General features: G+C 37.7%; 3 protein-coding genes and 1 long non-coding RNA gene across 8 annotated transcripts; 2 read left to right on the forward strand and 2 right to left on the reverse strand.

Annotated features, from left to right (window-relative positions):
• Positions 1-12,027: 12,027 nt before the first annotated feature.
• LOC116520805 (charged multivesicular body protein 3) lies at positions 12,028-49,272 on the reverse strand. Of its 5 annotated transcripts, XM_032235173.1 has the most exons (8): positions 48,690-48,940; positions 47,860-48,132; positions 38,328-38,467; positions 22,035-22,095; positions 20,983-21,162; positions 18,776-18,897; positions 18,342-18,456; positions 12,028-12,411 (listed from the first exon to the last, which is right to left on the reverse strand). In XM_032235173.1, exons 2-8 carry the CDS (start codon positions 48,083-48,085, stop codon positions 12,272-12,274), a joined length of 984 nt encoding a protein of 327 aa, XP_032091064.1. In that variant the 5' UTR covers positions 48,086-48,132; positions 48,690-48,940; the 3' UTR covers positions 12,028-12,271. The 5 variants fall into 5 exon arrangements, with proteins under 5 accessions (XP_032091064.1, XP_032091062.1, XP_032091061.1 ...); XM_032235171.1 differs by lacking the exons at positions 38,328-38,467; positions 47,860-48,132; positions 48,690-48,940 and adding exons at positions 22,828-22,944; positions 23,132-23,221; XM_032235170.1 differs by lacking the exons at positions 38,328-38,467; positions 47,860-48,132; positions 48,690-48,940 and adding exons at positions 22,828-22,949; positions 23,132-23,213.
• Positions 49,273-51,679: 2,407 nt separating this feature from the next.
• RMND5A (required for meiotic nuclear division 5 homolog A) lies at positions 51,680-70,336 on the forward strand. The gene is made up of 9 exons (XM_032235698.1): positions 51,680-52,244; positions 54,097-54,239; positions 56,737-56,871; positions 56,989-57,089; positions 60,593-60,759; positions 61,800-61,965; positions 64,612-64,714; positions 66,657-66,811; positions 68,543-70,336. The coding sequence occupies exons 1-9, from the start codon at positions 52,103-52,105 to the stop codon at positions 68,604-68,606; spliced, it is 1,176 nt and encodes a 391-aa protein (XP_032091589.1). The 5' UTR covers positions 51,680-52,102; the 3' UTR covers positions 68,607-70,336.
• A 4,100-nt stretch (positions 70,337-74,436) lies between these two features.
• LOC116522928 lies at positions 74,437-83,777 on the forward strand. The gene is made up of 3 exons (XR_004257013.1): positions 74,437-76,393; positions 81,924-81,985; positions 82,521-83,777. It is a non-coding gene; the product is annotated as an uncharacterized LOC116522928 (long non-coding RNA).
• Positions 83,778-90,293: 6,516 nt separating this feature from the next.
• Positions 90,294-106,963, reverse strand: CD8A (CD8a molecule). The gene is made up of 6 exons (XM_032234655.1): positions 106,820-106,963; positions 97,408-97,752; positions 97,049-97,153; positions 95,023-95,139; positions 93,361-93,397; positions 90,294-91,752 (listed from the first exon to the last, which is right to left on the reverse strand). The coding sequence occupies exons 1-6, from the start codon at positions 106,863-106,865 to the stop codon at positions 91,698-91,700; spliced, it is 705 nt and encodes a 234-aa protein (XP_032090546.1). The 5' UTR covers positions 106,866-106,963; the 3' UTR covers positions 90,294-91,697.
• Positions 106,964-128,668: the final 21,705 nt, after the last annotated feature.

Consider the following 128,668-nt stretch of genomic DNA (forward strand, 5'->3'; position numbering starts at 1 on the left):
AATTTAGCTCAGATTTTAGTATTTGGGCGAGAGGTCTTCTTATCTCTTTTAGTGCCAATCACGCCGTTCCAATCACCCAATAGTATACAAGACTTATAGTCCCACTGTACTAATTTAGCATGAAGATTTCTATAGAATCCGTCTTGTTGTTGATTAGGAGTATAAATTCCCAAAAGTAATGTCTTTTTCCCTTCTAAGATTAAGTCTAGCGCGATATATCTTCCAAAGGGATCTGCTTCAATTAGTTCAGCCTTAATGTCTTTTCTTAAGTATACAACTATACCATTTTTCTTTTCTGTAGCAGAGGTCACAAAATGTTGACCAAGTTTGGGATTAAACAAATATTTTTGATCAGTTGATTTGATATGAGTTTCTTGCAGACAAATTATATCATTCTTGAACTGTTTAAGATAGTGAAATATTTTCTTTCTCTTCTGTGGAGAGTTCAGTCCATTGACATTCCATGTCAAAATCTTAGTTGTCATTTTTGATTGCCTGAAGCTTTTTTAGAGCCTCCTGCATGGCCTGTTTAACCTTTGGCCTAGCTCCTCCCATGGCTTCTGAGCTTGGTGGCTGGTGATTGTTGAGGTTGTTGCATTGTAGCTTGTTTTTCCATTCGTCTGGTAGTCATACAGCTAGGTCTTTGTTCCATGACATCTTGCCCTTCTGGAAGGGGGAAATGGTGCATCTTGTCTGGTAGTTGTGTGGTTTGCTGTCTATCTTGTCCTTCTCGTGGTCTTTCTCCAGATCCAGATGATGCAGGGTGTCCCACCTTCAGAATATTGTGATAGAAATCTCGAGCTTTCCATACAGAGTTGAAACGATATCTTTGCTTGTCAAATGTAATTATAATACCAAATGGCACATCCCATCTATACTGTATCTGACTGTTTCGAGTTCTTCCACTAGAAAGGCATAGTCTCTCCTGGCTCTTAGCATTTGAGGTGGTATTTCTTTCAAGACAATCAAATCCTGGCCACCAATTTGAAGCCTGGTGTTATAGGACTCTTGTAGTATCATGTTTCTGAACTCTCTTGTGGCGAAGTATATGACTACATCTCGGGGGAATTGCTTCTGCTTTGCCGCCGTTATTGTGCCATTAACACGATAAATTTTATCAATCTGCCCGGTCTTCCCGCCAGACGGTCAAAAGCCTCTGAAAAAATCTGTTTCAAGTTCTCCTGTTTATCCTCACGCAACCCCCTGACTCTTAATGCGAGCTCCATCTGCCTGTACTGTATCATAATAATTTGTTTTTCAGCGTTTTCAACTTTTTGTTGCACCACCTCAGTTTTGGATGTCAAATTGGTATTAGCTTCATTAAGAACCTCTAGGTTATCTTCAATTCCAGAAACATGTTCTGTCAATACAGTTACAAGTCCCAGCATATCATCATTTATTTTGGCAATCCTAGTATCAAGTTTATCATATAAATCCATCTTAAACTCTTTTAAATCATCCCTTATCTCCTCTTTGAATTGTCTGAAGGTTTCCAAAAATAGTTCTTTCATTAGCACATCTCCAGTAGGGGGCAACTTTGTGCCAGGTATCGGGGATGTGCTTCTAGGAGGAGGAGGAGGAGGTTTCCCCCCCGGATTTAATTTTGATGCCATTATAAATCTTATCTTCAAGCAATTAATTAAACTCTACTACTGGTTCGCTATGCAGCTTACGAAAAAAAGAGAGTATTAAATCACTCCTTTATTAGCTCTTTAGAATTTTTCAAAGGGTTTCAAAAAAAGAAAAAAAGTGGGGGGGAAAGACATTGTAACGAAGCAGCTCGGCATATTCAGCACCATTTTTGACTTCTCTATATCAGAAATATATATTAACAAAGTTGATAAGAAGAAAGTCTTGTAAACTCTTCAGAGAAGTGAAACTAATTAGTAAGAAACTGCAGGCCGGCTGTTCCTCCCTTTGATCTTTTTTATCACTGTTCTTTGCAGAAGAATTAGGAATGTGGCATTGTTACGGAGAATGCACAATCGCCATTTTAGGAGCTATTTTTTTAAGAAAAAAAAAACCAAGTACACGAAGGAAGCTCTTGTAAAAAATGAAGCTAGGATTTTTTTAAAAAAAGCAGATAAAGTTCTCAGATACGGACTCTGCTTGTATTAAATTCAGATAAATAGTTCAAATATTGTCCTAAGTGGAGGTATCTTACTTTGAGCTGTAAAAAAAAAACAGCTAGGGATTTCTGGCACGGAGATAATGATTCAGCCTCGGTTGGCCCCCCTTCTCTTTGCAGCCAAAAAGGCTGCAAACTTCAAAGGAAAAAGCTCTTACCAGCTGGATCTGTCTCCCCCTCTTCTTTGCCTGAAGAGTGAGGTATCTGCCAGATGTTTAGGCAGATAACGCGACCAGAAACCCGGGGGCAGCTCTGTTAAGCTGCCACCATCAGCAAGGTCCCGCCCAGGAAGTCGTAACATAACTATCTGGTAGTGAATATATGGAGTATTTTGCTGGGTGGGAAGCGAGCTGGAAGGGCCTTGGCTGACCTTATTTTCCTGGGTCTAATTCCAATTTATTCCTTTACTTTTACTATTTTTTTTATTTAGCATTTACTCTTTTATTATATCAGATATGTAATTATAATATTTTCACCTGCTTGTGCTTGCATTGTTTGTGTCCAGTGATTTAATTAATTGCTTATGAGTTGCCTTTATTCTTTAAAAAACTCTCAATAGTTCTGGGCAGAGTTTGCAAATTTCATAGGAAATATGAAAGGTGGGTTCTGATCTGCCAATACAAAGTTCCTCCTATCTGCTTGGACCACTCCTCCTAAAATTCATAAATTACTATAGGCCCCAAATTCAGAACTACCTCTAATTATGCTATTTTTGTTAGCCAACTAATTCCGCAACTGCCCAATCAAGATGAAGTAGGATGATTTAGGAAAAAGCTAGATGGAAATAATAATGTCCAAATATTTGTTTTTCTCCTAGCTGTTGATAAGAAAACAACTATATTTGATACAAAAAATGTATTTTATTTTGCAATTGTAAATCATAAACATTTAATCACATGTACTGCCTCACTAGAAAAATGGTTGAGTGAAGATCCTCTAAATAGAAAGTAACCTAAACTCTTACATTAAAGAATATGCAAATAGAATTGCTCAGGGTTTCCATGGTAAAATCATGCTTTCACAAGAAATCAGTTTTTACTACAGGTAGTTTTTGACATAATGAAATACAACAGAATCTGGAATTTCTGTCATCAGTCATGACTGTCATAAGTCGAGGCATCCAACTTGACCAGCTAAATTTCATTAAAAAAATTTGTGATGGACATAAAATGAACAAGGTGGTCATAAATGATCCATGAAGCATGAGCATGGTAGGGTCAGGAAAACCTGCTATTAAGTGTGCCTGGGTCTGTGAGGTATGCGCTTGATGAGCCTGGGTTTTGTTGCTACTAAGCAGGTGAGTGTGCAAGTGAATTACTGAAGCAAATTGCAATACAATAGCAGAGTTGGAAGGGACCTTGGAGGTCTTCTAGTCCAACCCCCTGCATAGGCAGGAAACCCTATACCGTTTCAGACAAATGGCTATCCAACATCTTCTTAAAGACTTCCAGTGTTGGGGCATTCACAACTTCTGGAGGCAAGCTGTTCCACTGATTAATTGTTCTAACTGTCAGAAAATTTTTCCTCAGTCCTAAGTTGCTTCTCTCAATTAGTTTCCACTCATTGCTTCTTGTTCTACTCTCTCAGGTGCCTTGGAAAATTGTGACTTTCGGTGCCAGTTTCTCCATTGACTTGCTTGTGGAAAGCCAACAGGAAAGGTCACAAAAGGTCATGTGATCCTGGGAGACTGCAACCTTAATAAATCTGAGCCAGTTTCCATGCACCCTGTTAGATTGGGTAATGGAAAGGCACACGCAGGCTAACGGTAACAACAGCTCTTTATTAACTCAGTAGCAACTATGTACAATCCTGCGAAGGTTGAGTCTGACAGCAGCCCTTTTATAGGGAACTGTCAGACCCTTCGACCAATGAGATTAAACCTTTGTTCTCAGCAGAACAGAGGACCTTGGTGAAAACCATTATAGCTGAAGCTAGTATCTAACACCCTCCCCCTCTTAGATGGAGTAATCCTACTGGTTACATAGTCACACAGGTAGGCGGGCTTTTTGGTAGCTCTGCCTGACCTACGCAGTTCAGTCGGAGGGTGTTCTTTGGACAGGTCAGATGGACCTTTTTGCTCCACAGCTCTGCTTGGTGGAAGTGCCTGGAACCTTTCACAGGCCACGGCTGGAGCTTCTAGAGCTGGTTCGCTTGGAACTCGCTGCAGGTCTGCAACACAACCAGATAAGTTCCCCGGTACCCTCGGGCTTGAGCTGCCTGTGGAAGGAGTGAGTTCTTGCTCCATTTGGATAGGGCTTTGGCTAACTCGTGCAATTACCTCTGGTTGCCTAAGAGTGGAGTTGGAGAAGCGGCCATGGAGTTGGTCAACGTGCCTTCTCCAATTCTGACCATCCTCAAGCTCTGTGATGCCTATCACTGTGGCAGGAATCCACAGAGTTCCCCTTGCGTAGTTGTGGACGTAAACTGAATCCCCTAAGCTAAAGTTCCAAATTTTGCTTGTGGAGTCAGGGGGCGATGCGGCAGAATAGTTTGGGTGTAGCCGGTCTAAGTAGGACCTTAGCTGGTGACCCATGAGAAGCTCGGAGGGGCTTCTCCCTGAGGTGGCACTGGGTGTGATGTGCTGAATTAGCAAATAGTGGTCAACCCATGTTTGCCAATCTCCCAGGCCCATCCTAGAAAGGGCCTCTTTTGCAGATCTCACCATTCTCTCTGCCTGACAATTGGAGGCCGGATGGAATGGCGTGACCAAGGCATGTCTGATTCCCTGTGCTGCTAAGAAGGTCTCGAATTGCATGGCTGTGAATTGGGGCCCATTGTCAGAGACCAAGACATTGAGCAGGCCATGTGTGGAGAAAAGTCCCTGTAGTACCTTGATGACCGCTTCTGCCGTGGTGGAGGTCATCAGGACTACCTCTAGCCATTTCGAGTAGGCGTCCACAACTACGAGGAATGTCTGGCCATGAACTGGCCAGCAAAATAAATATGCACCCTAGACCACGGTGCTGGAGGTCGCTCCCACTCCTTAGAAGGCGCCTTTGGGGGAGCTGGTCTGGACTCCTGGCATGGTGTGCAGGTAGCCACCCATTCTTCAATCTCCCTGTCCATGTTAGGCCACCACATGTAACTCCTGCCCAAAGACTTCATCCTGACAATTCCAGGACACCATAAGTGTAAAGCCTCTAATACTGCAATGCGCAGTTTGGGTGGAACAACGACCCAGTCCCCCCACAGTAAACAGCCATTAACAACAAACAATTCATCATGCTTACAATGGCACATTTTGAATTCAGATGCAACAGGCCCCTTGGGCCACCCCCTCCACACCCAGTTAAAAATTTGTTTGATGGTTGACCAATCTCTAAGCAGTCAATGAGAAGAACTGGCATCTTGGGGGTAGGGTCAGCAAGGAGTTCTGGTAGCGGGCAGCAGCTCAGAGTGTCGGCGTGCCCCAAAGTGGAGCCTGGTCGGTGGACGAGGTGGTAGGAGTAGGCAGCTAAGAAAATGCTCCATCTGGTCATCTGTGGTGATAATGATACAGGAGTAGGTCGGTCCCCAGACAGCAAGCCCAGTAGTGGTTTATGGTCCATAATGAGTTTGAAATCACGGCCGTATAGGTACTCATGGAACCTTTTTACTACGGCCACTGCAGCCAAAGCCTCACAGTCCAGCTGGCTGTAGTTCCGCTCAGCAGCAAACAAGGTCCTAGAGTAAAAGGCTATGGGAGCCTCGGTACCATTGGGCATGCGGTGGCTGAGGATGGCTCTGACGCCAAACAGGGAAGGATCACAGGGCAGCAACAGTAGCAGGGTCTGGCTGTACTGCACCAGGAACATGTCTGCTGAGAGAAGTGTTTTTACCGCGGCAGATGCAGCAGCCTCGGCTCTGCCCAAGAACCACTTTGCGTTCTTCGCCAGGAGATGATGTAAGGACTCAGCAACGGTGGCTTTCTGTTTAAGAAAGATGCTGTAGAAATTAAGGAGCCCAAGGAACACCTGTAGCTTGGTTTGACTGGGAGGTGTAAAGGCATCCTGAATTGCTTTAGTTTTTTTCATGGTCAGGTGAGTCCCAGAGCCATCGATTAGGTACCCTAAGAATTCAACCCTTGGTCTGTTAATTTGGCATTTTTCTTTTTTGAGACTGAGGCCTTTGTCTCTAATTCTAGCCAAAACAGTTTGTAAACGTTTGAAAAGTTGCGCCCCATTTGCAGCCGATACCAAGATGTCATCAAAATAAGGGACGACTTCTGGAACCCCCTGCAAAAGCCATTCCATGATGCTTTGGAACAGTCCAGGGATGATACTAACTCCAAATTGCAGGCGGTGACATTTGAATACACCCCTGTGCGTCACAATGGCTTGGGCCTTCGCCATAGCACCATCTACAAGCAATTGTTGGTATGCCTGAGCCATGTCCAATTTAGCGAATAGTTTGCTGGGATCTAAAGAATGTACTAGATGCTGGGGGGAAGAGCCAATGTCGCAACGATATGGACGTGTGGTCTCGATGCTCCAAGACTGCAGCCTGCTGAGTGGTCCAATCGGAATCAAACTGTCCCGAAGAGACAGTGAACAGGAAGAATACATCTTGCTGACCTCAGGGACATTGTAAAGTCCCTGATCGATGCAAGAGAAATTCTTCAAGCCGGCAACAAAAAATCTAGCCAAGGCTGATGAAGTCGGGCGAAAGGTACTCTCCTGGGTTTTAGCCTTATTGGGGCTATGTTGAGAGATTGGAGTCCCCACATACTTACTCAGACCGGTGCCGAAAGACATCCTCGAACTCCTTAAAAAAATCGCTTCAGCGCTCTCATCTTTCAAGGCGTTGATACCAGTCACTTCTAGGCCCAGGGCTTCAAACCAGTCAAGCCCCAGGAGGCTCTTCAGGTCACCACTGACCACCATCACTGGGAGCTGGCTGCTGTATTTTTTGAATTGAACCCGGAAGGTGCCCTGGCCCAAAATGGGGACTCGGTTCCCCTGGTAATCGCGGAAGCGGATGTCAGGGTAGATGTTGCTTCTTCAGGCTAGGGATAGCCAGCTTGAGTGTAGACTGTGGTATGATGATCAGTGATGACCCCATGTCGATCTCCATCTTGCATGGAGAGCCCTCAGTGAGGACTGTGACCTTCAGCTTTTTTGGCCACCTAGTGTGAACTTGGCCAATTGAGGTATGGTAGGTGACTCTGGTGTCGTCCTCTGAGCGCTGTGGTGGCTCCTGCCATGTCCCTTGGTTGGGCCTCTGCTGGTGGTTAGCTCGGCTTCTTGGCTGCCAGGTCGTCGTGGGGTGCTTGCTTCTGCAAACTTTGGCAATGTGCTCTTTTCCTCACAGCTTGGCAGATAGTGTTGCGGAAACAGCAAACCGATCGGGCATGGTCTCCTCCAGAACTAGCGCAAGGTGGTAAATGCTGCTCAAATTTGCGCACCAGCTTGGTGCGGCTATTGCGCATGTGGCAGCTGTCATCTTCTTCGCCTTCTTCGCCTCTGCAGTCTCATGATGAACATGTGTGTTCTTTCGCGCATCTTGTAAAGTGCTTTGGCGTTGCAGGGTTTCTGTTGACTTGACAGCTGATTCTGATGCCTTGGCTTCGTCCAAGGCAATTTGAAGAGTGAGGTTAGATTTGGCGAGTAACCTCCTCTGTAAATTAATGTCCTGCATACCACATATGATGTGGTCAAGAATAAGCTCGTCAAAGTCTCAGAACTCACAGTACGCTGCGGCCTTTCGTAGTGCCGCAACGTACTCGTTGATTGATTTGCCTTCCCTCTGGTTCCGAATATTAAATTTGTGCCAGTGGACGTGCTTAGACGGCTTGGGAGCATACTGAGTCCTCAGCATATGCTGTTCCACAGACCAAGCAACCAATTGTAGCGGTGTTGGTTCTGACTGGCTTTTGGCAGTCTCAAACACTTCCCGTCCACAGTAACCAAGGAACATGTCCTTCTTGTGGCCTTCAGAAAGGCCTATGAGGTCATTGGCTTCGAGGAAGCAGTCAAACATCAGCATATACGAGTCCTAATGCTCGGTGACTAGGTTATATGGAGTAGGTGGGGCATGCATGGACATTTTGTGTCCTGAGGTTGTTTTGAGTTTGCCGCTCAAAAATGGCTGCTCGAAGCCATGCTGAGCTCCAGGCTGGATTACTTGCTAGATTGCTACACTCTTTTTGGTCCGCCTAGTTGCCTTCCAATCCTACCTTCGTCGCCAGTATTAGATCGGATAATAGAAAGGCACACACAGGCTAACAGTAACAACAGCTCTTTATTAACTCAGTAGCAATTATGTTGAGTTTTATAGGGAGCTGTCAGATCTTTCGACCAATGCGATTAAACCTCTGTTCCTATCGGAACAAAGGACCTTGGTGGAAACCATTATAGCTGAAGCTACTATCTAACACACCCAGTTTGCAATTATGTGATCACAAGGGTGCTCTAATGGCCAGGAGTTCAAGGACCATGTATAAATATCCTTTTTTTTTAGTGCTGTCAGAATTTTGAATGGTTGCTGAATGACAAAAGGTCTTATAAAATGTAACTCATTCTCCTCAGAATGAATTTATTAAAAACATAGGGATCAGATAATTCTCATTTATTAACTGATATATTGAATATAGTTCAAAACAGAATTGACTCTGCTCTATTGTTATTTTTAGATACTGAAAAATACTTTTGATATGATTCAAATTAGTTTCTTAAGCAAGTGATGAGTAGATATGGATTCCTATTTTATTTTATTAAATAGGTGGAAATGTAATGGAAAGAAACAAGACAACAAATTCCAGCCAGCTTGCCTTAAGAGAGTTAAACATCCAAACAGCAAGATAGTAAGTGGTCAAAGACAACCGAGGATCCTAATTTTAAAAAAGGATCATCAACCAGTTCAGGTGCAGAATTAGGTTACAACATACAACCATATGTTGTAAATGAATCAGTGTACCACACAAACCAACTAAAGCCTCCCTCTACAAAGCATTTTCAGTAAATCAAAATTCTATCTCTCTGCATTACCAGAAAGATAGAATCAAGATCACATGAAGCATTAATATCACTTTATAATGCTGAAAAAGCACCTTTGGGGCAACCGTGACTTGGATGATTGAGAATCTCCATAGACATTTTAAAAGCTAAAAGAAAATTTGAGCAAGCGGGGTGAGGGCTCTATATTCTTTTAGCATATCACTTTAGAATGTTATATATGTAGAAAACTCACTCCCTTTTCTGTCAGAAAGTTGCAGCCTGTACCCTATGGGTATCAAATGTACTTTTCACACACACTGTACTTCCCAATGTAGTTCTTTCAGCCCTGGTGTATTTGTGGACTGCAATCTGGGATAGTTCATTCAAGATAATACTTATTTAGCATGGCTTAACATAGCCCCGTTTTTTCAGTCTGAAGCTACAATCACATTACCAGTTTTTTTTAAGTACCATTTTTCCTTTTTGTGGTAATATGTTTAACACATGAAACACATAAAATTATATGTAATAATTTTAACAATTAATTGCAATAATATACATTTTTCCAATTGCTGCTTATGGGTGATAAACTTCGACTCTGAAAAAGGGAGATATGAGAAATGTGGATGCCTTTAAATTATGATGCTGGATTATGCATCCCACGGACTGCAAAAATCACAATGAAGTCCTAGACCGAATCTCACAAAAATATCAGTAGGAGCCAAGATAGCCAAATGCTATTATTTAGTTTGGCCATGTCATGCAAACTGTCAATCATCCTGGGAGTGATCAGAGGAAAAAGGAGAAGGGGCTGCCTAGTACTTGCTGGCTGGACACTGGCATGATCTGGATAGATCTGAAGGAGGTGGTGTGAGACAGAGAAGCATGGAAAGTGCTGATCCATTGAAAGTTGAACATAACTGAATGGCTGATGGCAAAGAATCCATGTTATGCTTAATCCACTTACTTTCCACTTTACACTTTGAGAAGTTTTACATCAAAATATATATTATTCTTTGTACTGTTTCCATCTTTCCTTAAAATATTAACAGAATCCACAATTGTCTGAGAATCGATGTCTCCTCTGGATAATTGTCAGTCAAGCTGATACTAAATTAATCAAGTAAAAATAGCAAACAGGAGAAAATCTTTTACTGAAACTTCCTCAAAGCCCCAAATAGGTTACCCTAATCAACATAGCAAAAGATAAGGTCTATAAATACAAGTAAGAATTAATTCAAAACTCCCAGCAGAATTGCATGCTTACAAGAATAAACATCTGTTGTGGCCCAGCAGGAGCCGTTGGAGCTGCCACCAGACTCCGACAGCGAGGGGCCCTATAAGTCGGCTCTGGAGGATGTGGAGGACCCTGGACAGGGTTCCGACTCCGAGCAAGGCGCAGAGAGGCTGGTTGGCCACCAGGAGGTGCCTGAGCCTTGGACCAGTGGGGAGGAGACAAGGGAGTGTGTTCCTGATGTCAGAAGTGAGTTGTTCCTGGATGCCTGGCACCGAAGAGCTAATTGGCATCAGGAACAGTTGTGCAAGTACAGGAGGTAATTGCACTCAGCTGGTGGTAATTAGGCTCCTCTCCAGACTGCTTGTGCACACGCCCTTTTGCAGAAGTCAGCGCAGGAACGAATGTTGGAGAAGTCTTGTGAGCCTGGTAGGCTGGATTGTTGCCACGGCTTATCTGTGTTGGATTGCTGCCACGGCTTATCTGTGCCGGTTTGCTACCAAGGACCTGTCTGTCTGTTAATAAATTTTGTAAAATATCTTTGACTCGGAGTGTGTTGGTGTGGGACGAGGGGGGTCAGAACAAACATCATAGAACACACACACACACACAAACACACACTCACCCTAGAATCAGCACGTAGACATTTCCACGCCCAGGACAAGTTCCCCTATAAAAACTGTCGCTGTATCCCATTTTTCTGCAGCTGCCTCTAAAGGCAAACTCTTTGTTTTTAGGAATAAATTGTTTTCTTTCCTCACAGCTTCAGGATCTCTTTTTTATTTATTCTTGCACAACCCTGGCTTGAGTTGGAACCCCAAATTGTTCTTCTGACAACACCCTTCCTGGAATCATTCAATATTAGACTGCCAGAAATGTGCCTCTTGTCCACCAGCAACATTATTACCCCACTGACTACTCTCCTACATATCAAAGGCCATTTTAAAAGTGATCTGTAGTTTTTGGATATAAAACAGGTCCCTACTGAGTAAATTTATATAATATGCGCAGAATATGGCAAAGGCAACGTGTTAACTCAGTTAACAAATCTTTTCCCATTGACCTGCTTCAAGTTTTGGTTACTGGTGGAAATTGGGAACATGATGTTGCCACCTTTGCAAAATGGCTTCCTATTAGTTAAATGGTGCCTCTACTTGTTTTTGTATAATAAATATTGGAAAGTTGATGAATAATCTGAAACTTTATGAAGAGATTGATGTGCTGGATAGTTTGGGGACTTCTGTCATGCAAGACACTCCCAGGAATCACCCATTTTTGTTTAATAGTAAATATCGTCAATAACCAGAAAAGCCACCATTTTAATTTCTAGGAAACTTAAGGATCCACAGGTGTGTTTGGAAATACAGATAAAGTCTGAATCTTGCACTGTGCTAGCCTACATTTAAAAACTAGAACTAATACATTGATTCCATTCTAATGGCCCGATATAAAAATAGAAAATGTTAATTGGATCAAGAATTTTGCCAGATGCAGAAAAAAGTATCAATGGGCATATTGGTGCTTCTAAGTACCATGCTGTAAGCCTAGGCAGTTTCTTCTTTTTAGTCAGGTAATTTCCTCCTTGAAATGCAACCTTTGCACTGTTTATTTGTAATGAACTATTACCATTTTATTACTCTCAGCTGAGATTGTAATAAAGCAATAAAAGCTGTTTATTGAAATCCAGTTAGTGCTGGAAATCTGTATAATGCTACCATGATATGTGCAATCCAAAAATGCATTTGAGGAAATCATAGGTAAATCATACATATTTTATTTTGTTTGACAATATACTAGATTCTCTTTATTATGCCAGAGATGTTTTGACCTGACATACATTGATGTGGCAAAAAGGGTTAAAAAAAATATTTCTGAACATAAGCGCACAAAAAATAGAATATATACAGGAAAAACTTCTGTAGGAAGATTTACATTATAAAGGCATGACAGAATTGCCCATGGCGAGATGAATCCAGCTGTGCAACTGTTTTTCTTTTAACTACGAAGTGTAGCTAATCTTGACTGCATAGCTTCAATATCTTCCTCTTCATCATCTACAACAGCTGCTGTGGCCCCTTCAGGCTCTTGTTCTGGAAGGGCATCTGTAACCTTACTTGGTGCTTTGCCCAAGGCTCCTGCAAAAATAAATCAAAGCAAGCAACTGAGCAACAAAAAGAAACATTGAAATATACAAGAATCGTCTTAAAACCAGTTTGATTTAAAGGTTAAGCCACCAGGCTACAAATCAGGAGACAAGTGACTTCTAGTCCTGGCTTTAGACATGGAAAACTGACTGGATGTATTTGGGGCAGTCATTCACTTTCAGTTCAACCCACCTCACATGATTGTTGTGGGGAAAGGAGGAAGAAGTATGAGAGGTATGTCCACTATAAAAATAATAAAGGGGGGATCTGAAAAAACCCTTTCTAGTATAGTTCTTGTTTAATATTGTTCAAAGGGTAACATCAACCTCATTCTGTTTATGGACCAGTTTCAATGAAGTGTTGCTCTCCACTGCAGAAGATACATTTGGGAGTTATAAGCAATCTGAAGAAAATAGGGGCCTTAGATGTTCAGGCAAAACAACCTAAAGAACTTTATGATATATAATAGCTAATATTAAACATGTAAACTTGTAAAAATCTTACTGAACTTAATGCTAACTTCACAACCAATAAACTGACAGAACTATCTGTTTTATTGGAAGCTGTCATCCCTCACCCCAATTAATATAATTTGTTCTGAGTACAACTCAATTTACAAATTTTTATCTTTAGAACTAAGGCCTGACATTATCAGCAACTTAAAGCTTTGGAAGTTGAAAATAAATTTCAAATTAATTCATTATATGTGGATAGCATGCAGTGGAAGAAGCTTGCTGCCCAATGTGCTTCATTTGAAAGGAACCAATGATGATGATGAATTCATTCTAAAAACACTGCCTATGAGTCTTCAAAATCATAATTTTAAATGTATCTTGGGATGAATCCAGCTATCCAAGTAACCAAATGGTGTAAAGATAGCATGAGTATTTGAGCAAAGAAGCTTGAAGAAAATTAGTAGGAAAAACATGTCCATGGTTCCCTAAATAGGCCTTTTATATCCCAACAAACTGGAAAGGACTTACTATGTGCAAACCAAATATTATCAAGACAAGAACATTATGAAGCATGAAAAAAACATCTGAAAACCAGGACAAATAGAAGATAATATATGTATGTAGCTGAGGGTAAATTGTGGAGTCATTGGTCCTCTCTGAGCTTAGTTGTTTTCTTGGCTGATTGTTGTTCTGATAGTTGATTTCAATAATCCCAATGAGCAGGTATTAACATCAGGAATAATAATAGACTAGCAGTCATATAATAAAAAACAGCCAAAGTACTACTAAGAAGAAAACAGTACTCCCACCAATGCAAACAAAACAAGCCATTGCATATAAACAGACTACTACTGAAGATGTTACGTTGTTGAGTAAAGAAACATCCACAAGAAAACAACCAAACTGTCAGCCTCTGCTTTGCTGCTGCTTCGGCTGCCATTGAAACGGGGAGGGGGGCATGGTATTTGGGAGGGGAATACTAATTGTGCTGGAGGAGGATCCTGGAGTTTGCTGCCTTTCTTGCTGCGCATGTGGAGGAGGTTTCCCGCCAAGGCCAACGGCACCGACATTCCATCTGGGTGATGCCTTTCGAAGTTATCTCACACCTGACACTTGGGAGAATTATGATTGGACTGTAACTGGGATGCCAAGGGGAGGGGAATGGATTATTCTATATATCATTTGCTTTCGCGCCTAAATAATCAGTCTTTCACTTTGCTACGCTTCTAATCATTTATAATTAGTAAAAGTACACTTGATTTCTATCAATGGAGTCTCGTGGTTTTCTTTCCTAATTCTTCAATGGAGGAGTGCTGACAGTAAGCGAAAGACTCATTCACACCCCACCAGGAGTTTTCAACCTACCGTGGGGGGTGTACTCACAAGAAGGACGGAGAAAATGTCATTGCAAGGAAGCGATGATGAGATTGAAAGAGAAACTGCAGAACCAACTTTACCTGAAAGGCTAGCTGGCCTAAGGATAGAGAAGCCTGTGGTTCAGCCCCGATGGACTTTGGGAGTGGGGTAAAAAGAGGATTATGAGAATTTGGATGCAGGAGTCACCAGACGGAAACAAAGGAAAACCCCAGCAGACTGGAAAGAAACTATGACCAAGCGGAGGTCCCGGGAGAGAGAAATGGAAAGAGAGCAAACGGAAGAATTTGCACAAAGGTACTCCTTGCATAAATTTAGGGAGGGTGAAGAGGCCGAGGGAGGATGGGAGCAAGCAAACCCAGAAACAGTCTCCCCCCCCCCCCCAGCCAGGGCTGTTGCCAGAGTAGGGGGGTCCCCCAGAAGACGCATAAGTGCAAAAGTCCCTCCCTTACCAGTAAAATATAACGGTGATACAAAGAGGTTGGGTCCTTTCGTCATGCAGATTTGCAACTATATGGAAAAATATGGCCAAGGTTTAAAGTCAGATGAGATGAAAGTGCAAATAGTTTCACTTTCTTTGGAAGAAAAAGCGGCCGTTTGGATGGTGAGCTTACACCAATGTAATTCCCCTGTCCTGAGGAATTTTAATGACTTTATGACTGCACTTAAAAGGAGGTTTGATGACCCGCTGATTGAGAGACGAGGGAAGGTGAATTTTATGGCCCTAAAACAGGGAAATAATCCAATGGCTGAAGAGGTTCAAGATCAGTTTGCATTGGGATTAAATGAGGACATTTACCAACAATGCGTTAACAGACACCTTCCTAAGCGAATTGTTGCTGGCTATGAAAATACAGCAGATGTTGAACTAGACTTGATTAGAATTCAATGTGTGAAAGGGGAAAAAGCAGAGAGATCACCCCCCAGCTCAAAGGGCCCCATTCTGCATCAGGGGTGAAGGGAAGGGCAGCTCCGCCGGCAAAGACAAGCCTTTCATGTGCCTCCGTTGTGGAAAAGGAGGCCATCGCGCCATGGAGTGCCGCGTTAAACTTCCTCCGCCCGCCCAAACCCCTGCCAAGAGGAAAGGGAAGGCAAGCAAGGCCCTGGGGAAGGAGAAGGGAGCTGCGCTCGCTGCTGAGAACACCCCCCAGCGTTTCCAGCTGGAGATGGAGGAGGGAGCGGACGCGACCACCAGCTCCTCTGATGACTCCGATGACGACGGCTCGCCTCAATGCATGAGTTCACATAAAGGCCCCATGTTGATCCCAATTGAGTTAAGGGTGCCATCTGGTGGGGAGACGGAGCGGCTTTCCGCTCTATTCGATTCGGGCTGTTCTAGATGTATGATTAATCCTGCAATGGTTGAGAAACTGGGCTTAAAATTGAGGGCTTTGAACACCCCTATTGTTTTTTGCCAAATCGATGGATCCATTGCAGGGGGAGGCCCGGCCTATTTCTACACTGAACCTCTAGAGATGAAAATGGGCACCCATGTAGAATTGATCTCTTTTATTGTGGCACCTGGGATGGACAGACCCCTTATTTTGGGACTCCCCTAGCTTCGTAAATGGAACCCTCGCATTAACTGGAGGGAGGGGTGGCTGCGCATCCGGACCAGCACAGCCCCAGATGGGGATGCCAACGCCCCTGAGCCTGGTGGCTCCAGCCCCGCATTGGCCGCCAGGGGCCAGGAGAAAATTGAGGGGGAGGAAAAGATTCCGAAAGAATATTGGGACTTAAAAGCGGTTTTTAGTGAAAAATCTTCGGATAAGCTTCTACCCCACAGGAGCACTGACTGCTCCATCGAGATTTTGCCTGGAGTGCCGCTTCCAAAACCCCAAATTTACTCTATGTCGCCCAGAGAGATGGAGGAAATGAAGAAGTTTATTGACAAAAACTTACAAAGGGGTTTCATTGAACCAGCCAGACCCAAGGTGGCGGCCCCTGTACTATTCAGGGAGAAGAAAGATGGCTCTCTGCGCTTATGTGTGAACTTTAAGAACCTTAATTCAATCTCTTCTCATAATCTCTACCCTTTGCCTCTGATGAAGGACATGCTGGCCCAACTGGGAAAAGGCCGCATTTTTACTAAACTGGACTTAAGGGAGGCATACTATAGAGTCCGAATTAAGGAAGGAGATGACTGGAAGACTGCTTTCAACTGCCCCCTGGGGTGCTTCCAGTTCCGTGTAATGCCTTTTGGCCTGCAGGGGGTCCCTGTAGTTTTCATGCAGCTAATTAATGAGATTTTGCATGACCACCTTTACAAAGGCGTTATCGTATATTTAGATGATATCCTTATTTACACGCAAACATATGAAGACCACGTCAAGTTGGTCCGCACTGTCCTGAAGAAACTCCAAGCCGCGGAACTTTATGCCAAGTTATCCAAATGTGAATTTCACCAGGAGAAGATAGACTACCTTGGGTATCGCATCTCACCCGCAGGGGTGGAAATGGATCCCGCTAAGGTCAAGGCAGTCACTGAGTGGGAGGCACCCCGCACACAGAGGCAATTGCAGAAATTTTTGGGTTTTGCTAATTTCTACCATCAGTTCATCCCTTCTTTTGCCAAAATTGCACTTCCCATCACTAATTTGTTGAAGTCCAAAGGTGGGCCGAAACCTCTGCTTTGCTGCTGTTCGGCTGCCATTGAAACGGGGAGGGGGGCATGGTATTTGGGAGGGGAATACTAATTGTGCTGGAGGAGGATCCTGGAGTTTGCTGCCTATCTTGCTGCGCATGCGGAGGAGGTTTCCCGCCAAGGCCAACGACAGCGATATTCCATCTGGGTGATGCCTTTCGAAGTTATCTCACACCTGACACTTGAGAGAATTATGATTGGACTGTAACTGGGATGCCAAGGGGAGGGGAATGGGTTATTCTATATATCATTTGCTTTCGCGCCTAAATAATCAGTCTTTCGCTTTGCTATGCTTCTAATCATTTATAATTAGTAAAAGTACACTTGATTTCTATCAATGGAGTCTCGTAGTTTTCTTTCCTAATTATTCAATGGAGGAGTGCTGACACAAACACACAGAGCAACAAGGATTCCACAGCCAGGACAGATCTAGACCATGACTGAAAGCTAATAAGAAATGAAGAATTTTCACAAGGAAAATGCTTCATTAGCAAGAAAAATCTAGAAAAATATCTTGCTTAAAAAAAATATTTAGCAACATTAATATTCGTGCATTCAAGATGAAGTGAAAATGATTTTCTACGTATTTTGCTTGTATAGATTATATTAACTTTTATGATTGTTATGTTATAAAATACATCTCATAACACATTGTTTAAAGAAACTTCTAGATCAGTGTTTCTCAACCATGATTATCTTAAGCTATGCAAACTTCAGTTCCCAAAAGTTTCTAACCAACACAGGAATTGAAGTCTTTAAAAGAGGACTTGAGAAAAGCTAGGGAATGTCTGATTCTTACTGAAATGACTCGATTAATTTAAGTAGCTGTTTCTGCCTATTATTATTTGTTACATGGCTTTAATAAAAATGTCTTGTTTGGAATATATTTGCTACTCCTTGTTTTCTTACAACTAAAAGCCTATCAATGAAGGGTGTGAAATTTCTGTAGGGGATAAATTCATATTAGAACATAATATTAGGTCGAAATGGAATTGGATATGTATTTTAAAGGAATGCAAACTGTTTCTAATTTTAAAATCGCAATGTTATGAAATTTTGACAATCTTACCACATCTATTAGAGAAAACACAGCATAATAACTGATAATTGGAGACAGTGAACAATATTGCCCAACTTTTCCCTTACCAAACAGTTTCTGACATCCAATCACCATGATTGTAAGAAATATAATAAATTAATCTAATAAAATATGCTTGTATAATGTAAATGCTGAGATAATGATTAAAATCAATACAAGCAAGAATGCTTTAAATCATATATGTATACTAGTATTTAATTTAAACTTAGAATTTAGTTTAGCTAACAAAACCAAAAATGAATTTGTAAATTAATCAAAGTATTGGCATTGCAAAAAAAAAAGAGCTATATATCCATTAATAAAGTGTGATTCATAGTAAAGCTGTATGCACATTTATGCCCCCACTCACCAGCAGTAATTTCAAACAAAATTTTGTCAATCTCTAGCTCTGCTTCTTCTTCCATTTCTTCTTGATCTTCCATACTTTCAAACGTGTCCTCTAACATTTCTTCTATGATACCTGCCTAAAGGATATGCAGAAATTAGATCATAATGTTATCTATATGTACATGATAATAAGAAACCAATCCTCCCAATCACACCTTTAAAAGATCTAACTATACCAAACTAAGTTCACCAATTCAATGGACTGGAATGTATGGCAAGCATTTGCTCTGAGCTGATCTTAAATCTACAAAGGAAAAGGGTAGGTGAGACCATGAAACCAGGAGACACAAATAGATAATCCATATTCTAAATCTATTTGCATCTCTCATATAGTTTGTTACATTTTAAATTTGTAAATGATACACTCATTATACTTTAATAAACTTTTAATCTCACCTTCATCATTTCTTTGGACAGCTCTCTCATTGTAGACTGAATTTCAGGGATTTTTACTAGGTTTTGCATAGCTTTCATGACTTCTGTGCTCTTTTGCAGGGAACCAGCTACTCTCAGGACAGCTGCCAAGAGAAAGCATGGAATGTTTTAAATCAAACTGAGATCAATGGAAGAGCATCTTTGGCATCAAAATTGTCATGGCCACCCAGATAAAGCTTCCTATTTAATTCGGAGGGGAGTGAGGATTCTCAAGATTACAAAATAGTAATATTTTCCCCCATATCTTAATTGTATAAAGATCCATAAGAATGAATATGTCTCTAAAAGTCCAGCATTTTTCCAGTTGTTCTATAATACTTTAAATTGTACAATCAAGGAAAAATAATATTCAATAAATACAATAATGCAAAACAACTATAAAGTGCTAAACGTGGTTTATTTTGTCCTTTCAGTAATGTTTTCAACAACTAATAAATGAGCAATGTTAACATTATTTATTGTATCAGTAGATCAGCAAATTCTACTTCTTAAGCAAGAAGTAGAAGTTGTAATTTCTAGAAATGTTTACATGTTATTTTGCAACCTAGAATTACCTTTTTTGACAGAAAATACTACATTTCTGACCCCAATGGAATCTATTTTTTGACACCAACTTGCCTGAGGATGTTAATTGGGCTGCTTCTGAACCTTTCCACCCACCTATGGAGTGTATTAAATTCTCTGGCACACATTTCAACTAAGCACATTGCAAGACAAGAATGCAGGTGGAAGAAAATCATGAATCCTTGATGTTCTCTGAGCTTGGTCATTTTTATGCAGATGTTTCATTAACCAAACTAACTGACAAGAAATCCCACTTCTTGCTAGCATTGATGATGTTACCTAGTTTGGGTAACAAATGTCTGTATAAAAACAATCAAGCTCAAAGAGCATCAAGGATCAATTTAATTCTGAGCTACAAATATTATCCTTTTTCAGAGGAAAATCATCTCAAATCTAATAGAATACCAGAACAAATTCATTATTGAGCCTACTTTGTGGAAATAAGAAAATATTTCTTTTTTTCCTCTTTATTGCCACATTCTCTCAGTTTCACTCAAAAGAATTTCTCCAAGTGATTTGGAGTCTTTTAGGTTGTGATCAAACTAGAAATGATGCCAAACCCTTGATAGCTCATAATAACCAAATTCATGTTTGGTACCATCATTACTGTCTTTTCAGTGCTAAAGACATTTTCATTCTCCCACGTGTTCCAATAGTATATTCATCCTGTTGTTACTTTTAACTTAAAGGCTTGGTTTAAATTTTGTATATTTACTGATATTATTATTGCTGATTTTATTTTGCATTTTCCAATTGTGGTATAAAATGTATGTATTAATTTTTTAACTTATTTTCTTGAATTGTAAAGCTGATTTTTAACTTTTTTTAAATGGGAATTTTTTAATGGGAAGTGATAGAAGTATATTAAATTAAAAAACATGCCACATTATGAACTAGAAATACTGTCTTTCTTATTGATGCTAGTCTAATTTACTTCACTTTCCAAATTGTATAATCTATGCTGACAAAATGGACATCTCAATTTAGTATAAAATAAACCCCTTCTGAATTCTAGTATGACAAACTAACATTAAAACTTTTGGAAAAACATCTTTTAAAAAGAGAACATGGATAACTTGCAAATGGAAAAATACTCAATTTCAATTTGGATAATTTTTAAAATGCTATTCAACTTCCTTCCTGGCCAACCAAAAGAAAAATCAGCGCTCTGAATTTATTAGTCCCTAGTATTTAACAAATTTTATGCTTTCACATAATTACTTCTTTGCTTAATTAAGGTCAAAGTCTTCTTTCAGAAGTATTATCCTGATTATATAGACAAAGAGCTAATATGCCATCACACCACTGTATTCTAGCATAGATAACTTGAAACTAATTAGTACCTCTAAATGTGTATGTCCCTTTTCAAAAATCCAGTTAATAATGTGAAACCAGGATAGCTCAAATGGGATCATTATATGCTGCCCATCTCTCCAATAAGACAAGTCTGATGCAGGACAGCACATGTGCACACAGTTTAGAAGGACTATTTTTTATTCCAAACACTATTATTGGTTTTGTGAGTTGGTGTATTAACCTTATTACATTTTAATTAATGTATTTTATTAATACTTCTATTAATATAAATATAAATATAACCGTACCTAGTTGGTTCTTCATCCCCATCAGGACTGAATTCATGTGGGCCCTGGAAGCATACAGTTTACTCACAGCCTTGCGTGAACGGATCATTTCCTTGGCCAGGATAATACACACATCTTTTTGCCCCTTTTTTGCAGCATCTTTAATTGATCTTTTTACCTTTTCTTCTTCTCTCTGAATATCTGAATTAAAGAAAAATAAAAGTAGGGTTTAAAAGGGTTTATTTTAGGATTTTAAAGAGGAATATTTCCTGACATCATATTAACATGGGAAAAACAAGTGATATTTTTTTGTCACCAAGCTGTACGCCAGCAACAAGATTTACCATTAATACTGAATATCCTTTCTTAAATTTTTTTACCTCATCAAAAATGCTCTTTAATCTTTCTAAGAATATGAGGTGGGATTTAGTAGCTATGTTTTCTGGCTTCTTAAGAGACATATTTCATCTTTTTCCAGGAATTCAAGTTAACTTACATGAGGATTTCTCTTTATTTCATTCTCTTAATAATGAATCAGTTAAGTACTTAGGCTTAAATAGAATGACTTTATATTGCTAAAGTAGGCTTGAAATTGGAGCTCTCAAGTCCGAGGCCAATCTTAGCTACCATTTCTCATGGACTCTTGGATCTTAATATCCAACGGTGAAGTCTAATCTGAATTTTTCAAAAAACATTTTCCAAGAATATATTGACACATATATTTTAGCTTATTTTGGAAGAACTTAACAGCCACCAATATCTAATATAAGTCTTGAAAAATTTAACAACGGTCATGGTCAGGGCTATTTTAACTGGATCACCTGAGTGCATGTTGTGCTTGGTTCCAGTTGCCCTTTAATCAGGGAAGTATATACAAAAAGGCAGCTATGTGAAATAATCTAACCACTCTAGTATAAAACATATGGAAGCTGTACTCATAACAGATAACCTAGTTAATTACTCATGGCAGAAATGTGAGCAACAATTTTATACCACTAACCAAATTAGAAAAAAGTTCTTAACGTTACCACTTAACGTTACCACTTTCAGAGAAAAAGTGTGGAAATACAGACCTCTAATTTGTCTATCAATCACCCTCATTTCTTTCCGTATTTTCAGTGACCACTCATTGACCTGAAGATATAAATATTAGAAATAAGTTTAAGAGATTGAGCTCAAAATTATGAACGTTTGTTATTCAGGGGACTTTTTCCACTCAGGTAACCTTCTCCAAACCTAGTCCTTCCCCATGTTTTTATTACAATCATTTGAGGAATGAGGGGAATTATAAGCTAAATGCCTGGAGAGATATTTTTATAGAAAGCAGCAATAAAGTTCTGTGAGGCTACTGTGATGAAATCCAACAAGTATCAGAGTCTGACAACAAGACTCTGAGGACCAATCTTTGACTCTGAGGTCACAAACACACTTGTTTGTGACCTAAACACTGAAAGGCTGTTCTTTGAGGCATAATCACATAAATAACAATGCCACTTTATAATGGAGCTCTCTCTCAGTGTAGCTTACACATTTACATTTGTTTATCAAATCAGAAGGATTATTCTTTAGGCATATGCTTCAAATATATACATGAGGTAGAAAAATCACTTGGGATTTACAAATTTTGACATTTGACAGAATTTGTTGGATTCCATGAATCTCAATACTCCAAAAAATAACCATAATAAAGAATTCAGTGTTGCACGAGCCTAGCCAATTGCTTGGTTTGCACATAGTCACTTGTCTGTTCTCTTACCAAACAAAGGATATGGGAGGTATCGGATGTTACTGACCCGAGGAAGCATTACGGAAACGAGAGATTTTTTTCCCCAGTAAACAATGCAAGCAATCCTGGTTCCAAATTACCTTTCAACAAACGCACAAGAACTACGCTTGCTGTGTGGGAGGATGTACCTGGGCAGTCGCCCCTTCCTGTCCAACTTCACTAAGGCTCACACGGGGAAATGTGGGGAAATGACTCCGCTGTTCTTAATAGAGAAGTGAATTAAAAACAGGCGACGGGTTGGCCCGCCAGCGGCAATCCCAACTAGACACATTCCTTCGCCAGGTCCGGCTGCCTGCCTTTCAGACCTTCCCGCTGTTCATCCTCCACTTTCGGCCCATCCAGTCCCACCTTTGGTCCCCTGAACTTCTCTCCCACGACCATTACCAGATCTTTGGGCGGCTTTTCTGGCGTCTTCCCAAACAAGCCCATCTCCAACAGTTCTAACTCGGTTTTTTTCCGGCTTCCGGTCCCGACAGCTCTTTCTACGGGACAAACAGGAAGTGGAGTAAACTATAGAGAGAGGAAAGGGTAGAGCGATGGTCCTTGTTAGCGAGGCTTCGCGCTTCCAATACATTCAGAAGACACACGCACCCCACCCAGGGAGGGAGGCGTTTTTTAATGTTGGCAACAGCAGGGACACCCCCCCCCCACTCCCCACCGGGAGAAAAGGGAAAGTAAGACAAATGTTTTACAGAGGAAAAAACTTGTTTGTGTTAGTCTTCCAAACTGCAGACGGTTGAGGATGTTGTAGTCAACGAGGTGAGTTAATACAGCAATTTAGTGTTGGGAAGGGCTCGCCTGGCAGGGTTTTCAGTTCCTATGAAATGCTAATCACAACAGTCGGTAGATGACAGAAAAAAAGTTTCCACAGCTCTGAGGTACTAGATGATGATGATGATGACGACGAAGGCCAGCTAAAGGGCTACCTCACTATTTGGAAATTTTAAATTTATCAGACTTGAACATTCTAATTCTACAAAAAATCACCCTACTTGGAACAGCTTACTTTTACAGTTCCTAGGTCCTTGGTTACGACTCGAGCTGTTGAGCTACCAACCAGCTCCAAAAGCTGTGAATCTCACCAAAGATTAACATAATAATAATAACAACAACAACTCCGCCATTGCCGGTCCCAAGCCCGGATGAGAAAGGAGGAGGGTTGGGGTCAGGTTGGCAACCTGGCCCCATAAAAAATACCCGCCAACCCATACAACATGGTGAAAGAAACGAATAAAAATTCTATACCGCATTGGTCGTCATGCGGGTTAACAAAGGCCGCGGCGGATGTTGAGGTCCCTGGGCATCCGTCGACAAGTGGGCTACAAGTGGACCAGCCAACAAACGACAAAAAATCGTGCCATAAAGGCCTGTTATTACAACTCAGAGCCAGAAAAAAAAGGCTATTTAAAGTGAATGTATGAATTATGGAAACAACAATATACAGATTCAAATGTTAGTGAACAACGACTAGCAGATCATAGGCGATTTATTATACAGAATAAAGTGTTTAGTGAAGTTGAACAATAATAATAATAATAACAACAACAACAACAACTCCGCCGTTGCCGGTCCCAAGCCCGGATGAGAAAGGAGGAGGGTTGGGGTCAGGTTGGCATCTGGTCCCATAAAAAAACCCCGCCAACCCATACAATATGGTGAAAAAAAACAAATAAGAATTCCATACCGCATTGGTCGTCGCGCGGGTTAACAAGGGCCGCGGCGGATGTTGGGGTCCCTGGACATCCGTCGACAAGTGGGCTACAAGTGGACCAGCCAACAAAACGACAAAAATATAGTGCAGATGAAAACCGTGCCATAATGGCCTGTTACTACAACTCAGAGCCCGAAAAAGGAGGCTATTTAAAGCGAATATATGAATTATGGAAACAACAATATCCAGATTCAAATGTTAGTGCACAACGACTAGCAGATCAAAGGCGATTTATTATATGGTATGAAGTGTTTAGTGAAGTTGAACTAGAGGAAATTCAGGCAAATTGCAAAACTAAAAAAACAATATCACAAGCAGAAATAACTGATATTCAAGACACAACTAAAGACATTATAGTAGAACTCCCAGAAGAAGCTCTCGGGGAGGAAATAACACCACCACCACAAGAACCAGTTATCACTGAACCAACTGATGAACTAACTCAAAAACAAAAAGAATTGAAGGATAAGATCATGGAGCATTTTCTGCTTAATGAGGAAAGGCAACGTTTACCATCACTAACAACTGTGCCTAAGAAAATTTTGACCCCTATCATGAAAATGGTTAATGCAGTGTTTTCAACAATTGAATTGGGATCCATCTTGGAAACGAACCAGTTAATGTACAGCACAGCTGTAATAGTCACTAATGAATTAGGCATTAAAATCAAGGTACCTAGTCACACAACAGAAAAAGCATCAAAGCCAAAGTGGAAAATCCGATTAGAACAAAAAGTCAAAAAATTAAGGGCAGATGCTAGTAACTTAAAGAACATGCATGAGCAACGGCTTAAAAACAACAAAACCATAGATCGGCTAATCAGAAGATATAGATTGGATACAAGAAACATCAATGAAGCTGTAGAGATTGTAAAACAGCGGATAACAGCAACAGCTAGAAAAATTGAAAGATATGAGGCACGAATCATCCAATATAAACAAAATCAGCAATTTCGATTAAACCAACGGCGTTTTTATCAAAGTCTTAATGTGAATGGTGACACCAAAAGTGAAAAACCAGAAAAGCAGGCCACAGTTGAATTCTGGAAAGAATTGTGGGAAAATGCAAAGGACTACAATAAGGAAGCAAAGTGGATACATGACTTTGAGAAAAGCATTGGCAACAAACAAATGCAAGTATTAGAAATAACAACTGAGATGGTCAAAAATCGAGTAAAAAAGGTAAAGAATTGGACATCACCTGGAAAGGACCAATTACATGGTTTCTGGCTCAAATATCTGACCAGTTTACACGCAATATTGGCCAGGCAACTGAATGAAATTTTACAAAAGGGCCAAATTGATGAATGGTTGACAACTGGAAAAACATACTTGATTCAGAAAGATGCAACTAAAGGAACAACACCTGAAAACTACAGACCAATAACATGCTTGCCAACAACCTTCAAATTACTCACAGGCATTATTGCAGATAACATGATGGATTATTTGGAAACAAACAACATCTTGCCAGTAGAGCAAAAAGGCAACAAAAGAAGGAGCAGGGGCACAAAAGATCAGCTCCTAATTGATAAAATGATATTAGAAAATTGTAAGAACAGAAAAAACGAACTTGAATATGGTCTGGATTGATTACAAAAAGGCATTTGACTTACTGCCACATAGTTGGATCATAAAATGCTTAGAAACAACTGGCATTAGCAAAAATATTACATCCTTTACTGAAAAGGCGATGAAACAATGGAGAACTGAGTTAGCAGTAGGGAATGAGATCTACGGAATGGTTAATATCAAGCGAGGAATTTTCCAGGGTGATTCACTTTCACCTCTTCTCTTCATCATCGCAATGATCCCAGTATCAGTAATCTTAAAAAAAATGAAATTAGGCTACCAAACAGCCAAAGAAGCCGAAAAAATTTCGCATTTACTATATATGGATGATTTGAAACTCTATGGAAAGTCAGAAATAGAAATCCAATCATTGACAAACACAGTCCGAGTATTCAGCACCGATATTTCAATGCAGTTTGGCATGGAAAAATGCGCCACTGTATCCATAAAAAGAGGCAAAATCACTGCACGTGAGGGAATTGAAATGCCCAATGGCCAACTAATTAAATGCAACGAAAATGAAGCCTACAAATACTTAGGCATTCTACAGTTGTATAACATCAAGCATGGAGAAGTAAAAGCGATTGTCAGGCGAGAGTACATCAACAGAGTTAGGAAAATTTTGAAATCTAAATTGAATGGTGGAAATACAATCAAGGGCATAAATACCTGGGCAATACCAGTTATAAGATACACAGCTGGTATAGTTAACTGGACACAAGCTGATTTGGACATTTTGGACCGAAAAACCAGGAAACTAATGACAATGCACTACAGTTTACATCCACGTGGTGATACTGATAGACTGTACCTGCCCCGAAAATCAGGTGGCGGAGGATTATTACAAGTGAAGCAAACAGTTGAAGAAGAAAAACGTGCACTGGCTGATTATTTAAAAGAAACTCAAGAACATCTATTAATCGAAGTAAAGAACAAAAATCTACTGAAGGCCCAACAGACAAAACAAGAATACAGAAAAGATGTGATAAAATCAAGAATGGAGAGTTGGCAGAACAAAGCACTGCATGGTCAATTTCTGGAAAAAATAAAAGATAAAGTGGACAGTGAACAAACTTGGTTATGGTTAAAAACAGGTACATTAAAGAAAGAAACAGAGTCACTAATCCTGGCTGCGCAAGAACAAGCTATCCGCACAAATGCCATTAAGGCCAAAATCGAAAAATCCTCTGATGATGCGAAATGCAGACTTTGCAAAGAAGCTGACGAAACTGTTGATCACATACTCAGCTGCTGTAAAAAAATCACGCAGACTGATTATAAATTGCGGCACAATTCAGTAGCACAAATGATCCATTGGAATTTGTGCAAAAATTATAATATTAAAACAGCAACAAACTGGTGGGAACATCAGCCTGAAAAAGTCACAGAAAATCAGATGGTCAAGATCTTGTGGGATTTCTGTATACAAACCGACAAAATACTGGCGCATAATACACCAGACATCACACTGGTTGAGAAAAATAAGGTCACAATCATAGACATCGCAATACCAGGTGATAGCAGGGTCGCCGAGAAGGAACATGAAAAAATCGCAAAATACCAGGACTTAAAAATCGAAATTCAACGATTATGGCACAAACCAGCAGTGGTAATTCCAGTGGTAATTGGCACACTGGGTGCTATTCCAAAAGCACTGGAATTACATTTAAAACAGTTAAAAATTGACAAAATCACCATCAGTCAAATGCAAAAAGCCGCACTGCTTGGATCTGCACGCATATTACGAAAATACGTTACGACGTCCTAGGCCCCTGGGTGGGGCCCGACTAGTAACCAATGCCAAATCCGGCGAAACAACTGGCCGCTCTGATACAATTGTATAATAATAATAATAATTGATTGATTGATTGATACCTAGGACTCTGGCAGCAACTTGTATCAACCATTAGCAGCAGTCAGTGATATTTGTGACACATCTTTCAATGATCATTTGACTAAGCTTCATGTTTAAATAACAACAATAATAATAATAATTCTTTATTGTCAGTGCACAACATATATACAATGAGATTGATTGAGTGCTCTCAGTGCATCCACCCAACATAATACAACTCAGTGAAGAAAAAAATAAAAAAAATCCCTAACCCAATAAATCATATTAAACACCCAGTCCCATTACACCAATGTGAACATGTTACATGTTGTGCCAACCCTGTAAGTCCATCGTACTACTTAGTTATGATGTTATTTCGCATTCAGGAGTTTGACAGCCCACGGATAAAAACTATTCTTCAGCCTGTTTGTGCGGCTGGCTATGCTTTTATATCTCCTTCCCAATGATAGGAGGGTAAAGAAGTGCTGACCACGATGTGAGTCATCCCTGAGGATTTTCCTCACTCTTTCAATATCCAGGATCACCCTCTGGGAGAAGTTAAAATGCACCACTATTGATAAACGCCTCCTCTTCCTCATACAAAAATTGTATGCCAATTCCACCCTGAAAGTGAGGTGCAATCCCCAAGGGAGTTTAACCGGCTCAGTAAGAGTACAAAAAGGGGTACAGCAGGGTTGCATCCTGTCCCCCTCCCTCTTCAACTTCTATATTAATCCCCTGATTGACCTTTTACAGAACCCAGATTTCCATCCTCCTAACCTAGCACAACGCAAAGTGCCAATTCTCTTATATGCTGATGACACCGCTATCAAACCCCCATAGGACTGAAGAGAGCAATTAGGGCAACACTCGGCTATTGCAGGCAAAACAAGCTGGTCCTTAACTTCGATAAATCAAAAATTTTAGTTTTTGCTAAAAGACCACGCCAATATTCCTGGCAAATAGAAGGATATAGTTTGGAACAGGTTAAAACATTTAGATACCTTGGTGTGGTTTTCCACTCGCTAGGGACATGGAAGGCACACCTGGATCACACATTGCAAGTAGCCATTAGGTCCTCAAATGCAATCAAACATTTCTTTTATACAGGTGGAGGTCAGTTAGTACCTGCTGTCTTAAAACTTTTTGAGGTCAAAACATTGGCGCAAATTCTCTACGGGGCACAAACAGGAATCCTTGCAAAGAGAGACTTGTTAGAAACCATTCAAACAAAATTCCTGCGAGCCATCTTAGCTGCTCCCAATGGAACTCCAAATGCCCAGTTAAGAATTGAGACAGGCATGCCTCAAATTCAAGTAAGAGCCTGGAAGATGATGGTCATTTATTGGCTTAAAATGCATTTCTTTCCAGAGGGACTGTCCCCACTAGTGTTGACTGACAATTTCCCTTCCCCCTGGAAACAAGCAATTGATCACAAGCTAGGCTCTTATGGGCTTTCATCATTATTATTAATGTCCCTAGGCTTTGAGCAAGCAAAGAAAGTAGTAATCAATAGAATGAAGGACATGGAGTTCCAAGAAGAATTAAATAGGTTGCCTCTCCACAGTAGGGACAGAATAAAACAGGGTGTGTGGGAATCGGCAAGATATCTGAATGACCTGATCTCTCCAAAACAAAGAATAGCTTTCTTCAGAGCCAGATTTAACATTCTTCCCTCAGCACTCCTCCAGGGCAGGTATAAAAGAACACCTATAGCCGAACGCATTTGTATATGTGGTAAAGGAGAAGTGGAAGATAATTCACATGTACTATTACACTGCGAGCTATACAGAGCTTGTAGGTCTGCATATATTCTCCCCTTATTAGAGAGATTGCCAGGGAGGGCAGACAATGTTTATCTAGGCTTTCTCCTCCAGGACACTAACCCGGCTACCACGTATGCAGTGGCAAAGTTCTGTGCTGCTGCAATGTCCATAAGAAAAAAATTGGCTACAGTATAGTACCATCTTGTACCAATTATCTGGATATACCTTTAACAATCTTTGGACCATAATGTTATTATCCACTTTTAATGTAAATACTTTTAATTATATTTTAATGTTAGTATTTTTAATATAGTGTAAAGACAAATGTATATTGCTGGTCTTTGACCGTAATAAAGATCTTACTTACTTACTCTTTCTGTATCCCATCTCTTATCTCTAAATAAATTTATAAAGCATCATTTCAGTCCTAGTTTAACCATCATACAAACCAATTTTTTATTCATTCCTTTTACTTCTAAAAATCATATATGTTTAGTATTTTGAAATAATGTCATTTCTATTTTTGTCCCTTCTCATAAAATTCTCATAAGATTTTTCAATGCTTTAATAATTCTCTTCTGTAAATCCAGCATATAAAAATTATCTGGTTTTCTTTTGGTTTAATGTCTGTATATCACTTTTAATTATTAAAATATTAGGCAGTTTCTTTATGATGTCCAGTGTACCATTTTTATTCATTTTTGTACCCTGTCATTGTTAAATCTACTTTCCAGTCAGTTTCTTTCTTATTCTTCTTCCATAACATCATTTAGGCAGTTTATCTATAAAGGCAATATCATTGTTGACATTATTGATGTGATTTGATTGTTTTTTCTAAAGTATCCTTCAATATTATCAATGTTAGTATATTTTGTGCCATTTATGTAGCTGTTGCGTGTTTTGCTTTAATCAAAACCTTTAGTTTACTTTAGTGTCTAATTTTTAAAATCTTATTTATTAATTCAAAACCACAGCATTTTCCATCAGAAAGGATTCTTTATAATTGTAAAAACTTACTTCTTAGTCTTACACTTTCTAAAATTGAAATTTTAGAACCTTTTGCTTTTTCCCCCAAGTTCTTAAGCTTGTAGTTATTTTTTTTTCATTAAGAATTGAAAGCAAACTCACCTGGTATTTTCAGACTTCTTGTTCCAAAGGTTCCTTAATAGCTAAACAATAATAATAAATAATTTTTGAATCTGGTCAGAAAAAGTATGTAAACATAGATCAGAATTTGAGGAAGATGAATATTCCCTCATCTCCCAGTGCTGAAAACCTTTCAGAGACTTCTTTTTGTAAGGAGCAGCTAGCTGAAGCATTTGTAGATCACTAGTGCTTATCTGGGAAGCCAATCGATTCACTGGTTCTTCATTCTTCATTGTAGTCGTCAGGTCTACCTTTTGCAGACCCCTCTTCAGTTCCATTTCTTCTTCGGGAAATATTTTCTATTATTTACCACCCAGAAACCATATGGAACAGGGCAGAACTGTCTGGATCATCAAATCCCCATCAAATCAAATCAACCACACTCAGCTATATAGTATCAAAAGACATTGACACAAACATCCCAAAATGTCTGGTACAATAGTTACATACAGTGGTGAACTTATCTTCAAATGATACAGTAAATCATATAGATCTTGGTTAAAATTCATAATACCATGAAAGTGCAGCTTTTCAGTTTAGCTTGTTCTTCAACTGTAGCCAGTATCTCAGTTCTCTTTGATTTCCAAAATTTTATATTCAAAATAACAAAACACTTTCTTCTAACTGTTGCACCTTGCAGACTGAAGTTTAGGAATAATAGACTGAATTTGTGCTAATTGGAAGATTTAGCAAGAATCTAACAGCTTTAAATCACTGCAAACTGACAATAGCAACAATATTCATGTCATTTTTTCCTGGTTGTTTCTGATACTTTGCTTCTTTTGTTATCCTTTAACTCTGTGTAACTTCAGGATAGTTCATTTTTCTACTGGAGGAAAATCTTGCATTACTCTGCCTGTTTCTCAACTCATTTGATTGTCTATTTTATTTCACAAGACTTTCAGAAGAAAAGGTTACTTGTTAGTTTTGCGGATCCTGCTCATAGCAACAACAATCACATATATTAAGAACATGGATTTTGAGGTAAAACACTAGCATTTTGTTTTCTCTTTTTCATTCTGGAGAAGAAAGAGATACTTTTATTTTACTATATCCGGAATAGTTCAGACTCGAGCATGATCACCACGAAATGATGTTTTTTCACTCTCCTCCAGCAATTCAGGGTCAATGGGGTTGAAGAATGGAAAGTGTGGTAGGATGAAAATTATTTTCATCAAAAACAAAATTAACAATGCATCATTAGGCAAGTGAATAGAGCAATCAAGAGATTTTTCAGAAATCTGCATTGGACTATCCTCCAATCCTTGAGTAAACAGAAAAGTATGCTGGCATAAACTATGCAATCCCTTTGTCAATCCTTACTCTGCCATAATAAAAAGCCACTGTTCTCATGGATTTGAGGGTTTTGTTTTGTTGTCAATGAGGAAAACTACTCTAATTCTCAATGTGGGATAAGTTGGATAACAGTTAGAAAGTTTAAGGAATGCTGAGCTTAAGTACCTGTAAGTGACTGAAATTATAGATAACTAACTATGCAGGGAGATATGAAGTGAAGCAGGAGACCTGTCCTGATGTTTGTATTAGTAGCCCCTGCTCTGCATCTGTGATTTGTTGGGCAATTCTGAACACCCATTTAACACTTTTTCCAAATGAAAACTAAATGTTTTCAGAATAGTTTGAAAGATCATTAACATTTGTATAGGGAAGAACCAAATTTGGTAGTTTTTAGAGATCTGGGGCTGCCTGGGTCCAACAGTTTTGAAGGCCACAAATATCTGCACAGCTTTACTTTGTATACCTGCACCCTAGCCTACCAAACCAGCAGAGATGGGTTTCTACCTGTTCCGCCGAGTTTGGCCGAATAGATAATAACTTGGCTGTCTGTGCTTCCAAACTGGTTCTATCTGTGGCGCCTATGGAGGCGCCATCTTGTGTTTTGCTTCTGCGCATGTGTAGAAGCAATTTTTTACCTACTGTGCATGCGCATGTAGTGCATGAGTGATGTGCATCCCTGAGCGTCCCAGCAGTAAAAGAATCCGGAACCCACTCCTGCAAGCCAACCTCTGGGATGCTGATCAAAGATTATAATAAAATATCAATTTATTCAGTAAACCATGATTAAGAGTTATACCTTCAAATGGCCTGTGAACTCAGTACTTCTTTCCATGATAAAAGCCTCTTGTGACTAATCTCTATACTTTAAATGTACACCACTTTTAAAGACATGTTTTGCCGATTTTCAGTTATAATGGAGAAGAATACAACCTGTCAGCTATTAACAATAAAATACAAACATACAGATGTCAGCATAGCCATAAAGCTTTTATCTGGCAAATAACATGTTAAATTTGATGCTGGGTGACAATGCTGGGGAAGAAAATGCTAGAAATGAGACATTAAAAATAGGTGAATTCTGAATAACAATTTCTATCAATTATGGCAAGAAATTTGCTCATCCGACTTTCTATTTTTCAGGAGTCAACTTCAGATAAAATATTTAAATAAAAATGGTGGAATAAGCTTTATTGGTATACATGAGATGAACACGACAGTTTAAAGAATAATGAGAGAGAGATTGGAAATGTCTGGGAGACTGGGAAGGTTTGTCTGGGAAGTGAGTTTGATTTTTGATTTTTTGCAGAAAGGCTAGAATATAAAGATAGCAATTTAACACAAAAATGTTAAAATGATTAATATTGAAAATTATTGCTCTTTGAAATAATTTATTTTTGTGAATTTGTTTTTAAATGCATACTTACAAATAATACATTATTGAACAGAGGTATGCTGAAAAAAAAATCTAAAGAAACATATAGATAATTATTTTTTGTTGAAGTTTCTATGTTCACCCAAATCTTATGTTAAACATTGCAGAAGTATACTTTTGTTGACACACATCTGGTTTTTCTGCTTGCAAACAAAAATTAATATTAATTTAAACGTTCAAATGTTGCAAAGGAAAGCTATAATTGTACTAACACATATTCATTATTTCAACATACAAGGCAACCAAATGATTCTGTCATAAACATTAGCATCATGTTTATTTTACTTCACTGCACTAATATTTAAACTAAACGTCAAACCACACCGTCTGTTTGTGACTAACATTTAAATGGCAAGCAGTAATACATAAGAAGGTACAAAGGAACATTATTAGTATACAGTTAAGACAGGCTATGATTTGATAATAGCTGATGATGTACATATGGCTTCTTTTTCTTGTAAGATGCCCATCTACAGACAGGGCAGCAATGTCGCCCCCCTACTAGCCACATCACAATGCAATTCTGGTGAAAGACATGGCCACATGGTAAACCCATTAATAGACACCCATTTATGAAATTCTCTAGACATACAACACATTCGGTACAGTGCAACATGCCAGCCGGCCAAACTGACCAGTCAGGCTCCAAATCATCTCTAGTATTATATGATTCATATGACTTGGCTTTGGCACATGAACAGGTCTCAGCATTGCAAAAAACTTCTCCTTCGCAAGGATTTAGAAGGGTTCTTCTCTCATCCTCAAATAACTCTTTATCATTATTTGGAATATCTTTGCATTCACTATCTGAGTCATTTTCACTTTGGGAGAGTTCCATCATTTCCTCTTCTGAGTGTCCATCAAAACATTTAAATCGCCACATAGGTAAATTTTTGATATAATCAGTTGATATCAGAGGATGAAGCCACAAATCAGGGAAAGCTAAGCGATCAAGAAAGAGATCTGGGTCTTCATCCCAATCAGATTCAAAGGGGAAATGCTGAAAAGATGTGATTGGATGGAATAGATAACTGGTGTACCAGTCCCAAAGGCTTGACAGCCATTCTAAGTTATTGGCATTTATTTCATCACTGTTATTATGTCGTCTTTTTTTCTCAAAATAATCAATTAATAAACCATGTCCCAGATATGTGCTGAGGAACAAGGCAGGGTGTGATGAGTAGAACATCCAGTCAGCTCTTACCCATGAAGCGAGGGTCGTTGTATTAGAATAACGAAACAGTTTTAAACTATATTCGTAGAAGCTATCTAAATAAGGTAATTGCAAAAAACCCAGAACCGGTAGCCAAGAAATGATTAAAAGAGAATTATAAGTCCCTAGAGTGCTTATAAGAATAACAAAGCGCTTTATAGTAGCACCTTGGGTGATAAATAAGTCCATCCATGCCATCAAATTAACTAAGACTAAACTTAAAACAAATAAATCATTAACTTCAGGTTGTAAAGATCGCAAGAAGGAGTCCATAGCATAAAGGGATATAAATTCACCAGTATTATTTCCATATCTGTAAATACCTTCAGGAGTTCTAAGAATATAAGATGGTGTCTTATAGATGCCCATTTCTGCAATGTGACTCTTGTTGTCCCAGTTTTCTACATTCACAAAAATAAACTCAACTCTGCCAGTAAATTTCACACTTAGTGCAGAAAAGAAAGCTGGAGGCTGGTCTAATTTAGCAAACAAATATATTTTCACTCTATACTGGTAACGTTTATTCCATTCTTCTTTCAAGTGTTCTGATTTGAATATTGTTTTGATTCGAGAAGCAGCATGGGCTGTTATCCATTTGAAAATATGTTCCGTTTCAATTTTACGTCCACTATATTCTTTAAGCATTACTTTCCCTTTGGATGTACTTGTTTGTGGAACTGACATAATTAGCGTAGACTTTACCCAACCTCTTCTTCTGCAGTATCTACAAAGAAAACATTCAGTTAAACTAAATAGTAGTTTAAAAACACTTCTTATAGATTAATGGTATATTCATCTGTATTAATCTGGAGATTTAACATTTCTAATATATGCATGTCCCCATTAATAGTCCTTTCAACGAACTGGAGAAAACCCCACAAAAAATTGAGCTCAGAATTCCTGAATTTACTTAATTTGAGTAGTGAGTAGTTTTGCTATGAAGTGGGAAGGAGTAGAATTGTTGTACACGACAACTTGGCAAATGCCTATTTTCAAAAACAAACTTACCTTATTAGAGCTGTTTAAAAAGTGGAATATATCATAAGAATAGAGACATGGCAACAAGGATTCAAAACAAGGCATTAAGGAAGTATCAGGGAGCTGACAAAGACAATAGGAGGAGGAGAAGAGAAGAAGAAATGAAAGGTGCACAGAAAAAAATAGGGAAACTGGAAGAAATGAAGTGAAGTGCAGCAAAGTGAGTACAGTAATGGAGGAAGGGAAGGCAGCAGCAGGCATCAAAACCAAGATGTCTGAATTAAAAAGAATACTTTGATAGGTAGATTCCTGAAAAGAAACTGAAGATGAATGTAATCAGCCAACCCCAAACATACTCAGCTACAGAAGGGTATGAATAGAGACACTCAAGAAATGAGGTGAGCCATAACTGGGATGAGAGCAACATTTTGGAAGAGCACAGGAAATACATTGCGGGGCCTGAATTGGGTCCAAAACTGTTGTACATTCAAAGTTTTTCAAGGGAAAATGAATTGGAAAAAGGGGATTAACTGATCAAAGAAGGTTGAATGAGAGAACAATGGTCCATGAGCCATGAAGTAATCTTATTTTCTTCTAAGAGTTAGCAATAGCAATAGCAGTTAGACTTATATACCGCTTCATAGGGCTTTCAGCCCTCTCTAAGCGGTTTACAGAGTCAGCATATTGCCCCCACAGTCAGGGTCCTCATTTCACCCACTTTGGAAGGATGGAAGGCTGAGTCAACCCTGAGCCGGCGAGATTTGAACCGCTGAACTGCAGATAACAGTCAGCTGAAGTGGCCTGCAGTACTGCACCCTAACCACTGCGCCACCTCGGCTCTATATGTTGGGTTGATTAATGCTGAACTAAATTAGTGGTATGCTGACAGATGAACATTGCTCTTTTTACAATTCAGAATTGCAATTGATATCCCCATAACTGAAAAATAACTCTTTCCCTCTCTGAGACCATTCCAAAATCTGGTAACTCTGCATGTTTCCATCCAAAGCATAAAGAAATAGCAAGGATCTCTTCATCTGTTCTTGCTATTTTGGATTTCTTCCACAATCTCTTAGCAGATCATATCTTTAATCCTCGCACATCTTCATGTCTGGAATAATGATGTAATACACAGATAAAGGACAATATGCCAAATAATCCTTATTGTAATTTGCTTTGGAAAAAATTAGAGTCCTTGTTGAAAGCCACGTTACTTAGTCAATATTTTGAATAGTTTCAAAGATAAATGGTAGTTTGCTTGATTCGTAATAAAAATTAATAATGCAACCTAGAGAAATTTAATTTCCAAAATTTGATACCGGTAAAGTAGATGCCTATTATTTCTCACCAAACAATCTCTTCCCCATTAATTTTACTTCTAGTTGGCTACAATATTTCAGAGAACATACCTGGGGTCACTGGAACAATTAAAAGTGCCTGTACGTATACCAAACCTTGAAACTTTCTTCACCATTTTCTCCCAGTGAACTTTTCCCATTAAAGGGCTCCTGTCATTTGCTATGACCTGTATTAAAAATAAATAAATAAACTTAAATATGTAACTGATCAAAGATTCTAAATGTTTTGTAATAGTCTATCTTAAAAATGTCTCTGTCTGCTAATGTGGTTGCATATAGACGAGCCTCTCGCTGCTGGCCGCCATTCTGGCCCACCGCCACTTGGCTTTCCTGTGGCCCATCCGGATCGCCTGCCTTCCCCCCTGCCCGTGCCTTTGTCTGCTGTTTGCACAGATACTCAACTCACCTGTGCTGCATGGGCTGTGGGCATCCAGCATGCAGTTGCCACCTCCTATGCTTGCCATGCCCACCCCCTTCACTAGGGCTTGCTTTTGGGGGGGATTTATAGGTGAACACATAAAAACCAGGCTGGGGCTTATTTTCAGGGTGGGTGATATTTTTGGGGAAACATGGTAAATTTAAAACTATCAATTTCAATTCAAATATTTGAAAAAGCTCTTCTTTATTTAAGCAGAATAATCTGGGTGTCAACATAGGGAAGGATGAATGGAAGAGCAGTAACTATCATTGGAATCTTTTATGAATACCACCCTGGAAGTTTTTATGAATACCATACTGCTGTTTGCAGTAGAGTATGTTTTTTTCTAAGTTTAAAACACTTTGATTTTTTTCTAAACAGAACCTGGGCTGTTGCAGTATCTTTTATCTCTCCATACTTAGAATTTTCTATTAATCCCTCCTTTAAAATCAAGCTTAAGTCATAGTGATTAGATGAACCTGTCAATGTTGCTTCATTAGCAATAATTTATAATTGATTTTTCATTCTTATAGAATTCTTTTTTCAACTTCCTAGTCTAGCCAAGAGCATTGGGATTTTCTGGCATGCCACTGTTTTTTTTTTTTTTTAAATATCACTAAAGATTTATTAAATAGTATTATGGAATCTTCAATTGTGTTCATATTCCTCACAAGTTGAATGTTTTTAATACTGTCAATGTTTGTGCAAACTAACATCCTTACAAAAAGTACTCGAGTTAAATGGAATAATGGGAAACATCTCAATACCTTGAATCAATATCAGTTTATAAAACATTGAGATATAATCCTCCATTTTCAGAGCACTATAAACTTACTCAAAATGAACACATGTAATACCTGTACTAGCCAGATGCCATCTTTTGTGTCTTCTACCAATTCATAAAAGTGCATTTCACCACTGAAGTTTGTACTGGAAACAGATTCAGAAGCTTCCTCTTCCTTGAGAGCAGAATAGAGTTCACCTTCCATAAGGTCTCCTGAAAAATGAAACAAAAGATACCAGTAAAGTAACTCTAAAGGTCATATTAGTCAAAAGGGTAATGTCACAAAAAGTAAATCAAGATTATAAATTATATTTTAAAAGAGCTGGGGAAAAGCTAACAAATATATTTCTTCACATCTTATTTGGTAATTATAGTGGATCTAATGACCTGCAGATACCTGATGATTCTTAATTATTTTATTACTTTATAAAATTAATGTTTTCCAACATAAGGCAGGGCAATGAGATTCAGGTTGGGAGATGGACTTAAACATTCCTCTCCCTCTAATTGGGGTAGGTTGAATTTATTGATATAGTAAATTTATATAATTGTCCATAGGGGTATGTACTAGCTCACTGTACTTCAAAACCTCTTTGGTTAGTTAATCTGGTTTAGACATGAAATTGGAGTCATTTTACTTAAAAATTTCATCCCGGGCAAAGGAATAGTTCTGTTTCATTCATTCAGATTGCAGATGAAGCGAACATACCTATATTTAAGAACACGGGTCTTAATGTGTCTATTCCAGATAGAACCTTCCCCCCTGAAGCAATTACACCTAGATACCTTGAACCTTAGGTGGAAAGGATGTACATTCCAGGAAGAGATTGAGCAAGTTATGGGTTTGTGAGAAATACCTGAAGGAGAAAATAAATAATGAAACAGCTTGGCCTAACAAAATTGCTTAGAGATGCTTAAATGTTTAGCCAAATGCTTGAAGCTATAAAAATTGAAGTAGTTTGCTAAGGGCTAAAACTGCAAACCTCTGGCACTAAGTATTACTGGAAAGGAGTACTGGCTCCCTCTGTAGGGAAAGGGGAGGAGTACTGGCTCCCTCAATAGTACTGGCTAGGTATCAAGCTGGCTGACAAAATAAACCAAAGACTCAAAATATAAGTTTGCTATGAGTATAGGTTTGGGTGAGTCTGTTGTTAAGGAATACTATCTTTTCCCTGTAAAACAAGATCACTATATAAACTTTGCTTCATCCTTCTCTTAATGGACAGAACTTTGTATTATTTCCCATATGCAGCTGAAAAAACTTGGCTCAAGACGATTGTGTGTCTCCACTGGTCAATTGGGTAGGGGGATATTACCCATGATATCTTGCTACAATATGGAAATTCTAGTGAATGAAATTAGTAGCTTTCATGATATAATATATGCCATCTCTTTTTATGTTACCCAGATAATAATTACTTCAAACATCAACAATAATTTATATTATTCTATAAAGTAGAATGTTTGTTTAAAACTTTATGGCAAGTAAGGCTAAAATCAATATTCCAGAAAAAATTAATCAATTTTTAGCCATTCACAGAATCAGAGGCCAATTCTCAGGAATATCATCTTAAATAATCCATGGTTTAATTCTTCCTATCCAGTGTCCTTTTCTTTGAACTTTTCCTTGCTGAGCAACACTAGAGATAAAATAGGACATGGTCTGGAGGCAGAGATTTCTATGGTGACCCCCACTGTTAAAGAGTCTTTCCACAAAGTCTGTGGCACCATTCCATATAATTGATGCCTATATTTTTACAATATTACATTTTAAAACATTTTATTGTATTACGATTCTTCATTCTATTCTGTTGTAAATTGTACCAAGTTATTTAAATTTGGCAATGTGTAAGCTAAATAAATAAATAAACCTGAATTTATTTTCCATGAAATAATCCAAAATCTTATGTGGTAGCATGGTATAGTAGCAAAATATGAGAATTCCACATTCAAATGTCAATCTAGACATGAATTTTGTGAGTAGCTTAAGATACCTTCTCTTGGGCTTAATCCCATCCATTGCTAGTACAGTATAAAATTAACTTAAATGAAAATATTTTACTGTTATCTATTAATTTGATTTCAACTTACAGAGATTCAAAATATTTATATATAACAAAAATGCTAAAGCAAGTATTCCAAGGAAAGAAAACACTTAAAATACAAACACTTTAGATTTTTAAAGCCTTCCTAAAGGACAAATAACATAGATGAAGCACATTAGGCAACAGAACATGTGAATATAAATATTAAATTTAAAGTAAAAAAAAGTAAGAAAAAGCCTCACAGCAGTTCTTTGCTCATTAAGAAGATTGTCATGCCTTGTCATTCCACTATTTGTTAAATCAACAAATATAGAGTGAACATGTCAGTTACATGATCACTTGAGCCTATACATTTTTCCAGATAGAGGGCTCTTAATTTCATCTATCACAATTCATTATGCAGCTATTCCATCTTTCTCTGGACAAGAAGTTTATAAATAGAGGACAGTATCTGGAGAAATGGTTCCCAGTTTGCAGTCTATGGATTACTGGTGATCCATGAGAGTACTGCAGATGGTTCATGGCTTGGCAGCACAAGTAATGTAATATTATCATCTCTACTGGGAAGCCTACAACAGATAAATATATTGTGATGAGTACAATGCATCTATGAGTGAGCAGATTACAAATGCAATTTCTACTAATTTGAATAAATTTTAAATGTACATTGAACTCCCTATTAGACAGGCTATATTAAAGGTTTTTGCTTTCTTGATGGCCTGCAAAAGCCTTAGATCATGATACAGTGGTGATGGTGGTGGTGGTGGGAACAGGTTGTGAATTATATATCTGGACCCTTTTTAATTATTTAGAGAAATTTAAAATTAAATAAGGCATGGTAATTTTATAGTAAAGCTCTCATCTAGAAGTAATCTATCTCCTCTTAGAGTGTGCAAAGTAATAAAATTGTTAAACAAGCCCAACATTTTTAACATTCTGCATCATTGACACATCCCCTAAAATCTGCTTCAGCATTTCTGTTTCATCATATGAAAAATCCTATATTAGCTTGAACTTTATATTGATGGAAGGGACAAAATAAAACAATCTACATGAAATTTCTTGGGAATAATGCAATTGCTGTAGAGCAGAGGTGTCAAATTCCTTTGAGGGCAGGATCAGCACTGTAGTTCTCCTCTGCAGGCCAGGGGAGGCGGGATGGATGCCTCCTGCAGCACCCTGCTCGTTTTCGCCCTCCATGGCCCCCTGCAGCACACTGCTGGTTGAAAATAGGCCACACAAGCTGTTTTCAGCCTGTTTCCCAGTCTGCTTTTGGCCCGTTTTTGGCTGGCAGAGTGCTGCAGAAGGCCATGGAAGGTGAAAACGAGGCATGCGGGGGAGGGGGGGCAGGCAACCCATTTCAGCCACCAGAGACACTGGCAGGCAAGCCCTTTGATATTTCCAAGCCAAACTCGCAGGCTGGATTTAAGCATCCCATTGGCCGGAGTTTGACCCCCCTGCTGTAGAGCAAAAACAGTAAACTGAGCTTTAACACTATGTATTATTTCATGAACATGAGTGTCTACAAACATACTTTCCTTCCTCATTTAAATAATAATGAGGAATTATCTAATACAGGGGTGTCAAACTCAAGGCCTGGCGGCCAGATACAGCTGGCGGGGTGCTTAGATCTGGCCCTTGAGGCTGCCCTGGAAACAGCAAAGGACTGGCCCACGGTGCATCTGCCAGAAAAATGGAGCTTGGGAGGGCCATGCACAATCCTTCCAAGCTCCATGTGCAACCCTCACAAGCTCTGTTTTCATTGGGAGAGGATTATAGGAGGCCATTTCAGTCAAAAACGGAGCTTGGGAGCCTGTTTTCACAGGCAGAGTGCTCAGGCCACTACAAGTGCTCTTGACACTAGGGACATCGAGTTGGCCCTGTCCACATCCCATATGTATCTCAAATGATCTCAGGAAATCATTATATTTAAGGCTATTCTGGTGTCAGAGAAAAGTTATACTTTCCTTCTGCATAATTAAAAGGTTGAGTAACTTACTTGTATTTTCTACAATGTAAGGCTTTTTAACATTCTTTATAATAGTAAATAGTAACAAAGGACGCTGGAAATTAAAAGTTACTCTGTGAACAAAAGAAATGTTCCAAATTCTATCCAGTCTGTGCCATTCCTCCTCTCATATAAGTGCCTCTAACAGCCACTAAGCATTCCACAACCTCTGATAATGCTGAGTGTCCATTAGATTGTTTTGGAATTTTCTATTGTGATTTTCCCCCAATGTTTTGTGGAATTTTGTTCTTCTGATAACTTCTTCACCTGAATATATACTCAACAATCATACCCACAGTCTTAACATCAAAAAGAGGGGTAGTGTAATTAAGAGTTACAATGTTTTGCAATAGGGAATTCTCCTATTTGGGATATTTCCTTTAATTCCTCTTTCCTATGGCTTTCATCCCAACTTACTAATTGATTCAATATGTATGTGGCATCTATTTTGGTGTTTTTAAAATATATATTTTTCTATTTATACAGATCTTGAGATTTCCCAAAGCCTAGAAAAAACTTTGTTGTAGACAGTACTTACAGAGACTTGAATTCACTATTACTAAATATGGCTATAAATTTCATTGGACAACATATACGTTAAAGACAGAACTAAGTATACAATAGAAAATTATTCCACATATCCCTATCTATTCCAGCTATTTTAGACTATCTTTAAGAGTAGATAATACTAGAATATGAATGTTAGTAGCAGAAAAATGCATAAAAATTGAAAAATTGTCTTATTGCAACAAATGGTTCACTTTTATTTTTGCAGGATAGCAAAGTTCAGACTACATAAAATTATCAAATTAGGATCTAAATTAAATTATGCTTATTAGATTGAGAAAATATCTGCAAGATATCTTAACTTCCCATTTTAGAAAAGGTAATAGCTTGTGAAATATAATTTAAAAAGCTTGGTTGAAATATCTGATCTGGCCTATTTCATTATTTTTATTTATTCATTCATAAATCATATTTATAACATCATCTGACTCCAGATGAATCTGGGTACAATCAACAATAAAACCTAAATATAAAGACTATTAATCATAGGAAACATAATGATTAACTTGAAACAATCCAATCCTAACTTTATATATCCAGATTTTCCATGAATCATTTATTTGTTTAAAGGCCAATCTTACGGTTAATTGCACATGAGCTACCTTCTAGTCTTATTTGTATATAAGGAAATATATTTCAGGTGCATAGCACATTATGGCAATTTTCTTATCTGGTCATAGTGTTTATTTGTATCTGCTTTCAAATATTAATGTTAATTCTCTCTCTAGGATATCATTTTTTACACCTAAAAAGTATTTAAAGCATCTATTTTTTTTACTACTGTTCTAACCAATATCTTAACAATTCTAACAAAGGTGTTTTAATTTTCAAATTATAAACTTGATTCCATTTCCAAATTTCTCTATAAACTTTGTTCAGTTTCATGCAGCTGTGTTGTAATATAGTTCCTTGTGTAGATGTGTGTCCTCCATGGCCTAGTTCATACTAGGGCTTGCAGAGTCACACTGAATCACACAGGAGAAAACAAACTCCTAAAACGCCATAACATCCTGATAGTGCATAACATAACATTCTGAGATGTGCCCTACCATTGACGTCCAGGATTTAACCATATATAGACTGAGCAGTAGATTAGAAATTGTACTTTTACAGGCTGTTTTTAAGCACATGCTATTGCTCCTCCTGCCTTTGTCCTATCTCAGTAAGAGGGGCTCTCAGACCCCAATCTGGGTCGCTCCATCCCGAGAAAAGTTGTCTCCTGTCTTTTCTCAACATTGGCCTCATGGACGAACCACGGGAACGTTACACAGCTGTGCATTAAGTATTGCTTTTCATTTTCAAGCACATAAATACATTACTATCATGCTGCATTCAAAAGTCCCATTAAATTTAACAAATCTTATTTTAAAGCAAATGTGTTATGAGTTGCAGCCCAACTCTTTGCTAATCTTAAGAGTATCTATATAGTAGGTTAATTCTCTTCAAAAGCATTCTGTCTTTGCATGTTCAGAGATCAGAATGGAGAGAATGGTGTCAAGTCACTATTTTGCAGAGAAATACAGACAGCAAGGAAGTAGTGAGCCAAAGGAATAAAAATGAGAAATTAGGTTTTCTTTCTTCTTATTTTTTTCCCCAAAGAAACATATCTACAGTCTTAATAGGAACTTTTGACTATTGCTTCTAAGTTAGAAGCTACTAAATTTGAAGTCAACTTCTACCTAGAATTAATCCAGGATGACCTAATTGTATATCACAGAAATCTGAATGAACAAAGGAAATTGACTTTGTACACCAAGTATGATAGGCTACAATCTATTGGAACTTTATTTCACTTCCCAATGGTTCTTCAGTTTGAAGCTACATATCAGATTACTGACTCTTGAAATAACAGAATATACATGGTAAATAACACAACATTTAGTCTGTATTCTATGCAATTTTTCTTGCTGATTTTGGGTCTGGGTCCCAAATGCTACTGTCCTAGAAAGGAATCAATCTATCTTTGCCAAATTATTTTTATGTTTTACATTTTTTTGTTTTCATGACAACCATCAAAAGCCAATGATATCTAGATTTTCACATTTGATATGATTTTGTGCTGCGTAAGAATATGGTAAGAGTGGATATGTGTGCATTTAAGCCAATTTTATTTTCATGTATACATAATTATCAGACAGATTACACAGAAACATAAATTCAACTTTTCCTTTTAGGAGATTTAGGTGGAAAACTGGACAGAATGAACTGATACGTGATGTGTATTGGACTGTAAGCCAACCAAATGAACTTCATTATAGCCAAGCTGGAGAAACTGGTACTCAATTGACAGGAAAATGATCTCTAAATTGTGATCACTGGTGTATTATTGAATTTTCAAGTGTTTTTCTTTAGACTTCCATTATACTATTCATGTACCATTACTTAAATTTTCCTTTTATCTGCTTTGTCTGTTTTAGTCCACAAGGTCATAGTCATATAAAATACATTTGAGAATAAGTAGGCTGATTATAAAGCTTTTTGTTCCTTAATAATATACATCTAACCTGAACTCCAATTATAGCTGAAAAGCATATAATACATGTACATATAATAAATACAAATATTTCAAGCACAACCTTGTATAAACGTGTTACCATTAAATATAAGATATGTTTACTGTAGTCTTTATTTATATTTATGAATATGAACTCTAGAAGTATACGATAAATATAATTAGAATTATTAATATATATTAATATAATAAATAATTAAGAGCCATGGTGGCGCAGTGGTTAGAATGCAGTATTGCAGGCTAATTCTGCTGACTGCCAATTGCCAGCAGTTTGGCAGTTCAAATCTCACCGGCTCAAGGTTGACTGAGCCTTCCATCCATCCGAGGTTGATAAAATGAGGACCCAGATTGTTGGGGCAATATAACTGATTCTGTAAACTGTTTAGAGAGGGCTGTAAAACACTGTGAAGTGGTATAAAAGTCTAAGTGCTATTGCTATAATCAGAATTAAAATATAAAACATGGATTGAAAACATATCTCAATAAAGTGATAGAATATATATAAGAGCCAAAGTTCAACCATGCATATTTTCAAATAAGAATCTGATAGAAATCTTTTCCCTCAGTGTGTTATTGTTTCTTCACTGACAACTCACTGTGGCTCTTGATTACGTGCCAAAGTGTACAGTAATAAAAATATAATCTCCCCCAGATATAAATAGTTGCTCAACTCTGAGCTAGATGGGACAATGGCTGTTCTTCATAATTGTGTTCTTGTAAATTATTTTCTTTTAGTTCTGAGGAAATAAATCCTAATCTTATTTTTAGTTAGGGAGTGGTACTATCTTCATAATTTTAATGTGAACAAGTTAAAGAAAGCAACTAAAGGATTTCCATGAAGGATTCACGTGCCCTGCTATCAATCATCAGGAGCCCACAAGAAAAATATGCACATTCTCATATTCTTTAACAAGGAATGAAACTGGAGAGGAAATGGTTTAGTGGCAGATGGCTAAATGCCCATCCGTCAAAGTTTAGTCTGCTTTTGTAGAAAAAAATTTGCCCAAGTTTATTAACAGAAAATTTTGACTTTTTATGTATGTTTCCAGCAGCTCAAATCAAAAGGGACAAGAAATGACCAGAGGGAAATGATGTACTTGCTACAGCCTAAGTGGTCAGTCAGTGTATGAATTGGGAAGATGCTATCCCCAACTGTATCATCTCCAGGATCATGAATGAAGTGTTGCACACCATTTATACAAGACTTGTGAGAAGAGGAAAAACATTGCTTTAGATCAAGAGCTAAATATAAATTTGGCTACCTCCAGAAAAGATTGGGTATAAAATCAATGCCTTTAAAAATAGTAAACACTTTGTGTTACTGTTGGTAGGATATGAAGAGCTTTATTATAAACTTGTAATATTGTTGAATGTTGAACAATTGTTGAATGAAACACTAAATACCAGGCATCAAAATAGTAATCTATGCAACTCGAAGAGAGATATATGTAACTTCTGTGAAAACATCTCGAAAGATTTCCTGTTCTATTGAAATGGTGCATAAGGTTATGTTACCCACAAAATATAAACTAATTTATGTTATCATATTTACAGCTGCATAACAAATGTGAAACTTGAAAATATGCTTGGAAGGAGAAGATATTTGCTTTGAAGTGTTTACTGGCAGTCCTCAACTTAAGGACCACAATTGAGCCCAAAATTTCTGTTGTTAAGTGAGATATTTGTTAACTGAGTTTTTCCCCATTTTACAACCTTTCTTGTTAAGTGAACCACTGTAATTGATAAGTTAGTGACTGTTAAGTGAATCTGGTTTCTCCATTTACTTTGCATGTCAGAAGATTGCAAAATGGGATCACACGACCTTGGGACACTGCAACCATCATAAATATGAACCAGTTGCCAAGCATCTGAATTTTGATCACATGAGCATGGGAATCATGTTATGTATGCAAAGGGCACAACTGAAAAACAGCCCTAAGTAACTTTTTTCAGTGTCGCTGTGACTTTGAACGGTCCCTGTTGTAAGTCAAGAACTACTTGTACTTTACAATAGTTTGGGTTGGTTTTTTTTTTTTGAGAAAAGCCATGTAATTTAATTAATTACAGAACTCAGTAATACATTTAAACACATTTCTGAATATAAGTTAACTTAAATTTGAACAGTTTGTTTGCAATGAGAACTTGAGCATTTATTTGGGATTGTAGCAGTATCTATTGAGTATTTTCACCTACATTCAGAAAGCATTTTTGTCCTTTATACTTTTGGCAGTATATGTTTTTCCATCCTGCTTCTCCCTTCCACTCAGAGATACACTGAAATAATTCATATTGGGTGACAATGCATTTCAAGCCTGAGGCCATTACTAATTTTATTGAATGTCTTCTATTCTCTTAAGGCACTTGTCACATCATAAAAGTCTGCAAATATATTTAATGAAGGAAAAAATGTTTGGGAGTAGGAGAAGAGACAGCAATATTGAAAGATAAACCTTCATGAAGACACTCTCCTTACCTGATTTCTCAACCAGCTCTCTGACATCTTTTTTTTCCAGAAGCCCTGAGTACCCAAGTCCCCTGCATTCCAAAATGGTCTTCAGTTTTTTAAAACTCAGTGCCACTGGGTCCACCAACTGGGTGGCAAAGAAGCCAGTTTCATACCACACAATGGCTTCAAAAAACCTGGCCAGAATAAACAAGACCAAAAAATAAAGAAGCAAGAAAAACAGTTTCAGCCACATTTTTCTTGTGAGTGGATTTTCGACTCTCAGAAGAGAGTCCCTCAGTCCTACAAGAGAGAGAGAAAGAGAAACGTCCTGATTATAGGAAGCAAAGGGAGCCAGGCATTCTAAACACTTTGGGTCTTGTCCCTAATGTCAGGATCTTTCCCTTTTTCTCCCGCTTTGGAACAGAATATGAACTGGTCGAATGGATAGTGAATAGAAGACTTGTCTGGAGGCACCTAAGGGGAAACACTGGCACTGGCTTAAGGCAGCCAGGGAGTCACCTCTCCTTTCAGACCAGCTGATGATAAGGCAGAAATACAAACGGGTGGTGGTGCAATAGAACTTTACCGTGAAAAGGTGCTTGAAGAGGAGAAGGGCTGGAAAGCTTTTCAGGGATGAAAAAGGACGCCCGCTTAAAGGGGGAGGGAATTCTGGACGGCGGCAGCGAAGGGGGTGATTTTGCGTTAGAGGTGTCACCTGGATTATTGGGGGAGGAGGGCCTTCGAAAGGGAAGAGAAGACCCGAAAGAGGGATGGGGGGCACTTCTCGGTGGGGGTAGGGAGCAGAGCCGAGGAAAAGGGCAGCCGGACCAGGCAGGGCGAGGCGCCTCGCTTATTACCCCTTCACGGGCAGACGGCGGTCCTACTTCTGCTGGGACCGCTGGCGGTGACTTAGCTGGGCTTCCGCGTGCCCCGTCGTCGTCGTCGCCTCCCCGCGGCGGAGCAGAGCCCGAGCCGGAGGAGACATAACAAGTGACGTCTACAGCCGCGGACGGCCGCAAAGGGAGGGGGAAGGGGAGGGATGTGAATCCAGAAAGCCGGAAAGGAAGAAGAGATCTAAGCCAGCCGAACAGTTCTTCCTTCCTGGGCGACCAACTACGGCTCTCACCCCCGTGACTAACCTGGGCGTTGCTCCCGCGGGTTTGTTTACCTAGAAAATCTGCTGGTCGGTCAAGTTGAAATGCCTTACCGCCGTGCGTTTAGCGCAGGTCAGGAAGCTGGCCTCTTCCTTTTTAATCTGCCCGCGGCGATTGCTAGAGACAAGCGATTATCTCCTTTCCACCCACTTTTTGTACTGGTAGAGAAAACAGCGGGAGCAAAAAGGGCCAATGGAGCAGTTGGTCTTCTCTTTCGGTTCTGCAGTCCCTATTCGAAAGTCAGTTTAGTCGGAAATGGTACCTACTAAATGCGCTTATATTCCGAGCTCTAGTTCATTTTCAAACGAAAATCTGCAGAACAATGTCGGGGCTAATGTTAACTAACATTAAAATCATGTTTCCTAAGAAGAAATATAGAACTGTGTATTATATTAATCCCCTCCCCAGAAATCTAAAGAAATATTCTTGCAAGTCAATCATGCTGTACAAGATAAGATTATAGTATAACATAATTCAGTATTAAAATTCTATATCACAATCTCATTGAACTATTTTAAACATAGCATTAATCATTGATTTATTAAATAAACTATAATTGAATTCACAACTTCCTAAGCCAGTAATCAGATATATATTGCATACATTTTTCAATGACTGCCTTCTAAATAATCCAATCACATAAAGCCATATCACAGCTTAGCAGTGGTTGACAAGAGTCATACTCTTGACATTTCCCCATGTTTCTATGACATCAAATACAGAAAATTGTAATTTTTAAAACATTAAGAACAATGTATAGACTTTTTACATGTGGAGTGAATACAAGATGAAGACAACACTTGCAGACAGCAAAAAACAAACAAAACACTGTCAGGGCAGAATTATGCTCTGACCAGTTGTAAATAGGGAAAGGCCTTAATTCTTTGATTAGTGCTATGTTTAAACTAGTTCAGTGTTTTACTGGGACATTGCTCCAATGCAGCTTCAAGATATATAAAATGTTAGGTATTGTCACCTATTACTACAAAGAAAAGCCAGGTGATAAGCAACTGAACTGAATCGAAACATCTGTGATCATGTAACTGTGATTAAAATTTTCTCTGCTAGCTTCCCACAAAGTCAGTGATATGTGAGGTCCTTGTTTAACAACCCACACGGTTAACTAAATATAGACTGCTAAGTAGATATTTGGATAAGATCATACTATAAAGTTGCAATTCTATGAGTCCTTATGCTGAAGTAAACAAAACTTTAGAAAAACAATTGTAGTCCTAAATTAATAGCAACCTAGTAAGACATGAGCTTTATATAAAAAAGGCAGGATACAAATAAATATATCAGCTTGCCTTCTGAAATTGTGGGTGCTTTATCACTGGAGGTTTTTAAAAAACTGGAGAGTCACTTGTCTGAAATGTTATAGGAGACTGAACTAGAAGACCTTCAAGGTCCCTTCAGCTCTATTCTGATTGAATAATGAATCATTGCATAATATATGCACATTCACTTCAACTTTTCAGCAATGGTGTGTTCCTGTTCATTTTATTAAATAATATTGTATATCTGGGGAGTCTCTTTTCGATAGTATAATTACCTTCTAAGACCTGAACCTGCTATTATTGAGAAAGGCAATGAAAACCTGGTTCTTCACCCAAGGCCACATTGGAATTTGACCCATACTTCCTCTGCTCTGATATGCTTTGCCATCTTCTATCCATTATATAGTAATTTGATTGTTGTGGTACTGTTAGCAGTTGAGCAAAGTACAAATTTAATAAATAATAATACTGCAGGCCAAGGTCACACATTGCAGTAAAGCACACTGCAATGTGACTAGTAGTAGCTACGAACTCAGCCATTAGTTTGTAAATGGTGGTTTACTACTCAGCATGTAAACCTGACCAGCTGGGAGTTAAAAACACGGTTAAAGGCCAAATTTTATTTCAATGCACTTATCTGGTTTGAGGGTCCCTAGGGAGGACTCTTGTATCTTCTCATTTTGTTAAACTGCAGCATATGGCCTGAACTAAAGTATGGTCAAAGATTTTTTTTCTTTACAAAAGTGAATAACAGCCATTACAAACATTAATGCTTGGCGGAAAAGCAAAGATAACACAACTAAATACAGTTAAGAAAAATTCAACGAAGAGGATGAGAAGAACATGATTTTCTGAATCCAGTCTACGAATCGATTATATTTTTATTTTTTTTTAAAGGGGACTCCCAATAGCTCAGTTCGACGAATCCACTACTGAAGGTTTCATATACACAGCTCAGAAGAAAAACACAATCCCGCCGTGTAGCCTGAAGCTGACCTAATCATCTCGCGACGGAAGTTTAAACGAGGGGAGAAAGACCTTAAAAAATCGCTTCCGTTTTGTTAGGGGCCTCTCGTAAACGGATCCAACTCCCGTTAAAGAGCCCCATTGAGGGAAAACCCCTTCACAAGCAGCCCGTCAAAACCACGAGATCCTGTAGAAACAGCCGCGTCTCGGAGAGCCCTTCGGGCGCTCTCAAATCCTGCTTGAGCGAGATCAGTCTTAGCTGTTTAAGCTGTTGCCTGCCTTAAATGCGGAACAGCCGCGTGAAAAAATAAGAGTCGACATCCTAGATAGACACAAGCCCTTCACTTAATTTGAAATTAATTTTAATTTTAAACAATCAAATAACATTTTCGGTGGGGAAAAAACCCCGTCATTTTACTTAGGACTGGTATGACTTAGTTGGTAGCTATTATTTATTCAGAACGGCAGCATTTCTTGTAAGATTTTCCAAGTATCTCATGAGCAAGATGCCTTAGGGTTGAGCGGGACACAAGGAGTATGTAAAGGTCCCGCAACGGTCATCTTGCAGCCCCTTCAAGGATGTTGAAAGAGTTGTTCGGATCATTTTCTATTTTTAGTCGTAAACTCCCAGGTTCCCCTTGAAGGACCTCCAGGCTGTTTACAGCGCTGCCTGTGACGCATCTCCAGTATTTAGCTGGTGGACCTCAGCTGTCCTCCGCGCTGCCTTGCAAAAACAACAACTCGCCAACCTGCTTCGCTTCGCTCCGCTCCTTGGTTATCTTCCGCGGAGCTCCTCCGTTGAGCGTCCTCTGGCCGAGCCGTACTGTCTTGCTTGGTCGGCGAGGGGACAAGCGGGTGCCGGAGGGAAAGACAATGGACCAATGCGTGACGGTGGAGCGCGAGCTAGAGAAGGTGCTCCAGAAGTTCTCCGGCTACGGGCAGCTGTGCGAGCGGAGTTTAGAGGAGCTGATCCAGTACGTGGCAGGGCTGCGCCGCGAGATCCTCCAGAGCGAAAGTATGTGCTGCTCGCCCCCTTTTCTCTTCAGAGCCAGCGGTTCCGAAGTGCTCTTTCCTCCCGAGAGTTGTGCGGGTAGAAATTCAGCGGTGAAGCTTGCCTTAAAAAGTCGGCTGTTTCACAAACCGCCCCACCGGCGTTATCTACTAGAATTGCCATTGACCCTGTGCTCAGCAGGGAATTGTAACTAATCCCAGCTTTTTAATGAATGTGTCTATAAAGTGTTCGTAAGATATTGGCGGGGGGGGGGCATATACCTTATTAGAAGTATTCTTTGAAAAAGCTCATGGTCGAAAGAAAAACCCTTATCGCCAATGTTTCATAATTTTTCCTTTATCGGGACTGCTGTTAAACAAATAGGATCAGAGTTCATTAGGCAAGATGGCAAATCCCTATACAAGTCCTATTCTGGCTGCTTTAATTGTTTTGTCCCAGTCGTCTTGTATGTATTGTTGTATTTCCTCATCCTCTCAAGCTTTATGAATGTGTCATCTCTTCCTTTAAATTTGCTTTTAGTCATGTGATCTGCTGTGCTTTCAGTGTAACAATTCTGTCCATTTCTTTTTCATTTGGTTTGATCAGATTCATTCTTAGAAGTTTCTGTAAAAACAAACCCTCTTGCTTTAGTTATTTTTCCTTATAGTTGGCTTTAATTTTGTATAAGATCCCTCTTTCAAGTCCACTGCAGTCTGCCCCTCCCAATGTTGGTCCTTTACTTTTCCATTAGTTAGAACTATCTGAAATATGTTACAAACATTCAGTACTAAAAGAATACAATTGTATCTTCAGTTTCTCCCCATCCCCAAAAAGCAGGAAAAATTCTCAAAATACATATGACTGATGATGTAAAATTAATTGGGCAGGATATGATTCATATATCTTCTGACAAATTCAACATCCCTACACAAACTTTCCTGAAAGGCCATTTTGAGAATGAGGAAGATGGTAGTGGGGTCAGCATTTATTCATTCTTAACATTGTTAATATACAATAGAGTTTGTTACTCCTTCAAATATGTGTGATTGTGAGTGGCCTTCATACTATCAGGGTTATTTTATATTTCTCACTAGCAGCATTGGGTCCAGGAGCACCTAATTGCAAATTACCAGGTCTACTCCATAAAACTATTGATTGGGATAAATTTGGAATAGCTTTAAGAAAGCTTTTTCCTTAGGCCACTAGTCCATTTAAAGAGACAGTATGGAGAAAACAAAAACTCAGCTTGTGTATATGTGGATATGAAGCATTGGCATACAATGTTGAATACTTTCTGGCAAAACAGGCAGACGCCTGTTACATATTTGAGGTTATTGAATTAACTGACAACCTAAACCAAAATTGCAAATGATTAACTCTTAGAAAAAAAAATCTCTGCATTGATTATAAAAATGTATAGCGAAAACTAAAATAACATGGTTTTGTTCCTTTAGCTGCTGTTCTAATAGAACAAAGATGAATAGTTGTTTTCAGGATTGATCCACAGCACCCCATTCTAGTTGATAATTCTGATTAATAATTTAAAGTGAATTTAGGAAAATAAGCTTAAATGAGCTTGTCGTTTCTTAAGATGTTGAATAGATTCTTAACATAGTTTGTAAATAATTTGTAGTAGTAATGGCTAATATACTTAATATATACTGGTATTAGATGCAGTACATTAATCTCAGATTATAGCTAACTACAATACTTCTATAGCAATACAATGTCTTTGTATTCATATTTTGTAATCCATTGTTGTGTTGTATAGGTCTTTGAAATTAACATATGAAGTCTGGGTTTTTGAGATGGTTCTGGGTTTTTGAGATGGTTCTCTTAATGCAGTTAATTTTTAATTTTTCTCTCTTCTATTTAGATCCAGATGAAGATCTATCAGGTACAATATCACTTGTTATGACCCAATGTTGTAAACGAATAAAGGACACAGTTCAAAAATTGGCTTCGGATCATAAGGATATCCACAGTAGTGTTTCTCGTGTTGGGAAAGCAATTGATAAGGTATTAGTATTAATTTTAAGCATCAATTTCGATTCAATTTTAATTTTAATTTATTGCAGTCCTAAACCAGTACAGATAATAAAATAAAAAAATAAGATGGAGTTAAAGTATATATTTAAAACAACCTAACATCTATAAGTGGGATCCAGAATATAACCTATATAAATTATAATATGAATACTAAAATTATATTAAATATGACCATGTGTAAAATTACAACAAATAAACATATCAGGTTATTAATATCCACAAAGTAATATCTAAACTTTAAATGCATTATAGTTGAAAAATGCATTTCAAGATATTCTCCCATCAGAGTTCAACAGATATTCTGTGTTGCTGCATAAAACCTAGGTATATGTGCTGTAACTAGGGGTACTTTGTCTTTGAGCAACATCTGGGTGTAGGCCAAATCTGGGCCTGGGTTCAGATGTCTCAATAAGAGAAGCAATGAAGGAGAACATAGAATATTTGTAGCTCTAGTTGAACTGTGAGGCCCTTGATACTCTCTGAGCTTGATTGTTTTATTGCAGATGTTTCATTGCCCAACTAAGTGATATCATCAGTGCTAATGTGAGCGGGGTTTGCTCTGGGTTTATATTGTAGTGACTTGCCTGTTAGTGTTGGTGGGAATGTTCTTTGTGGTTCCTGGATTAAACTTTGTTTATTGTTACTGTCTTTATTTGGTAGTTCTTTCATTACTTGATTGTTGGTCTAGTATTAAGCTTGGGGTTCATCTTTGCTTTTTTGAGTATTGACTACTGGCAAGGAGGAGTTTTGGTCTTTTAGCTTTTTGATTGTCCCTTTTGAATGGTATGTAGATGTTTATCTCTCTATGCCTGTTGATGGCTGATTGGTCTGAATGCCAGGCTTCTAGGAATTTGCTAACATTTTTGAACTTAGTTTGGTCTTGGATGCTCAGTTTTCCAAATGAAACCATAGTGGAAGTCTGCTCATGTATTGTGCAATTGAGGAGTTTTCATCATATTTACTGATTGCTAGTTGATGTTCACGGATGCTAGTCTTCCGCTTGTTTGTTCTATATGGTGCTCTTGCAGTCCTTCTGTATGCTATAAATCAGGGATGTCAACCCTGCGGCCCGGATGCATCACGTGCTGGCTATGCCCATGGTTGGCTTAACGAAGGGAAAAAAGTCACAATACATTTCATGATGACAATGTGATGCCATGAGTTTGACAACTCTGTATAAATGATTCCTGGTTTTTTTTTTTTATGCTACTAGGTCTTTTAGTTTACTTAAGATGTTTTAAATTGCTTTAGTTGGTGCCATGTAGTTGATGCCATGTTGATTGTTTCTGAAATGTTTTTGATGTATGGCAATGTTATCCTTTCAAAAGCTTGCTTTGGTTGTAGTGTAGTGAATTAATGGTCAGGCACTTTTTTGTAAAGTTCTGTGGATATCAATTTTCCCGCCAATAATTTAATTGTTATATTTTAGGGTTTGATTGAAACTAATAAGAATATTAAAAATACCATGTCAGCCACAGCTCACATAACCTCTGCCCCCATTCCAAATCTTCAAATGCTTTAGTTTTGTTCCTGTTTTATTTAATATTGTCAGAATGTAACAAATTTTAACTAATTTCAACTGAAAAATTGAAGAGGGGAGATAATGCACAGATCTACTATTATTCATACCCATCATCGCAAATGATTATTTGTCTCAGTGTGATATTTGAATATGAATGCAGTAGCTGGGCTGGTGCTCTCCATATTGGTTCAACCTCACAATGGAGCGTAAGCAATACAGTAATATAATACAGTAAGCAATAGCTAACAGCATTTTGCCTCTCTTACTGCCAGCAGCTGTTATCAAGGGCTGTTTGGGAGTGATTTCATCAAGTGCCCAGATTACCTTGCATTTCCTATGATCAACTAGGATTTATTTTGATGAGTTTGCCTACTAAATATTTGTAAAACTACTCAACTCATCTCGGAAACTATTGGATCCATAATATGCTGGGGGCACACCAATTGAATAGTATAATCTCATTTGTGATCTGACCAAGTCAAAGAAGTGGTAGAAATTCTTTCTACCAAATTCTATAACCAGATCACAAGACACATGCTGTGAGATAAATAGCAGTAATATATTGTCTTACAAGATTAAGTTAAAAAAGTACAATGATCCAAAAAGCATTTTTATATAGGAGACAATATTTGTAAGCAAGTTCAACTATGTCCTATGATGAAAACTAGTATCTCCTGCTTCAGTTCGAACTCTTCCACAATGCCTTACATAAATTAAATGTGAATATAGGAATTCTTCAACTCCTATATTTGTGGGGATGGGGAAAATGAGTTTGGAGTCCCTTCTGTCTATCTGCAGTTTTAAAATATGGTTTGAATATAGGAGATACAGTAGTTGGGTAACGGATGAAATAGTTTGAAAGTTGGATAGTTTGTATATTAGCATTTGAATAAAATCAGAAAAAAATGTTTCTTCTAGACTTAATTGTCATTTTTTAATTCACAGAATTTTGACTCTGACATTAGCAGTGTTGGAATAGATGGATGTTGGCAGGCTGATAGCCAGAGGATTCTGAATGAAGTTATGGTTGAACACTTTTTCCGGCAAGGAATGTTAGACGTAGCTGAGGAGCTTTGTCAGGTAATTGCAGCCAGAATGTGGAGGCAAAATAATATGTTTATTTAATAATCATAGATGATATTAATGTGAAAAATACTCTGATAACTAATAGATATGGACTATAACTTTTTTTTTCAGGAGTCTGGACTTTCTATAGACCAAAGTCAAAAGCAACCATTTGTGGAGCTGAACCGAATATTGGAAGCACTTAAAGTTAGAGTTTTGAGACCTGCACTGGAGTGAGTTATTCAGCTGTTTGAAAAGTCTTTAGCTAAAATCTAAGAATATTTTCCTTTAATAAATTTGTGTATGTTGGGGTTTAGAACTAAATAAATGTGTACAAAATCTTATATATCCTGCCTCAACTGAAAGATAGAGATTGGATAATTCTAATAAGTAGCAGGAACTGTCTTTCTTCCATAGAATATGGCATTTTCTGAGTAAGCAATCAGTATCAGCCAAATAGTACAGTACACTCATGCAATATTAAGCTGAGCCCTGCAATTGAGAACTGACTAACTAAAGATAAAACGATAGCATGCCCTTCAAGGTTGTGCTCTTTTGGTATTCTGAGTGCCATATATGGTTTTCCCATTGAGTTTGCTTGCTGGAAGCCAGCAGGAAATTATGAGGAGGTCCATGCTTAGTGACCCACAATCCTTGCTTAACAACAGCAAGGGGGACTGTCAGGATTGCCAGGTTAATGAGCAAGCAGCCACTTGATATATTGCTTAGCAATGAAAATTCTAGGTTCAATTACCATCTTTGGTTAAGGACCACCTGTTACATCTGTTCTTAAATTTCTAAAAAAAGTTGGTCCCCATGGAAGCCTGATATTAGGCTACTCTTTACTGCAGAGTTATTACTTTTCATATTGTTTCCTAAGTTGTGAATTCCAAATTACTTTTTGTATTGTGGGGTATAATAAGCAGATATATACAGAAAGAAAAAATAAGTGTTTTTGTATTTTTCTGTTTTTCAAATTTTTGTCTGCTTTGGCAGTACAAGTAGTCCTTGATGTATGACCACAATTGAGCCTAAAATTTCTGTTGTTAAGTGAGACATTTGTTAAGTGAATTTTGCCCCATTTTATGACTTTTAGTGCCTCGGATGTTAAGTGAATCATTGCAGTTAATAAGTTAATAACCTGGTGGTTAGGTGGATCTGACTTCCTCATTGATTTTGCTTGTCAGAAGATCACAAAAGGGGATCATATTATCTTGGGACACAGCAACGGCCATAAATATGAACCAATTGCCAAGCATCTGAATTTTGATCACATGATCATGGGAATGCTGAAAGGACAAAACTCTGAAAAACGGCCATGTCACTTTTTTATACTCTGCAGACCTCACAAAAATGTTTTTTGCAAAAACGCCCCCCCCCCTTTTAAAAAAAAGCATGAATAGCCTTTAGGGGGCATGCAGAGTGCTCCTGGGGGTCTGTCCCCCCAATGAGCAAAAAGAGGTCCGTTTTTCATGAAAATGGGCCCATTTTTTATCAAACAAAATTGCATGCATAGCCTTTAGGAGGCTTATAGAGTACTCCTAGGGGCTGGCGGGAAAAAATGAATTAAAAAACGGCCGTTTTTCACTCATTTCTGCCTTCCCCCACCTCCAGGAGCTCTCTGAAAACCTTCTAAAAGCCCTGCACGGCCATTTTGGTGATGGGGCAGGGTTTTGGGAGGCAAAAAATGCTGTATTCAGTGTATAAAATGCACCCAGATTTTCAGCCTCTTTTTTGGGGGGACAAGGTGCGTCTTATACACCGAAAAATACAATACCTATAAATGCCATTACTTCACAAATAACTATTTTCTAAGAAAACATTCTAACATTCCTTATGATATAGTAATTATTTAGCATCTCCCTTATATTTCATGTGCCTGAGAGAGTAGAAAAAAAGGTTCCACCACAAAACCGCGGTGGACTAAAGCACGCTCGACGAAAGCGCGTACGTGATGTCATCACAGCGCGACGAAAACATCGCGCTGTGAGCGGTAAATTTAAAATTAAAGCGAAAACCTTACCCTAACCCCCCCAAACCTAACCCTAAACCTAACCCTTAACCTAACCCTAAACCTAACCCTTAACCTAACGCTAAACCTAACCCTAATGCGTAACATAACCCTAAACCTAACCCTAACCCTTAACCTAAACCTAACCCTAAACCTAAACCTAACCCTTACCTTTATGTGAATCGGCTTGCTTTAATTTTATTTTAATTTTAATTTAATTTATTTTTAATTTTTTTCATCGCGCTGCTGATGACGTCACGTATGCGCTTTCGTCGGGCGCGCTTTAGTGGACCGCGGTTTTGATGGGTCACGGAAAAAAAATCACACGGGAGCAAATGTTTAGGAAAACATGAGAATTATCCAGCTTCCTTCTCACTTTATTTGATATTATTAAAATCCATTTGGAGCCTTGCAACTTGTATTCCTCCAGAATTCTATGCTACTCTCAGTTTTTTACAAGGCTCCTTACTAACTTTAAGAATTCCAAGGATTTCTTAAGTTCTACTACACTAAATCAACTCTTCTGCTCTGGAATGGCAAGAATTGTGCAAATGCTGCTTAGAAACAAACAAACAAACAAACAAATAAATAGATAAATAGATAAATAAATAAATGGTATGGGCAGAGAAATTCATGTTCCTCTCAGCCTTGGAGAAAGAGTTGCACTAGTTAATTTGCTTCTGAATTGCTAGTACAATTCTTCCATAGGGACAAGATGAAGCATTTCCCTGATCTCCAAACTTGTTTTTAATGCATTCTCCAGACTTTCCCAGAGAGAGGGTTTCAATATGTGTGGAAAAGAAACTTTTGTTTTGATATCCTCAGACTCCTGTGAGAAGATATCCAGTAGAACTTCAGCAACTTTCATTTCTGAGATGTATCAAACCACAACTGATTTTTCTTTTAATTACAGTTTTGGAATTGATGAACAAGGTTGTAATGAGATTATAGGACAACAGATTAATAGAAATGAAGGCCTCTGAAATTGATAATGATTACCATTACAACTCTGTCTTGGAACCAGTCCTGCAGGACTCCTGCGTTTAAGCATTGCTCCAAATAACAGGGTGTTTTTTGGAAGTCTGCTGTAGAAGCTTAATATTTACTTATTATACATTATCTGAGCCAAGATACTAATAGTTTGTTAATGCATATTAATAAATGAAAGTGATAAAAGATCTTTTAACAACCTTGCAGATAAAACAGCTATTTGTTTAGAAAATATTTGTCAACTCCTTGCTCATGTGGAGGTCAGTTTGGCACATTATGACCCAGTGGGGGAAATGTCAGCTTCTTGCTGTTAATAAAATATCTCTATCCAGTTCCCTAGAGACCATTCATATTTGGCACAGAACTGTAAGTAAGTAGGTTTTTTTACAAAACAGAGAAATTTCTCTGGAATTCTGGCTCTTACTGGATGGCAGCTATCGGAAACTGTTAATCAGTTTCTATGAAATGCTTTTTGAATTGCAAGCTGCATTGCAAAATATTGGACATTAACTTGAAATTTCATTTTACAGTCTAAATCCAAGATACCTACATTTGTAGAAAGCAGTATTGCTTACTGCTTGCTGGAGGTATACTAGTGATATAAGAAACATAGTAAATAACTTTATTTTAGTTTTTAGTGACCTCAGGCAAATGTAAAATAGGTAAACCATTATCCTAATTACTAATTTTCCTGTTTTTTCTTTTCTTAAAATTAATTATCCCATTATTTCTTAGGTGGGCTGTTTCAAACAGAGAAATGCTTATGACACAGAATAGTTCCTTAGAGTTTAAGCTGCATAGATTATATTTTATTAGTTTATTAATGGGTGGAACTGCAAATCAGAGAGAAGCATTGCAGTATGCAAAAAACTTTCAACCATTTGCTCTCAATCACCAGAAAGGTAAGCAATATGAAATACTATATGCTAGGTACCAAACATTATTTCAAGTTAAAAGCTGCATATATTGAATTCTCTGCAAATATTTTACTGCCCTAAATAGTTTTCTTGCAGGTTTTTTAATTTTTTAATTTATTGACAAATATTAGTGCTTTTGTATAAAACTTTAGAGACAGAACACATCTAATTATGAAAACTTTTTTTAGAATGCTTTCTTGCAAGGATACTTTTTTTGTTCCTGAGTCTGAGAGCTGGTTTAGCCAACCAAAGGTTCAAACAGTGGTGGTTTAATGGCCCATTCATTTTCTTTTTTTAATAAATCTTTTCTCACTGCCTTATAATACTATTTTTTGGATTCCTGCCCATTCTTGAAAATATTTTCTTTTCGAGCAAAAAGAGGGACTACTCTTGATTAAATAAATGCAAAACTACATTGTGAATCACTTAGGTTCATTTAAGAATTAAACAACTGTTCATGTATATCACTAAATAGAACTGCTTATTTTTAAAGTGATTGCTTTTTATGTAACTAAAAACTTCTGTTCCCAGTGTTTTTGAACAGCCCAGACCCTGTGTTTAGAAATTTTGTTGCACTTGTTCACTTTCAGATTGTGCATCAGAACTGAAAAATAATAATGCTAAAAAATAATAGAGTTTCTTGAAATGTTCTAATTGTCTACCCAATAGGTAAAAGAGAAAACAGAGTCCAATAACATTTGGGCTACCTAGAGAATTCTAAAGCTACAAATCTTGATTGTAATTATAAAAATTAAGCTACATAAAAGAACACTTCTGTTTTTTCTTTCTAAAGTGCCATGTGGGGGAGATTTAAAAAAATAACTTAAGAACTTTGAGTGCAAATTAAAAAGAGTACACATCCCAAAAATCATTATCAATAATTGAAAGAGTCAAATAATGAGATATTGCTAGTGAATTATCAATTTTTACATGTTCAATATATATTAAAGTTTTTAGAATAAAGACTATATAATTGTATGTGTCTGCTATAAAATAATTAAATTACATTTTTTAACCTTTTGCAGATATTCAAATTTTGATGGGAAGTCTTGTATACCTGAGGCAAGGAATTGAAAATTCTCCATATGTCCATTTACTAGATGCAAATCAATGGGCAGACATCTGTGACATTTTTACAAGGGATGCTTGTGCATTATTGGGACTCTCAATTGAATCACCTCTTAGCGTTAGGTATGGCTTTTCATGTTACATCCATTTTCAGGTTGAATTATCTACTTGTTTCTCTTTTTAACAAAATTCTATATATATATATGCTATATAAATTCTATAATATGTTACCAAAAATAAAATCCAACCCTCTACAAAAAATTAGCATAAACAGTATAAAAATCTTAAAGTCCTAACTAAAAAAACCTATTTTGAACCCTTTCTAAATTGAATAAAAGGTAGTATTAACCTCATATTCAAGTACAAATAATTCCATATCAGAATTAAAGCTAGTAAACAATTGTATTTTTGACAGAATCTGAGAAAACATGTCATGCTATGTGGATGCTGAGTATGACAATCCTTCAAGGTTTATTTGATTCTAATTAACTCTGCCATTTCTAACAATAGGGAATATGTTGCTTTTTAATGGGTAAATGCTAGGTTGATCAAAAATTGTGAAATCAGTTGATGTATGTATTTTTAAAATCAATTTTAATCAAGTGGTTACTTTTCTGCCTGCTGCTTCAGAGAGCTGTTTATGGTTTGAAATAGTTGCAAGCCGTTTGTTCCAGAAACTGTCTGGAAAAAACCATATTTTGCTTGGATTTGTGAGGTTTCATAAACAGGCTGTATTTTGTGAAACTGAAAGAGTCGAAGAGTTGGGTACTGTTGCCATCAAGTGTTGTTTTGATACCCTTCTGTCCTGTCCTAGAGAATGGTGGTATGATGTGCCTTAAGCAAGTTTCACAATGTGAGAAAGTTATGACTATGTCTTAGGCTGTATTCTAAGTTATACTTTGCTATTTTATTTTCTGTTTTGACTTAATTTTGGCCAGTCATGAAAATGAAGTTGTATAGTATTTAGACTACCTATTTGTACATTTTCCAAATCTATTTCCATAAAATGCATTCTGCTTTTAAAGTAAAGTTGATTTTGCATTACATTTGAGTATTGTTGTTCTACAATGGTAACTTTATACCCAAACAATAGCATGATGAATGCATGATATTATTTTTATTCTGTTTTAAATTGGTATCTGAAAAAAAACCTTTGTTATAGTAAGGTTCTTATGTTATTTGGCAATGCTGATAACATTCTTAATATAATTTAGAATATATTATCATACTTACTCACAAAGAAGTTTATTGCGAATGTAGGATTATTCTCACTGAAAAAGAGAAAAAACATTGAAAAAAAAAGTACAGGTAGTCTTCAACTTGCAATAGTTTGTTTAGTGACTGATCAAAGTTACAATGGCACTGAAAAAAGTTAGTTATGACTATTTTTCGCACTTATGACCATTGTAGCATCCCCATGGTCCTGTGATTTCACATTTGGATCAGCGGTGGGATTCAAAAAAATTTACTACTGGTTTTGTGGGCATGGCTTGGTGAGTGTGGCATGGTGGGTGTGGCAGGGGAAGGTTACTGCAAAATCCCCATTCCTTCCCGATCACCTGGGACTCAGGAGGCAGAGAAGAGATTGAGGTGGGGCCAGTCAGAGGTGGTATTTACCGGTTCTCCAAACTACTCAAAATTTCCACTACTGGTTCTCCAGAACTGGTCAGAACCTGCTGAATACCACCTCTGATTTGGATGTTTGACAACTGACTCATATTTTTTATGGTTGCAGTGTCCCGAGGTCATGTGATCCCCTTTTGCGACCTTCTGATAAGGAAAGTCAATGGGAAAACCAGTTTCACTTAACGATCATGTTACTAATTTAACAACTGCAGTTGTTTAACTTAACAAATGTGGCAAGAAAAGTTGTAAAATGGGGCAAAACTCACTTAACAATTTTTTTATTTAACAACATAAATTTTGGGCTCAATTGTGGTCATATGTTGAGGACTACCTGTACAAATAACGGTGTACTGCTAAATGATTCTATTGTATTGTTATTAAGTCAGACTTGCCTGAGCCACATGAAAATAACCTTGAAGATTATCTTCCCCCCCAGGCAATAAATGCATGCATATCATATATTTATTTTAATACTTATCAGTAGTCACACTCCTGAAGCAAGGAAGGGGCCAGATAGTGATGATAATAAAACAACAATAATAGAATTAAAATTACTTGCCTATATATGAAGATACACCAAAATCCATTGGACCACAACCATTTTATACCAACAATCGCCTCTCACACAGACTATTTTTCACATTGTACTCATAAATACATAAGCACAGATTCCCTTCCCTTCTTTTATAAAAATAAAAAAAAAGTTTGGAAAAGAGATAAGAGCAAAATATAGTTGCCCTAATAGGAGAAGAAGGAAAAGGAGGGCAGGCAAACTGAATGGAACTGAAGTAAAGGAAAGAAGTACCTGTACAGAAAAGAAAGAAAAATAAAACAAAAATGCATGTTGTAAAATAATTACATTCATTTTGCAAACCACCCCTTTCAAGCAACTGCTTATCTTCAGCTTATTCTCAAACTCATTCAAATTTTTAACACTAATGTCTGCATAATTTATTCTTCCATTCATTGTGTCAGTATCTTTCTCAACAAATGTAAGGTAACACCCAATTGATGGCTAATAATGGGGGGATGGTGTGACGTGGGGAGAAGGGAATCTTTCTTTTGGGTAAATACATGTTTTACTAAATGTACTATTTAAGGGAAATTTAACGGTATTAAACTTTAATATTTTGCTTTCTTCAGCTTTTCAGCAGGTTGTGTAGCATTGCCAGCTCTAATTAATATAAAAGCTGTGATAGAACAAAGACAGTGCACTGGTGTTTGGAATCAGAAAGATGAATTACCAGTGAGTAATTTTTTGTATCTAAATAGATATTTTTTTTAACCTGAAATGGGAGTTATTACTATCATGTAAATATTTGGATTAGAGCTTTGCACAAATCACATTGTAACTTTAATTTTATTTCTCTTAAGAATACCCCCAAACCAAGATATTTTAGCAAAATACACTTTTAGAATAATGAATGTTTTATTTTATTTTCATTATGTAATGTGATCAATTTAATTTACAGGCAAGCAACATCTGTAGTTATTTGATGATAGTGATAACATATTGGCACTGTTGGAAGAAATGTCCATCTGGTTCAGTTCCAAGTGGGGAGAAAGACACTGGAAACATGGAGGCTGATTGGAAAGATAGTTTAATGAAGCAGATCCATCAAGCACATGGTCCTGATGCAGTTGACCATATGGAATGGACAGTGGGGTTATTTATACCCTCTCTGAGCTTTGAACTTGAGCTTCCTGTTCCTGTGGCAAGAGCATGTATTCTATTGGTTGCTGTCAGACTCCTATGGGCCTATGCAGGGGTCACAGCTGAGGGTGTCAAAGTTTGGTTGAAACTTGGAGGTTGATGATGTAATGAAGAAGCTTGTGTTCTGTGGGCAATTTCTATTGTGTCTTAATGGCTTTGTTCTGGTTTGGCTCTTGAGTGAGGGCTAATCCCATCATCCTAAATCTGAAGGTCTTTTGTTTTGTAGATAGGTTGGCGCAGTCCTTCTTAATGAGCACCAAATATCTGCTGGGGGCAGGGAGCTGGGACTGAGTTTTTGTCTCCCTTAAGATTTCCATTTCTCTTTTAGGGGAAATATAATATTCTGTCTTTTTAAATATTTTTCAAAATATGTCATTCTTCTAGAAGGGGTATAATAACATACATGGGAGAAGATTGCAGATGTTAGTCATTTAATAGGAAGATCCATATTGCTGGAACACCTTGTTCAAAAGGCATCTTAATCAGTTATTTTAGATTTATTTGTAAATTATTTAAAGAAGTTAAGTGAAAAAGAATTACATGTTTTATAGCCCAGAAATGTTTGATATTTATTTTATGGATATTAAAATAAATGAAAGTATTTGTTTTATTAGTGTTTTATCTAGATTTTGTTTTATTATTTAGCACTATTAATAAGTCTTATGAATGCCAGTTTAGTGTATAGTTAAAGACATCAGGCTGGAACAAGTAGACTATGAGTTCTATTCCTACATTAGATATGAAACCAGTTAGGTGACTTTGAACCTATCACTTTCTCTCAACGGTGAGAAGAAGGAAATGGCAAACATGTCCCAAAAATGTTGCCAATAAAAAAGGTTTGCACTTACTCATGTAGTCATCAAGAATCAAGTCTGACTCAAAAGTGCATGTGTTCAAACAAGAGTATATCAGACTTCTGGTGGAATTGGCTCATCCTAAATTGTAAACAATAGTTCACATTTTTGATGATTTTAAATAATAGAGGAAAGACGAAAAGAGGAATCCAGGTAGACCAAGTAGATATGTGCAGTTGCTTCCACTGCTCAATTAAGGTATAGCATAGCAGTCTCTGTTTACAGCCATTGTCATCTATTGAGGTATTGGGTTATAGAAGTGAGGTGACAGAAAGTCAAAGTGTCTTTCCTTATATTAATCTCGTGAAGAGACAACTAATACAGTCATTGCCTTTTTTCAAGCAGTTATACATCTATCCTTATTTTACGTTACTTGGAAAATGCCATTTTGTGGCAAGGAGAAAACAAGAGATGTTATACATATCAATCATCATGAGGCCTTTTAACTTTCCTATAAATTGCCTGAAACACCTGTGGGAAGTGGAAAGCAGTTGAAGCATTTCCAGTCAATTATGATCCTTTCCAATCAATTATGATGCTTTCCAATCAATATGCCTGGGGTAATATTATATAAATCATTGATCTGAAACAGTTAGTGATTGCATCTTTGTTTTGTACAGATTGAAGTGGACCTTGGCAAAAAGTGCTGGTATCATTCAATATTTGCCTGCCCCATCCTTCGTCAACAAACAACAGATAACAACCCACCCATGAAGCTAGTTTGTGGTCATATTATATCAAGAGATGCTCTGAATAAAATGTTTAATGGTAGCAAGTAAGTCAACATTCAATTCACAGAAAAAATTGAATTAATTTTTAATTTAATATCTATTTGGAAATGAGTGTGAATTATAACAAATATTGGTAAGAAGACAAATGGACCTGTTTTCACAAAAAATGGGCCGCTTTTGGGAGGTCTACAGAGTGCAAAAACGTTTTTATTTTAATTTGCCTCTTCAATTTGCCTCTGGTGTGTCTTGTAGTCTGGTGCATCTTATACACCAAAAAATACTTTATAGCATCTGATATGATACAGCTCTTATATTGTACAGCTAACATTTCAATATCTAAAAGATTCCTAGTTGGAAATGATGTTCCAAGTGACATGAAATAGAGTACAAAGTGTTCAAGTAAATTATGATTTCTGTCCTTAAATGTAGGGAGAATTTTTGACACAAAGCAAACATTGGCTTCTAACCAGAAGTGGAGTTGCTTGCAGCACATTCTTAAGAGTACAACGAAGCAGTAAATAAAATCCATTGTACTTAAAAGGATTCAGCCATCTAGATATTCTTTACTAAATAGTTGGATTGGCAATATTAATGACAAGGATAGAAAACAACTGTGGTAAATGAAGAGAGAAATGGAGGTTCTTCTGTTTTGGATTCCTGTTTCTTTTTTTAGTCACATTTTCTTTATATTGTAGTACAGAGAAGGTAGCTGGAGTGTTCTTTTTTTTTAAGTTGAGATTTTTGAAAAAGTATATTTTCCTTTAAGGAATCATATCATTTGTCCATTGCGCCTGGTATTATCTATATCCCAGGTGTCAAACTCATAATGTCACATAACTTTTCCCCCTTTCACTAAACCGGGGGTGGACATGGCCAGCGTGTGATACATCTGGCCCCAAGGCATAAGTTTAACTCCCCTGATCTATATTGACTGATAAGTCTGGAATGGTTTAGGATAGATATATAAAATAACAGGGCACATTATTTTTATAAGCTCTTAAGGCAACCCAATATAAAAATCTCACTTCCACATCCTTTTTTCACATAATCAGTTAAATGGCTTTCTCATCACTGCAGCAGAAAATGAAAGCAAAATCATTTTTAAAATTACTTTGATAATTTCTAGGGCATAATTGTTTTCATAGAGGAGAATGGCTTACTTTCATTACTTACAATAGTAAAGACTAGTATATCATGAAACTGATTTAAAGGAAGAATAACACTTCCCTTCAAAAAAATCAAGAGCCCAAAGTTTAAAAGTGTTTTAGAATGTGCTAAAGATGATAGCTTGTGTTTGAAATGGTCCAGGAAATGTATTAAGTGAAGCTGTTGTACCAATAGGTGTCACATGATCCTGACAGTTGATTCTAATCAAGATTTTAGTGCTGTTTTTTGGCCAGCAGATGTCTCTGTATACTTCTCAAAGTCTCATTTTGTCATTTTTACAGCAATCCTAAATTCTTCATTCTATCTAATTATTGGTTTGGGTATAGGTTTTCCATCTACTTAAGAGATCTACTTAAAATCTATTAAATAGACATGGTAGAAGTTGTATATGATGGTTTTCTTCTTTCTCAGTTTTAACCCTGATTTTATATTGTAAATCTTGGTCTCTAGTTGTTCTTTGACTTTTTGTTTCAATATTGTTGAATCACAAACCAAATATTGAAGTGACATAAGAAATGTCAAGTATTAGTTATTTAAATGTGTTATCTTCAAGTGTGGCTATTTACATGGCATTATGCGGCTAACTTTAATATTTTCTTTATTCTTAGATTAAAATGTCCTTATTGTCCTATGGAGCAGAGTCCTGGGGATGCCAAACAGATATTCTTCTGAGGACACAAATTATGATATGTGTGTGATCTGGAAAACTAAAACAGGCAAATGTTCCATTTTATGCTGTACATACAAAGGAGAATTCTTGTGTTTTATATGAGTCTGATGCTCCAGAAATTGTTGCCAACATTTATTGCAGATGTACAGATTGGAAAAGCTCCAGACGTAATATCTGTTATAGGGCTTTTACTGTAATCTTGGTCATCATAGCTGATCAAGATACTACACCAGCAGTCATTCAATGCAGATTTTTTTGTACTTAATTCTATGGTGACTTTGCTTTATAAAGTAGATACCAGTCACCATATAATTCTAATATTTGTCCTGCTGTTATCATTCTGATTAATTATTGTCACCATAAAGAATGTGAAGGATTTTTTTTTCATTAGCATGTAAATAATTAAGAGAGGATTTCAGGAAAAAAAAATTAAAAATTGAATAGTGGATATACTTGTATTTCTCTTATTTTTCCAAATCAGAACTCTGACATTTTCAGAGAGTTTTTTTCTTCCTGTTGGAACATTTTTTTCCAGCTTTTAAATTCTACCTGAGTTCTTCCTAAATGTGATTATGTATAAATTGCATAATATTCACATAAGGATAACAGATTTCCAATCATTTCTGATTTAGAAAAATAGCAAGCGAATAAGGTTTCCTACACTTATGAATTCGTTTCAGTGGTTTTCATAACCAAGAGTTCTTTGGGTATCTGAGAGTATTCAATACCACAGAGCTCTAGAATGGAAAGTTTTTCCAGCTAATACTTGTTCTTCAGGGTTTTTTTTTTTAGTTATACTGTAATTTAAAGTTTGATTTCAAGATCAGTGTCTTGTTGCTGTACAGTTTACTAGACATGATTGTTACATTATTTATAAAGTTATCAGAACCAAATACACTGTTGCTAATATTCATTGTTAAGAAGAGGAATAGAAGATGTTTCACTAATCTTTTTATCCCAAGTTTGGACCTCCATCTTAATAGAAATAAATATATCTTCTGTTGTTAAGAGCGTTGTGCCAGTGACCATGTCCCCTTTAATATCATGATAATATCATTTTATTCTTAAATTTATTATACTGGTGACAAAGCAAATATCTAGATTAGAAACTTTAAACTGGATTTGATCACCATTCTCTGTACCTGGAGAATCTTGAGTATCATAGGAAGAAGAAACATTAGTAGATTCTTATATCCAAAGTTTTGCCAATTTACAGTGGCCTGGATTCTCTGGGAAAAGCTAGGATAGGTAAAGGATTATGCATTTGTACTATAAATAATATCCAAAGTGAATATATACTTATAAATTTGATGCGCATTATAGCAAATGTCATATGTGCATTCATTGCATTGTCCTACAATAAAGCAGAGGAGCTATTTGATATTTATTGCTACCAAGATTCCATTTTTCTGTGGCTGGACACTAAAATAATTAAATCTACTGGCCCAGCGCATTACACAAAAATGTTCATAAAAGTTTTACATGTTCTGATAATTTGTCATAATCCCAAAGAATATACCAATGCAACCTGACACTATTGTTCAAATAGAAAAAAAGAAGTAAAACTGTACACTGTATTCTCTGAGTTACTTCTATAACGTGCTTCTATAGAAATTTAATAAAGATAATGAGAAACAAGTAAAAAAGTGTTTTCTGTTCAGGTTCAAATCTCAGTGAAGTTGCTTTTATCATAATAAGGGAACTGCACATATGTGAGTCAAATATATTCTTCTACTCAGTGACGTAAGAAAATCTTGAAAATGTAACAGTATAATACACAACTGTGTTCAAGGGGAACATTTATATTGTAAGGATATTTTGCAGACATATAAATAATTTCATGTAAGTGGGCTATCATAGGTTTTGGGGTTTTGTAAATGTTTGATAGAAAACTGTTTTCTTTTTTAATCCAAGAAACTATGCTAGTTTGCCTATCTTATACATAAGGATTGATATCTTCATACCAAAATATAAGGACTGATAAAATTTTAGTGGACTCCAAAACAAAAGTGGAGTTTATCTTTCTTCAGATCACTGGGGAATGTATTAGTTCCTAGCCGTTTCATTCTGGGAGGGATGGCTGCACTATTTTTAAATCCAGGATTGGAGTTATACTCCATCAGTTGTATGGTGGAATGGCATGGTAAATATGAACTATGATGTTCTACACTTTTTTAGAATTCATGATTATGTATGAATTATTTTTGAGCCTTTTTACTAATCTTACAGTTTGAAAATCCTTTGCTTTTGTTTTTCTTGAAAACAGTACACTATAAACATATATAGCTTATTTTTTGCAAACATTTCCAAATGACACAGCCCATTTTGCCCTTGAGACCATCACTGATATGATTGACATGTGAAGAAACTACTGTCACTCTGGGGAGTGACAATAAAAACAATGCATACAAACATGTTTCATGGTTATAACATGTTTGTAAGTTGTGTGCTAGATCAGTATTTCTCAACCTCAACAAGTTGTGAGGACTTCAACTTCCAGAATTCTATAGCTAGTATGGTGAATTCTAGTAGTTGATATCCATACATCTTAACATTGTTGAGGTTGAGAAACACTGTGCTAGGTTATCATATTGCAAATACATTTATTCTCTTTGCAGTACATATGAGCTGAGGCTGTTTTGATAGCTTTCTGCTGATAAAAAAAAGATACAATGCACATTTGAACCCATGAATGGGGATAGTCAATAGGTAGAGCTCTACTGGGCTTATTATGCTGACAAATAATGTATTATGTTATATGGTTACTGTAATGAGTATAAAATGTTTGCTAAATGTATTTTGCTTGATTTTATTGCCTCAATAAAATTTCTATGAAAACAACAGTAGGTGCTTGGAACTGATAGCATCTTGACTTGGAAAGTCCTTACAGTCCTTATATTTTAGGTATCAAATAATTTCATGTGAACTATTAAAGTTGATTAGCAAAATGAGCTTTCAATATGAAAATTGGCATGATACCTTGCTTCTGTGTGCGTGTGCCTGCTTTTCATTTCTGGCTTGTTCTTTCGGGTAATTGAGCATACAAATATCAGATTCGTTTTTGTTTTTTTATTAAACATGTACCTACTTTCATAGGTTTCTTCCACACTGTTTAATCGGGAATTACTTTGCTATTTTCACTTTTTGAGAGTATTATATAAATCAGTGTTTTGCAACCTTGCCAACTTTAAGATGTGTGGATTTTGTATGCTGACTGGGGAGTTCTGGGAATTGAAGTTCACGTATCTTAAACTGGTCAAGGTTGAGAAACATTGATTTAAACTATATTCTCATCCAATAATGTATATCCTTCATTTTCCTTGCGGTTCTGGGGTTTTATTTCTTTTTGGGGGGGCGGGGGTTAGTAGATTACAATAAATATGTTGGAGTAATCACTGCAGGGTTGCAGTGGCAGTGACAAATGAGCTCTTGTCAATCAAGCAAATCTGTAAGAGCTCAATGCACATTTGGTAAATCCTTGCAGAATTTTTTTTCATTCCATTGTTTTTTAATTAGTGATTTGACTTTTTGATTCTATTGTTCATGGAATGGCATAGTGTACTAATATTAAGATTAATAAAATATACTTTTATAATACCAACATTGCATAATGTTAATTTTAAAATAGTATTTAACAACATTTAAAAAAAAACTTACACTACTGAACAGGTTTTTCACTTGGTTTCCAAAATAATTTTTCATATCATATGTAGGAATGAATATTCAACTACTATTTTAAAAGCTTTTTTCATATATTTTGTACAAATAGCAGGAATGTTATGTTTTTCCTCTTGCAACATTTCTTGCATACAAGAAAATAATGTTCTGTAGCACTGTGGAGGAAAATGGATGCCATTCCCAAAAAATGGAAGAGAGAGCCATTTGTGATGGAGACTATAACCACAGCAACCTTCCCCCTCTATAATTTGGAACTTCATGTTATGCTAAAGAAATTATCATTTCAAAGCCTTCCACATACAGAATTTCTCATTTACAGAATTAGTAATACCAACCATAACAACAAAGAAGTACAAAAGAAAGTAAAAAAGATGGGTAGCCTCTATGATTATTGCCGTTTCTAAGAACTTTTCTCCTGGCACGTATTTGTTACTTGGCGACAAACAAGATAACTGAGCTCAATCTATATTGATTTCTTGGATTTAAACACATAATTCAGCTACCTTTGTTTCTTCCTTACCTTTCAGTTTAAGTGACTTGAATGTTTATTTTCAAATTAATTAGAACATATTTTGTGTCTTTGTAAGTTGGCTATAAATCTTGTGAGTGATTTTGGTGGGAATAGGAACTCCTGGAAGGATCACCTTTTCCTATAAGGGTGTAAGGGCTTTTTAAAGTATGGGAAAGTAAACACTTTAATAACTGTATGGAATTCATAGTAATGACTATTGTCCTAATAAGAACCATTGGAATGTTTTACTTAGCTTATTTTAATGTGTTTTTAGTTTAACTATGTATCAGATAGTCATGGCTAGACATATTAATCAAATGTTAAATCCTCTGTTAGACTATTTTTCTAGCTACATCTATATCTCGTAAAGTCCTACAGCCATATGTGTTGGAATTTAAATTGGTAATTTAAGGTGATATAATTGCTTCACAGTAGGAATGCACAACACCTTTGTTCCTGCCTTACTTTTTTATTATCTTGATTTTTATTTAGATAGAAAAATGAAATAGCAGTTTTATTATAATAGGCAATCATGCTCCAGTAACATCATTATTACTCTTTTTTAAAAAGATGTTTGAATACATTACTATTAAAAGATTGACTGTACAAAAAAATGAAAAAAGAATTTTAAGATATTTTAAAACATAAACCTGTGAAATTAAAGATTATTTAGCATGTACTGATTTTTTTTCATCTGATTATGTCTGGAAGTTTAAAAATCCTTTTTTAGATAATTTTTTTCCTAACATCGTTTAAATACCATGATTTAACTCAGAGTATGAACCCTTGTAAAAAGTTCAGCTGATTGTGTCAGGAATTATCTGATTTTCTTGTTAAATGTCGGTGTAACATTTTGACAGTCTCAGGTTCATGCATTGTAAATGATACCACCTTCAGTGGTCTGTCCTGTGCCATTTCCTTTTATAATATAGAACAGAGTCACCCATAGGTTATACTCTCAACAGTTAATGTAGTTATTTATTCAGAAAACTGGAATTGATGATAGTTTCATTGGATATTGAAAAGGCTGGTAATTGGTGTAGTTCCAATTTTACAACAAGTTTTGGCCAGATGCAAATTTCTTTTTCCTATTACCTGGATTACAGTGTTGTTATATGTTGATTATTGCAAAAATATTTTATGAACCATCAAGGATGCTTTTTATCTTTTACATTTCTTACTACTCAGGCATTCTGGCTTGAATTAAACTGAGTTACATCGTGATATATGTTTGATTGATAATTATGAATTATGAAATACATTAACACAGTAAATACTTTGATAAATTATCAATTACTGAATTAATTGAAATAAATAAGTAGTGTTAAATGTATCTAGGGAAATCTGTCATAACTGGGGATTTAGTTGGCATTTGCGGAGGAAAAATGGTGATAAGGAAACACCTCTCCTAACGAACTCTCCTAGAGAGGCTGCTTCTGTTGTCCTTTATCTCCTTATATCAGTGGTTGGATTCAATTTTTTTTTACTACCAGTTCTGTGGGCATGGCTTGGTAGGCGTGGCATGGCTTGGGGTGTGTGGCAGGGGAAGCCTACTGCAAAATCCCCATTTCTATCCAATCAGCTGGGACTCAGGAGGCAGAGAACAGATGGGGGCAGAGCCAATGAGAGGTGCTATTTACCAGTTCTCTGAATTACTCAAAATTTCCGCTACTGGTTCTCCAGAACTGGTCAGAACCTGATGAATACCACTTCTGCCTTACACCTTTTCTATTTTCGGTTATGTTTTATTCTAACTTAGTACTTTTATCCTGCTCCTATATACATTTTTTTAATCTTAAAAACTACCTGCTTTAACCCTCTGAAACACAGAGCAACGAAATCAGAAAAGAGGAATGGTTGTCATCAGTGGAAGGAGGAAGAAAAAACAGGCCTTACATTCTGCAACACAGGCTTCATCCAAACCCCTGGAAAAGATGACACTTGATAGATATATTGCAGCCAAGCAGATTTGATCCGTATGTAATATAAGCCCTCTGCTTGATACTTTAGAATGGGATCTCTAGCAAGAGATTGAAAGCCAATAAGGTCTCTCATCATCTCTAAGAGGACATTCCCTCCCCACAGACTCATGCCATCTGTTCAGCAGCAGCAGCGGTAGCATGGCTTACTTTAAGTGGACCTGAGATTCTAGATCTAAAATATTTAAAAAATGGCAGTCTAGCAGATTTTATAGGCAGGCATAGTGAAGGAAGAAAGCAGGACTCAGCTTCTGTCAACTGTCCCAACTTGATCAATTAGAAAAGAAAGACTCTTAGGCCCATGGCTAGCCAAAGAAGAGGTGGTATTCTGCCAGTTTGCACCAGTTCAGGTGAACTGGTAGTGGTGGTGGCGCAAAGCTCAGCCTACTCACCCAGACATCACAGAGCATCTGCGCATGTGCAGAGGTTTCTGTGCATGCCCAGGCTTGTGCACCCTCCCACTACCGAATTGTTAGTGAAAATAAGAGGATGCCATTATTGAACTAAAGGTATACTTTGCTAAAGCCAAGTGGTTATAGACAAAATGAAGTTGGATCTGAGGTTTTCCTGTCCAAAGTATATGGTTAACTTTGCCATGTCACCTTGCCCCCTCTGATTATTAAGAAGCATCCAATTTGGTGCTAACAAATTGTTTTGGGGACAGTCCCTGTCTTTGCAGCTGGCATTCCTTTCTTGACCTTGAAGTAGTTGGTTTTTCTCACGGGATGGTGCATCTCAAGGGATGGTACGAGGTTTTGTTTCATTTCCTCATGATATCTCCTGGCAACCCTCTCACTCATTCCACCGCAGTTTCCTCCCCCGACTTTTCTGTGGCAGGCTGCCAGTGGCAAACAGGTGCAGCGTACCTTAGCAGCAGCCCTGACAGCTTCTTTTAAAAAACTTGATTGAAATTTTTCTTCAGAAATTTGGACTTAGTTTTCTAAATTTCCCGTTTCCCCCTCCTACAAAATACCTAACTCTAATTCCATATAACAAATTATATAGAGGAACTCTCTTAGGCAGAGCAATTTTTCCTTCTTTTAACATTCATTACTTAAAACAGACCATATGCTACCCACTAACTTTCGATCAGCCTACATGCTTCTTCAAATTCATTCATTTCCCTATTTTTAGCAATCATTCTCTCCCAAAATATACACATTTAATTGCTTACTTATTTTTTTCCCATTTACACATAACTGACACTTGTTCATCCATTGTCTCTGTAAAATACAACCACATTGGTTTTGACACAATTATGTTCATTGAATAAAACAGGTAGTCTTCAAGTTGCAACCATAATGGAGCCTGCCAATTAGTCATGTCATAATAGTTATAAAATGAGTTGTTCATGTAACCAACACAATTTTATAAATCTTTTTGCAGGGAATGAGTGCAGTTAAATGAACACAAGCCCCCAAGCGAACCCATTGTTCACTATGGCGTGGTTTAGCTGAAAACCAAGAGTGCTGATTTTTTGGCAAAACTGTAGTAAAATGTCATCTTACTCTGGGATGCAGCAAATGGCAGTAAAAGGGCTGTGTTACCGGAGTGTAATCATGTGACCACGGAGGAGGTGACCATTGAAATTTAGGATCCAGGTCATAAATCCCTTTTTCAGGTAAGTCACTAAATGACACTGTTTTTTTTAAAAAAAGGTTTCTATTAAATACACATTAAAAACATTGGACACAGAGCGATCTTCCTGGCTTTGTGATTTCCATACATATTTTGGCATAACCACAAATACAATTCATTCTTTTTGTACACTGCTACTTTGATCTTACAAACATATTCCTGGTCCTCATTTGTCTATTTGTCTAAATATAGTCCGATTTCAGTTCTGCAACTCTTTATTATTTTCTGTTTCGATTCCTTTTCCTCATTTCTAACCATTGGTACATTTTATTTCCAATTTTCATAATATTCTGACTCAGCCTTATTTTTAAGTTCTAGTGTCAGCCTGTCCATTTCTGCACAGGTCAAAATTTTACTTATTATTTCTTCTTCTGTGGGGATATTGCTTTTTCAATTTTGCGCAAACACCAATCTTGCTGCGGTTGTAACATGCAGTTTTAAATATATCGATCCTTTACTATATTTCTCTTTTGTAATTCCTAATAGGAATAGTTCTGGTTTTAAATCTATTTTTTGGTCTAGCATCTCTTCCAATCATGTCTTTATCTGATGCCAAAATTCCTTAGCTTTTGTACATAACCACCACATATGGTAAAATGATCCTAACGCTGAATTACATTTCCAACACTGCGGTGATTGATTCTTATTCATTTTTGTTAACCTTGTGGGCGGGAGGTGCCACTGCCACCTATAAAACATTTTGTATAGGTGGTCTTTGTACATGGTGGCTAATGTTAATTTCCTATTCCTCTCCCATAAGTCCTGCCATTTATCCAGTTCTATGTTGTAACCAAAGTTCTTGGCCCACATTACCATAGTTTCCTTCACTTGGTCTTCTGCCATTCTATATTCCAGTAGATATTGATAAGTTTTCTTTATCACCTTTTGATCCGTTCCTAATAAAAAAATGTCTTAATTTTTGCTAATTCTTTCTTGATACCCCATTCTTTTCTATCTTTCATATAGCGTGGTTGAATTTGCAGGTATGCCCACTATTCCAATTCTACTCCTTCTTCTTGATTTTAATTCCCCTCTTTCATTTAAGATATTCTTATATGTAACTACTCTCCCCGATTCAATAAAATGTGGATGTATCAACACCTCCAATGTAGAGAGCCAAGGCGGGATTTCCATATTATTCTGTTGTTTAACTTTTATCCAAATCTCAAGAAGGGCTCGTCTAACATGGTGCCTTTGGAAGTACTGGTGAGCCCTATGTCTACCTACCCACAAGAATGCATGCCATCCTATTTGCATATCATACCCTTCCACAGTGACGTGTGGTCAGCTTTACCCCCGGTGAGGCTGTTTTTAGACTTGTGGACTTCAACTCCCAGAATTCCACAGCTAGGCATGCTCAGTTCTGATTTAAAGCGACAGCATTTTTCCCCCTTGCAAAATAAGTTTTCCCATTCTTTTTCTTCTCCCTCCCCCTCCTTCCTCCCTCTCTCCCTCCCTCCCCCTCTCTAAAAACAGACACACGCACACAGAGAACTTCGATCCTTCTCTCATTCACTCACTCTCAAACACAAACACAGAAGTTGGATTGGATATATTTTCCAAAGGCTTGAAAGCAGCTCCTCTGCCATACCCCCCCCTTTCCCTGTTGCCTTCCGATCAAACTTTTGGAATTCCTCCCCCCTCCCCACACACCCACCTTTTCCAGCTGTTTCAGAGACAATTTCAACTCTGCTTCTCCCAGCCCTCCCCTCCCCTCTTGAAAAGCCAGAGCTCTGAAGTCAGACTGAGCTAGTCGCTCCCAGAAAACTCTAAAAAGCCTCTAAAAATGCCCTCTACATCAGTGTTTTTCAACCACTGTGCCGTGGCACACTAGTGTGCCGTGACATAGTGTAAGGTGTGCCGTGGGAAAAACACCCGCTGGGTGTTTTTGCCTCGGGACATCTCTGTGTCCCGAAAGTTGCTTTCGGGACACAGGGATGCCTCTATTAAGTCCCTGCGGCCACTGTTCCCTCTAAGGTGCGCGGCTGCGCGGCCGCGCACGTGGCAAGAAAACACCGTGCAGCCGTTTCAAACTGCGCGCAGTGATTTCTGCCACAGGCTGCTGAAGCTGAGGGGAATAGCTGCTGCTGCCTCCTCCTCCTCCAACAGCACTGCCGGATTTGCTGCCAACACTGCAGCCGAGGTGAAGCCTCCAAAGCTCCCGCAGGCGCCCCCGCCCATGGCAGCAGCAGCGGTGCCTCCCCCTCCGCTCGGAGCACCTCAGCTGGGCTCTGGGTTACCCCTGCCGCCGCCTCCACCTCCGTGGTTTTTCAGAAGCCATGAGGCCTTTTTCCCTGCTCCCCCCCCCACCGCCTTCCTACTAGCTCCCGCGGCCAAATGGCTCCTCAAAAGCTCGGCGGAGGAGGAAGGGGGAGGGATAACACGGGGGCCAGCTCAGGTGCTTTGCGTGGAGCCTCCACACACAACTGGTGTGCTCCACAAACGTTCCTGCTCACTAGCTCAAAAGGGCCCTCGCTGTTTCTCCACGCAGCCCTCGCCCCTCTGTCCATCCGAAGGTCGCTCCTGGCCAGGCAGGCTCCCTGCAGCTGCTCAGAGGCTTGCTCTCCTCCTCGTAGCGCCGTGAAATCCTTGGGTGGCTCCCAGCTCCTCTGCAATACAGCCAGTCCTTGACTTAGCCTCCACGCAGAGCACCTGAGCTGGCCCCCGTGTTACCCCTCCCCCTTCCTCCTCCGCCGTGCTTTTGAGGAGCCATCTGGCCGTGGGAGCTAGTAGGAAGGCGGCAGAGGGGGGGGAGCAGGGAAAAAGGCATCATGGCTTCTGAAAAACCGCGGTATTAGTACCTCATTGATCTTGATTGTATCCCTCTGTTAATGCAACTTAAGATTGAATTGGTTTTTTGGTTGCCGTCGCACACTGTTGGCTCATATTTAATTGGTTGATTCCAAGATCCCTCTCACAGTTACTGCTATTAAGCCTAGTTTCACCCAGTCTATATGTGTACTTTGGGTTTTTCTTGCCTAAGTGTAAGACTTTACTTTTCTGTACATTGAATTTCATTTTGTTAGATAGGGTCCAGTGTGTTCACGTCTGTCAAGATCCATTTGGATCTTGACTTATCATCTAGGGCAGGGGTGTCAAATTCAAGACCTGGGGGCTGGATCTGGCCTGTGTGGTACTTAGATCTGGCCTGCAGGGCCATACTGGAAACAGCAGAGGACCAGCAACAGTGCTTCTGCCAGTGAAAATGGGCTCCCAGGTTTCATGAGTGATGTTGAGCTGGTCACGCCCATCTCGGACCCCAGAAGTCAAACACAACCCTGATGCAGCCTTCACTTAAATCGAATTTGACACTTCTGATCTAGGGTATCCGCTATTCCTGCCAACTTAGTATCATCCACAAATTTGATAAGTTCCCCTTCTATTCCCTCATCTAAATCATTTATGAAGATGTTGAAGAGTACTTGGCCTAAGATGGAACCTTGTGGTACCCCACTGTTTATGTTCTGCCATGTAAACTTGGCACCATTAAAGACTACTCATTGAATATGGTTTGTCAGCCAATTACGAAACCATCTGATAGTGATGCTATTTATCCCACTTTTTTCTAACTTGATGTAGGTTGTGGTTTCTGCTTTCTCTCTGCTGCCTGTTACTTCTTGCCATCTTTTCTCTTTAGTGGACTAACTGTTTCCTTGATTTTTTTCTTGTTATTTATATGTTGGAAGAAACTTTTTTTTTTATTATCTTTGACTTTTGTTGCAAGTCTTTATTCATTCTGAGCCTTTGCTTTCCTGATTTTGTCTTTGTAGATTCTGGCTATCTGCTGATATTCTGCTTTAGTTATGTGTCCCTCTTTTCATTTTTTGTCCTTTTTGTCTTTCAATTTGCCAGAGAGATCTTTGTGCAGCCATGCTGGTTTCTTCTTGGATTTCTTGTTTTTCTTTTTCAGTGGTATTGTACTGGATTGGGCTTTTATGATCATATTTTTCAGAGTTTCCCAAGCTTCTTGAGTTGTTTTCTCCTTTAGGATTTTCATCCAAGGAATCTTTCTCAAGTTCTTTCTGAGTTTGTTAAAATCAGTTCTTTTAAAATCTAAGACTCTGGTATGATTATGTTCTATTGCTTGTGTTTGCATTATTTCGAATTTTAGTATGACATGGTCACTCTCACCCAAGGTTCCTGCAGTTTCAATTCCCTCTATCACTTCTCTGTTTGTAAGGTTTAAGTCCAGTATGGCTGTCCCTCTAGTTCTCTCCTCTACCATTTGGACAACAAAGTTGTCAGCTAGGTTGGTCAGGAACCTATTCAGTTTCTCACTTGGTGCAGAATTAGTCTTCCACTTGATGTCAGGGTAATTTAAGTCTTCCCTTACTATTGTAGTCTGTTTCCTACATATATTTGTTAGTTGGTTAGCAAAAGAACATCTATTTCTTTCTGCTTGGTTGGTCTGTATATGTAGTATACACTTATGGCAATGGCATTCTCCCCCCCCCCCCTTTATATTGACACATATGCGTTCTAGGAGATTTTCATCTTTGGTTTCTTGCATTTCTGTAGTAATATAGTGATCCTTTATGAATAATGCAACTCCACCTCCTTCTTCTAACCTAGGCTTCCTGATACAGTAAAAAGCACATGCTTAGTCCCAAAAGTCCTCCTTTTATTTCAAAGGCTGTGAATTATGTTCATTCACAGCCCATAATAAGTCCCAAATAATTGTAAGGAGTCCTATAATAGGCTGTGAAAGTCCTTCGGGATCAGGGTGATAAGGACCCATCTTTATCTTTCTTGAAATGCTGCCAGAGACTTAATTGACAATTAGCTTGGCAAGTCATAAGGAACAAAAAGTCAAAATGGAGCTTCAGATGGTAAACTGACCAGCATGAACCAAGTTGCTTCCTGCAAAGGGGCATGTGCCTTTGCTCCTCCTTTATATCCTATGGGAGAGGTCAATCACCTCCAAGCCTTATTCCTGAGTCGTCCCTTCTGTCTTAACTGTTCTTGCCTTCTGGCAGCACTGGGAAAAGGGGGAGCCTGTTCCTCTAACTTGCTGCTGTCCGACTCTGGAGACTCCAGAAGCAGCACATAACAACCAGATGGCTCTGGCCCCCTCTCTGCCTCCGATGCAGAGCCCTCGTCTGAGCCTTTCCCAGACTCCAGGACTGGCCCATGTTCCTCCCCAACCTCCTCGCTATCTGACTCTGCTGCCAGATCCTCAGGCCACAGGCGGATCACCTCTTTTATGGAGTCTGGTTTTTTTAAACACTTTTTATCCTTCTATTAGTATGTTCCAGTCATAGATTTCATCCCACCAAGTTTCGGTAATTCCAACTATATTGTATCTACCTTCATGTATTAATAGTCCAAGTTCACCCAATTTCATCCCCAAACCTTGTGCATTTCTTTATGCTCTGTAATAGTGTTATTTTCCACAGTGAATAAAGAAAAGCTAAAACTGTGGCTCAAAGGGAAAAAAAAATCAAAGGATTTTAGTGAATTCAAAATAATATTGGCAAACTCTTTGAAACATTTGGGTTCAACTTTACTTACAGAATTGACGGTTGGGAAATATAATAAGTCAAACAACCAGCAACCAGCTGTTTCCTCCCACAAGGTAAGCTTTGCTTTGAATGATTTAACACCTATACATCTGTGTTATCCTGTTTTCTTCACTGAAGTTTTAGTGAGCCCTTACATCTGTTCACAAGATGACAGTTAAATGTTGAATCACAAGCTGAAGAACCTCATTGTTTTCCGTGTTCATAAATAAATAATATCCTCTGTGCTCTCTTTCTCTGTGTCTGTCTGTCTGTCTGTCTGTCTCTGTCTCTGTTTCTGTCCCTCTCTGTTTCTGTTTCTGTCTTTCTGTCTCTCTTTGTCTCTCCCTCTGTCTCTGTTTCTGTCTCTCTGTCTCTATCTCTGTCTGTCTCTGTCTCTCTCTCTCACATACACACAAACACATATACACACACACATACCACACCTTTGGTGTGTGTTAGCCATTCTGACTGCTTATATATGCTAAAACGTAATTGCTTATGATTCAGCCCTCTTGCTTGTTTTAATCCACAACTTCCTTAATTTAATTTATTACATAGACTTCTTCATAAAACTATAACATTTATCAATGATGTTGATTCCTATTACAGTGATGGTGTGCAGTTTTTTCCCAACGTACCAAGCAAGCAATGTTTACAGAACAGAATGAAAATGTACTTTTTGAAGCCATATATACGTTTATTCCATGTCAAAGCTGTTTATTTGTTCTGGTCTTTGAAATAAATCTTGACGTAATATCTTTCAGTCTAATTTTTAATTATTTTCAAATTACAATCCATACCTCAACTGAATGCTACATATGGTGGAGTACTTCAAACATCTGTAAAAGACAATTGTCTTTTGCTGTTGAAATCAATTGTTTCCTTATATTATATCCTAAATTATAGAGGCAATTGTATTAGCCGACAAGCTTTTTGCCTTCAGAAATTTACCAAGAGATAAAATTCTGTTGGCTTTATATGATTTATCTATGATTTCATTTATCTCAGAAATTATTTTTAATGAATCCTCTCTAGATATGTTAGTATTTTGGGTTGCAAGGTTTGGAACCTGTCACAGAAATTTTTATTCATGTCATTTTCTACTCAGGACTCATGATATATTGATCTTATGTACATGATGAAGATGTTATATTCCATGGGAACCAGAAATAAGGCACCGAACTTTGCCTTTTATTTCTATGAAAAAATATGCATACATTTTCCTATTTGTCTTGGAAAAACATTTTTCCTTCCACAATTCTTCTTAATGTAAACATACCGAATCTGCTGATGCCTTCAAATATCAGTGGTACAATACATAAGAATGAATTGCCCAAATAAGCTTTAACAATTGCTTCATACATGTTGGTGAAATGTATCAAAAAGAACTGCACAACCATTATTCTTTCTATGTTGTACTCTTTTGTTATTGCTAACAAATAAAGCCTTTATATGTATTAAAAACAAGTAGCACAATTGCATCATTAGCAATTCCCATCCATAGTTTAATATTTCTCCATGTAGACAACAAATAGTTCTTCAGAGCAGAGTGTGGCAAGCACCTTTACAGGTATCCTCATACTGATCTGAGCCATACTGATCTATCGCTAACTTAGTTCATAAATTTCATAAATTTCTTAAATTAGGCTTTTAATTGTACAATAAATGTACTTAATCAGAAATGAATTGCAGAATCAATATTTTGAGGAAGAGTGAATGGCTCAAGAGGAAAGGAAGATTAATAAAATTATGATTGGATGGGGTTGATGAGAGCGCGGGGCGGAATTTAAAGAACAAAATGCAAAGGCATTGTGTGAATTGGTGCCTAGATATGATCGAAGCAAGGATAAAAAGCTGTAGCGGGGACATAATGAGTAATATTGGTGCAAAGTACATTACCTTTCCATTTACGTCTACTCTCCATTCTTCTTTGTATATAACTTCATACACATTTTGTTTACTTTTGTCATGTTGATTAACCAGAAAAAGATTAATATGTTGAATATGATTAAAAGTCTGCAAAGGCCATTCAATGTATTGTTGGTATTCTTCACAAATTTCAACTAATTCTGAGTCTTTAGTTTCCTGACATAAACTCAGTAGTTCCAGGTTACATGTGCATATTCTTCTTTGTAGTGTACATGATATGCATGTACAATCTTAGTAAGTTTGGTTTTGAATGGTCTCATAATCAAATTCATTTTCATCTTGTCTATCTAAGTTCACAAAACATCTAACTGAGAATGTTTCATTTCTCTTCTTAATAATTTATTAATAATTAATAATTAATAATTTTTCTTAATAATTCCAGATTCCTTTTTATTCTTCTTACACTCCAAGTTCCCACTGTACATATATTTGTAAAATGAAGAAATTCTTTTCGAATATTAGAAAAATCAGTTATCAAAATTTCATATGGCTTGGTCTGGCTGTTATCTTCTCAAGACCTTCTTGTGAAACTTCAGTGCTCTTCTCCAATCACTAGAAGAGGCTCTTATTGTCTCAAAATAAGGCATTAAGTTTTTCTAAATGCAGCAATATCAATATCAATTGTCGTTCCGACCCTCTGGAACGAACTCCCCGTGGAGATTCGAACCCTCACCACCCTCCAGGCCTTCTGCAAAGCCGTTAAAACCTGGCTGTTCCGACAGGCCTGAGGCTAAAGAGCTGTTGCCCCCGTCTCGAATGGTATGACTGTTGTGTGTTTTTAAATTATGTATTGTTACGTTTCGTCTTTTATTTTTTGTCTGTACCCCCCTTCCCTGATTTGAATTGTGAGCTGCCCTGAGTCCCCTTCGGGGGAAAAGGGCAGCATATAAATATAATAAAATCAAATCAATCAAATCAAATATGGTTTTCTTGGCATTAAACTGTGTATTTCCTTATCTAGATTTAATTCTGGAGCGTTTTATTTACTAGCTGGATCAATTTCTCTCATGATTTAAAAACCTACCTGTCCTCATCCCTCTTGTGAATTACTCTTATGCATAATCCATCCCCAATTAACTTTAGAAGCCAAGATAATAATAATAGGAGTTTCTTTTCTGGCCAGTACCACATTCTGGACCACTGATATTATAAGATGAACTGCTTTTTTTTAAAATTGACTATATTAATACATTTTAAAAGTGAAAATAATTAAATGTGCACTACGCTGGCTTTCCTTAGAAACATACAATAAAAATAAAGCAAAGATACTGAGTTGCGCCACATCAGAACTGGTGGACTGCTATCTCCTACACCAATCTAAGGGTAATATTTTCTACTTTCCATTTTCTCTATTGAAGAAAGCAAGATAATTCTAGAAAATGAAATGCTAAAAGGCATGCCAAAGTAAATAATTTTCTTGAAAAATGATCAAACAATATTTTTACAATACATATAAAATTGCTGTAAAACTTTGCAAGGCTAATACTATTTTTCCCCAGTGTGGTTATGATTAGATCTTAGAAGAGGGAATAGAAGGGGAATTTACCAAATTTGTGGATGATATTAAGCTGGCAGAAATAGTCAATACCCTAGATCAGGAGTGTCAAACTCGATTTCATTGAAGGTCACATCAGGGTTGTGTTTGACTTCTGAGGTCCAGGATGGACGTGACCAGCTCACTGTCACTCATGTTGGGGACACCTGTAGTGGGTCGAGTGCTCTAACAGCAAAAACGGACTCCCAAGTTCTGTTTTCAGCTGCTACTGACTCCTGCAACCCTCTACTGGTGAAAATGGAGCCTGGAAGACCGTTTTCACTGGCAGAAGCACTGTCGCTGGTCCTCCGCTGTTTCCAGGATGGCCCTGCGGGCCAGATCTAAGTACCCCGCAGGCCAGATCCACTCCCCAGGCTTTGAATGTGACACCCCTTCCCTAGATGATAGGTCAAGAATCATATATCTATAAACCAAAATAGCAATAATACATTCTGGATTAGTGCGCTTGAGATTGAGATTTTATTTTATTTCAAAATGACTGGTTTAGTTCAATTTTGCACTTGTCTTTAGCAGTACTCTTTTCAAATTTGGATACTGTCCTTTTTGTAAACAAATTACTAGTCTTCATAGACCGATTACTTATCTAGAATCTCTAATCTCTGCTCTCCAAGCAGAAATTAGGTGCCCAATTCAGCCATTCCATACTATAGAGATGCCACATTATCAGCCCCCTCTACCGTACTAAAAAGACAGGTCAAGGTAGTTGTGATAATGATGATTCAAATAAGCAGGGGATCGTGGTCCAAAATGAAGAAATTTCTTTAGAAAGGTGGCGAAATGGGGATCCAGGTATCACACATCAGTTGCACAAGAAGATCAAGGTATGTAAAAAGAGAAGTCACCTTCTGGTTGGTGAATTGTCAATCATAAGGGATGTAAATTTAGGAAAGGATATGGAGGTTTTAAAAGAGGTCAGGTGTCTGGCAGTTGCTACTGCCAGCAGAGACAAGAGTCGTATTCTTAAGATAGTCAAGAATGCAAGTAAGGACTGTGACGTTGATGCTATTATACATCTTTGCACAAATGATCTGTCCCCAAAAGATGTACTTTCTGTGAAGAATGATTTCCAGAGCTTGGGGTATGAACTTAGTAGTGTAGGTTGTAGGCTTATCTTTTCAGAGGTTTTACCAGTATATAAGGAACAAAAAGAAAAAGGCCAGCGTGTAGCAGAGTTTAATGTGTGGCTAAAGGAGTGGTGTAAAAGAGAACGCTTTGGTTTTATTAGTCATGATCCCTGCAGCTGGTCCAATGAAAAACAGTACAAAAGAGACGGTTTGCACCCATCCAAGAAAGGGACTGAGTTACTTGGCATTAAATTCACAGATTTTCTGGATAAACATTTAAACTGAACAGTGAGGACAGAGAATTAATTGATACCGAACATTTCCTCAGCAATGTAAAACTCATAGGGTTATCAGTGCGTGTAACATAGATGTTTGTGCGGGTAAGATTATCACTCCTGCTGTCAAGCAAAACCAAGTATTTAATAGTGAGTGCCATACCATGTGCATGAATCATACAAATGGCAAGAAAATAGGGGCAGTCAGGCATAACACAGGTTATGTAGACAGTAAACACAGGGTCAATCAAAATGGACTCAAATGTCTATACACCAATGTACAGAGTATGAGGAATAAACAGGGTGAATTAGAAATTCAAGTAAATGAGGGCAGACATGATATTGTTGCCATTACAGAAACTTGATGGGATGAAACCACAAATGGAACATAACAGCTAGAAAGATTTAAATTATTTAAAAGAAATAGACCAAATAAAAAAGGAGGTGGAGTTGCACTAAATAATAAATAACTACATCTCTACAGAAATAGAGCACAACAATGATGAGAACTATCTTGCATGCATTTGGTTCAATATTAAAGGTTGGGGGGGAAACGACATTGCCATAAGTCTATACTACAGGCCACCCAACCAAGCAGAGGAAGTAGATGAACTTTTTGCTAGTCAGCTGACTAAGGTATGTAGGAAACACACCACAATAGTAATGGGGGATTTTAACTACCCTGACATCAACTGGGAAACAAACTCTGCACCAAGTGGAAGATCCAACAGGCTCCTAACAAACCTAGCAGACAACTTTGTTTCCCAAAAAGTAGAGAAGGGAACAAGGAGATCTGCCATATTAGACTAAATTCTCACTACAGAGAGGAAATGATAGAAGGTGTTGAAGCCACAGGGACCCTGGGGGCAAGTGACCATGCAATATTGTAATTCAACATTATGCAAACACAAGTAGTAGAACAAAGTCAAACTATAGACTTGGATTTTAAGAGAGCTAATTTCAATAAACTTAGAGAGAGCTTGGGAAGAATTCCATGGATGAGAATCCTCAAGGGGAAAACAACTCAAGAAGCTTGGGAAATTTTGAAAAATGAGATTACAAAAGCTCAGTCTAGCACAATATCAATGAAGAAGAAAAATAACAGCTCCCAAAAGTAACAAGCATGGCTGTATAAAGAACTCTCTGACAAATTGAAAGATAAAAATGTTGTATAAAAAGTGGAAAGGGGGGGACATAACTAAGGCAGAATATCAGCAAATAGCCCGAGCCTGTAAAGATGAAGTAAGGAAGCTAAGGCTCACAATGAAGAAAGGCTTGCCACAAAAGTAAAAAATAACAAAAAAGCTTCTTCCAACATGTTAAAAACAAGAAAAACATTAAGGAAGCAATTGGTCCATTGCTGGGAGAAAGTGACAAGAAGGTGACAAGCAACAGGGAGAAAACAGAACTATTTAACTCATTTTTTGCATCTGTCTTTTCACAAAGGGATAAAACAGTCCAACCTATCAAAAACAGCACCACAAATATCAGATTAGGAACACATAAGGTAAGTGAGCACCTGTCTATCACAGGTGAGTTCAATTCACCAGGACTAGATGGATTAAACCCCAGGGTTCTGAAGGAACTGGCAGATGAGATCTCAGAACCACTGAACTATATCTTTCAGAGATCATGGAGTACTGGGGAACTGCCAGAGGACTGGAAAAGAGCTGATGTGGTTCCCATCTTCAAAAAGGGGATAAAAATAGATCCAGGAAACTATAGACCTATCAGCCTGACCTCAATACCAGGAAAGATTCTGGAAAAAATAATCAAGTAACAAATTAGCAAACACTTAGAAGTAAACAAAATAATAGCCAAAAGCCAACATGGGTTTGTCAAAAACAGATCATGCCAGACTAATTTTATTGCATTCTTTGACAAAGTGACAAAATTAGTGGACCAGAGGAATGCCTTTGATGTAGTTTACGTGGACTTCAGTAAGGCATTTGATAAGGTAGACCATAACTTACTACTAGATAAAGTAGAAGAATGCGGGTTGGACAGCATCACCCACCAGATGGATTCGTAACTGACTGACCAATCACACTCAACGTGTAGTCCTCAATGGAACTGCATCTAAATGGAGTGAAGTATGCAGTAGAATACCCAAGGCTCTGTTTTAGGCCCAATACTCTTCAACATCTTCACCAATGATTTGGATGAGAGAATAAATGGGGAATTTATCAAATATAAGATGACACCAAGCTGGCAGGAATAGCCAACACTCCAGAAGACAGGCTTAAGATACAGAAGGATCTTGACAAACTTGAACATTGGGCACTATCTAATAAAATGAAATTCAGCGGTGAAAAGAGTAAGGTTCTACATTTAGGCAAGAAAAATGAAATGCACAGGTACAGTATAGGTGGTACCTTCCTCAATAGTAGTAACTGTGAGTCTTGGAGTCCTAATAGACAACTATTTAAATATGAGCCAGCAGTGTGAAGCAGCTGCCAAAAAGCCAACACAGTTCTAAGCTACATAAACAGAGGGATAGAATCAAGATCACGTGAAGTGTTAATACCACTTTATAATGCCTCGGTAAGGCCACACTTGGAATGCTGCATTCAGTTTTGGTCACCACAATGTAGAAAAGATGTGGAGACTCTAGAAAGAATGCAGAGAAGAGCAACAAAGATGATTCAGGGACTGGAGACTAAAACATATGAAGAACGATTGCAGGAACTGGGTATGTCTAGTTTAATGAAAAGAAGGACTAGGGAGGACGTGATAGCAGTGTTCCAATATCTCAGGGGTTGCCACAAAGAAGAGGGAGTCAAGCTATTCTCCAAAGAAAGAACCTGAAGGTAGAACAAGAAGCAATGGGTGGAAACTAATCAAGGAGAGAAGCAACTTAGAACTGAGGAGAAATTTCCTGACAGTTAGAACAATTAATCAGTGGAACAGCTTGCCTCCAGAAGTTGTGAATGCCCCAACACTGGAAGTCTTTAAGAAGATGTTGGATAGCTATTTGTCTGGAACAGTATAGGTTTTCCTGCCTAGGCAGGGTGTTGGACTAGAAGAACTCCAAGATCCCTTCCAACGCTGCTATTGTATTGTATTGTATTGTAAGATCCAGATGGATCTTGACAGACTTGAACATACTGGGACTTATCTAACAAAATGAAATTCAATGTAGAGAAAAATAAAGTCTTACACTTAGGCAAGAAAAACCAAAAATACATGTATAGACTGGGTGAAACCAGGCTTAAAAGCAGTAACTGTGAGAGGGATCTTGAAGTTTAACTGGACAACAATTAAATATGAAACAACAGTGTGTGGCGGCAGCCAAAAAACCAATACAATCTTAAGTTGCATTAACAGAGGGATACAATCAAGATCAAGTGAGGTACTAATATCACTCTATAAAGCCTTAGCTTCATCACTGGAAGCTTTCAAGAAGAGATTGGATTGCCATTTGTCAGAAATGGTGTAGGGTCCCCTGCTTGGGCGGGGAAGATGTACTGGAAGACCTTCAAGCTACTGTTAATCTGTTAACCAATTTCTATAATTAAAAAAAAACATCCAAAATTATATCATAGCTTAATATCTTTATTAGAACAATTTAAGATGTTACAGTGATGTTCTGGGCATCTCTATAAAAGCATGCATGAGCCAAAGAAGAAACATGCCAAGCCTAAATTTAAATGTAATGCATGTGCATTTAGTCTGTTATACATGAGAAGTTACTAATAGATCTTTTTCATTTTCAACTGTGATATATATGGAGAATGAAATGTAAGTAATCTTTCATTTTTAATAAGCAAACCATCTTGTTGGTAGCCTGATGAAATTCTTTCCTAGCATTGTGATGAGTCACCTTGTAAAGTGGGCAATTGAGATGCATTCTATCTTCTTTCTCTTTCTTTCTGTGAGCTCTATCCACAGAAGGATACCATTTGCTATGTCCTAGAACCTAGATGGATTTCATTTGGGTTATTTAATAAGGTCTGCATCAGTTTTTGCTATGGGCATGGGAGATGAAATGGGAGTACTGAGTGCTTAACATTATCTTGACTTAGCGTATTGAATATTTTAAGTTGAACAAAGAAAAACAATAGTTACCATAAACTGTTCTCTGCAGTATACAGACAATATCATTTTGAAAGTATTACAGATCTATGGAATTGTGACAAAATGGTAGGTTGGTTTTCAAGTGTAGCCAAAACTGTTTCTCTTTCCTGCCACTATACATAGAATGATTGTGATAACATCAGATTTTTAAAAGCTGCTCTTTACTGAGTCAAATCACTATTCTATCTGACTTTGAAGTTTCAGATAAGGTATTCCCCAGTTCTACCTTGAAGTGCTATGAAATTGCATTTAGAGAAGATCTTCTGTATACTCTAATCCTTCTTAAAATAGGATAAATTATATTCTTGCATTGATTAGTGGTAAAACATCATCTCCCTTCACTCCTTCTATAGGCTAATTCAGAGATTTGGGGGTGTACCATAACTTTTTCTTGGTGTATACATGTTTGCATCCCTTCATTCATCCTCCCATGTTATTGAACATTAATACTCCAAGGTGGAAAAAGAGAAGGCAACTGCAACAAAAATGATACACATATGTGTATGTGTATGAGGAAAGACAAGATAATGCTTCCCTTTCCTTACATCTGGTTACCCAGAGAACAAATGTTATTGAACATTCCTTGAATTTTTAGTTTTTCCATCATTATTATATCCATAAGTATCACAAGATTATTACATATTTTTGAAGTATTTATGGCTAAACTACAATATTTTGACTTTATTTTCATGACAATATGTTCAACTGCAGGAGTAAATTCATAACTTGCTAACTTACAGAGAAACTGATTTCTGAGTAAATGATAAAATATAACAACGTAGCATATGATTTCAAAGATATGATCTAAGACAATCATTCTTAATATATGAACAGAGAACTATTACAAGAACATCAGAGTCTCTGGATTTATATGACACAGCATGTCCTACTTATTATTCTGGAATGGTTTCATGTGAGTTCCATTGGTTCCATTTGTTGGCCTAAAAAGAAGAGACAGAGTTTGAAAAACATGCCATACAAAGTGTCCAATCCTTTTGGATTAATGGACAAGTTTTAATTTTGAAAGTTCTCATAAAAGGAGTAATCTTTGGTTGACTGCCTGTTTACTGTGATTATGTAAATCACAAAAATGTATTTATTAGTGATAGTACATATTGGCCAGGGGTGGGTTTCAATTTTTTTTTACTGCCTATTCTGTGGGTGTGGCTTGGCAGTCATGTGACTGAGTGGGCATGGCCAACTTGATGTCACTCATCAGGAGATGTCATGGATTGGGTAAAATGTGGTGAAGCTCACTTAACAACGCTCTTGCTCAGCAACCAAAATTTTGGGCTCAATTGTAGACATAAGTCAAGGACTATCTCTGCCTTCCTCTGCATGCAGCCTTGTTATAGTAAACTCCTTCTCCTTTCTGGCAATTTTCCTCTCTGTTAGAGACACCAAAATAATCCAGACAATGTAAGGTTTCCTGCAGCAGTAGGGGTTGGACTAGATGACCTCTGAGTAGCCTTCTAGCCCTAAATGCTGTTTTTTTTCTTTCTTTCTTTCTTTCTTTCTTTCTTTCTTTCTTTCTTTCTTTCTTTCTTTCTTTCTTTCTTTCTTTCTTTCTTTCTCCCTTTCCTCTGTGGGAAGCAACCAACACCTCCCCCACAATAAAATATTACTCCCAGAAAGGCTCATTCCACATACCTGCCAGAGAGAGATAATGAGATAATGAGCCTTTAAAAAGGTTGGCCTCATTTACAAGCAGGGAATGATCCAAACCCTTTTAGAAACACAAAGCCCATATTGCACAAACCCCAAAACTTCAAAAACAGAACCATATAAGAATCCTACCTTTTATCCAGTTTGTTGTTCAGTTGACCCAGAAACAATCTGCTGAATGTCACTTTGCAAACTTCCTTTTGAGCAGCTTTTCAATTTAAAGCAGGTTTCAATTTAAAGTTTGCAGCATTAAGTCCCAGAATTCCACAGCCAGACATGCTCAGTTCCGATTTAAAGCAACAGCATTTGTTTTTCTCCTTGCTGAGTCCCGGCTGAAAAGTGATTTTTTCCCCTTCCTCCCTCTCTCCCCACCTCCATCCCCCCTCTCTCTTAGTTTTTAAAACCTCTTTTCCCTTGCCTGAACTGGCAGAGAAAAAGGGCTTTTAAAAAAAGCTTCTGACCAAAATTTGGGGGCATGGCCAAGCGACCATTAGTATCGATCCGGTCTGGTATGCCAGATTTTCACTACCTCTTCTGATGTACCGTACCATACTGGGAGGAACCCATTTCGGATATCCGCTACAAAAATCTGGAGAGTCGCTAGATAGCAGCAAATGGAACACAGTCATCTGGATTTTTGCAGGCCAGATCTGGCAAACCTATTTATGCCAGAAAGCCAGCTATTCAGTTTGCATTTTGCCAAACTCATAACATTTTTTATCATATGGTGTCAATCTCTGGACTACTCATGTCCATTAAATATCATCCTATTTCTGCAATTAAATATTGAAGTTTAAAAATCAGCCTGGAGATTGATAGAATGTTTCAATCCCATTGCAGTACAACTTAAGTATATGAAAAGGACAGTATAATGGAAAACTCACCGTATACATTTGCATTTTCTTCTGCTTCGCCTTGAACCTTTGGCAGAAAAAAGACATATGTATATATATTTGAGGAAATAATGTTTTGCATTATTTTGCTATTCTTTATATCTTGATATACTGTATTACCCAAATTTATAATGATGATAAATAGATATAGTAGATGGAGACATCTATGGAAGTTATCAGTCATCCAGGTCATGGTTGTCCCAAAGATGCTTTTCAAAAAGCAACTGGATTTTATACTTTTTTTCTAGAAAACGTTTCACTTCTCACTCAAGAAGCTTCTTCTGGTCTGATTGAATGATGGGCAATGGAAGAATTTATATTCTTTGCAGTTATCTGGTCATTAACACTCTGAAGATCAGTCATTAGCTCTCTAAGAATCATTGATACCACTTGGAGTTTTATCTGTATCCTCAGGTCACATGAATCAGAGAACAAGTGGATGTGGAAGCTTCTTGAGACTTCTGAAAGGACTTTGTTGTAGATAAGAGATAGGTGGTGTTATATCCCCCCCTGCATTGAGAGGGGGCTGCTCAATTTTAATATAGATGGCTTCTTTGACCCCTCTTTCAAACCAATGGTCCTACTGAATCCACCAGATAGATTGCTAATCTTGTCCTGCTGAGTTTGTCCTCCTATGTTGTGCCATGCATTTGTGAAGTGGTTGTTTTATTTCTCCAATCTATAGATCTGCACATGTCTCACTCTATTGTACTGCATATATCACATTGCTAAGTTTGTGTCTGGGTGATTTATCCTTGGGATGGACAAGCTTCCGCCTTAGTATATTCTTGGAATTAAATGTACACCTATGTTGTATTGGTTGAAAATCCTCCTGAGCTTTGCAGATATTCCTGCAACATATGCAATGACAACGTTGCTTCATTTGTTGTTCTCTTTTTTCCTCTGTTCTCTTCTTCGACTTCTTTATTCTTCTTCAGACATGCACATGCTGCCACATAGGAGGAGAAACCCTCCTATGGACAAGATTCAGCAGTCCATCTGCATTTGAAAGACACTCTTTTGAGGCTAGCAAAGGCCACATTCTGGATAGAGAGGACCACTGTTGGAAAGAGGGGTAAAAAGGACCATCTGTGTTAAAACTGAGCAGCCCTCACTTGACTGAGGGGGAGAGATACAATACCCCCTATATTTCCTGTCTACAACACAGTCCTTCCAACAGTCCCAAGAAGGTTCCACACCCTAACCCTAACCCTGAGGGTACAGATAAAGCCCCAAAAGGCCTCAACAACTCTCAGACTCTCAGAGAGCTAACAATAGATTTTCAGAGTGCTAATGACCAGATGATTGCAAAGAATATAAATCCTTCCATTCTTCATCATTCAATCAGAACTGAAAAAAAGCTACTTGAATACTATTATGGAGCAATTATCAGCTTCTCATCTCATTTTTCTCTTGCATGTGGATTGCAGAGTGGTTTTAAATTTGCATCAGAAATGTTTCATAGCTTTAGAATGGTTTAATTAAACTAGTTCTTTATGTGAATAAATATTCATAATCATTCCAGAAACAAGAAGCAAGCTGCTAGAAGGGGGTCCATGAGTACGTGAGTAGATATATGTATAAATTTAAACTAATCTCTCAGTAACTGCCAACAGTTGAACATCAAACATAGTTTAAAGGAAATCTTCTTACCACAGCAGAGTGATATGATGATTATCAGGGTTATCAGCAGAAGGAGAGAAACACCAGCTAAGGGAACCCATATATAAAGTTCACAGGAGAACATTGTATTTTTTGTATTTGTTGTTACTGAAATATAAAGCAAAAGAAGAGCAATGCTTTCAAAAATGTTATCCCTCCAGTTTTTGATAATGTTTTATTATTTTGAAAAAAAAATTGTTCTGCTAGGATGAGTTTCATGTTTGTGTTGTACAACTTGCTCTAGAAGAGCAACATTGTTAATTGCCAGCCTAGAAACACATCCCATGCTCACAAGGTAGTTGTGATAGTTATAAATAACTATCCTGCAGTGCGGATCCCTGAATTCCAACATCTTCCTACTATGCTTCATCTCCTTATATTTACTTCATGCTTAAAAAGGGAGGTTAATAATCTGATCCTGTTGTGAAGTTGTACTTTCAACTCCTGATATGTTGAAATGATATTATAAGTTCTGTAGTGCTTTAGTTTAGTTTACTTAATTGTCATTGCACATCATACAATGAAGTTAAATGCCATCTTCAATGTACATTATAACTATAAAAATAAAAACACAAACACATATCCTTCACATGCTATATAATTGAAATTGAAAACCCGTTACTGCATTAATATTGCACTATACTGTAGAATTCAAAATAGTTACTACCCTGGGATAGAAGCTGTTTTTCAGCCTATTTGTCCTTGTTTTTATTATCCTGTACTGTCTGCCAGATGGTAATAGTTAAAAAAAAGGGTGCCCAGGATGAGATGGATCTTTAAGAATGTTTTGAACTTTCTTAAGGCAACAGGAGCTACAAAGCTCTTCCAAGGAGGGGAGTGGGGAACCAATGACCCTCTGGGCAATGACATTAACCCTCTGGGGCACTGTCTTATCTGCCACTGTGCAATTGGCAAACCATACACAGGTGCAGTAAGTTAAAATATCTCTATGGTGCAGTGGTAGAAGGTCACCAGCAGTTTTTCATTCTGTTGTTGTTTCCTGAGAAGTCTCAGGTAAGTTAATCTCTTTAGTTGAATAGCAATAGCGGCTGTGATCTTCAAGTAGTTTATACAGGTAGTTCTTGACTTACGGCAGTTCATTTAGTGACCATTCAAAGTTACAATGGCTCTGAAAAAAGTGACATGACCATTTTTCATAGTTACAACCTTTGTAGCATCCAAATGGTCATGTGATCAAAATTCAGATGTTCGGCATCTGGTTCATATGTTATGATGGTTTCAGTGTCCCAGGGTCCACTTTTTGACAAGCAAAGCCAATGGGGACGCCAGATTCATTTAACAACTGGGTTACTAATTCAACAACTACAGTGATTATGACTGCAGGAAAAGTCGTAAAATGGAGCAAAACTCAACAAATTTCTCACTTAACAACATAAATTTTGGGCCCAATTATAGTTGTATATCAAGGACTGTCTGTAGTTTTCTTCTTTCCAGTTAAAACCTTTACACCCACCTCATATGGACTGCCCCATCCCCTTGGCTTTTGTTTGCATTGCTAATTGACTTGCATTATTCCTCTCTGGCCCAAATAGCCCTTCCAGCTCTTTGCTCCATTGGAGAAGAAGAGATCCATTGGAAGAAGAAAGACAGAGAAGAGGTATCAGGATGCTCTGCTCAGCTAATCTTCAGCTATAACCAGACATGCTTCTCTCGACAACTTGGAACGACTGTAGAACTTGCATTTGGATGGATGTATAAAACACACATGTGAAAAATATGGCCTTTGGTGTGGGAAAATAAGAGGATACGTAGAAGTACCACAGTAAAAAATCCTTTGTAACCCATTGCAGGGGAATATTACATGAGCACATCTTTACTTGTTGAACAATTCAATTTAATTCAAATCCATTCAATTCCTTGTTGAACTGACCTCCCTTATTTTCTCCTGATGGAAATCAAAACTGTGTGTTGTTTTCAACATGAAATGTTTTTTGTGTTAAACCCAGAGCCTAAAGTGATATGGCATCTAATTTGGAAGTAGACTAAGGAAACATACCTTTGACTGTAGAATTGGGACATTTCATAGCTTCTTCTTTTATCAGTCCTTTGGTGGTGATTGAAATTTTCTGTGTGGTGGTAGAAGGCACAGGAGTAGTTGTCACTGCAAACAAGATAGATATGAAAGTGTTTTTCTTCGGTTTTCATGGTTAATGGCTGGATAGTTTATAACAATGTTTCTTCACCATAGTTTTAAATGGTTCCAAAATCATTATAGATATAAGTGAAAAGGAAGAAAAAAAGAAAAGAAAAAAATGCAGAAAAGCCAAGCAATTCTCTCCTGATTCGTATTATCCCTAACCACAAGATAGAGCAGAAGATTTTAATGGGGAATCTAAAAGTTATGATGAAACATACCTGGCAAGAATACTGGGATGCCTGTACTAAAAAGCAGCTTCTGATTGCGATGGCGCACACAAAAATAGGTACCCTCGTGGTTCTCCTGAAAGTTGGCAATAGTTAACTGGTAGTAGCTGCCAGCTTTTGTAGCCTTGTAGCCTTCAAGAGTACCTGTTACCTCTTTAGATCTTGATGTAACATGTGTAATGAAGTGGAGTACGCCATTCCATTTCTGAATAACCCAGAAAACGCCAGCATCCACGTGGTCAGTGTCACATTTGAACTCCACTTTGGTTCCAAAAGTTTCAAGAGGATTGCTGATCATACTGATTTCTAGTCGGTCTGTTTGGGACCCACAGCAACCTAAAGAGAGGGAAAAAGTTCAGTTGCAGCCCAAGAATTTTAAACACATTCTGATTGTCTGGATCAGCTGTGAAGTCAAGAAAAAAGTATTAAACAATTCTGAAATGAGTGCTGACCTAGGACTGTGGAAACCCACTTTCTAGTCAGTTCCCAGCCACAGCCACTGAGTGGGTGGCTTTGATCAGTCATGGAATAACAAATCCAGCACAGCCTACAACAACACGGTGGTGGGGAAAAAAAGAAGGGAGAAATATAAAGTGTTGTCTTTTGCTTTTAAAGGAAAGGCAGGATATAAAACTGTTTTTTAAAAGAAATAAACAACATAGACTAAAGAAAACAAGATGCAGATAAAAAGGTGTAGAGCAATAAAGCACATTAGAAGGATGTTTAATTTAGTCTTGGAATTGTTAGTAATAGATAGGTTTTTGATATAAATGGGATAATGGTCAATTCTTTTGACTACAAGATTTTTTAGAAATGCACTTATACTCCATCATTACCAGCTCCTAATAAGTAACCAAATAACAGAATAACAGAGTTGGAAAGGACGTTGGAGGTCTTCTAGTCTAACTCTCTGCTCAAGCAGAAAATCCTATACCATTTCATTACTTCTCATTACTTGTCTCCCTTGAATAAAACCTGTTTGATCATTATGAATCAATTGTTGAATAACCAACATTAACCTATTTGCTAGTATTTTAGTAAAGATTTTATAATCTACATTAAGTAGTGATATAGGTCTATAATTTTTTGGTTGAGTAATATCTTGGTCTTCTTTGGGTATCAGGGATATAAAAGCTGTCTTCCAAGATGGGGGTACCTTAGCTTCCGTTTGAATCTTATTAAATAATTCCTTGAGAGGTTCTACCATTTCTAATTGTAGATTTTTATAGTAAGCCGCTGTCAAGCCATCTGTACCTGGTGCCTTCCCTGCCTTTAACTGCTTAATTACCTGTAGAATTTCCCCCAAGGTTATTGGTTGATTCAATCTTTCCCTCTGCTCTTCTTTAACTATGGGTATTTTTTCTTTATCCGAGTATCTTTCTATATCTAGACCTTTAATTTTATCACCCTTGTACAACGCTGTAAAGAATTTACGGAAGACCTTTTGAATCTCATCCTGTTGAAACACTTCTTTCCCTCTGTAGTGCAATCTAGTAATGTAAGATTAATTGTTAATGCACTAGAATATTTGGGAAAGAATAACCAAATTCCTGCTGCGCTCATATTTCTGGACGGTGAGAAAGCTTTTGATTGAGTTAACTGGCAATTCCTGATGAAAACACTGCAAAAATGCAAATAGGAGAACATTTCTTACAATCAATCAAAGCTATATAACAGCAAACAGCTCAAATTATAGTTAATGGAAGTTTAACAGAATCTTTTCAAATTGAAAAAGGTACAAGACAGGGTTGTCCCTTGTCCCTTATATTGTTTATTATAACTTTGGAAATATTGTTGAATAAAATACGGGGCTTGGAGACCTTAAAGGGAATTAAGATTAAGTAGCAAGAATATAGAGTATGTGCTTTTGCGGATGATCTGGTTATAATATTAACCGAACCGCAAGAAACTAGTGAGATCTTAATGAATATGATTAATCAATATGGTCAAGTGTCAGGATTTAAAATAAATCTAGGGAAAACAAAAATATTAGCTACAAATATGAATACTAGACAAAAGGAAGAACTAGAAGAAATGATAGGATGTGAAATAGTTAAAAAGGTCAAATATTTAGGAGTTCATATTTCAACCTCAAATGGTAAGTTATATAAGTATAATTTGAACCACTTTGGCATAGTATACAGATAGAGATGAAAAAATGGGAGAAGTTACAGTTATCTTTGCTGGGAAGAATAGCAGCAGTGAAAATGAATATTTTACCTAAATTTTTATTTCTTTTCCAAATGCTACCTATACTTAGAAAATCCTATACAATTTCAGACAAATCGCTATCCAATCTCTTCTTAAAAACCTCCAGTGATGGAGCACCCACACCTTCTGAAGACAAGTTGTTCCACTGATTAGTTGCCACAAAATGTCTCATTATTTCTAAGTTGGATCTCTCCTTGATTAGTTTAAACGTATACCTGTTGTCTTTTACATGTTTGACAAACAAAATAAATAAATAAACTAGTTTTTCTTTTCATTAAATGAGACATATCCAATTCCTGCAAGAGTTCTTAGCCTCCAATTCCCTAATCATCTTTGTTGCTCTTCTCTGCACTTTTTCTAGAATCTTAACATCTTTTTTATATTGTGGTGATTAAAACTGGATGCAGTATTCCAGGTGTGTGTTCTTACCAAGACCTTGTAAAATTGAACTAATGCTTCACATGATCTTAATTCTATCCCTCTGTTAATGTGCCTCGGTCAGCATTGGCTTTTTGCAGCAGCCCACTATTGGATCATATTTAAGTGATTGCCCACTAGGACTCCTGGAACCCTCTCACAGTTATTGCTATTGAACCACGTATTACCTATTCTATACCAGTGCATTTTGTTTTTCTTGCCTAAGTGTAAAATCTTATTTTTCTCACAACTAGATTTCATTTTGTTAGATAGGGCCCAGCATTCAAGTCTATCAAAATCTTTCTGAATCTCGAGCCTATCTTCTGGAGTATTGAGTATTCTTGCCAGCTTGGTGTAGTCTGAAAAATTAATAAGTTCCCTCATCTAAATCATTTTGGAAGATGTTGAAACTATTGGGCCTAAGACAGAATCTTGAGGTATCCCACTGCATACTTCTCTTCATGTAGTTCTATTAAGGATACATATTGAGAGTGGCTGGTCAGACAGTTACAAATTCATCTGATTGTGATGTTGTCAAACATATATTTTTCTATCTTCACAAGTAATAGGATGTAGTCTACTTTATGATGCGCCTTACTGAAGTACAAATTATGTCTACATCATTTTGCTGGTCCACTAATTTAGTCACTTTGTTTAAAAATGCAATAAGTTTTGTCTAGCATGATCTGTTTTTGACAAAACCCATTTTGGCTTCTGATTATAACTCTGTTTGCCTCTAGATGTTCATAGTTTCATTGCTTCATTATCTTTTCTAGGATTTTACCAAGTATTGATATTAGGCTGATCGGTCTTTAGTTTCCTGAAGCCATACTCCCTCCACTTTTTTTTAAAGATGGAAACCACATCAGTTGTTTTTTCCCCTACTCACATGATTTATAATCCCGATATAAGATTAATTGGAGTAAATCTAATTTTCTTCCTTTAGGGTTGGATATCTCATTAGAATGTGGACATAGATGGGACTTCTAGTATCTATCAATTTTATTAAATATTTATGGATTTATATTCCTAAATTTCCAAATCTGCCCCATTTAATATGTCTACTCTGCTGGAACATATTACATTAGATTTTCATAGATGTTATATTACACCTTAGCGGTGTAAAATAAATGTGATTAAAATAAATGTAATTCCCAGTCCTGCTTTAAGAGCAATAATTACATTTAAGCTAAAAAATATTTTGATCAAAGCGATAGGTTTTTGAAAAAAATCAGTTGGGAAAGTAAAACATCTACAATCTTTCTTTCTAAATTAAATTTGTTTATGACAGACAGCAATTTTAATCTGGATTTTCAGAACAATTACTGGTCTTGCATTTTAGTATCAATTTTTTTATAGGAATGGTTTTTGGGAAGACAGAATGCCACTATAATTTAAATTGGAATGTTATTGTACTTACTCATTTAAGCCTTGGCAGTTGCTAAATACAATATTTATTAGCACTAATTAAGTGTTTCCAACTTTAATAGTGAGAAAATATATTTGGGCCCTGTTGGGGTTACTTAGTTTTGATATGAACTCACATGAATACTTGATGCTTTTGCTTAACTTTATTCTTAAAATCAATGGAAAAAATACTCACAAAAAGGTAAAAAATCTTTTTAGCAACTGCAAACATAATTTTGTTTCCATTAATTTTTGAGAAAATTATGTATTTGGTTAATCAGTCAATGTCACATTATCTTTTCTTTTGTAAAAATTCTTGGCCAACTCGGTCAGTATTGAATGCTTAAGTTTATTTTTAAAAAAGACTTGAAAGATTACATGAATTTGGAATATAGCTCTAATAGAGTTTTTAAACATATTTTAAGATTGAGATTGAGATTTATTAGATTTATATGCCGCCCTTCTCCCAAGGACTCAGGGCACAACAATTAAAAGAAACACATGATATAAAAGTTAAAAAAAAATTAAATGAAATATTCCAAACCCAATTAAAACCCAATTAAAATTGACAATACATTTTTTTTTTAAATCGAATTAAAATTAACAGTGATCAATACTGTATTTTTTTTTGTTCAGGCCAGGCTGGCTTGCTGGAAAAGCCAACTTTTTAGGGCGCATCAGAAGGACCAGAGGTCAGGGATTATATGAAGCTCATTCCAGAGGGAAGGCGCTCCCACAGGGGGTCACTAGCCGACACTGTCTGGCTGACGGCACCCTGAGGAGGCCAACTCTGTGGGATCGCACTGGACGATGGGAGGCTACCGGTGGCGGTAGGTGGTCTCTCAGGTACCCTGGGCCTATTTTCTTGTTTTTCTTTTCTTTTGTATTTGTCTATTGTTTCTTTTGTTCATTTTTATTTTACATTACTTTATCTCTGTTGAAAATTGATTAATCAAATCTCAAAGATAAAAAAGACACAATGGGAAGTCTTGCACACTGGGGTGAACCAGGCTCAGGTTGGAAAAATAAATATTCAAGATTTATTGTTGTCACCAAGGGGTTTGTTGTTGTTTTTATACTGGATTTTTATCCTTGTAAAGGAGCAGTATCACTGAGAGTGAGTTGGGCGGCCATATAAATTTTCTTAAACAAATAAATACAGGTAGTCCTTGACTTACAACAGTTCATGTAGTGACCGTTCGAAATTACAATGGAACTGAAAAAAGGAACTTATGACCATTTTATGACCTGTAGCATTATCCCCATGGTCACATGATTTACATTCAGATGCTTGACAATTGGTTCATATTTATGACGGTTACTGTGTCCAGGGGTCATGTGATTCCCTTTTACAACCTTCTGATAAGAAAAGTTAATGGGGAAGCCAGTTTCACTTAACAACTATGTTACTAATTTAAGAACTGCAGTGATTCATTTAACAACTATAGCAAGAAAAGTTGTAAAATGGGGCAGAGCTCATCTACCAAATTTCTCACTTACCAACTTAAATTCTGGGCTCAATTGTGGTCATAAGCCAAGGACGCACTATATTTAATTCTTCAATCATTTAACAATGTTGAAATACTTTGCTGTTGGTTCAGTGCTCCTATTGCTTTTATTGCACATTAGTGCAACTCATAGTGTTCTTGGGAGAATGAAGGTATGGGATATTGTTTACAGAAATATGAAAGCTTAAGATTCCATCTTGATAGTTACAGCTTATCAATGTACTGCAAAGTATTTTATCAGTTAAAACAGAATTCAATATATGAAAAATATCTTCGTTGTTTGAGTTATTAAGAGAATGCATATTTACAAAAGGCGAAGGCATTGCGTGCGTGCATATCTTTAAGTCACTGTTGACTCCTTGCAACTGTCTAGACAAATCCCTGCAATTTTCTTGGCAAGATTTCCCACAAATGATTTGCTATTGCCTTCTTCCCAGATTTGAGAGAGGACTAGACCAACTGTCTTTGAGCCTAAGGTGGAGCTAGGACTCCCAGTCCCCTGATTTCTAGCCTAGTACCTTAGCCACCAAACTGGTCCTACAAATATGTCTCTCAAAATTTGTCAAAATTGACAAAATAGTTAGACAGTGCTGTATGGGATTATGGTTTACCCTCTCTATGTAAGGTTGATGTATAACCTTATAATGGAGGGCTGTGGGAAGCAGCCACAATAGCAGCTACAGTGAAGGTGGTTATCTGTTTTCACACTTGCAGGATGAAGTCAGGAGCTCTTTTTTTCCACATTACAGAGGAGTATGTGAGAATTTAGATACTCTTGGTCACTAGAGAGCGGGGTGGGAATTGATTTAATGCATACCTGAATGAAAAAAGAATTGAAACCAAATTCCTTTAATAGTACTGAAATGATCAATGTGCTTTGCCAATTGAAAGTCTCTGTGTGTGAGAGAATGTAAGACAATCTGTGTGAAAGAAAGTAGGTGGGAGAGAGCTGACCTGTATCAATGTATAGTTATTGGAAACAATTCCTTTTAAAGGAATTTAAAGGAATAAAAAATATTTATTTAAGAAAAATAAGAGAACGTGCTCATCGGAAAAATTCTAAATAAAAATGCATAAGAGTGGGAAAATATGCAGCAAAAAAAATCTAAATTTTAATGATTTTTTAAAAAAAAATCTCAGTGGAGGACTTAGAAATGAAAAACAAGAAATAATGAGAAAGTGACATATTCAATGGTCATTGGAAGTCACATTGAGTTTCCTAGACGAATCACTCAAGCAGTCAAGCAATAGGTGTTTATTTTATTTGTTGTGACAAATAAAGAAGACTACTTCTGCGTGAGATCAAAGGCCATTCCTTCATCAATTTTTATTTCCAGAGGAGCCAAGCAGATGATTCTGGGCAGTCTACAAATGGGGCACAATGAGAAATTTTCTTTCTCATTTTGCCGACAAACAGATATTTGGAAACACATCATTTCTAGTTTTGAAATATAAATTGCCATCCACAATAGTGGACATTGGTTGTGACTAATTATTTACCTATTTTTTTTCTTATTGCTTTTTCAAGCTGTCTCGTTTTTCTGGCTAATATCATGATTTACAGCTGGAAATGTCATAGTTTAATGATGAGTAGAAAATTTCTCTTTTGTCTGTCCTCATTCCAATCATTTAACTTTATATCAGTCTGTTTTTCATTATAGTATAGCTTTTAAACAATTTAATTAAATATGATAGTATTTCAGCACTTAAATTATTATATTTTAATACTTTCCCTCCTTTCTATTAAAATAAGTAGACAAACAATTTTTAATTTGGAAGAATTACATTCAGTTTACTAACCACAATTATGAACTTTCAAGTTCAAGTGTGCTGAAATTCTCCAATCTTCTTATGCTAAATGTTGCACTTGATTATGTGCGAACATTTTTGGCTCCTAGTGATTAAACAGATAGATTTTCTCCCTGAAAATTCTGTGTCACAATGTTAATTTTATTTGAAGATTTTTGAATATTCAAATAAAATTCTCTTTTTGAGAAGAGCAACTAAGATGATTAGGACCCTGGAGACTAAAACATATGAAGAATGGTTGCAGACATTGGGTATGACCAGTCTATACAAAGAAGGACTAAGAGGGACATGACAGCAGTATTTCAGTATTTGAGAGGCTGCCACAAAGAAGAAAGGGTCAACTTATTTTTCAAAGCACCAAAAGACAAGATAAGAAACAATGGATGGAAACAAATCAAGAAAAGAAGCAACCTGGAATTAAAGCGAAATTTCGTAACAACAATTAACCGGTGGAACTGCTTGCATTCAGAAGCTGCGGGTGCTTCATCATTAGAGGTTTTTAAGAAGAAACTGGACAGTCACTTGTCTAAAATGATAGAGGGTCTCCTGCTTGACCAGGGGGTTGGACTAGAAAATCCCCAAGGTCCCTTCCGGCTCTATTCTGAATTGAATTGAAAAAAAAAAACTAAAATTATGTCAGAACCAGTACTGAATATTTTTTTATCTAGAGAGACAACTCTCAGCAAAATTCCAGATTTCCATATATTAGTGCTGAAATTCTTATGTTGACTATATTTTCTTACATGCTTCCAATATATTTAATATCAGTAATATAATAGTTAAATTTTCAATGATTCCTTAAAAACTATTGTCTTTCCTTAATAATCTGTTCATATGGCATAGATGAAGATATTTATCTCAAAATTTTGAATTTTCAGAAGAATAAGCTTGCTGCAAAAACAAAAAAAAATCTCTTGATAGTTTAAAGCATTTATAGAAAAATGTGGTAACATTAGAGGTATGCTGATTATTGATACATACTTTTTTTGTGTACAGAGAATTATAGCAAAGATTAGCTTGTATGAGATATATGGATCAGAAAATTAATGTATCAAATATAATAGTATTTGCGTTGGATCATGAATTTTATATATACAAATGGCAAAATGTTAGCAAATAATTTGTTGATCTTAAAAACATTAATTTGTTTAATGTGGCAGACACTTTACTTGGTAAAAAAAGTAATGATAGTACATGTTCTGTTGGAAGAAATTATTATTTGCTCAAGTGAAAAAGTTAATGAGACTAAATTGCAAAACAATATTGGAAGAAAGAAAAAAGGAAGGAACAATGAAAAAATGTGTTAGGGAATGTGAGAAAGGGAAAGACCACGAAAGGTGCAGTTGAATGAAACTCATGAACACCTGGAAAACAAATTCATCAACATTTTAAAGAACAACAGGCAATATTTTAAGTAGTATGTGGACATCATAAAAGCAAAAGTGATCTTCCAGAAACAGATAGATATGGCAAGGAACAGTAAGTAGTTTTGTGAAAACTATAGTTGTGCTTCCTTTCCTTTGTGTTATCTTACGCTTTTAATTTTTTAAAATGTATCTTTTCTATTTCTCAAAATTGCTTACTTTGAAAAGGAATAGTGTGATAGGTATAAAGATATGTGCAAATGTATACTATTTTTTCCTCAGATATTAATTCTGTTTTCTTCTTCAATTATCTATCTTTTTTTCCTCAGTTGTAGACCCCTCACCTTTATCCAATCAGCCCACCTAGTATTTTTTTTAAAAAAAAGATTTGTGGATATAATAACAACAGAAATAACAAATTAGATTTAGATCTAATATTTGACTTTTCTATGGATTCCTTCTTTACTTTTAACTCATAGCTACAAGAGTACGAGATAGACTAGAAATTTTTTTGTTATGCAGCCTTGGATTCTGCCTTTCAAATAAAAGAAATTTACATGTCTTCAGAAATCCACTGGACCCTTGTATCATATTCAAAATACTTTTAAGAAGTTTTTCAATTATTGTTTTTTTAAGGCTTTTCCCCATACCATTCCACTAAATCCAAAGTAGTAGCATGATACTCACATAAAATCAGAGCAAGGAACCACAGAAGACAGAAAATTCTGACCATTTTTTTTCCTTTTGGCAATCTTTCTTTTAAAAAGGCAGAGGAGAATTATAATTAATTTGATGGACGAAATAGGTTCCCGTTAGTGGAAGAGGATGTGATGTCAGCTACTTCCCCTCCCTCTCAGAAGAGTTTGAGCTTTCCAATGAGCACACTGAACAAGAATATCCTGAAGGGGCAGCTGGTGGGTTTTTATGCAAAACTGAAGGCAATCAGCTACTTTGATTATAGGCCATGAACAATTTGGAAAACAGTTAAAAAAGGAGCAGGTATGCAAAAATAAATTAAAAAAACTTTTTTTGTCAAAAGGTCACCCCAGGACACTGAAACCAGAATAAATACGAATCTGTTGCCAAACAAAATTTTGATCACGTGACCATGAGGATGCTGCAACGGTCGCTAAGTGTGAAAAATGGTCGCAACGGTCGCTAAGTGTGAAAAATGGTCATCAGTCACTTTTTTCAATGCCATTGTAACTTTGGTCACTAAATGTTTTCCCCCTCCTCGAGACTCCTCACTTCTTCCTTCATTCCTCTTGCTTATCTACCTTCACCTTATCTGTCTTCTGCTCTTTCCCTCTCTTCCTTCCTTCCTCCCTCCTTCCATCCTCTTCTTTCCTCACTCACTCCCTTCCTCCTTTTTTCTCTTCCTTCCTCCTTCCATTCTTTATACGATATAAAATTCAATGAGGGTGAAACACACAAAATCTGGCAAAGCTGCCTTGCACCAACCTGGCCTGCCTATAGAATAGCAGCCACTTTGAGACACATAAACCTGGTCTGAACATATTGCATCACAAAGATTTGCAAAGATCACATTTGCAAAAAGGAACATTTCTTGTAGTAAATACATTTTATAAACAATTTAAAAGTAAAAATCCCCCCAAAATAATAAAAAAGGTATTCTATAAATAAAAGAAATCCTTAAAAACCATTGTTAAGTATTACACCAGCAATAATTTATACTGTCACCATTTCAAACTATCATCAGAAATACGAATCTGTTGCCAAACATCAACATTTTGATCGCGTAACCATGAGGATGCCACAACGGTCGCTAAGTGTGAAAATGGTCGCTAAGTGTGAAAAATGGTCATCAGTCACTTTTTTCAATGCCATTGTAATTTTGGTCACTAAACAGCCATGTTCCTGACTTAACAACCACCATGATTCACTTAACGTGGCAATAAAAGGTCGCAAAATGAGGCAAAAATCATTTAACAAACGTCTCCCTTAGCAACAGAAATTGGGGGATCAATCCTGGTCGTAAGTCGAGGATTACCGGTAGCCAATTGCAAAAGGCAACTTTACTTGGAACAGGTGAGATTGTGCCCGGATCCCTTTCATGCCAACATATCCATCTTCTGCTCTTTCCCTCTCTTCCTTCCTTTCTCCTTCCATCATCTCCTTTCCTCACTCACTCCCTTCTTCCTTTTTTCTCTTCCTTCCTCCTTCCATTCTTTCAGCTTCATTTCTTTTGCCTATCTACATTCTCTGTCTTTCTGCTCTTTCCATTTCTCCCTTCCTCTTTGCTTTTGTTCCTTTCTCCTTCCCTCCTTTCCTATTTCTTGCTTCTTCCTTCCTTCTGCCTATCTACCTTCACCTTCTCTGTCTTTCTGCTCTTTCCCTGTCTTCCCCTTTCCTCCCTCCTTCCCTTCTTTCCTTTCTAGTTCCATCCTTTCTTCTTTCCTCTCTCCCTCTTTTTTCCCTTCCTTCCCCCTTCCTCTTGCCTATCAACTTCATCCTCTTTGTCTTTCTGCTCTTTCCCTCTCTTCCCCTTTTCTTCCTACCTCCTTCCTTCTCCCTCCCTTCTTCTTTTTCTTCCTTTCTTCTTCCATCTTCCTCCTTCTCCTTCCATTCTTTCTCCTTCCATCCATCTTTTCTCCTTCCATCTTCTCCCCCCCTCCCTTCTTCTTTTCCTCCCCCCTCCCTCCTTCCTTCCTCTCCTTCCCTTTCTCACACACAGGAAGGGGAGGGGGGCTATCTAGTCGCTTTCACAGCATAATTTCTTTATCTAACTTTTAAAAAACAGTGTGCAAATCAAACGAGATTTTCGTAACCTGCGAAGCACCAAGTTATATTATGTTGTTACAAATTCGCAGTTACTCCATTCTTTCTGATAGGGAACTACATTTCCCAAGATGCCTCAGGTCCTCAAAGCGCTGAACGCAGTTTTGCAATTGACTCCAGCGAGGCCCGGTAGCCGCCGGCTGGGGTGGTTGTCCGGGCGATGCGGAGCGGACGCGCCGTTTGTTACTGCTTCCAGCAAGCAAGACGGACAAGGGAAGCGACTGAAACGGACGCTGGCCGCAGGAGAGCGAGGCTGCTGCCGGCCGTTTCACCTTGCGCAGCGAATTTGACTGGGTCCCGGGGCTTCTGCCGGGTGGCAGAAGCCCGGGACCCAGTCAAATTCGCTGCGCAAGGTGAAACGGCCGGCAGCAGCCTCGCTCTCCTGCTGCGGCTTCTGTTTCAGTAGGGAAGAAAACTTCCTTTCGCTTCCCGGGCTTCTGCCGCCCGGCAGAAGCCCCGGGACCCAGTCAAATTCGGGAAGCGAAAGGAAGTTTTCTTCCCTACTGAAACAGAAGCCGCAGCAGGAGAGCGAGGCTGCTGCCGGCCGTTTCACCTTGCGCAGCGAATTTGCACTGGGTCCCGGGGCTTCTGCCGGGCGGCGGGACCCCCGCACGACGTTCTGTGCGGGCGGCAGCCGCTGCGCCCATGCTCTCGGAGGCGGCGATCCCATTCACGAAGAGGCAGCTCCTCGTGGGCGCAGCGCCTGCCGCCCACACAGAGTAAATTTAATTGGGATCGCCTGCGGCCGCGAGGACCCCTACACAAATGGATTCCTCACGGCCGCAGGCGATCCCAATTCACTCAGCCAGGGCGGGCAATTTCTGCACGAATGGACTACTCCTCGCGGCCGCAGGAGAGGGAGGAGGAGGGGGCAGCCGCCCGCACACGGTTCAGGGGCTTCTGCCGGGCGGCGGGAGCCCCCTGCACCGCATGGAACTTCTCTGCCGCGGGCGGCTGCAGCTGCCCCCACCCTCTCCTCCTGCCGCGGCGAGCGGAAAATTCGATTAGAATTAGATTACTCACCAGTCAGCGCAGCTGCAACCTCTTTCGTCTTTTGTAGAAAGGAAATGGAAACTCGCGCAAGCGTGCTGAAAATTTCCCATCCCAGCCAGCTCACTGATTGGCTGGAGTCCAGGCCAATCCAATCAGTGAGCGGGAGGCTGGGCTGGCTTAAATTTGTAGGTAGTAGGTAAAAGGCTAAAAGCACGCTTTTTTTGGCGCTGGCAGCTCCCGCCCATCAGCTGCTAGCTTGCTGGGCTGGCTCATCTGGTAGGATAGAGAACAGAACGATGAGCCAGCCCAGCAAGCTAGCAGCTGATGGGCGGGAGCTGCGAGCGCCAAAAAAAGCGTGCCTTTTAAAAAGGCGGGCGGGACGCGGGAAAATGCGTTGGAAGGCGGGTGTGTCCCGCCAAAAGCGGGACGTCTGGTCACCTTAATCTATATGCACAATTTATGTAGATTCTGCTGGGATAATGAGGTTAAAGCAACATTATGATCATCATAGACTAACAGTATTCTGTCAGCTCTCAAAACATCCAACTTTGATCTCCATTATTCAGCAGAAATCCTCAAAATGCATAGGGTCAGCAAGGGCAGTGTTTTTGATATCTGAACAAATGTTGATAGTTGGAAATCAGGTGGCAGTATGAGCTAACCTGTCATGTATTTCTTCAGATGATCATCATTTTAGCCATTTTCTGTCCACTGTAGGATGAAGCTCTCTCCTGCATGTTTCCAATCAATACTGAGCTTTCTTTTGCCAATTGGAACCACAATACTTGCTGATATTGTTGATCCATCATGTTTTAGGTCTCTTTCATGGATGCTTTTTATCAAGTGGGATCCATTCTGTGACTGCCTTGATCCACCTGCCATCAGTTCTTCTTGCTATGTGACCAGTCCATTTCCATTTCAATTCTTTCACTCTCTTGATGATATCATACACTTTTGTTTATTCTCTAATCCATGGGCAGATCTTTCTATCTTATCTGGTAATGCCAAGCATATATCTTTCCATACCGTCACTTGTATTGATTGTGAGGTTAGTATCCATGTTTTGTCATCATATGTAAGAACAACGGGTGGGTTTCAGCCGGTACAGACTGGTATGGGCGTACCGGTTGGTGAAATTTAGTGTGGCTTCCCGTACCCGTTCTTCCGGAGGCCCCGTACCAGAACGCTCCATCCCCTGCAGCCGGCAGGCTGCAGTAAAGGAAGAGAATGCCGGCCAACATCCCCGCCTCCTTCCTTTGCACTTCCCCCCGACACTTTCCCGGTTAGACACCCAGCCAGGCAGGGCTTCAGCCCGCAGGCCAGCATCCCCACCTCCTTCCTTTGTGAGCCGGGAGCTGAGAAACAGAGGCAACAAACAAAGGAAGGAGGCAGGGATGCTGGCCGGCGCTCTCTTCATTTACTGCAGCCCGCCAGCTGCAGCTCTGCCTGGCTGGGTGGCTGGCTGGGAAAGCAGCGAGGGGGGAGTGCCAGCTACCATCCCCACCTTCTTTGCAAGCCGTGGCAGTAGGCAAAGAGAGGCTTATTTTTTGCCAGCCTCTCAACTGATCCACTCCCCCTTACACATGCGCCTTGCATTGTGGCAAGCACGGAGCGTCTGTGCATGCATGTGTGATGTGTGTGCCTTCCGTGGCGTGCCCAACACCTTCGGACACCCACCAGGTCACCTGCTGAGCAGCAGAGAAATCAGGCTTCGGCAAAAGGAAAAAAGCTGTTTGAAATTATCTCTCTCTGCCGCTCTGCTAAAAAGGTGGGAACCAAGGCTAAGAGATAACAGGGACAATGAACCATATTTGGTTAACCCCCAGAGCGGTAAGAGGCTGAATTGGGAGCTCTCTGAATTGGCTTGTAGGACACAGAATGCCGTGATCATAGGATTTATTGGGCACCGGTCTTAGTTCATAGAATATATCTATGAATATAATTGGAAGGGATGTGCGTGTGTGAGGGGGGGGAGAGAGAAACAGAGAAAGTAAGAGAGAAAGGAAGGAAGGAAGGAAGTGGGAGAGATATACACAAAAAAGAAAGGAAGGAAGGAATGAAGGGAGAGTGAGAGAAAAAAGAAAGAGAGAAAGAGAGAAAGAAAGAAAAAGAGAAAGAAGGAAAGAGAAAGAAAGTAAGAAAGAAAAAAGAAAAAAGAAAGTGGGAGAGAGATGAAAGAAAGGAAGAAAGAAAGAAAGAAAAAGAAAGAGAACTTATGACCACAATTGAGCCCAAAATTTTGGTTGCTTAGCAAGAGCGTTGTTAAGTGAGTTTCACCACATTTTCCAAGTTGGCCATGCCCACCCAGTCACATGACTGCCGAGCCACTCCTACAAAACAGGCCACACCTACAGAATAGGTTCTAAAAAATTTGAAACCCACCAATGAAGAGTAGGTAGCGACACAAAACTTTTGTCTTCAGCATAGCGGGAGGTTGTTCTTTAAAATTATGCTTAGCTTGCATATATATCCAGTGTCAATCAATGTGTAAGACATTCATAGCACACAAAAATACATTACAGAAAAAGAGCAAATTTCTGTAATTTCAAAATATTGTGAGAAATATTTTAGTGGGTGAAATAATTATTTTGTGTTTTTCTCCCATGATCCCTCAGCTTTGCTGTTTTACCTTTTTTCACACACAAAATAATCTTCCAATATTAGTTTTCTTGATTTTCTCTGTATGATATTATTTTGAAGGAACCCAGGTAGGCTTGTTGGTTTCTATAATTATAATTCCAATTGAGATTAAGTTGGGATAATTGGAAAGAAGAAGAAAGAAGAAAGCAGGAAGACGAAGATGACAATTCTTTAGCTTTTTTATGTGCAAGCATTTCATTTTAATAGATCATTAAACCTCACATTGCTCATGCTTCACTGATCCCAGAAGATTGCTTAGGATGTGTTGAAAAAACTGAGAAATGTTTTTATTAGCTTCTGGAAGGAACAAGAAAAGCAGGAGAAGGAAGACTCCTACAGTAACAAACAGGGGCACCATTCCTGGAGGACCAAAGAAAGAGCTGAAGTGTAATCAGGAAGAATAGTATTTAGTCTCAGGGAAAAGTAAACTGCTGAAAATGAGAAGATAGTGGGGGATCCAAAAATAAAATACTACAGAGTATTAAATGAATAATTTTCCATGCTAAAGAAGTCAAATAGTAACTAGAGAGGTGTTAATGTTCTGATGATGATGAAACTGAATGAAACCGATTTCCTAGAATATAGTACAGAACTACATATTTGGTAACTAACATCACTTTTAACTCCCCTGGAAAAGTTTTGCAACAATAAAATTTACTTTCAATTTGACAGGAAATTAAGTTAGACATTTTAAAATATTTTTCTTTGTGAGTCCATTGTCACCCAAAATATTTATTTTTTTATTTTAGTTTGTCACTCATGTACAAGATAACAGGAATAAGAATAAACATGCATAAGAACACAAGAAATGGGTACAAATAAATGAAGACATTAAGATAGGGATGTTAGGCACATTCGTGCACTTATGCACATCCCTACTGACCTCTTAGGATTAGGGTGAAGTCAACAGTAGACAGTTTAAGGTTAAAGTTATGTGGGTTTGAAGATGTAACAACAGAGTCAGATAGAGATTCCAGGCATTGACCACTCTGTTGCTGAAGTCGTATTTTATGCAATCGAGTTTGGTGTGGTTTACCTTGAGTTTGTATCTATTGTGTGCTCGTGTATTATTGCGGTTGAAGCTGAAGTAGTCGTTGACAGGTAGGATGTTGTAGCAGATAATTTTGTGTACTACGCTTAGATCAGACTGTAGGCAACCTGGTTCTAGGTTGTCCAAGTCCAAAATTTGAAGCCTGGTGGCATAAGGGATTCTGTTGCGAGTAGAGGAGTGGAGTACTTTTCTCGTGAAATACCTCTGGACGCGCTCAATTGTGTTAATGTCCGATATACAGTGTGGATTCCAGACAGATGAGCTGTATTCTAGAATTAGTCTAGCAAAGGTTTTGTATTCCCTAGTTTGCAGTACAATATTACTGGAGAAGAAGCTTTGCAAGATTAGGTTAACAACTCTTAATGCCTTTTTGGCAATGCTGTTACAGTGAGCTATGGCACTTAGATCATTTGATATGAGTACTCCAACGTCCTTGACAGAGTGTGGGTTATCTACAAAGTTGTATCTATCTAGTTTGTATTTGGTGTTTGGAGTTGCCAATTGTTTGATCACTCAGACACATAGTCAAGATCATTTTGAAGGGCAACAGCATTGTTAGTGATGTTTAATAGTTTTATGTCATCAGTGAAGAGGACGCAGCTGCTTTTGAGATGATCGTAAAGGTCATTTATGTAAAGTAAAAAAAGAGTGGGTCCTAAGACGCTGCCTTTGGGGACACCGCTGTTAACTGGTCCAAGGTTTGATAGGGCTCTCCCTATTTTGACTATTTGTTGCCTGTTTGATAGGAACACTATCCACTTAGGTAGGGATCCGGAAATGCCGTAAGATTTTAGTTTTAACAGTAGTTTGTTGTGTATCACATAATCAAAGTCTATGTGAATTGCATCTATTGCTTTACCCTGGTTGAGTTGTGTAGCCCATATGTTTTTGGAGTGAAAGAGTTGCAGATTACAGGACAAATTTTTCCTGAAACCAAACTGCTTGTTAGAGAGTAGGTTGTTTCTCTCTAAGTGGTGGGTAATGGATTGGTTAATGATTGATTCCATGACTTTGCAAGTGACACAACCTAGTGAGATTGGTCTGTAATTTTCAACTAGGCTGGAGTCTTCTTTTTTGAAAATGAGGATGACTGTGGCTAAAGACCATAGGTTGAGCATGGAACTGGTTCTGAAAGATATCTCATAGATTATGCTTAGAGGTTCTGTTATGGAAAGCTTTTTTTTAAGAAGTGGAAAGCTTTTTTTTAAGAAGTAGGCACATAATCCATCAGGGCCAATAGATAGAAATGGTTTTTGGTTGCGTAGTGCCTTTTCAACTTTATCTTCTGTAAAGTTTATATGTATCAGATCATTGCAATTGGTTGTGGCACGACTAGGAAAAGTGGGGCATGAGCCATTGCTGTTCACAAAGACTGAACTGAAGAACGTTTGAAGAGATTGGCCTTAACAGTTTCATCATTACAGTCTTTCCTGTTAGGACTTTTTAGGGGTGGGATGGTTCTTGAATCTTTAAGTTTGGTGTTTACAAAATTATAGAAGGTGCAGGTGGATTTTGTGTTCCAGTGATAATTTGTGCATTCTGCCTTTATTTGGCAGCATAAGGTATTTTAGCAGCTTTTAAAATTAGCTATGTGGCCAGTGTTGTTTTTTTGCTAAAGATATTTTTTTTTATTGAAGATTCCTTATTGTTGTAGGGTAATTTGTTTTTTTCTGGTTGTGGGGGTTATTAATGGTATGTATAGTTTGATGACTCTTTTGACTTTGATCAAGAAAGTGTTATAATGGTCTTCAGTAGTATTACAGCCAAAGAACAGAATTTGCCAATCAAGAGGTGATAGGTTGGCAGCTATGAAATCATAGTTGCCTTTAAAAAACAACTTTTTTTTAAAAAAAAAACATTTTTTATAAACTCCTGAAAATGAGAAGATAGTGGGGGATCCAAAGATAAAATACTACAGAGTATTAAATAAATACTTTTCCATGCTAAAGACATCATATATAAATATAGTAACCAGAGAGAACTTATTGATGATGATGAAACTGATGATTTCCTAGAATATAGTACAGAACTGCATATTTGGTAACTAAAAATCACTTTCAATTCCCCTTGCAAAGTTTTACAACAACACAATTTATTTTCAGTTTCACAGGGAATTAAGTCAGACATTTTAAAATATTTTTCTTTGTGATTCCGTTGTCACCCAAAATAGCCAGTGAAATTTCCATGTCAAAAATTAAAACTCAGTAAAATAGCAGATTGTCAACTGATGTAGAACTGGGTTGAACTAAATACTTTTGGAAAAATGAGAAACCATTTGTCACCCAAATTTCTTCTCTCTTATCAACATTAATAATGATAGTGATTGGGGACTTGATTAAGGAAGCAGCAATTGAGGTTAATACCTGGGCCGATCACAATCCACTCTTATTGGTGTGGAAAGGAGTAAGGCAGGGGAGGAAGAGAAGGTGGATGATGAATACAGAGATAGTGAAAGAACAAGAATTTCAGCAAATGTTTAAAAGGGAAATGAGGTTTTTTTGTGTGAAGAAAATAGGAAAAGAGTAACCCCACAAATACTTTGGGATACGGCCAAGGCTTATATGAGAGGCCTAGCTATTAAACATACAATAGGTACACACAGGAAAAAATTAGTAGAGAGGGCAAAATGGGTAACTAAACTGGAGGTGGTAGAAAAAGCCTTGCAACAGAACCCACTAGATGATAGGAAAAAAGAAGAAATGGCTAGAATTAAGCACGGGATCTCTCTTTTAGACCATGAGGACGTCGCTCGAAAACTTAGGGGGATTAAGCAAAACTTTTTTGAGCATGCTAACAAACCGGGTCGTTGGCTCTCTTATAGACTTCGAAAAGAAAGAGAGAGCAGACGTATAGCTCAACTGCAGAATAGTAAAGGGGAATTAGTAGAAACCAAGGGGGAGAAACAGGAAATTATCCAAGGTTTTTTTCAGCAACTATATAGTAGGGAAGAAGTTTCTGAGGACCAAATTAAGGAATTTTTAGACAATGCAAATCTACCCAAGATCTCAAATGAAGCAAAAAGGGTACTGAACCAAAAGATAACAATAGATGAACTAGAAAAGGCAGTCAAAAAAATGGAAAACAACAAAACTCCTGGCATGGATGGTTTGCCAGTTGAAATCTATAAATCTTTTTTGGAAATTTTAGGACAAGAGATGATAGTAATATTTAATGCTGTCTTGATGGATTCTATCGCACCGAAATCATGGGCCGAGGCTTATATAACCCTTTTGCCTAAAGCTGGAGCTGACCGCACCCAAATTAAAAACTATAGGCCCATTTCACTTTTGAATGTGGATTATAAAATCTTTGCAGCTATATTGGCAGATAGACTTAAATTTTTCCTTAACAAATTTATACACCCTGATCAGAACGGCTTCCTGCCGTCAAGGCATTTGAAAGATAATGTTAGAATTATTTTGGATGCCTTAGAATATTATGAAGCTCGGCCGGATAAACAAGTGGCCTTTATGTTTCTTGACGCACAAAAGGCTTTTGATCGGGTAAATTGGAATTTTATGTTGTCACAATTAGAAAATATGAAGTTTGGAGAAAGCTTCTTAAATGCAATTCGGGCAATTTATGTACGACAAACCGCGACAATATTGGTAAACGGAGAAGAGGCGGGTGATATTGAGATTGGTAAAGGCACAAGACAAGGATGCCCGCTATCCCCCCTACTGTTCATCCTCACATTAGAACCCCTTCTTAGAATAGTGAGAAGTGACACACAAATTAAAGGGTTACGAGCTAAAGCTCAGGAATTTAAGGTCCAGGCTTTCGCCAATGACCTTGTTTTTATCCTGGAGGATCCTATGGCTTCTGGGATACAACTTTTACGTAAAATAGAGGAGTACGGTAGGATAGCAGGGCTACGTATAAACAAAGAGAAGACAAAAATGTTAATTAAGAATATGACTCTGAACCATAAAAGGGAAGTACAAAGTCTGTTAGGGATCAACATGGCCCACAAAGTACAATATTTGGGAATTTGGCTCACGGAGAGATGTTCCTCTATCAAGGTAGATAACTATATGAAATTGCTACAACAGGTATCTAAAGATATGACTAATTGGAGTAGCAAACAACTGTCTCTGATGGGCAGGATTGCGACAGTCAAGACATATGTATTACCAAAATTTTTGTTTCTGTTTCAAACGGCACCAACTAAATTGGACAAATTTTTTTAAAAATCTTTGGAGACAATAGTGACACAGTTTATATGGCAAGGCAAGAAAGCACAAATCAAAGCCCAAACATTGCAAAAACGCAGAGAACTGGGAGGCTTCGGAGTACCCAACTGGGAAGCATACTATAATGCAGCAATCATGACATGGGTGAAAGATTGGGTGATGTTGAGTAGAAGGCGCCTATTGGCTATAGAGGGACATGACCTCCCCCAAGGATGGCATGCCTCCCTCTGGCAAGAAAGAGACACCCCCCATAGGTACTTCATGGGACATTATATTCGGAAGATTTTGATGGGGGTCTGGGAAAAGATGAGGAAAAAATACTATCTTAGGGTTCCGTGCTGGTTGGCACCATTAGAGGCCTTAACGCATCCGAGTGTATTTAATTGGACAAACATAACATATAAAGACATCATGACAGAAGATGGCAACATGAAAACAAAGATGGAATTAGAGCAACAGGGCAGGAATTTGGAATGGTGGGAATATTTACAGGTTAGAAACAGGTTTAAAAGTGATAAGGCACGTTTTGGGATCTACCCAAACTCTCAGGGGCTAGATAAGATCCTGTTTGGTGGAGACAAGAAAATGTTATCGAAGATTTACCAATTTTTGACCTGCCAAGATGCTAATGAAGAGATGGACAAAAGCCTCCTAATAGCATGGGAGAGAAACCTTGGCTATGAAATTGAAATGGGCAAATGGTGGGATCTATGGAGTAAGACCATTAAACTTACAACATCTACTGCATTCAAAGAAAACATATACAAGATGGTTTATAGGTGGCACTTCCCCCCAACGAGGTTAGCCAAGATGTTCCCTGGGCTATCTCCATTGTGTTGGAAATGTGGAAGAAAGGATGGCACATTCTACCATATTTGGTGGTCCTGTACTGAGGCCACGAAATATTGGAAAAGGATTAAAAAATGGTTAAAAGAGGTTACTGGGGCAAACATGGAATGGAGACCCGAGAACCTTCTACTAAGCATTAAACCAGAAAACATAAGCAGTTCAATATGGAAATATAATTTGTGGCCGCAAGAATAACCTATGCACAATTTTGGAAATCCACTACCATACCGTCGGAAGATGCTATAATTAAAAAGATCTATGAATGTGCAGAAATGGACAGAATGACGGGTTGGCTGAGGGACAAAGGAGAAACGGAACATTATCTTAGCTGGAACCTATGGTATATGTGGGCGACAAGGAGAACAGCAGGGACTTAAAATGGGGAAAGTTAACATGGGTATTGTAATAGATCCCTGAACTTTGCAATGAGAAGATGTGGCTTAGAGACCTAACAATGAGGAAGGAAAGAAAAAGTTGGGCTGTGAATGACTGTCACCGCGGGGGGGGGGAGGGGGGTTGTATGTTTAAAACGGTATTTGTATCTGTATGTTTTACGCTTAAAAAAAAAAGTATAACTAATGAATGCCGATACAAAAGGCTGTATATTTACTTTATATTGTTATGTATGATTTGTCTTTCTTATGTTGTTGTATTTTTCTTTCTGTTTTTTAAAGGTAATAATGTTTAATAAAAATTATATTTAAAAAATAATAATAATGATAGTGATTCCTAATTCCAAGTGAATGGAAGCCTTATTCAACACAACTTCTGTTGTACCTCTCTGATGTTTCAGTTTGCTTTCTTGAATTAATGATCTTGAACATTAGTGTGTTTTAAAGTGAAGATGGAGGGCAGAGATGGAGCAATAGCTGGGAGGACTAAAGTTTAATTCTAAACGTTTGGGTCTCCTCAAGATATATTGCTTGAGAGAAGAATCTTTATATTTAAACAGCTTTAGAATTGTTTTGCTTTGAAATTATACAAAGGCTAAAGAACGTATTTCTTCTCTAATTTATTTTGGAAGGGGAAGCTTGTTATTTTTCTCATGTTTTGCTATTAGGTGTACTTGTGGAATTTTTTTTTATATCTGACTCTTAATGATAAATTTGATTTTTATATCTATATGCCCTTGGCTATTGGGAACATGTACACATTTCAGTTTGTTTTATGGCTGGTTCATTTTTTTTCTTTTCTTCTCTTTCTTTCTCTCTATGCCTTTCCCTTTGCTTTTTCTTTTTCATATTCCTGTAAGTCAACTTTCATTTAAATTTAATGTATTAGCTTAATCTGAAAAAGATTCTTCCTTTCTCTAATAATGGTTCAGGGAACATAACAATAATTTGATTGATTAATTTAAAAAACATTTTAAAAACATTTTATTTTTTCTCATTGTTTTGATTGAGATATACCATGGATTAGTCTGGGAAATGTCTTCTTCTTGTCATTTTTAAAAAAATACCCAACAATAATTTCCTTTTTACCATGGAATATTAAAAGGATCGGAGTCTCCAGACAAATGTAGCTGAGTTAAAAGCTTGGAACTAAAAATCCCAGTTCTTTTTTTTTGCAGGAGATTCCCATGCTGCATGAAGAGCTTTTATAGGATAAGGTAAGGTGGCAATTCAAAAGAAGAAGTCTGTGCAAGAGTAAGCAAAGCATGGTTAGCATAGTGTGCTCTGTGATCAACATACGTCAAGCCATCCAAATCAAAGTGCAACACCCCCTCTCCCCACAGCTCTATATTGTACTGAGTGCTGGTCAACCACCAAATGAATTGAGGGCGTTTTATATGCATGTTGGTCTTTAGGCATTTATCTCCTTGACTATGTCATCAGTGACACAGTTCAGAAGCAAATGGGCACCACACCAACATCAGAGAACATGCAGGAGAAATGCCTGCAATGGGTACAGCCATATTTTACAAGCAGCATCCTAAAGTACATCGCTTCCACTCTAATATGGATGGCAAGCACCCAGGTAAAAGGTTGAAGCAAAGATGGCAAGATACAATAAATGTGGACATGAAATATGCCCAATTGCACCCAGATGCTGTGTTTGATTGCACAAAATGATCTGAAAAGTAGAAGCACCTGCAAGAAAAAGACTAGGATGATAATGATGATGTAAGGTGGCAATTCAAAATGTGCTAAATGTGATCAATTGTTGAAGAACAAGTATCATATTAACAAAGTTACTTTTTAATATTATCACAATCATTGCTAACATTTAGTGCTTATGAATATATGCAGTCAAACATCAACAAAAGCACAATTATTGTCAATATCTGGATATAGATAATCCTCAACTTACAACAATTCATTTAGTGACTGTTCAAAGTTACAAAGAAACTGAAAAAAAATGATTTATGACAATTTTTCACAGTTATGACTTTTGCACCATCCCCATGGTCATGATCAAAATTCAGATGCTTGGCAACTGGCTCATATTTATGATAGTTACATGTTCTGGGATCATGTGGCCACTTTTTGTGACCTTCTGACAAGGAAAGTCAATGAGGAAGCCAGATTCATTTAGCAACCATGTCCCTAACTTAATAACTGCAGTGATTCACTTAACAACTGCACTGTTTCACTTAACAACTATGGCAAGAAAGATTATAAAGTGAGGCAAAACTCATTTAACAGAAGAAATTTTGGGCTACCTAAGTATAGGGAGAAAATCTGATTCAACTCTTGATTCTTTTCAGATTCCACCACCAAATTAAATTCTCAGGTTTTTAATATTTTACAAAATCATATATATGAATGTAATTTAATAGATGTTTGGTATTTCTTAATCATTCTGAACTGGAAGTATATTTTTTCCTTCAGAATTGAACTACTTTTTCCTAGCATATTTACCAATATGTCAATTTTTGGTATCTTAAGGATATCCTTAAAACGTGTTAAGGATTATTACATGATACTTCACTTAGTGACTGTAGTGACAACCAAGTTGGAAATGAGATCATAGGTCTGTCACAAACATGTGATTTTTTGCATACTTTCTGCAATGCTTTGCAATGGAATTGCAAGTCTCCACTGTGGTTGCTAAGCAAGACTTCCTGTCCTTTTTCTATTTTACTTTGTCAAAGTCTTTCCCTTTCATTGAAAATCCTAAGGAAAAATACTGATGGCATCTGAATATCTTTTCTAAGGCCTTCATTGTACCCTGTAAATGCTAATCTATAGTATATTTCTTGATTGCCAGTATCTTCTTGGATAAAATAAAAAGCTTTTCACCACTTCAATATCTTTGTTGTCAATTTTAAGAGTGACTGCTATCCATGCTGTAGTTTGGAAGCAAGAGATCACCCCCCACTAACATCTATTATATGGGAGTGCTGCAGGATTCTGTATTCTCTCTGCTCCCACTTGACATATTTGTGAAGCCCCTGAGCTCATCTGTAGCCCTGGGGTAGGATATCACGTGTATGTTGATGATTACCAGATATATATTTCAGCTTCTGGTGAAGCATTGCTCCTAATGTTCCGACTCAAAAACTGGAAGCGTTGAGGTTTTAGATAGGGAGCAACAAGCTTCAGCTGAATCCTGGTAAGATTTAAATATATTTGGGTTTGGGGATCTTCTGAATCTTGAACTTTACCATCTTTGCTGCTGGATGGATTGTTACTTCTTGAAACAGGCCAGGTGCATAATCTGGGGGCTTATAACTCCTACTCAAGATACAGGTACTGTCATAGGCCTTGGCCTTGTATAACTTTGAGCTGGCTGTTATGTGTGCTTCCAGAACTATGTGTATCACACCTGTGCTCTGCAAACTGCATAGTTTGCTAGTTGGCATCCAAGTCCAATTCAAGGCTCTGGTCTAGGTTTTAAAGTCCTAAATAGCATGGGTCCAGGTAATCTGAGTGAACTCTGTCCCTGTCTGTCAATAAAGGAGCTTCCTTTGGTGGAACCCACTCAAAGGGAGACCCTTTTCTGTAGTAGTACACATTTTTTGGAATATTATTCCTCCAAGGTGAGATTGGCCCCAATTCTATTGTCCTTCTGGAGGGCTCTTAAAACTTGGCTCAGCTTTCAGGCCTGGTGGTCCCATGGGAGGCAGGAGCCTATTAAATGTTTTAGGGTTTAGAATGCATTTTTTTATTATTATATGTTTAACTATTTTAACTGTTGTTAATAATAACTTTAGTCTTTTTTCTCTATGCCCCTTGTTTTTCATTAGTAGAGCTTGCAGATCATTTGCATTTTCACTTTTGGAGTAATAAACATAGTTATTGATGCTTCTTTCTCCAATTTTAAATTGTGTTCATGTTCATCTAGTCCAGAGGTGATATTCAGCAGGTTCTGACCAGTTCTGGAGAACTGGTAGTAGAAATTTTGAGTAGTTTGGAGAACTGGTAAATACCACCTCTTACTGGCCCTGCCCCCCATCTATTCTCTGCCTCCCGAGTCCTAGCTGATTGGGGGGAGGGGAATAGGTTTTTTGCAGTAACCTTCCCTGGAGTGGGGAGGGAATGGAGATTTTACAGTATCCTTCCCTGTCATGCCCACCAAGTCATGCTCACCAAGTCACACTCACAGAACTAGTAGTATTTTTTTTTGAGTCCCAGCACTGATCTAGTCCAACTTCCTTCAATAAAGGCAGGTAGGTTGGATAAATAAGGAGAGAGTGTACAGCCTTGTCTCTTCTTTAGCCAGCTTAGTGCCTGACCATTATGATCTGCCCAGACAGCATCTTCCTGTCTTGTATATAGGTTTCTTGTGTGATCAATGAAAAATTCTGGGATTCTCATTTTTTGTATTATATGTCACGTTACAACCAACACTTCAACATTTTTTGAAATGTGATAGCAGCAAAACAGTTGTGTGTGAATATATATATTGTGGTTATGTTGTGGGTGCTTCTGAGAAAAGCAAAATGGAACATCTGAGAAATATGTAGAAAATCTTAAGAACGGAACCATTTAATGGTAGATTCAGTCTCTATTGTGGGTCTAAAATCAACATAGTTTTCAGCCTGTAGGAAAGATGGTGGGATTATGGGCATCAAAATCCAAAATAATGGAGAGCTTCATGTTGAGGAAGTCTGCTGTGGATCAATAAGTTGTCCATCTGGGGGAAAATGCATTGAAAGGCAGAGTCTTAAAGCACTTAGAGATAATTCATTACAATATTAATTACCCTGAAAGCTTGAAGAATTATTAGGAATGATATTTGAAGGAATATTGAATGGAAATATTTGTTTGATATACCAGTATCAAATAAAAAAGCATCCAGTTCAGAATTCTGGTTTCCATAAGTATTGTTGGTTTCCAACACTAGAAATATAGATATCACTTACTTTCACATGATTCCATTTAGTCATTGTAGGCAATTGTTTTGATAGGCTTTAAGATTATTTCATTTAATCTGAGATTTGGCTACAATGGGTGACTCAGTAAAAATTGCAGTACAGCAATATATTTTTCATAATTCAGTGCTCCCATCTTTACATGGACACAGCTTTTCAGTATAGACGATTTTGTGATATTTATTTCCTCCTCCTATTTTCCCCTTAATAACCCTGGGTGGTGGGTTGGGCTGAGAGAGAGTCACACTGTAACCCTGTCAGGTGGGTTGGGCTGAGATTAGCCCAAAGTTACCCAGCCTACTTTTATGTCAAAGATGGGACTAGAAATCAGACCCTCCAACGTTGTTAATGGGAAGGTATTACATTGTAGTAGTGTAAACGCCTCTCCAGAGTTTGTTATTATGAACTGAACCAGATGTAATGCTGATTTAAAATGAAATTGACTATGCCCCCAATTGAGCTCCAAGTGATATATTGATTTATTCTGTTTCCAATTTTATGTCAAGAAATCTTTATTTAAAGCTACCAATGCCTGATCATGACTCAGATGCATCAGCATCCCCCGGGAGAACTCCAATTTATGCAATTTGTTATTTATGTGGAATTTCCAAAAAGAATAATTATCCAGCAGCTAAGCAGTACCAGACCTTAGGACAGGACAGCAATATGACAATCCTAAACATTGAAATGTTCAGACATCTTTGAAGTTAGCTTGTTGATACTATTCCTTTTGAAAAAAATTCAATGACAATTCTGGATTTCTTTTTTTAAAAAAATATTTAAAGCAGCATGTACTGAGATCCCATGAATGTTTAATCTGAATGTTCAACTCTGAATTCATAAAGGAATATAACAATTATTTTGTTCCTGTTGATGGAACAATATTTGATGAGTAAAAATACATGTATAACATGAATCTGGCAGACAGAATCTGGCAATCTTTTTTGACAAATCTTGTCTAGAAAAATCTTCAGCCCATAATCCTTGTAAAGAGACAAAGTTCTGACATCTGGATAAATCTGCTGGTATAGTTTTGGCAGAATATATTATAGACTGGTTTTGCATGTGGATTGGAATTCTTGAGTGTGAAGTCAAATAAACTTTTCATATTTTTTATCCTAAATGTGTAAACCTTTGAGTTTGAAAATTCAAAGGCATTTTATTTTTGTTCTGAGGTGTTATATTGCAGTATTAACACAATAAAGATCCTTAAAACTGAAATTAAAGAATTCTTATTTGTAAGGATGTGCCATATAATTCCTGAATCTGATATTACATTTTGATTCACAGTCTTTTAGCATTTATATCAATAAATTTATTAGGGAGCTTTATTTACATGTGACTTGAATATTTTTTTTTTAAAAAATGAGGATAATGGCCAGCAAAGGATACCTTTCAGAATTACATTTATGCAGAAAGACATGCTATTAATTAGCAGCTGTGGTTATTGTTGTTATATTATTAGTAGTATTCTTATTAAATCCTCCTTACAGCTATTGAACCTATGACTGGGGGTTGTATTCTTTTTCAATGCCCCCAAATTGTTCTTTATAATATAGATTACAAAAGGCTGTAAAATAAAGACAGGAAGTTTGCAGAATAACAGGAAACCTCAAGCTTGGTTAGTGGGACTATGAAACCCCACCAAGGTTGAGAAAGGCAGCAATGCCCCATCTAACATTACCCAGGTGGTGCTAGGCTGGATTTCATGCCTTCCCACCACAAACTTTGTAAACTGTCAGTGGAAAAAGTAAGCTCTTGTTCTTTGTTTTTGAATAAGAGGATTTATCATCTAATCTATCTAGTTTGTAGATTAAGAAATATTATGGTCATTTCAAATCTAGGCACGAAGCAATAAGCCAATTGGCTAGTCAAATACTGTCATAGGATTCTTTCCATTATGCTGAGAAAGGAGAATCACTTTTGCTTTGCCTGTTTTCTGTTTTGATATTGTATCTCAGTGGGCACTTTGCAGTCTCCATCAAGTGTTGCCTTATGATATGTCTGATCATTACTGCTTTTAATCTATTAGTCCTCCTGGGGCAGATGATTCTCTTGTTCAGGTACACAGTGGTGTAACTTGGAATGCATGCTTCTTTAGTAAAACCATTTTATTGTGGGACAGAGTACATCCTTGGAAACTCTTGGGATCAACAAAACAAAAATCTTACAGAAATTATCACTGCAAGCTTTCTCTTCATTTTATAAATAGAACAATTTTATTTGGGGCAATATTTAACTCATCTAATCAGTAAGTAACATATATATCTGCCAGGTTATAAAAGTAATAAATGATGTAGATGAAGAAATTAAGGGGCACTGATCAAATTTGTGGATGACACTAAGATAGGGGGAATTGCTGAGACTTTGGAAGATAGATTCTAAGGGTCTTGGCAGATGTGAGCATTAGGCCCTATCCAGCAAGGTGCAATTCAGTGGTTGAAAAAGAAGTTACAGTAGATACTGCACTTAGACAGAAAAAAATAATGCACAGCTACAGAGTAGGCAGTACCTGGCTCAACACTAGAACCCGTGAGTAGGTGTCCTAGTGGACCACTACTTAACTATGAGTCAGTAGTGTGCTGCGGCAGCCAAAAAAGCCAACACAGTCCTAGGTTGCCTCAACAGAGGGATAGCATCAAGATCACAAGAAGTGACAGTGATGTTCTATATTGTGCACTAATAAGACAACACTTGGAACACTGCATCCACCATGATACATAAAAAGATTCTGAGGCCCTAGAAAGAGTGCAGAGAAAAGCAACAAAGATGATAATGGGTTTTAATGGAGGTTTTCAAGAAAAGATTGGGCAATCATTTCGATGTGATAGAATCATGACTTCTGCTTTGGGCAGTGGGTAGACTAGAAGATCTCCAAGGTCAATTCTGTCTTATGATGCTATGATTCTAAGACCAGGTAGATGATTTTTCTAGCCACAGAGGTAGGATCTAGAATCCTGGTGGGAGGAGCACATTTCTGTAGCCTCAATCAGTCTATAGCTCTGCAGATACAAGTTTTGCCTATTTTATTATCAAGATGTATGACAGACAATATGCACATTAAAACAAGTTGAGAGAACATGGAAAAATATTTTAAAATATATAATAACATAATAAATAATAACCAATGTGGTCTACCTGCATCATGGGCTGGGTGGTAATAAAGCCTGTATCATGAGAATGTGTCCAAGAACATATCCAAGCTGTAATGGCAATCATACAATATTTTTGTACATACGTCATCAGGTCCACATATGTTGCAGTGGACAGTTCAACAACCACATTTACATCAACTGCAACTTCTTCACATTTTTCAAGTGTTCCTGACAGAGTGCATTGCAATACTCAAAACAGAAGGTAGCCAAAATATCTACAATCCTCACAAAATCTGGCAATCTTGGGTTATTTTCTCAAAAATCGTAATTTCTGCTGAATACATGACAGAGAGGATTTGCGTCAGGGTGCTTTAAAACTAGTTCTACAATTTTCCAGCTATCTCTCATTTATTAATTAAATGTATTTATTAATTAAATTTATGCATCTCCCATCTCAATGTTGGAGCAACTCTGAGTGGCTTTAGGTTTAGACTACTACACCAAGAATTATACAGGTGTCACTGTTAAATCAATTTGAGAAAACTGTCATCCTTAGATATTTCATTTCCTTTTTCCTTTGTAGAATCATCAGTTCATCTTCATTGAAGTTATCAATTTGATACTAAATACAGTAAAATCGTGCATGGGATTTAGTAATAACAAATTAGCTTGCTTTTGATAAATGTCAATGAGCCCACCTGAATTTATTAATAGACCATATATTTTAATTGAGGGGAGCATCTCCTAACAGTCAAATGACTCGTGTAGTTTTTCTTAATTATTTAGTCTTCCAGAAGATACACAAAATCAGTAATGAAGCCAACTCCTTAAAAATAAACAAAGTCTAAATAATTCCATTTGGACTTATTTGTGTTCTCTTCATCATCATCCTTCTGTGATGTCTTGTTGAATCAAGAGCAGAGCCATATGAATCTATTCCCCCTAAAAAATCTGGGAATATTCTCTCAGGCGTTTTACTTGCAATTGCCTTTGGCTTACCTACTGCCTTTTAAGGCTGCAAAATTCCATTTAAACAATATTGTGCTCTCCTCTTGCCTCCTGCTTCAGGTTCAAAATCATAAGTAGTCTACTGATTCTCCGTCTTGTTAAAATATATTGATAGTCAGTAGTTGAGCCAGAGAAGACAATTCAATGCAGGTTGGACATACTTTCCTGCTGTTTCAATGGTTAAATGTGGAGAAAAGCTCATAAACACAGTATGGAAACCCACTAAATAACGCGCATTCTAATATACGTGTTATTGCTTTTATTGATGAAAATTCTAACATTGTAGAAATTTGCTGATTGTTCTCCAATTCCTCTCTAAAAGCAATAGAAGTGACTGATCAGATGACATATCACTGTTATTTACATAATGTGCAAGGCGGTTCATGTTTGAACTCAAATTTTCTATAACTTATAAAGAGCATGTGATTTTACATCTTATTATTACAGTAAGAAAAAACTAGAAATGTAGATACAACTGATTATATCCAAATTGCTTTAAAATGGCTCCCCAACATGTTTCAAACAAGGGCTCAGTCTGCAATACTTTCCAAGGCCTTATTTTTACAATCTGCCAGGGAATATGGAGAAAGA

Source organism: Thamnophis elegans, chromosome Z (genome assembly GCF_009769535.1).
Source record: "Thamnophis elegans isolate rThaEle1 chromosome Z, rThaEle1.pri, whole genome shotgun sequence".
NCBI lineage: Eukaryota > Metazoa > Chordata > Lepidosauria > Squamata > Colubridae > Thamnophis > Thamnophis elegans.

Bases quoted from the DNA above. Each gene is read 5' to 3' on its own strand.
- RMND5A (XM_032235698.1), top strand. From the start codon at position 52,103: ATGGACCAATGCGTGACGGTGGAGCGCGAGCTAGAGAAGGTGCTCCAG. The intron at 56,872-56,988 runs GTAATTGCAGCC...TTTTTTTTTCAG, and splicing joins TAGCTGAGGAGCTTTGTCAG to GAGTCTGGACTTTCTATAGA. The intron at 66,812-68,542 runs GTAAGTCAACAT...CTTTATTCTTAG, and splicing joins AAAATGTTTAATGGTAGCAA to ATTAAAATGTCCTTATTGTC.
- CD8A (XM_032234655.1), bottom strand. From the start codon at position 106,865: ATGGTCAGAATTTTCTGTCTTCTGTGGTTCCTTGCTCTGATTTTAT. The intron at 97,753-106,819 runs GTGAGTATCATG...CCCTCTCTTTAG, and splicing joins GTTCCTTGCTCTGATTTTAT to GTTGCTGTGGGTCCCAAACA. The intron at 93,398-95,022 runs GTAAGAAGATTT...TTTCTGCCAAAG, and splicing joins CATCATATCACTCTGCTGTG to GTTCAAGGCGAAGCAGAAGA.
- LOC116520805 (XM_032235168.1), bottom strand. From the start codon at position 48,085: ATGTGGCTGAAACTGTTTTTCTTGCTTCTTTATTTTTTGGTCTTGTTT. The intron at 38,468-47,859 runs GTAAGGAGAGTG...TTCATTTTTCAG, and splicing joins AGAGCTGGTTGAGAAATCAG to GAGACCTTATGGAAGGTGAA. The intron at 35,441-37,103 runs GTATGTTCTCTG...TTTTCTTTGTAG, and splicing joins AATTGTTCCAGTGACCCCAG to ATACTGCAGAAGAAGAGGTT.